The sequence below is a fragment of the Capra hircus genome, chromosome 3 (genome assembly GCF_001704415.2).
Source record: "Capra hircus breed San Clemente chromosome 3, ASM170441v1, whole genome shotgun sequence".
NCBI classification, from domain to species: Eukaryota; Metazoa; Chordata; class Mammalia; order Artiodactyla; family Bovidae; genus Capra; species Capra hircus.
In genome coordinates, this window is record NC_030810.1 from 17,992,918 (window position 1) to 18,102,598 (window position 109,681).

At 49.2% G+C, this 109,681-nt stretch overlaps 4 protein-coding genes, 1 long non-coding RNA gene and 1 pseudogene across 14 annotated transcripts; 4 read left to right on the forward strand and 2 right to left on the reverse strand.

The window, feature by feature from the left end:
* On the forward strand, positions 12,165 to 15,507 carry TMEM125 (transmembrane protein 125). Its single transcript, XM_013962921.2, has 3 exons — positions 12,165 to 12,341; positions 13,656 to 13,805; positions 14,047 to 15,507. Exon 3 carries the CDS (start codon positions 14,153 to 14,155, stop codon positions 14,846 to 14,848), a length of 696 nt encoding a protein of 231 aa, XP_013818375.2. The 5' UTR covers positions 12,165 to 12,341; positions 13,656 to 13,805; positions 14,047 to 14,152; the 3' UTR covers positions 14,849 to 15,507.
* C3H1orf210 (chromosome 3 C1orf210 homolog) lies at positions 25,069 to 28,887 on the reverse strand. Of its 6 annotated transcripts, none has more exons than XM_005678580.3 (4): positions 28,021 to 28,359; positions 27,452 to 27,528; positions 26,174 to 26,287; positions 25,069 to 26,035 (listed from the first exon to the last, which is right to left on the reverse strand). In XM_005678580.3, the coding sequence occupies exons 3-4, from the start codon at positions 26,190 to 26,192 to the stop codon at positions 25,719 to 25,721; spliced, it is 336 nt and encodes a 111-aa protein (XP_005678637.1). In that variant the 5' UTR covers positions 26,193 to 26,287; positions 27,452 to 27,528; positions 28,021 to 28,359; the 3' UTR covers positions 25,069 to 25,718. The 6 variants fall into 6 exon arrangements, with proteins under 6 accessions (XP_005678637.1, XP_005678639.1, XP_005678638.1 ...); XM_005678582.3 differs by lacking the exon at positions 28,021 to 28,359 and adding an exon at positions 27,752 to 28,010; XM_005678581.3 differs by lacking the exon at positions 28,021 to 28,359 and adding an exon at positions 27,602 to 27,743.
* On the forward strand, positions 28,939 to 34,987 carry LOC102173632 (annotated as a pseudogene). 3 transcript variants are annotated; one of them, XR_001295535.2, is made up of 2 exons: positions 28,939 to 29,052; positions 33,847 to 34,987. The product of XR_001295535.2 is annotated as a hypoxanthine-guanine phosphoribosyltransferase pseudogene, transcript variant X1 (transcript). The 3 variants fall into 3 exon arrangements; XR_001295539.2 differs by having other exon boundaries at positions 29,015 to 29,100; XR_001295537.2 differs by lacking the exon at positions 28,939 to 29,052 and adding an exon at positions 29,115 to 29,190.
* Positions 55,971 to 76,205, forward strand: TIE1 (tyrosine kinase with immunoglobulin like and EGF like domains 1). Of its 2 annotated transcripts, XM_018042812.1 has the most exons (23): positions 55,971 to 56,197; positions 59,099 to 59,416; positions 59,504 to 59,614; positions 61,069 to 61,224; positions 61,380 to 61,511; positions 61,671 to 61,811; positions 62,032 to 62,160; positions 62,919 to 63,064; positions 63,309 to 63,453; positions 65,535 to 65,693; positions 65,855 to 65,992; positions 66,183 to 66,479; positions 67,012 to 67,302; positions 67,983 to 68,173; positions 70,586 to 70,796; positions 70,958 to 71,068; positions 71,274 to 71,464; positions 72,459 to 72,572; positions 72,682 to 72,752; positions 73,848 to 73,888; positions 73,989 to 74,085; positions 74,171 to 74,270; positions 75,732 to 76,205. In XM_018042812.1, exons 1-23 carry the CDS (start codon positions 56,140 to 56,142, stop codon positions 75,801 to 75,803), a joined length of 3,420 nt encoding a protein of 1,139 aa, XP_017898301.1. In that variant the 5' UTR covers positions 55,971 to 56,139; the 3' UTR covers positions 75,804 to 76,205. The 2 variants fall into 2 exon arrangements, 1 of the variants encoding a protein (XP_017898301.1); XR_001917460.1 differs by lacking the exon at positions 73,848 to 73,888 and having other exon boundaries at positions 56,044 to 56,197.
* LOC102172027 lies at positions 89,167 to 95,474 on the reverse strand. Its single transcript, XR_309916.3, has 5 exons — positions 95,286 to 95,474; positions 92,603 to 92,689; positions 91,854 to 91,917; positions 89,340 to 89,390; positions 89,167 to 89,191 (listed from the first exon to the last, which is right to left on the reverse strand). It is a non-coding gene; the product is annotated as an uncharacterized LOC102172027 (long non-coding RNA).
* Positions 92,373 to 107,091, forward strand: MPL (MPL proto-oncogene, thrombopoietin receptor). Its single transcript, XM_005678577.2, has 12 exons — positions 92,373 to 92,451; positions 92,617 to 92,749; positions 93,079 to 93,257; positions 93,772 to 94,070; positions 94,703 to 94,865; positions 95,240 to 95,366; positions 100,062 to 100,240; positions 100,403 to 100,545; positions 103,199 to 103,358; positions 103,552 to 103,648; positions 105,699 to 105,786; positions 105,992 to 107,091. The coding sequence occupies exons 1-12, from the start codon at positions 92,373 to 92,375 to the stop codon at positions 106,277 to 106,279; spliced, it is 1,935 nt and encodes a 644-aa protein (XP_005678634.2). The 3' UTR covers positions 106,280 to 107,091.

The window sequence follows — 109,681 nt, forward strand, 5'->3', positions numbered from 1 at the left end:
CAAACCCTACGTTTTCTTCTCACTTATGAAACCCAGCGAGCTTTTCTGAGGATTTTCACATCTGTGTGAAAGTGAGAGTAGCTTCAGGAACACGGCGCCGTTGGTAGCGTTCCCCCACACCTTCCAGCACCTGCAGACCTGGGCTATACGCAGAGCTCTGGCCTTCCTTCCCTTACTCCCCATGCCTCTTTACGCTTGTCACCCTCAATCTGCAGGGCCCTGCCCGGCTCCTGCATTTCTAGGGGGTGCCTTTTCCCCACGACCCTATACTGGCTGGTCCAGCCACACGCACCAGGAAAGGTGGGTTTTTATGCGCTAAGAACCCAGGTGTCCTGTCTTCTCCCACCTGCAGAGGTCAGACACCCTTCTAATACCCAAATAACAAATATTAAGCCCCCAGTCTCTGCTGCCCCACTGGTTGTCTTAAACCTGGCATCTCCAAAGCGTCTCCCCATCTTTCCCAATCTGCTTTACCCCAACTCTGGGCACTGCTCTTGAGTTAGTTTTCCAAGTAAGAGCTGAGACAGAGCTGTGAAGCTTGCCGAGGCTCTCCCGAAGGTTGAGAACAACAAAAGGAGGTGCAGAGCAGAGGCCCCGAAGCAAAGTCTACGTGGATCCCTCTCTCCTGAGCGACTCCCCACCCCCAGCCCCAGCCCGCACCGTTTTGCAGGGGCCAGCTTATTCCCTCCAGACCAGGGTTCACCCAGCAATGTCCCCTGCCCACAGGGAGACCAGGCCCAGAACATTATCATGCCGAGTAGATGAGCTCTTCTGGGAACTCGGACTTCTCCATCCCAAACTAGCTTTACCCTCTTCAGAAGAAGCTGACTCAGAATGAGGTTAGGGAGGTCAGCAGGGCCAGATGGTGTGGGATCATGAAGGCACGTTACAGGTAGGGGACCATCCAGAGGCCACCGCTGAGCCACTGAGGGTCAGTCCCCACTGCTTCCCAAGCTTTGCCAAACAGGCCTCCTTCCAGTTCCTGCCAAACTCTTTCTTGCCTCTGGGTCTTTCCACATACCGTTTGCTCTGCTGATACGCTGTCGCCTCCACCCCTCGCTCAGTGAACCTCTCCTCAATCATCAGGTCATAGCTGAAATGTCGCCACCTGCGAAACACCTTCCCTGATCCCTTCCTCCCCCGCTTCATCGTCCTCCCTACTAGTGAAAGTGAGCCAAGTGTCAGTCGCTCAGTCGTGTCGTCTTTGTGAACCCTTGGACTGTAGCCCGCCAGGCTCCTCTGTCCATGGGATTCTCCAGGCAAGAATACTGTAGTGCGTTGCCATGCCCTTCTCCAGGGGGTCCTCCTGTCCCAGGGATCCAACCCCAGTCTCCTGCATTGCGGACAGACTCTCGATCATCTGCGCCGCTAGGGAAGCCCCCTGGCCCTCCTGATGACATATCCCTTCGGTGTGATGCTGCCTCTCCCCAGGCTCTCCATTTCATGAGGCAGGGGCTGTCTGTTTTCAGAGTTTACTCCAGAGCAGAGCATTGGCTAAGGGACCCATCTGCGGTGGCAGGGGCCATTAGGAGGGCTCCGTGGCCAACCACACACAAGGGGACAGCTGCTGGGACCAAGGTCATGACCACAGACATTCAGAGAAGGGAGTGCTTTTGACTTGGGAACTAGAGGGAGTTATCCAAGCAAAGCAGGAGGGAGAAGGGCCCTGCAGGGGTAACTGGGGCTCTTCTGAAGGCCAGAAGGAAATTCACTGGAATTTTTCACCTTAAAAATGGCTTAGAATGAAGACGTCACATTTCACCTACAAGATGGGTCTTATGTTACTGATGAAGAAACCAGGGATGGCTAAAGTAGCTGGCATGGGGTCAGGATCACAGCCTGGTTTGCCCAGTGGCATCCACATCCTGTGCTCTTAATCCAGGACTGGAACACTGGGCCAGGTGGTGGAGGTTACAGAGTTTGAGACCCACAGCATCTAACGCAGAAGTCGCTAAACTTGGTGACTCTGTCGCTAAACTCACCTAAGCCCGTGGCTGGCTGTGGTCCACTGGGGAAGGACAAGGTGAGGAAATCCCAGGCTGAGGGAAAGCCCCACACACAGGCAGAGCCTGGCACCTCAGCCACCAAGTCAGCAGGGCACTCTCTCAGCTGCACAGGGGTGAGCACAGCTTCCTGCTGGCAAATCTGGGACCAACGGGGACAATCTTGTTTACGTCTCCGTGTTGTTCTCTGATCGACATATAGTTGATTTAAAGTGTTGTGTTAGTTTCCACTGTATAGCATAATGATTAAGTTGTACGTGTGTGTGCACGCCAAGTCACTTCAGTCATGTCCGACTCTTTGCGACCCCATGGACCATAGCCCGCCAGGCTCCTCTGTCCAAAGGATTCTCCAGGCGAGAATACTAGAGTGGGTTGCCATGCCCTCCTCCAGGGGATATTCCCAACCCAGGGGTCAAACCCACATCTCTTAAGTCTCCTGCATTGGCAGGTATGTTCTTTACCACTAGCACCACCTGGGAAGCCATATATATATATATATATATATATATATATATATATATATATATACACATATTCTTCTTCTTATTCTTTTCCATTATAGTTTATTACAGGGTATTGAATATAGTTTCCTGTGCTATACAGTAGGACCTCATTGTTTATGTGTTTTATATGTAACAGCTCACATCAACCAGTCTCAAACTCCTAATGTATTCCTCCCCCATCCTCTTTCCCCTTTGGTAACCATAAGTTTGTTTTCTATGCCTGTGAGTCTACTTATATTTTGTAAATGAGTTCTTTTGTGTCCTATTTTATATTCCACCTATAAATGATATCGTATGATTCTTGTCTTTCTCTGCCTGAAACACTTCACTTAGTATGATGACCTCTAGCTCCATCTGTGTTGCTGCACACTGCATTATTTCATTCTTTTTTATGACCGAGCAGTATTCTGTTGTGTGTATATACACACCACATCTTCTTTATCCTTTCATCTGTTGGCAGACGTTGTTTCCAGCATCTCCATGTTCTGTCCTCCGTGTTTCTCTACCAGACTGTTGGGTGGCATTGGTTAGGTGGCATTGCTGAGTGGCTGCTGCTGATGAGGCTTCCCTTCACTTTGCCTAAGCTGACTCCATGGGGAGGTTCCCACCCCGCTGGTGCCACCTTCTGCTTCACAGGCTCCCTTGAGCCGGTTGACCTCTCACTGGTGGAATGGGCCTGGCAGTCACCTCTGCTGGTCACCCACGTGCCTAGGCATTAGCATATGGACTCTGCCTTTGTTCTTCTGCTTACAGGCTACTGGGGATCCACTCAAAGCTGGTGTGACAGCTGTGCCTTTGGGGGCTACCCTCTTCTGGATCCCAGACACCCTTTGGCTCTCTCCCCCTTCATCTGGAGTCTTGGCATCGGTGGTGGCCAGACAGGACGAGCTTCTCAGCCGAGACACCCCCGCCATCCTGTGCTCCCAGCGCTGAAGCCGCTGCCCTGCAGGAGCGCGCCGGGGTCTGCCTCTCCCTACTGCCCGGTGCTCGCTTCGCAGGTTAGCGTTAGGTTCATTAGGGTCTCAGGCAGCATGGGGACGGGGCACGAGACACACTGCGGCATTCATAGGGACGTCCATATTCACTGAGCCTGGTCTTGCGAGAAGACATGCAAACATATGACAATTAACGGAAATGCAAACCCTAGAGGCATAAAAATATTTCAGCAACATGGAGTTGCTAGAAAAACATATTTGAGAAAAACGGAAAAACCTGAGGGTCACTCTTCCAGAGTCAGAGAGAGGAAGATTGCCATTAAGGATGGAGTCATCAGAGAAACTAAATGTTGCTTTAGAACAAAGGGAAAGGATGGGCTTCTCAGAATCCCTGTTGTTATTCTCAAAATTAAAAGACCAATGTAATTAAGGAATAGCTGACCTCCTACCTATTTCCCACTCAAGGAATACATTTATTTTTGGTGATTAAAAACCTGTTTTCTAAAAGGTTTTTCTGTAGGAAAATATGAGGATTTGCTGAATTTAACCTCCCACTTTCCCTCAAAGATAATATTTATTATTTTGCCTTTCTATTAAGATTCATCTTAGCAATGCAAATAGTCATAGTTTATTGCTTCAGTTTATTACTTGCCATGTTTAATTTTTAACAGATTTACAAGAATGAGATTTAAATTATTTGTATTTGTCTCTTATAATGTAGGATTAAATATTCTAAAATTACTCCCAAAATCATAAAAGTTGCATTATATTAGATATTTATAATCATTATTGCATATCAATTATTAATAAATATCATCAATATTTCATAGCAAGTACTATAAAATATTTGCAGGTATTTGAGAGTAGTGACTGGTTTTAAGCCAAAATAGTTTTCTAGTCTGATTTTTTTTTCCTCTTTTCAACGGTCCCTTCCTTTGCGAGAATGAAATTCCCTCACCTTATTTAGAAAATTCTGGATCATCAATTGTTTTGGTTATTTATTGTTATATCTAAAGCTACACCAAAACTTTGCAGCTTAAAGCAACAGCTTTATTTTGTTTACCACTTTATGGGTCAGAAGTTCAAGAAGGACTTCCCTTGATATCTTATCTCTGCTCTAAGTGGTATCAGCTAGGGAAGGTGACTAAGGCTGGAAGATGGCTCACTTACATGGCTGGCAAGTTTGTATAAAAAGTCCCCAACATATAAACAAGTTCCATTCTGAGAGCGGGTTCATAAGTCCGATTTGTTTGTAAGTCCTACAAAGTTAGCCTAGGTATCCAACTAACACAATCAACTACCTAGTACTCTACTCTAATAGGTTTATAATAGTTTTCACACAAATAATACAGAAAAAAATTAAAAATAAACATTCTTAATCTACAATAGTGGAGGTGATGGAATTCCAGTTGAACTATTTCAAATCCTAAAAGACGATGCTGTGAAAGTGCTGCACTCAATATGCCACCAAATTTGGAAAACTCAGCAGTGGCCACAGGACTGGAAAAGTTCAGTTTTCATTCCAATCCCTACGAAAGACAATGCCAAAGAATGCACAAACTACCCCACAATTGCAGTCATCTCACACACTAGCAAAGTAATGCTCAAAATTCTCCAAGCCAGGCATCAACAATACATGAACTGTGAAATTCCAGATGTTCAAGCTGGTTTTAGAAAAGGCAGAGGAACCAGAGATCAAATTGCCAGCATCTGCTGGATCATGGAAAAAGCAAGAGAGTTCCAGAAAAACATCTATTTCTGCTTTATTGACTATGCCAAAGCCTTTGACTGTGTGGATCACCATAAACTGTGGAAAATTCTTCAAGAGGTGGGAATACCAGACCACCTGGCCTGCCTCTTGAGAAATCTGTATGCAGGTCAGGAAGCAACAGTTAGAACTGGACATGGAACAACAGACTGGTTCCAAATAGGAAAAGGAGTACGTCAAGGCTGTATATTGTCACCCTGCTTATTTAACTTATATGCAGAGTACATCATGAGAAACGCTAGGCTGGAAGAAGCACAAGCTGGAATCAAGATTGCTGGGAGAAATATCAATAACCTCAGATATGCAGACCACCCTTATGGCAGAAAATGAAGAAGAAAGAGCCTCTTGATGAAAGTGAAAGAGGAGAATGAAAAAGTTGGCTTAAAGCTCAACATTCAGAAAATTAAGATCATGGCATCCGGTCCCGTCACTTCATGGCAAATAGATGGGGAAACAGTGGAAACAGTGGCTGACTTCATTTTGGGGGCTCCAAAATCACTGCAGATGGTGACTGCAGCCATGAAATTAAAAGATGCTCGATCCTTGGAAGAAAAGCTATGAGCTACCTAGACAGCATATTAAAAAGCAGAGACATTCCTTTGCCAACAAAGGTCCGTCTAGTCAAGGCTATGGTTTTTCCAGTGGTCATGTATAGATGTGAGAGTTGGACTGTGAAGAAAGCTGAGTGCCGAAGCATTGATGCTTTTGAACTGTGGTGTTGGAGAAGACTCTTGAGAGTCCCTTGGACTGCAAGGAGATCCAACCAGTCCATCCTAAAGGAGATCAGTCCTGAATGTTCATTGGAAGGACTGATGTTGAAGCTGAAACTCCAGTACTTTGGCCACCTCATGTGAAGAGCTGACTCATTTGAAAAGACCCCAATGCTAGGAAAGATTGGAGGTGGGAGAGAAGGGAACGACAGATGATGAGATGGTTGGCTGGCATCACCGACTCAGCGGATGTGAGTTTGGGTAAACTCTGGGAGTTGGTAATGGACAGGGAGGCCTGGCATGCTGCAGTACATGGGGTTGCGAAGAGTCAGACATGACTGAGTGACTGAACTGAACTGAAAATACAATACCTTGAAAAGTACAGTAGTACAGTATAACAGCTGGCATACAGAGGCTGGCATTGAGTCATTAGGCAAGAAGAGTTATGACTGGAGGAGGGAGAGGAGGTGGGTGATAGTAAAGCTGAAGGAGGGTCAGCAACAGGAGACAGAGGGCAAACTGCACTTTCACTCACGTGTGACGTTGATGGCACAGGTTCTGGTTCCTTGCTGAAACCAGATGCACGTTTGCACCTTTGAAAGTTTACAACTTGATGGTTGGCATGTAGCGGACTTACTATATTGTCTATCAGCCCAACACTCATTTGGGAAACTCAAGGACCTCTACGCTGAGATGTGTTGACCTTCTCAGAATGGAGGCTGGTTTCAACACCTAAGAAATGTACATTTTATTTCTTTTTAGTCCTGGGCTTGGAAACTGGCAATATTATAACTTCTTCTATGTTGTTGATCAAAGTGGTCAAAGTGTCCAAAGACCCATTCAGATCCAAAGAGAGGAGGCACAGACTCTCCACTGTTTCTTACAAAGTGTAACAAGCCATTACCAACCAGCAGGTCGCAGCAGGTGTGGAAGGGGGACTGGGGAGCCTGGGAATATCTGCATGTTCAGCTTGGACCCCCAGCATTCACTGTTCAGGATCTGGAGTGAGAGGTGAGAGAGCAGGCATGTCAGGGTTGAACATGAATGAACCCCAAGGGTTCTGGGGCTCATTCTCCCTGAGCTCTGTTGGGGTGAGCTTCCCTAGGCCTTGGAGGTTCTGGGGCCTGCTTATGCTCAGGGCATGTCTGAGATGCCATCAGACTGCCCACAGCTGAGCAAAACTGGGGAGCAGATTCTCAAGGAAGGAAATGTGCTGTGTCCCAGGCAGTAGGAAGGGCTCGCATTCTTGATCACCTATGACGACCGGTCACGTAAAGGAATCTGTATTTATTGCTCATCTAGTATACGTCACATGGTGGGATTTGGCAGGGGTAGCAAGTGTAGACTAGTATTGCTAATGTATTAAAATGTATGCCCTAATTTATTAAACGTAGTAAAATTGGGACCACGAGATTATAGTTCCGAACAGAGAACTTATGGGTGTACTTCTTTGTTCACAAAAAAACAGAAACCAACTCTAGCCAGTTTAAGCAAAAAGGAGAGTTTATTGTCTAGCCCTGGGGGTGTGTCATGGAATCTCAGGGCTGAGATACAATCAGGTCTTGAGAAGGACTTAAACTAAGACCTGGGACTTGGCTAAAATCACCTCCTCTCTTATTCTCGGCTCTCTGCAGACCAGCCTCCTATTGCCAGTTCAGCTGGCAGAAGGGAACATTTAGCATCCCGTGAGTACATGCCATAAGGCTGACATGGAGTCTCTAGTCTGACCTCAAATTGCCAAAGGAGACTGTTTGGTTTCCCAGGTGGCACTAATGGTGAAGAACCCACCTGCCAGCAGGAGACGCAAGAGACTAGCGTTTGGTCCCTGGGCCAGGAAGATCCCCTGGAGGAGGACTGGCAACCCACTCCAGTGTCCTTGCCTGGAGGATCCCATGGACAGAGGAGCCTGGCAGGATACAGTCCATGGGGTCGCAAATGTCCATAGGGTCACAAAGAACTGGACACAACTGAAGCAACTTAGCCCACACACACAGCGTGAGTCTGGAGTTCACTTCTATCCAATCAACTGTGCCCGTAGTGCTGGGTCACAGAATGGAATCCTGGTTACTGGGCTTCATTCCCAGAGTGAAGTTGGTCATTGTGAGCAGGGTAGATACTCCAATAATGTCTATCTGGGCAACTGTCAGGCATGGAATCTGGAGAAGGGGCGGGGGGGATGGAGCCATCGAAGGCCTACTGTTGCCCCTGTGCTTTAAGCCCTTTGTCCCCCCGCCGCCTTTCAGGCTCACAGGGACGGGACTGCATTTGCTCACTGCTGGCTCCAGCACCTGCACAATCCCTGATCCAGAGAAGGGAAACAGCAAACGTTTGTCCGTGCGTTGCAGTCTTGCAAATGAAGAGACTGGGACACACAGAGGTTAAGCCGTTTTTCTAAGGTTCCACAGCTAGAGCTGGGACTGGGACCTTCAAGGTCAATCTAATTTCGAAACCAGAATTTTCTCTACTGTCCATGTGTTTCCTAAACACCTATTATGTGCCAGGCCTGTTCTAGGGGCCAGGATCTCTCTACACAAATCTCTCTCTTCGTGAAACTTATCTTCTAGTGGGGTAGACAGACAATATTCCAGACAGATAAGAAGAATATATGGCATATTAGACAGCAAAAAGCTAAGGAGAAACGTGAGAGAATAAAGGAAATCAGAGAACTAAGGGCAGGGAGATAGGAAGTATGTGAAAGGCTGTGATTTTCTTTTTTTTTTTTTTTTTTACTTTTTAATTTTTTATTGGAATGTAGCCAACTAACGATGTTGTGATAGTTTCAAGTGGACGGCAAAGGGACTCAACCAAACGTGTACATGTGTCCTCCTCCCTCAAACTCCCCTCCCATCCTGGCTGCCATCTGACATTGAACAGAGGTCCCTGGGCTATATAGTAGGTCCTTGTTGACCATCCACTTTAACTGTAACTGTTCATAAGGTTCACAACTCCCTCACTATCCCTTCCCTCCATCTTTTTCCCCTGGCAACCATAAGTTCCTCCTCTAAGTCTGTGAGTCTGTATCTGTTTTGTAAATAAGTTATTTGTATCACTTCTTTTTAGATTCCCCTTTTAAAAGGTGTCATACAATATTTCTCCTTCTCTCTCTTGCTTCCCTGAGTACAACAGTCCCCAGGTGGGAAGGCTGTGCTGTTAGACAGGATAGCGGGGGGAAAGCTCCCTGAGAAGGGGCATTTGGGCACCTTCCTGAAGAAAGGTGAGGGAGGGAGCCCAAAGGAGGAAAGTGTTCCAGGCAGAGGGAACAGTCAGTGCAAAGGCTCTGAGCAAGCACAAGCAGAAGAGAGACAGCAGGGGATGAAGTCAGAGAAGGCATTAGAGATGGTGGAAGGACTCTGGCTATTTCTCTGGGTAAGATAGGCCATTGGAGGAGTGACATTGGAGGCGGACCAGTGACATTATCTGCTCGAACCCTAACAGTGTCACTGCAGCTTACTGGGTGGAGAACAGCCTGAGGTGGGAACTTGGCCCAAGCAGGGAGGCTGGGCTGCAGGGCCTCTCCCTTCTCCTGGGTCCTCCCACCGGCTAAGGGATCAGTTGGGATCTACACCTTGCCCTCTCTGCCCACTGTCGCCTCCTCCCCCTGCCTGCAGTACCACCCATCTGAGCTGTCCCAGTGGCCTCTGCTTTGGGGACAGAGTTCAACAGCCCTGCGAGGAGCCTGCCTATCCACCTTAACTCCAAGTTATTCGATAGACCCATAATGAGAACAGAGTGTCACCTGATCAATGTTTAAACTGAAGAAGCTTTTAGGCTTTGCTCCCTCCACCCAGAAAAATTCCCTTCAAATCCCCAGAGGAAGCGGGGGCGAGGGCGAGAGGGGGTGGGTGCGTTGGGCAGGGGGCGAATCTCATGACTTACCCTGTCCAGCTCTATTCAGGACAGCTGGACCATGGGTAAGTCTGGCTGGAACTGGCCCCTCCCTGGAACCAGGAAGAAAAGGAATGTCAGAGGAACAAGAGGAATACACAGCCACTGAGCCCTGCCAGGCCCTTGCTCCATGCCTGCCCCAGGGCAGGAAACTGCGTAATGTTTTGCAAAGTAGTAAAACCACATGTTTGTCCCAAGGTTCAGCCTGCCTCTTCCCCTTTTTCCTTGAAGGGAAGCCATCCAGTAAAATATCTGCAAGCCATACCTGGAAAGCTTTAGACAGATGACTAGTCTGAGCTGAGATGCACTATAAGTATAAAATACACAGACAAAATAAAAGATCAAAATAGCTCAATCACTTGTATAGTAAAATGAAAATATCTGGGGCTTCAATAAAAATTTTTAATGTGTTCATTTCACCTGTTTCTTTTTACTTTTTTCACGTGGTTACTAGATAATTTTAAATCACATATGTGGCTTGTGTTATATTTCTACTGGACGATGCTGCTCTATAGTTATGACCAGGCCCCAATGATTTCTACAGACAAAGCAATGGATGGGTCCGGCATAATGACTTTGTGAGCTGATGATGGAAAGAAAATGTTGATTTTGTCTTTCTTGTGTGTTTCATACACACCAGAAGGAAGAGACAGCAGGAGGTATTACAGGGGGTTCAATCCAGTCTAGAGCCACTTCCAACCATCCCCCCTCACCCATTGTGTGGTGTGTGGTACCAGATTCGCCCATCAGAAGCAGAGCCCTGCCAAAGTTCTTGTTATTCTTCAGAACCCGCCTTGAGTACCTCAAGTAAGTCCAAATGCCTCACCAGGGCATTCAAGGCCCTGTGCCACCTGAGCCAAACTTGTCTTTCCAGCTTCATCTCACAAGCTCCCTGCATAAAAACCCCACATCTGACAGTTCGCACATTCATTCACGCAGCAAGTGTTTATTGATTTCTTCCCAGGTGCCAGGCACAGTGCTGGCTGCTGAGGTCACCAGGCACTAAACCTGTATGTGCTGGGAACCTCTCGTCTATTGAGGGGTATTACTGTTGTTCATTCACTCAGGCGTGTCCGACTCTGTGATCCCATGGACTGCAGCACGCCAGGCTTCCCTGTCCTTCACCATTTCTCAGGGCTTGCTCAAACTCATGTCCATTAAGTCAGTGATGCCATCCAGCCATCTCACCCTCTGTCATCCCCTTCTCCTCCTGCCTTCTGTCTTTCCCAGCATCAGGATCTTTTCTAGTGAGGGGTGACAGGTTAGTAAATAAGGGCACTCTTGGTACATTTAGTAAGAGCAGTGGTAGGGGAAGCCCCAGGACCATGGGCACCCCAGAGGGGCACCTGAACCTGCCTGGAGGTCAAGGAGAGCTTCCTGGAGGAGGTGACATCTCAGCTGAAGAATTCAAGTTGGTCAGAGTGAGGCTGAGGATGTTGTAAATATCCCAGGGAGGGGAAACTCTGAGTTCAAAAACCAAGCAGAAGGGCAGAGCAATGCAGAGCGTGCATAACTGAAAGAAAGTCATTCTGGCTGCAAGGCAGGGGCCAGAGGAAAATGACTGGCTAGTGTTGATGGGTTTTGTGAGCCTGTGAAGGAGAAAGGCATTTATCCCCAAGTGTTTATTCTGCAAGTGTTTTAAGCAAGGGAACCCTTGCTTTCTACCTGAAGAGCCATTACCCATGTCTCCCTGTCCACTCAAACCCTGCCTCCTCAGTGGGACCAAGACGTGGGGCAAACCTACCTTGCTCAGGCCCTTGAGGCTTAGAAGGAAAGTGGGCAAGGGTCTTGGGGGGCTCCTGCCTAGGGGAAAGTGACAAGGAAGTGGTGGGGCTGGGTTTGTGGGACAGCTGGTTTTGGAATTGGGGGCAGAGGCAGGATTTGAGTTTGGAGTTAGAATTTGGGGGTTACATTCAGAAATGGGGCAAGTTTGAGGCCGAGGATGAGGTTGCAGTCCAAGACCTCATTCCAGAATTTGGAGCTGAGGTTCCAAGTCAGATTTGGGGTTGGCATTTGGGGCTGGGACTGGAATTGGATTTGGAAATGGGGCTGAGGTTAGGATTGGGATTTGAGATTCAGAGTTGGGGCTGAGATGTGAGGTAGGGGCCTCAGTTAGATCTAGGAGTTCTAGGTAGTGTTTAAAACCGCAGCTGGGTTTTGGGGTTGGGTTGCAGGCTGGAGTTAAAGCTAAACAGAGGGTGGAGCTGGGGGATGGGCTCAGGCCCAGGCTCTGGGGCAGATGGACAGCATTCCTCTTGCTGTCCAGGTCTAGGAATTGTGTTCGAGCCCTAACAGCAGCAAACAGAAGCCCCTCCCTTCCCTGGAATGCCTCAGCCCAGCAGAAGGAGCAGTGCCACGTCAGCCAATCGGCTCAGGCTCTGCCTTGGAAACACCTGTTGATCCTCCTCCCCCTCCCCCTCCTCAGCTCACCTAGGTGCAGGTTAGGCAGGTGAAGCGCCTCCCCGGAAACGGAGCTGGAATGCCCCACCTGCCCGCCCTGACCGCTCGGGATCGGATCCAACAACTCCAGGCTTCTTGTGAGTGCCCCATGATCCCCTACCCCTGCCAGCCCACCTTCTCCCACTGGCTCTTCCCTTGAGAAGAGGTTGGCTCTTCCCCAACCTCAGGTCTGCAGTCCCAGCACACCTGTGCAAACAGTTTCAGACCGGTGAAGTCACAGACCTGGGGAAGCTGGGACTGATTCCAGGGCCCCTCCTCAGCCCCTCCCCCACCTCCCTTGGGGGCATCTGCAGCTGCCCCTCCTACCTCATGTGCCAGGTAGCCCCTGCTGAGGGATTGGGACAACGGATACCTCAACAGGGGTATAACCCACGTACAGTCATGAAGTCACGTTCGCAGAATTACCTAGGGCCTGCGTCCTCCACATAAAGCAGGAGTCTTCATCCTGAATTGGATGAAAGAATGCTGGGTTCTTTTATTCAGAAAGCACACTCTGGGCATCTTTACAGGCCCTAGAATTCCCACTGAAATTCTGACCTGGAGATTTTTAATGCCCCCTCCCCCCAGATAAAGGTTATTAGCCTCACTTTTCAGATTAGGAGCCTGAGCTCCAAGAGGTGAGCTCATGGGGGCTTCTCTGACCTCCTGCAGGCCCCTCTCTGACTAGCCCACAGCCCAGCACTCATCACAGCAGCACCCCTGCTGTAAACTGGGGCTCCTTGTGGCAGGGCCTGGAAGGCTGTACTTTGCCCTGTGGGAGTCACTCTGACTGGCCTCTGGAGGACGTGTTCGATGAGGAACCACTGCAAGATCCCTCGCCCACACACCCATGGTGGAGGGACTGCAGCTGGGGGACCAGGCCAGAGCCCGCGTTCCCTTTGTACCACGTTAGAGAAATTGTGGCGTGGGGGGCGGTGAGAGGAGAAGCGTGGGGGAGGCAGGAAGAGCAGTGAGGGCGTTGTCGGGGGACAGAAGCTGAAGTGCAGGAGCAGGGGGATGAGGGCAGGGCTGAGATGGAAAAGCTCAGAGGTGGCGTCCCCAGGATGTACCCAGGGGGGGAGCGCAAAGGAGGAGCAGGTTCAGGGTAAGATGACGAGCTCGGGTTGGGACCTGCTGTGTCAGAGGTGCCTATGGGACATCAAAGTGACTACCACCTTACAGGTCTGGAGCTTGGGAGGGAGATCTGGGTTTGGCAGAGAGTGGGATTCGGGAGCCAATAGCTGTGGCTATGAGATTGGATGGGACCTCAAGGGGAAGGAGGAGGTTACGGGGTCAGATTCTAACTCACAGAGAAGGAGCCGCAGCCCCGAGAGAGAAGATGCAGGGTCAGGCTGCTGGTTCCAGAAGGGTTAAATCATAAGCCCCCTCCCTCCCCATAACCCTCCCCCCAGGAGCCAGCGGTGACAGCTGAGGCCATGTGAGTCAGATCCTGAATGAGGCTTTATCTGCCAGTCTTCATCCAGTCCCATCATCCACCGTGACACCAGCTCCATCGGCCAGCCGGCATGGGACAGGCAGCTGAGACAGCAAGAGCCAGAGAGGTCGGGGTTGGGCAGGGGGTTCCCTAGACGGCTGGGGGTGCTTTGGGTGGAGGAGCTCTCCTAGGCTCTCTGGAGAGGCATTCCCAAGGGAAAGTGCTAGGGAGGGACTTGGGTGCCCGGGAGGATTGCAGGGGACACGGGAAGATTCCTAGGGGACACGGGAGCATCCCCAAGGCTCCCAGGAGAGACCATGAGGGGAAGGTGGGCTGGGGAGATAGCAAGTGTGATTCTTCCCTGGCAGGTGATGGTGACCAGACCCCGAACCATGCGAGGAATGAGACTCTGGGCCTCTAGCTGCCACGCAGGTGGTGGGGGCTCCAGGCCATGACCTGCACCTCTGCCCCCTGATGCTGCCCTCTGCCCTCACTCGTGCCAGATCAGCCATGTCTGAAGGAGAGGCTCAGGCCCCGCGGGGCCGGGGGCTGCCCCCTGATGTGCTGGCGGAGCAGGTGGAGCTGTGGTGGTCCCAGCAGCCGCGGCGCTCGGCGCTCTGCTTCGCCGTGGCCGTGGGCCTCGTGGCGGGCTGTGGGGCGGGCGGCGTGGCCCTGCTGTCCTCCACCAGCAGCCGCTCGGGGGAGTGGCGCCTGGCAGTGGGCACAGCGCTCTGCCTGCTGGCCCTGCTGGTCCTGGTTAAGCAGCTGATGAGCTCGGCCGTGCAGGACATGAACTGCATCCGCCAGCCTCACCACGTGGCCCTGCTGCGCAGCGGAGGAGGTGCGGACGCCCTGGTGGTACTGCTTAGCGGCCTGGTGCTGCTGGTCACCGGCCTGACGCTGGCCGGCCTGGCTGCCGGCCCCGCCCCGGCCAGGCCGCTGGCTGCCATGCTGTCCGTGGGCATCACCCTGGCTGCCTCTGGGGCGCTCCTGCTGCTGGGCCTGCTGCTCTATCAGGTGGCTGTGAGTGGACACTGTCCCCCAACCCGCACGGCTGCCCCCGCCACCCGCAGTGACCGCAGGGGCAATGGCAGCGTCTTCAGCATCTCAGGACAGCTGTCTGCCGGTCAGCGTCACGAGACCACGTCCAGTATCGCCAGCCTCATCTGACCGAGCCCAGGCCCTCTGTCCCCCGAACTGCCCTCAGCCTCCACAGAACCGTGCCTGAGCGTGAGTGAGTGTGTGTGCAAGCGTATGTGCACACGCATACTGAGGGGATAGTGACAGCGGGTGTATCCCCAGGACTGCGCAGCCCACTGAGGGACTGTGTGGCTGACCTGTGATGAGGAGCCAGCATGCACCCACACGTCACATCCCGAGGAGAGGGCTGCTTCTCCTTGGAGCTCATGGAGTTGTCGGGGTCTGCCTGTCGGTGTCCCGAGCCTCTCGGCAGAGAAGGGTCTGAGATCCCTGAAGATTCTTGGCCCCTGTTCCCAACACCTCTGAGAGCCAGCTCTGCCTGTAACACCCATCACCTGTTTGCCCAGGAGAGGCTGCTGCCCACCCCCAGAGACTGCCAAGTGAGCCCTCTTCATCAAGGAGACTGTGGCAGCAAAGTGGACAGAACACGGGCTCTGGCATGGCAGGCCGGAGTGGCAGTGCCCCCTCCACCACTCACAAGCCGAAGGCCTTGGGCAAGTGGCTTAACCTCTCTGAGCCCGTCTCTTAAGAGAAACAGTCATGGTCATCAATTGTTAGGATCAAATGACATGATGTGTGGAAGGGCCAGGCCCATGGCAGGTGTGCAATAAAAGTGGTGGCTGCTATTACTAGTATTGTCTTTAAGCATCTCCCTTAGAGACCGTCCCTTCCCCTGGCCCTGCCCCATCCCGCACAGCCATCCCTCCCAAAAGGAACACTGTGTGCCTCTCTCAGGCTAACAGAGGTACCTTGAAGGTGTCCTCAGCTGGGCCTGTGGCTTCTCCTCATAGGTACTAGGAAGCTGGAGTGGGGAAGGCTGAGGGGCTGCTCGCCCTCAGGAAGGTGGTGGGCCTCTGGTCCCAGGGAGAAGGCGGTGTGGGTGGGGAGGCTGATGAGTCCTCATCTGCTTAGGTGCTGGTTCCACATGAAGCCTGAGTATTTAGGTTTTATTGGCTGGTTTCTCCAGAGGTTGCAGCTCCCAACCCCACCTCTGAAACCAGAACATCCTGGTCTGTGTAATCGCAGCACCAGCTGGCCTGCCTCTGGGTTCCCAGGCATGGGAGGAGTGTTGGATGCCCACTGGGGCATAAGAGTCTCTTCCTGCTTAAGGTCAGCCCTGAAAGGGCTCTCCCTCTGTGGGTGCAGGGACACTCATGGAGTGAGTTATTGTTTCATCGCTTCCTGCTTCACAAGGTGAAGAGCGTGGGATACCCCACTGAGGACACCAGGAGCGGCGGGGAAGCTGGGCAGACGTGCTGCCTGCTGCTGCTGCTGCTGCTAAGTCACTTCAGTCGTGTCTGACTCTGTGTGACCCCATAGACAGCAGCTCACAAGGCTCCCCCGTCCCTGGGATTCTCCAGGCAAGAACACTGGATTGGGTTGCCATTTCCTTCTCCAATACAGGAAAGTGAAAAAGCGAGAGTGAAGTCGCTTAGTCGTGTCCGACTCAGCGACCCCATGGACTGCAGCCTACCAGGCTCCTCCATCCATGGGATTTGCCAGGCAAGAGTACTGGAGTGGGTTGCCATTGCCTTTTCCAGATGTGCTGCCTAAGAGGCATTAAATGTGGAGCTACAGAGGCTCTGACAGGAAAATCGCTTTCAGCTGCCAACATCAAGGCAGTTTCCTGGAGAAAACGCTGAGCTGATGGATGAGGGGAAGGGTGTGGCCAGCCACGACAGGGAGCAACGTGAGCAGAGAGAATAGGAAAGTTGAGGAGCACCAGGAATTCCGTGGGCATCTCAGACTCCACATATTCAAATGTGAGCCCTCTCCTCTCTACCTTGAACTAGCTCCCGGTCTCACCCTTCACCCAGCATCCAGTTAAAGACCTCAGGTGCCAAGGTCCCCCCTGGTTTTGCAGGCTAACGTGCAGACTCCCCAGCAGGACTGGCCTCCCCCTCCTCAACGCACCCATGAGCCAGCCGTGGTGCAGCATCAGGGTGACCCCAACATATTCTCTCCCTTTTCCCAGGCTTCATGGCTCCCTTCCCCTGCTGTGGCACTTTTCAAGACCTTGTGCCCTAAGAAGCCATGTTCTTGAGGAGTCTTTCCTGACCCTCTCCCCCTACACTAGCAAATTACCCCTTTGCTGTGACCAAACCTTCCATTGTAGACACCAGCCTGCAGTTCTTTCTCTATGAATCCATCCCCTTAACCAGACAGTGATCTCCTTCTGGCAGGGTCTGTGTGCTGCTCACCCATGTGTTCCTAGCCCCCCACACTGGCCCGGCACGTAGTAGGGTATGGATGTGTGGACTAAAGACTCAGCTCACTGAGACCCTCCTAGAACTGGGAAGGGTGGGAGGTTATACCACTGTCTGCTGTTGGCCCTGAGTCTTTCCCTCCTGAGGCCCCACACCATCTGCCCCGGTAACTCATTCTTCCAGGGCTCCCAAGAGGGAGCTCTCACTCTCACCCAACTCCTGGCCCATCAGAGAACCACCAAATGCCTCTCCATCCTGTAAAACGGGGGTTACATCCTGGGTTTTTTTCAGCTGAGACGAGATTAGATTCTTTCACAAATTTACTTTCAAGAAACTAAAGGGAAACAGAAACAGAAAATTGGGAGGGGAGAGAGTTACATATGAAAGTGTCTGGATGAGCAGTTCCTGTAGGTCAGGCCGTGTCAGACTCTCCTGGGAAGGACGCTACACAAGGAGCATGGTTCCTGCCCACAGAGGACCTATTTCAAAGGGCAGTGGAAGTTATCATCTATACACCCAACTATAACATGGGAAGGACGGTAACAGCTGGGCGGAGGCCCAGGCACGGTGAAAATGCTGATCCTTACTCATTCGCTAAAGCCAGCCCCACAACCTCCCACTTCCAGCTTGTGTGCGCAAAGCATCTCACTAAACCCCATCTTGGTCTCCATCACCACCAGTTCTCCACTGACCACCTCTGCTCTCTCCCTCTCTCTTAGAGCAGTCCATTCTGTCTTCTCATTCCATCTGGTTAAGATTCTGTGACTCATCCTCTCACCCACTCCTTGACAGACTCCTCAACAACTTAGCTACCTGACCTTTGGTCCCTCCCTCCCAGCAAAAATCCCCTCTGTGGATGAACACTCACAGCAAGTGGCTACTAGAGAAATCTGAAGAGCCAGGCAGCCCGGTGTCACCGTGATTCCCCATCACTGATCCCAGCCTGGTCTGAAACAAATTACCCTGTTTCCCAGGCCAGCTCCTGCTCCCGCATGGCCCTCAAGTTCCTGCCACTCCCTTCACACCCCAGCATCATTCTCCTTGCAGCCCCCAACACTACTCTCTGCAGACAACTCGGCCTCCCTCATCATGAGAAAATGAGAGTCATGGGGCAGGAAACCTCCACCTTGCTCCCATGAAACTGCTGCTTCTTAACTCCTGTCTGTCAAATGGTCTTGTCAGCCAAGCTGAGGAATTTGGATTTTGTCCTCAGGACACTGAGAAACCTGGGAAGGTTTTAATTAGGGTGGTACCCTGACCAGAATGGGACTGGGGACTCACCTGGCTGCCCTCTGAAGCCCAGATTGGTCTAAGGATAAAAAGAGTAAGAAAAAATGACTAAACAGCCCCAGAAGTGCCATCTCAGCTAGCTCCTGAGGGATGAGAAGCAGCTGGCCAAGCTAGGGAGGTTGGGAAGAGAATCCCAGAAAGAAGAAAGGGCAGAAGTACCCAGAGATGAGAGAACTGGTCCTTTGAGGAACCACAGAGATTGTGCATGATGGAAACATGAAGCATTAGCAGGCAAGAGGCAAGGGCATACCTGAGGGGAGTCCTGAGCCCCTCCCTGGCTTTAGACTCTCCTTAGCAGGTAGCACAGTTTCTTGAAGCCAAGAGTAAATCAGTGATGGACTGTAAGGAAAACAATGGCCTGGCTGAAATTGCATTTTAGAATTCACTGGAAGAGGCAAAAATGGAGGCAGAGAAAGCCTCTGCCTCTGCTCACAGAGGACTTGTTCCAAAGGGAGTGGAAGTCATCATCTATACACCCAACTATAACATGGGAAGGATGGTATCAGCTGGGTGGAGGCCGAGACTCCAGTGGTAGATTGATGCCATCTCCAGATGATGGGGCTTGGACAAGGAGGTGTCTGCTGGGACAGTCTTATAGGATAGGTTCTATGGATGCTCAGAAGGTAGGACTCACAGGTCTTTTTGACTATCTACCTGGAGGAGCTTCTTTAGGACCAGACAGATGTGATGGGTCCACATTGATAGAGAAGAAGGAGGTCTTTAAGTCCCTGAGCAGGAAGGTGGGGAGAGTGGATCAGAGCCCACACTGGAGTGACTGGAGCCCACACTGGAGTGATTGGGCTCACGATGCTATTTTGATAGGAGAGAAGGAAGAATGTGAACACAGGTAAGTTTGAGAATTTTATAACTGGAAACTGACCAACACCCATTCTCTCTGTGAGGCAGTCATGATGGTGGTTTAGTTGCTAAGTCATGTCCAACTCTTGTGACCCCATGGCCTGTAGCCTGCCACGCTCCTCTGCCCATGGGATTCTCCAGGCATGAATACTGGAGTGGGTGGCCATTTCCTTCTCCAGGGGATCTTCCCGACCCAGGGATCGAACCCAGGTCTCCTGCATCGCAGGCAGATTGAGGCCATTTTAAAGAACTCTTAGGGAAAATGAACAAGGAAACAGCAAGGTTGCCAGAGGCTTTGAGAGCCTGGAGAATGTTGGAGAATGGAGGCTTTGAAAGCCTGAGGGAGGCGGGAAAATGGAGGCTTTGAGAGCCCATGGGAAGCTGGAGAACGGGCAGGAACAGAAGCATGGACTGGGCAGTGCGGGTGGCGGTGAGGGGGTGGGAGGGAAGGTTCTTCAACAGCTTGCAGAGGTTAAGATGCAGGCCTCAGGTTGGAGTGTCACCTGGCGTATGCAGTGGTGACATGATGGGGCAGGCATTGGCAAGAGAGAGGTTAACACAAAGACCCTGTAATCTAAACAGGTGTCAGGGACAAGGGGAGCTGATAAAGACAGCATAGAGTGGTCAGCTCCTAAAAGCTCCCACTGGAAGCAGGCAAGATGAAGAGAGAGAGAGGCTTGCCCCATGTTCCTTCTGGGTCTCCTGGATGCCTGGATCCTAGAAGAATATGTTCCAGAAAACTCCAAATCTGTTCTAGTTCAGGTGGTCCTTCCATCATATCCAGTCACACCCCACAGGAGACCTCAGGCTCCCCTTGAGGAGCTTCCTCAAGGGACCAGGGGACCAACACAAGCTCAGTGTTTGCACACTGACCAGTCTGCCTCCTGGACTGTTGCACAGGATCTGCCCTGGGCACAGCAGAGAACGGCCTGCTCTGGTCCCCTCCCCAGTCAGGGATGGGACACACCATTTTTACCCTCCCAGACTGCTCTCCCAAACCTGGAACTTCTTGGCCCTGATTCACATGGGCAAGGGGTGCCAACCCAGGAAGGATGAGGATGAATTCAACTACCAGGAGATTCTTTCTCTGGGTCTGTTTGATCATGACTTAGAGGGGAGATAATAGTGTTATTGCTCAGTGAAGCAGGCAAGTTGTAGTTAACCTGTTTGAGCCTCAGCTTCTCAGTCTACCAAATGGGCTGCCTGTCCAGCAGGGCTGTTATAAGGAAGTGATTACACATCACTGTTATTATTGTTGCTATCATTATATCCTACAGCATCAGAACTTTTCACCCCCTTTTTTTCTTTTTAATTATGCTGCTGCTGCTGCTAAGTCACTTCAGTCGTGTCCGACTCTGTGCAACCCCGTGGACGGCAGCCCACCAGGCTCCTCCATCCATGGGACTTTCCAGGCAAGAGTACTGGAGTGGGTTGCCATTGCCTTCTCCTTTAATTATGACAGTGTGATAACACATTTACAGGAAACAGAAAATACAGAACAAAATTACATACAGTTCTACTATATATTAGAATTATTTTTAAGTGGATAAATTAAGATGTTTAGTTGCAGTTTCAATATCAAACTCTCAAAAATTAATAGAATGAATGGACAGCAAAGTAGAAGGATACATGAAAAGCGCTGTGAACCAATTCAATGCAATTCAAACAGCAGGATACAGATTCTATTCCAGTTTCCATAGACTATAAACCAAGAGACACTGGAATATATCCAGGGATGTAAAGCAAGTCACAAATATTTCATGGTCTAAAGGTACTGAAATTGTACCGAGTCTGTTCTCTTTATCACTGTGGAATTATGTTAGAAATCAATAGCAAAAGGTGTTTGAAAACAACCCGTGTATCTTTAAGCGCAATGTGACATTTACCAAGAGAGAGCATCAGAACATCTAATTCTAGTCCTTGGCTGCTCTGAACTGGATCTTCCGACCTGAGTCCTGGAAAACAGACATGTTCAAATCCCAGTCTAGAGTGAGTGAGGAGGAAGGAGTCATGGCAAGCTCCTTCTTCAGAATTAAGACTGATGATCTGTCGTGGGGATAGATTGCCCTGGTGGTGCCCCTACAGATACGGCTAATACTTGCAGATGCTTGCTCTGTTCTACTTTACACGTCACTCATTTAAGCCTTCTAAAACCATGTGAGGCAAATGCTGCTAGGATCGTTATTTTACTGAGAAGAAATTGGAGCACTGAGGGGGTAAGTAACTTGCCCAAGGTCACACAGCAGGTAAACGGCAGAGCTGGGACTTTAATCCAGGTCTTCCTGGTGGCTCAGATGGCAAAGAATCTGCCTGCGATGTAGGAGACCAGGGTTCGGTCCCTGGGTCAGGAAGATCCCCTGGAGAAGGGAATGGCAATCCATTCCAGTATTCTTGCCTGGAGAACTCCATGGACAGAGAAGCCTGACGGGCTACAAACCTGGGGTGGCAAAGAGTCCGACACGAATGAGTGACTCACACACTCTGTACTCTCAACTCAGTTGGTTGCTCTGCCAGCCTTCTTCAACTTCACATCCCTGGCTTGTGTGACCCCTGTTTTTGGCCTCCACACAAGGACAAGGGTTGTGGCCTTGCTCTGGGGACAGAAGGATGAGGCTGCCAAGAAGTTGGGCTATCCTTTGCAGTCAGGTCTGGGTTGGCGCTCGCAGGGGAGAGAAGGTAGTGACAGCTACTGAGGGACGAGGACAGGTTGCACGCAAAGGGCAGAGGTGGGCTGGGATCGGGGTCTGAAGCCACAGGAGGGCAGACCAGAGAGAAGCCTGGCTGAGTCCCAGGCCTCCCAGCAGTTCCCGCATCCCCGTGCCCTTGAATCTGTGGAACAGAATGGTGTTTCCTCTTCATGCCTGGGGCCAGGCATGCAAGCCTGCTGGGAACCAACCATCCCTCCGGGAAATCCAGCAGGGCGGCTCTCTAGGTCCAGATTTCCCACCACCCACAGCAGGTTCTGGAACTCCTTTGCTTTTTCGATGATCCAACACATGTTGGCAATTTGACCTCTGGTTCCTCTGCCTTTTCTAAATCCAGCTTGAACATCTGGAAGTTCACGGTTCACGTGCTGTTGAAGCCTGGCTTGGAGACTTTTGAGCATTACTTTACTAGCGTGTGAGATGAGTGCCATTGTGTGATAGTTTGTGGTTTTTCCAGTGGTCATGTATGGGTGTGAGAGTTGGACTATAAAGAAAGCTGAGCACCAAAGAATTGATGCTTTGAACTGTGGTGTTGGAGAAGACTCTTGAGAGTCCCTTGGACTGCAAGGAGATCCAACCAGTCCATCCTAAAGGAAATCAGTCCTGGGTGTTCATTGGAAGGACTGATGTTGAAGCTGAAACTCCAATAATTTGGCCACCTGATGCGAAGAGCTGACTCATTTGAAAAGACCCTGATGCTGGGAAAGATTGAAGGTGGGAGGAGAAGGGGACAACAGAGGATGAGATGGTTGGATGGCATCACCAATTGCATGGACATGAGTCTGAGTGAACTCCGGGAGTTGGTGATGGACAGGGAGGCCTGGCATGCTGCAGTCCAGGGGGTCGCAAAGAGTCGGACACGACTGAGCAACTGAACTGAACTAAACTGAACTGAACAGCAGGTTCTGAGGCGAAGCCTCCCCTATCAACCCTTCTTGGTGCCAGGCTCAGAAATGTGTGTGTCAGGTCACTTCAGTCGTGTCCAACTCTTTGTGACCCCATGGACTATAGCAGTCAGGCTCCTCTGTCCATGGGGTTCTCCAGGCAACAATACTGGAATGGGTTGCCATTGCCTTCTCCAAACTTCTGATCTGGGGTTGGGTGCTCACCTCTGCCCACATTTCTCAGAGGTTCAATCAAGGCCCTGAGAAACTGAGCTGCTTCCTGGCCCAGAAGTGCAAGCCAGGGCAGCCCCTCCGGGTGGGCCCTGGGGATATATGAGGGGCAGAGGAGAGACCAACTGGCTCCTCCCCTGGAGGCCAGGACACGCTCTGCTACTCAGCATCCTCTCCGGGGTCTCAGGCTGGGGCAGCTGGTGTTTCTGTCTCCCACACAGGGCCTTCCCCACCTTCGAGGGTCTGGGGGCTGAGGAACAATGAATAGGGTGGGCTCCCCTCCTCCCTGGCTCCTCCCCAATCTCTCCTGTCTCCTCCTCCTCCGCAGACAAACCCTTAGTTTCCCTGCTCTGTCCTCAGGGCCTCCTCTATGCCAGCCCCGCCCTGGTGAACTGGTTCACCCCCGAGGGCCTCAGAGATCCTATTGTCAGGATTCCCAAGGCCACATCTACAGACCAACCGGACTTCACTCCGTGAATGCAGCTGCCCCGGGCATCTACCCGCTGGAAATCCCATGTCCAGCATTGAATCCTTGCTCCCCGAACACCTGCTCTTCCTCAAGTGCCCAGCCAGTCCGTCAGAAACCAGGGTGGCTTCACTGACTCCCTACTCCGCGTGTCCAGTGGCCAAAAGTCCTGTCAACCATGTCCCTACCCTCCACCTCGCCCCCGTTCTAAAACGTCCCTGGGATCTCTGTTCCCTGTGCCACACTTCAGTCACATCTTGGTCTCTCCCCTTCCGTCCATCCCTGCACAGCATCCCTTCTTCAGCTTCACCCCTGGCATGGGCACCCTCAACCCTACACCGCAGCCATCCTTGACATCTGGCCTTTTCCTCGAGCACTCCACACATTAGTCAGCCCTCACCTTTTTTCTCCCCTGGCTCTTTCCTCAAAGGCTAACACTGCATGTGGTGGATACAACTGGGCAGCTGCCTGGTTCCCAATTTCCCCCTGCTTGGCTGGGGCTGAACTGGAACAAATGGGTGGGCTTCTCAAATCACAAGAGGACTACAGGAGCCTGCTCCCACTGACCGGAGCTGATCAGACCAGGAGTAGATACTTTTCCCAAGCTGGGCCAATCAAATTCTATCAACTGGGTACTTGAAACCCAGAATCAAGAGTTTGGGAGTCCCAGGCATAGAACCTCATGCTGCTGCTGCTGCTACTGCTGCTAAGTCGCTTCAGTTGTATCCGACTCTGTGCGACCCCATAGAGGGCACCCCAACAGGCTCCCCCATCCCTGGGATTCTCCAGGCAAGAACACTGGAGTGGGTTGCCATTTCCTTCTCCAATGCATGAAAGTGAAAAGTGAAGGTGAAGTCGTGTCCAACTCATCGAGACCGCATGGACTACAGCCTACCAGGCTCCTCTACCCATGGGGTTTTCCAGGCAAGAGTACTGGAGTGAGGTGCCATCGCCTTCTCCAATAGAACCTCATAAGTGCTCATAAATGACAGAGCACTAGAGGTCCCATGCCCGACCTCAGGCAGCTGGGACCACCTGCTTCCTGCCCTTCTGAGTTAGCTATCCCCCTTTAATTCACCCCCCAAACTCCTTTCCATTGCTTGCAACCAAAAGACGCTTAACTCAAGCCTCTGCTATCTTGAAACTGTCTCCCTTTCCCCAGACTCCCCACTAGCAATCATGACCCTGTCTTTCTCCTCTCCATCAAGGTTCCACACTCAACTCCACTCCATCATCTCTCATCCACTCACCCCTAGGCTCATGATAATTCAACAAAGTCAATAAATATTTATTGAGCATCTGCTATGTACGAGACTCTGAGTACACAGAACGAGGTGCAGACTATGGCCTCAGAGAATGCACAATCTGGCCCAGTCAGGGTAAGTGCAAACTGTAACAAAGATGAAAATTAAACATGGTAAGAAACCACTAGAGAAACTCACAGGTGTTATGGGAGGTAGCAACTCTCAGGTGTCCAAAGGAGGGGATGTCTGAGCACTGTAATAGCTTTCAGTGACAAGGGACATTTTTATGCACAAGCATCAGTTCAGGAAAATAAAAATGAGAGACTTTATTTTTAATTAAAATGAAAACAGATGTATTAATATCTGTGAAAAACATAATAGAGCTATTTAGATTTCCATTTTATTGATAGGAAAAAAATCTCAGTAAGAAATTTGGCACATTGAATTTCCCCTGCTAAAATGCCATCATCAGGTCACATCTTAAATGCTGGCAGGTAGGCAGGCCACCTGGAGTCTACTGGCCGGTGATTTTCATCACTGTCAGAGAGGACTTGGGAGAAAAGAAAGGCATCGAGGCAAAAGAGGAGTGTGAGCAAAGGTCCAGGGAGAAACAGCACGGTAGGAGAGGGAGGAATAACAAAGAATTAGCTAAGCAGGAAGTAAAGAAGGGACAGTCAAAAAGGGTAACCAAAGGCCAACAGAGGCATGATTTCAAAGTCAGACCCTTGGTAAGCTTTATTCTGAGAACAGGAGGGAGCCATTGAGAGTCATTGAGTAAAAGAGGGTCATGATCACTTTTGTGACTAGAGTCGAGTAAGGGAGGATTACTCCACCCCTGGTCAGCCCTTAAGCCCTAACTACCAAGTCCCTGAGGCTTGTGGTTTCCATAAAATATCTGCTCTCCTTAAGCTGTCAAGCATAGGGATGGGGGGTGGGGTAGTCCAAAGATGAAGACTCAGAGGGAGAAGTGGTCCCTGCTTGCCCCTGTCTCTGGCCCACCAAACCCAGGCTGAATGTAATTGTCCTCAATGAAGCCATCATCATCCTCATCTTCACCCACCTCAGGGTGAGCTCCCTTCCCTGTTTCAGGCAGTGGGCGGTGCTGGTAGCTGGCACGGTATTTGCGGCAGAGATGGCATTTGGCAGCAAGCGCGATGAGGAGAGAGAGGACCACGGCCCCCAGGACGACCCCTACCAGCACAAACCATGCCCGGATCCCGCTGCCCAGTCCAGAGGCAGATTCTGTGGGGACCTCGGAGGGCCCCGCGATGGCTGCAGAGAAAGGGACAGTGTTATGGCTGGGGCCCAGGATTGGCTCCCAGGGGAAACTGAGAGACATGAGCGCAAGGTCCTCCCCCAATCTAAGGAGAACCCAACCCCCTCCTCAGTCTCCCTCCCACTGTCACTCACTTTGGTTTGCCTCACTCATGGTGGGGCCAGAAGACACTGGTGAGCCTCAGCCTCTGCCAGAAGAGCCCTGGTTCTAAGGAGACCCCTGATGCCAGGCAGCCCTGGGACAGAGTCCTGGAATATACACACGCAGATGGGGGTCAGGGACGGCTCCCTAGGCCCCTAGGGCTTCGTGCAGATCCTTCAAGGCTTTGCAATTCAGCACATGGCCCTCAATTCCACCCCCCATGCTACACACACACACACACACACACACACACACACACGTCCTGCCTTGCACTCTTGTTTCCCAGCCACTCCCTCCTCAGTTTTTCGACTCCCTCATCCCTCAAGGCCAAATCAGAACATACCTGCCGTGAGGTTGTCCCAAGACCCCCCTCATCACCCTCTTCACTCCCCTGCCCACTCGGCCACCAGTCAGGCACTCATTCCAGGCCACACTCACAGCCACAGGAGGGCACTGCGCAGACTCTGGAGACTGGACAACTGGCCGTAACTAGCTATCCACAGGAGCAAAACAAGCTGAGCCATGCACATGGGCTGTTTGTAAGGGAACACCAGCAAGTGGCTGGAAACACAGCTCAGTGATGGAACTTACTGAGCACAACTTATGATTCACCCTGTAATGTGAGTATAAACATTATCCCCACTCTACAGGTGAGGACACTGCAGCCCAGAAAGGTGAACTAACTCAGCCAAAGTCCCAGGACTTGAACCCAGGTCTCAGATGCCAGGGCCCAGAGCCCAGGCGGCTCCCCTGCTCTAAGCTGAGGGTGGGAGGTGGGGCAGAAGCAGTCTCACCTTCTAGAGGATGGACAACAGCAATTCCTTGAAGCTAATGGGCAAAGCGAAGACCACAACGGAGGATGGTGCTGGTCCCCATCCAGGATAGGAGGCTCCAGATACTGCCAGAACGGCCCTGGCCTCTGCTCTGGAGTCAGGAGCCCTGTGCCCCCACTCAGGCCTCTACCCTCAGCCCTTCAGGCACATTCCTTGTTCAGTCACCTCTGCCCCAGGGGGCGGGGAGTTGTTTTGGAGGAGTAGCCAAATGTAAATCAACTGGATCAGGAAATTACCTGGCTGAGACTCTAGGGCTGGGAAAGGTCTAGAGGAGAAAGAGCATCTGAAGTAAGGGACTATCTGGAGCAAGATCAGCTAGGCTCAGGATACCTGGAGAGAGAGCATCTGGGCCAAAGGAATGTCTGGGGTCGGTGGGGTCGGGTGGGGGGGGCAGCTAGGGGAGGAGTTAGGGGAAGAGCATCTGGGTTAGAGAAGTACCTGGAGGACGAGGAGCTGGGGCTGGAGGTATCTGAATCAGAAGAGGCCCTGGGAGGAGTGTCCAGGCAGAAAAGCACCTAGGAGAGAAGCACCTGGTTTAGGGAGCACTCGGCCATCGTCTTTAGTATCGATACCTTAATGACGCCTTACCTCCTCAACACCACCGCACTGCCACCAGGCCCCATGAGTTCTTCCTCTCAGTAGCCCTAGAATGCTGACGCCCCTCCTCTGCCCCAGTTCGAGCCACCTTCATTTTGTTCCTCAACTCGCAATAACCTCCTAACTGAGATCTCTCCTTACCTCTCATCCACGTCAGTGATGGGCCTATGGACCAAATCTGACCCCATTACCCTCCACCTTAAAAGTCCTGTGCGAGCTCCCTAGGCCCCTAGGGCTTCGTGCAGATCCTTCAAGCACACGGCCCTCAATTCCCTCCCCATGCTACACACACACACACACACACACACACACACACACACACACACGTCCTGCCTTGCACTCTTGTTTCTCAGCCACTCCCTCCTCAGCTTCTCGAGTCCCTCATCCCTCAAGGCCAAATCAGACCATACCTGCCTGTGAGGTTGTACCGAGACCCGCCTCATCACCCCCTCACTGCCCTGCCCACTCGGCCACCAGTCAGAATTCACTGGCAGCTCCCTAGGCAGGGACTAGGCTGGCAAATGCGCTCCCTGCCGTAGGCAGAGAGAGCTCAGCAGTCAGCGGTTCAGTGCATGTTTGTGAGATGAGTGGATATAGGGGGTGGAGTGGGGGAGTCATTAGAAAGGAGAAGTAAATCATTCACTCATCCATTCACCAGCAAAAGTCCACTGCGTGCCTATCTGGGCCCCATACTAAGCCTTGGGTTCTCAAAAAAAAATGTCTTGTTCAGTTGAAATGAGTTGTTCAAGAGGGAGGGAACATATGCACAAATATGGCTAATTCATGTTGATTATGGCAGAAACCAGCACAACACTGTAAAGGAATTAGCCTGCAATTAAAAATTAAAAAAAAAAACTGAAATGAGTTAAATTCAATTTGATGTTTCTAAGATTTTACTCCTATTCCTTTCCTTCCTGCCCTGTCCCCAGGGACACACACACACACACACACACACACACACACACACACACACACACACACCCTCAGGCTATCACCCCACCCCTTCTGGTCACATTTCTTCCACCGACAAACACACACTCCTGCTCCCGGGAACCTTCAGGGATCTGTGACTTCCCCGTCCAGGCCCCCCAGCGCCTTCCCATTTGCTCCCCACCTGTAGGAACTGTGCCCAGTCCGCAGAGGAGCTTCCGGTTACCAGGCCAGGTGGGCGGGCCCGAGCTGTCGCATGACTCACCTGGGGACGCTGCGGGCAGGCGGGGCCTGAGGCGCGGGTGAGAGTGGAGGGCAACGCCGCCAACAGGGAGGACTAATTCTACATCTTCCCAAGCTTTTGGGGAGAACCTTCAGGCACAGGTCTCACCCCTACCCCCAGTGCTGAGCGGGTTGGGGGTTGGTGCAGCTGAGATCCAGAGACGGGACAGTCTTCAGCCGGCGGCGCTCAAGCTGGCGGCCCTGATAAACAAGTGAATTTCCGGTGACAGGTACAAAGTCCAGAGTTGAAGAGGGTGCTCTGCAGGCCTGTGAAGGCGGTGAGCCAGAACCAAAGGGGAGAGGGGTGGGCATTCTCCAGGCAAAGCCAGAGGGACCAAGCACAATCAAAACTGCCTGCAAAAGTAGATGTAAGCGTTCGTGCGTGTGTGTGTGTGTGTGTGTGTGTGTGCGCGCGCGTGTGTGTGGGTGGAGGCGGATGTGGAAGTCGATGGAGAGTGTGAGTTTAGAGGCCTTTTGGGAATGTGATGTGCCCTGGGGGTTTATCCTGTGTTTGCGTGTTTACCTGGGCAGAGGGTACAAGCCTCTATCTGAATCTCAAGGGTTCTGTGACCCCCACAAAGCTAGGCTCCCCAGGCTTAGTGTACCTCCTTGTCCTTTCAGACCCTCAGGGAGTCACCTTCCCAGTCTACCCTAGCAAGCCCCGCCCCTACCTTGACAGGCCCCGCCTCCACCAGGAAAGCCCCGCCTCCTCTATGCCCAGAGCTCCGCCTATCAGAGCATTTCCGTCATTATTTTATAATCATTTCTTCCTCTGCTCCCTCCCCAACTAGACTAGTTGGGGAGCTCTCCCAGGTTGGAAACAAGTTTGACAGTCTCTAGGTTCCCAGCACCTGACACAGGGCAGGCTCTCAGTAAATAACTAAGGGAGGAAGGGTTCCCTGAGCTAAGTGATGCGGGCATAGCAGTTCAAGGGACCCACAGGGCAGAGAGGGAGCAAGGGCTGCGGCCGGGGTTTGTGAATAGGGCACGATTAGAAATGCGGCTGGAAAGGGGATGGCCAGTTCGTGCAGGACGTTGAAGATCTTGGCACGGAGTCTGAACTCCTACTGCCAGTGGCCCATTCCTCACTCTCCCACCCATACCTCATGTTCTCTGCTGCAGTCATGCCAAACTATTTTCCATTCCTATAACTCACCATGTGTTCATCTCCCAGGCTTTGCATGTGCTGTTCCTGGGACCCCCTTCTTTCCTCCAACCTTCATCCTCTCCCCCAAAATATCCACCTCCCACCTGGCTGACTGTTCCTCCCAGGCCTCCCATCATGTAGGTCCTAGGTGAGATCCTCTTGATCTAGATGTACCCTAGCCTAGGTCCCTCCTCCCCACTCTGTGCCCCTAGAGGACCCTGACCCTTCTCCCTCAGGGCCCTGACCACACAGTATTGTGATTTTCTCTTTACTTGGCAGAGTCTCCTATGAGTCTATAAACTCTGAGGATAGGGTCTGTGTCTGTCTTGTTCCCCTTCAAATCCCTAATATCTAAAATGACAACAGTATGTACCCCTGAAATAGACAAATGAGAGGAAAGTGAACATTATCCTGGATGAGGCAGTGAAGATCCAAGGAGGGTTCAGAAGTTTCGGTTGATTTTGAAGCAGGGAAATTTCATAGGATTCAAAAGATATTCATTGAACACCTACCACATGCTGGATACTGCCCCAGCATATGGTACATATGGTTTTGATGTTGTTGTTTTCATTGAGGTATTCACATAGCATAACTTAGTTCACATAACAACAACAACAAACATCACTCTATTCATCCATTTCAGCACACAATTCAGCGGCTTTTAGTACATTCAGAATGTTGGGCAACCGTCACTCAGTGTGGTTCTAAAACCTTTTCATCACACCAAGAGAATTCCCCCTGCTTGTTAAATAATCACACTTCGTTTCCCGATCCCTAGCTTCCAGCAACCTCTGATCTTCTCTGTCTCTATGGATCTGCCTCTCCTGGATATGTCCTACCAGTGCAATCATTAAAAGTGCCAGCTTTTTAATGAACTGCTTTATTTAATCCTCCTGACTGTACTATGAAACTGATGTTAATTACCCTCTTAACAGATGAATAAAATGAAGCCATAAGAAGGTAATTTCCATGAAGTCCCACAGAAGAAAACAAATAAGTCTGCCCATCCATCAGTCAGCCATTTATTCAATGAGTATTTCCTAAATGCCCAGCACAGAGCCACAGCCAGCCCATAGGCAAGCACTGTAAAATAGCAGAAGGCAACCTGCTAAACGCCCCCACAGCATGGAGAGCAGAGAGCCGGCTGGATATCAGCACCTACCAGCCTCTCAGCCAGAAGCTTTGGTGCAGGGAACCACCTTTACAACCTTCCGTGGCAGCCCTGGCAGCCGTGTGGTCGGCTCTGTGCTAGCTACCGGGGAGGGTTCCTGCTGCCATACAGCGCTCATTCTGGTAGTGAAGATAGACAATACACAAGTAAGAACATGAATATGATCATTTCAGATAATGGTTAGTGCTATGAAGAAAGTAAGATAGCTTCAAGTGATGGAGCTGTGGAAGGGGCTCCTATTTCATATTAGATGGTCAGAAAAGGGAGGTTGACTGAAGGGGAGGTGTTTGAGCTGAGATCTGTATAAGAGAGAGACAGCAGTCATGCCTATATCTGGGGGAAGAACATTCCAGAAAAAGGGAACAGCCGGAACGAAGCAAAAGCAGGACTAGCTTGTTCAAGAAACAGATAGAAGGCGGGCTAATGGAGTCCATTAAGTAAGGGGAGATGGGAGAAGCCGCAATGCTGCACCAGGTCCTTCCCTCTGTGAGATGGGGAGCCATTGGTGATCAGAGTTGGGGACCCAGGGACTGACATTCTTCAGCTTCTGTGTGAAGAGTGGAGGAGAGGAGGCCGAGGCAGAAGTAGGTAGGCCAGTTAGAGAGCCGTGGCTATCACCCAGAAGAAGGGAATGTGGCATTGAGGTAGTTAGGTAGAAATGGAGAAGAGTGCTAGATTCTGGATGTATTTTGAGGGTGAAGCCAACACAATTTGCTGATTGGATATGAGAGTTGAGAAAAAGAAAGGGAGCAAGGATAGCTCCAAACCGTTGACCTGAGCAATGGTGGTAGTCATGGGGAGACTCTGGAGGGGACAGATTTGGGAGGGCAATCTGGACCTCAGTTTTCAAGATGTGACTTGTGAGATGCCCATGATTCATCCAAGTAACATACTAAGTAAGCAGTAGATAAACTAGCCTAAAGGCAGCAGAAGGTAGGGGCTAGAAATATAAATTGGGGAACCAGCAAAAAGCAGACTTTTTTTTTAAAAGCTGGTCATCTAGGTGAGACCCCTTAGAGACGTGTAGAGAGAAAAGAGGGCTGAGGGCTGAGCCCTGGAGCCCTCAGGGAGCAGAGGTGAAGGAGCAGAGAAGTAGGCAAAGGGACAGGGGAGTGGCCAGCATGGTGGGAGAGAGGTGTCCTGGAGGTCAGAGAAGAAAGTGTTTCAAAGGCAAGAAAGAGCTTGACCAGCTACAGCAAATGCTGAGAATAGGTCCACTGAGATGAATGTGAACTGAAAACTGACATTGAATTTGGCCGTGTGGAGGCACTGGTGACCTTGACAAGCACAGTTTCACTGGTAAGTCAGGGACAAATGCCCAGCTGGATCCATGCCTGGGCATGGGAACAGAGGACGTAGGGACAACTTCTTCAAGGAATTTTCTATAAAGGGAGCAGAGAAATGGGGCAGACATGGGAGCAGGTGTGGAAGGATTTTTTCAAGACTTTTTTCACGGCTAGGAGCTTTTAGACCTTGTGCGTATGCTGGTCAGAATAATCCAGGAGAGGGAGGAAAGTGATGATGCAGAAGGAAGAGAGAAGAGACAGTCGGTGGGTGGGGGGACGTCCTTCTAGAATCAAGGGGTGTGGGACTTGAGTGGCAGGTAAAGGGCTGACCTTGGGCAGGAGCAAAGGAAGGCGGAGTGTCAGGTGAGTGATGGGAGTCAGGGGGTTTTCTTCCCATGGCTTCTGCTTTTCCAGAGAAATAAGAAGCAGTGTCCTCAGCTGAGAGTTGGGAAGGGGTGCTGAGGTTTGAGGAGAGAAGACGTGAGTTTATCATCCTGGGGCTTTGGAGAGAGAACTACATGTGGCAGGCTTGCCAGGCAGCAGTAAGCAGCATGAATTTATAGTGAGATCAGTAAGGATGGCTGAGTGTTTTGTTTTCTAGCCCCTCAAAAGTGCAGGTGGAAAGAAGATGGAGCCTGCAACTTAATCAGAGTTGGGAGATACACCAGGCAAGTCTGATAAAGGGGACTGAGCTGTAGACAAGGCCTGAGATGGGGCCAGGTAAAAAGGGAAGTGTGGACAGAGTTGAGGAGGTGGGAGGGACTCTGAAAAAGCGGCAGAATTGATCGATTTTAGCAGTGATTACTGGCTAGAGTAGTAAGGTGAAAAAATGGAAAGTAGCGGGCAGATGATAGCATATGGAAGTGGAGGTTACCGTTCTTGAGACTGACAACTCCTAGGACATGAACCATGGAGTGGTCCTGAGGTAGGATCTACAGACTGATGGTGGTTTTACTATTGCCTACATATTAACTCCTGAAAAGTGAAAGTGACGTCGCTCAGTCGTGTCCGACTCTTTGCGACCCCATAGGCTGTAGCCTACCAGGCTCCTCTGTCCATGGGATTTTCCAGGCAATAGTACTGGAGTGGATTGCCATTTCCTTCTCCAGGGGATCATCCCAACCCAGGGCTCGAACCCGGGTCTCCCACATTGTAGACAGATGCTTTACCATCTGAGCCACCAGGGAAGTCATTAACTCCTGAATCAGAGGTCAAATGATTATGTGCTACAGTTCAATGAGTAAATGGCAGAGGCATGATTGAACCTAGGTCTTTTGCCTCTAGGTCCAACACATTTCCAGATACATCCCAACCACTCCTATGAGTAACCCTTACGATCAAGGTGTTCAATTTCTCATAGTCACTGGGAGTGACAGTCAGCAACCACTGCTTTTCAAGGATTTACTTATATTTTCCAAAGGTGACTCAAAGTGCTGCTGTTAGAAGAACCGGGAACGGATGCTGAGCAGGTGAAAGAACCTGGTGTCCTGGTACCCAGCCCACAACTACTTCCTCCTCCATCTCACCCAGCTCCTCTCTGTGGCAGACCCAGGACTCTTAGCCTGGGGATAGTTGCATCCCCTTTAAGAAACCGATGAAAGTCTAGATTGCTGTCAGCCCGCACACCAACCAGCTCCATCATGGCGACCTGCAGCTCCAGCATCGTGATTAATGATGATGAACCAGGTTATGACCTGGATTTATTTTGTATACCTAGTCATTATGCAGAGGATCTGGAAAAGGTGTTTATCCCTCATGGACTAATTATGGACAGAACCGAACGGCTTGCTCGAGATGTGATGCAGGTGATGGGAGGCCATCACATCGTGGCGCTCTGTGTGCTGAAGGGGGGCTATAAGTTCTTTGCAGACCTACTGGATTACATCAAAGTACTGAACAGAAATAGTGACAGGTCCATTCCTATGACTGTAGATTTTATCAGAATGAAGAGCTACTGTAATGACCAGTCAACAGGCGACATAAAAGTGATTGGTGGGGATGACCTCTCAACTTTGACTGGAAAGAATGTCTTGATTGTTGAAGATATCATTGACACTGGTAAAACAATGCAAGCCTTGCTTTCCCTGGTCAAGCGGCATAATCCAAAGATGGTCAAGGTTGCCAGCTTGCTTGTGAAAAGGACCCCTCGAAGTGTTGGCTATAGGCCGGACTTTGTTGGGTTTGAAATTCCAGACAAGTTTGTTGTGGGATATGCCCTTGACTACAATGAACACTTCAGGGATTTGAATCATGTTTGTGTCATTAGCGAAACTGGAAAAGCAAAATACAAAGCCTAAGATGAGAGTTCAAGTTGAATTTGGAAACAGCTAGTGTCCCATTGATATCACCAGTAAAATTACCAAATGTTCTAGTTCTGTGACCAGCTGCTTAGTAGAGTTTATTATTGCATGTATCGTCTAAGAATTTTATCTATTTTGTATTTTAGAACTATTAGTTACTGCATTCCTGAACTCTTTATTTGCACTATGAGCCTGTAAACTATCATTTCCCTTTGGGTAAATTGTTGTTTGACTCATGAATAAAAAGTCTCTTAAACTGTACCACTATCGAATGAAAATATTGAAGTTGTATCTGTAAGAAACATTTAAAGAAAAGAATTTATTAGTTTTTGAATTGGTATTTTAACTTCTACATGTTTGGGAAAGAACAGAAGTGATAGAACATTGTCCATTGTACCACTGTGTGTTTAGAAAAGTAAGAAGCAGTCAGTTTCAGACCAATGACAGCTCTGAGAGGTATCATTATGTCAGATAAACCATACATCCTGGAATTATTTTAGTAGTACTAACTGCATTTTCCCACTTGTTCAGATTCTTCCCAGTGAATCTTTGTCAACAGTTCCTTTTATTTTTTTTCCAAATTTTAAACTTTTTATTTTGCATTGGAGTATAGCCAATTAATAACCAATAGTTCCTTTTAAATACAAATCAATAAGTTCCAAAAACCTACCACTTTTTGAATTCTTCAATATAAAAATCCTTAAACTAGAAGCTGTCTCTTTAACAAATAAAAAGATGATGAGGATGATGAAAGCAAGAAAATGCATAGGCACACCCAGTCACAAATATGCTCACAGGCCTGACAGCTAAGAAGTGCTCAACAGAAACTTGTCAAATGACTGAATGGTCAGAATTCGGGGAGCTCACTTGCTCTCTTGGGGTGAAGGGCTGGTATTAACACAGAGTGTGCAGGAACCTCTATTCTGTTATAAACAGGTACTGCCTTTGACTAGGCAGAGGACCCCTTCTTCTTCGTAAGCCTCTGGAGGGTGACTGCCCATTTCCTGCTCCCAGTCACACCCAGCATCCCAGAGGGGGTGGAGGCCCCTCTCTTCACCCTTCCTCCTTCATTCAACCCCCATCTTCCCTGGAGGCTGGCCCCTCCCCATTCCTGCTCAGCCAGGGCTGACTTCCTGGACTTGCCCCAGCATTCAGAGCGTCCCTGAAGTGGTCCCAGCAGGGACTGAGCTCTCTGCTCCGGTCATCAGTGAAGTAAGGTCAAAGGATGTGTCCCCAGTGGTGCATCCCAGCAACACTCGGAGATCACAGCTTCTTGGCTTTCCCCACTTCCTCAAGGTGGACCAGCCTGTCTGGGGCCATGGTGTTCTGCAAAGCCCAGAGCAAGAGCTTACTAAACCTCCTCTATCCCAACCACACCACCATGAAACTCCAGTGTAACTGCCTCAGATGGTTGCCACAGCTAACATCCAGGTTCACAGGACAGCTTCTTCCTGAGCCACCAGCTCCACCTTGCCAGGCTGGATTTATAATTAGACATCACAGGTGTCCAGAACACTGAGGCAGGAGTCTGGGGTCCCCTGTGATCAGCTGTCTCTCAAGTAACTGGATTGGGAAGAAGAAAACTCAGCAGACCTGCCAGAGGATGACCATTCCCTCTCCTGAGGGATGACACACCCAGGCAAGTGGCCAGAGGGGACAGGAGAGCTGGACAGAGTGACCCCACAGGCTGCGCCTCCCAGCCCCGCCTCTGTGGGCTCCTCGCAATAGGAATAGTCATCTCTTCCACATTCTCACTTTCTCCTGGGGGCTGGAAAGGAGGAGAGTTGGTCCCATCCGAGCCCCCGGGATTGTTGGGGCATCCCCAAGGAGAAATCCTCTGGTGGTCGACAGCACTCATGCCTGGGGAAAGGCAACGCTTCCCACGATGGCATGAAGCCCACTCCTGCCTACTGTTGCACTCACAGCAGAACAAGGGTCCCTTCCTCAGGGTGGGGGCAAGGATGGCACACCAACATGTCTTCAGGGGGAAAGGGTTTAAAAGAGCAGGGGATGTCCCTGTGACATGGTGAATGAATGGGCTGTGTTGTCACTACTCCTTATTCTCAAATAACATTTGAAGTGAGATTGAGCAGCCAGGAAGCTGTCCGAATGCTTCAGCCAGGCTGTGGATCCTGCAGGAAAGTGGGACCGTGGCCGGTGGTGGCAGCTTTCTCCCATGAAATGTGCTCTGTATTCTAAGTAGCTTTGCTGTTGTTTGAGGCCAAGGACAATGAGTCATTTGTGTCCCGAGCCAGTGGTTCTAGGATTTCAGAGTGGAGATGAAGTAAGGACCTGGTGTACCTTAAAGGCAAGATGCCCTGAAAATTCGTGCCTGCCCAGCTCTGCCGGTCACGCTTACCTTTTAAAGGGCCCCTACTCAATCGTGACACAGCACAGAGAAGACAAATTATTTTTCTGGAGTAAAACCTCTAATGCTTTCTGAGTACATGCGTGCGTGAGTGCCAAGTCATTTCAATTGTGTCCAACCCTTTGTGACCCTATGGACTATAGCCTGCCAGGCTCCTCATTCCATGGGATTCTCCAGGCAAGAATACTGGAGTGGGTTGCCATGCCTTCCTCCAGAGGATCTTCCTGACCGAGGATCGAACCTGCATCTCTTGTGTCTCCTGCGGTGCAGTCAAGTTCTTCACCTCTAGCGCCACCTACGAGGCCCTTCTGAGTACATAAGGGTTGACTTTTAAGATCATTTTTAAGACTTTGGGGATGATGCATGCAGATGGTAGCCACCTCCCTGTAAATGCTGGTAGAGACTTACTTTTACCCTGCTTGCCATCTGGATGGGACCATTTAGCAGACCTGATCCAGAGTTAAGCTCTCTGGTTCTAGATCAAATTGTCTGGGGTCAGAGCTGAGCTCCACCACATGACACTCTTAGGAAGCCTCAGTTCCTTCACCTGTTAAATGGGGGTAATTATAATTAAACCTGATTCAAGAGGTAAGGGGAGAAGGCAATGGCACCCCACTCCAGTACTCTTGCCTGGAAAATCCCATGGACGGAGGATCCTGGTAGGCTGCAGTCCATGGGGTCACTGAGGGTCGGCTACGACTGAGCGACTTCACTTTCACGTTTCACTTTCATGCATTGGAGAAGGAAATGGCAACCCACTCCAGCGTTCTCACCTGGAGAATCCCAGGGACAGGGGAGCCTGGTGGGCTGCCGTCTATGGGGTCGCACAGAGTCAGACACGACTGAAGTGACTTAGCAGCAGCAGCAGCAGCAAGAGGTAAGGAGCTGATGGGGAGGTGTCAGTGTATTTTCCTGGCACTTGTAAATAATACAATAACCATTTGTCACTCTAATGGAGGTTTGTTGCTATTCTACGTAAGACCTCTGCTTGCAGTACTAGATAAATTTTGTTCTAACCAAGGTCAGATATGCTTTGAACTATTTGAACCCTGTATGGGGTGTTGATTCCAGCTTCTGTTCTCCCAGGGTTCCTCAGGGCCAAATGGCCTTTGTCAAGCAGTTTGTATAAAAGGGGCTTCATTCAAGCCTGTTGGATTAACTGGGGCTTCCTTTAAATAAGGGCTTGTTTTCAGAAGGTTTCTTTTTCCCAACAAGGAAAAGAAGACAATGGATTCCAAGTAATCTACAGTCCTCAGCACAGCTTGTCACAAACACCTGGCACATCTTTCCAGCCCAGAGTGCAAACACACACGCTCCCTTACTTGCTAACTTCAGGAACCTAGCCCCAGCCTGTCCTAAAAGCATTTGCTGACAAACTTCCGCTCACTAAAGTTATTTCCTGGAAGAATAGCAAAAACTGGTTTTGAATTAATAGTACGGCTTTAGTTGCTGCAGAAGCTAAGTGAAATTACCATCGTTACCAATTATTTACCTAAAAAAAAAAAAAACTTACAATAATTACTTTCTTTTTTTTCTTTGCTGATTAGCATGAAGAATGATTTACTGGTAAGTCATTTTCAAGCAAAGACAGGACTTAGGAATTGGATTAATGTGTCACTTATTTCAAAAAAAGGAAATTTCATAATGTTGGTTGGGCACCAGTTTACTTGCTGCTTCAGAAAGCAATTGTGATGAATAGAAGAGAGAGTTAAAGCATTTATGGAATAGATAGACACCAGCATTTGGGGCTGCACACAACAAAGAAATATCTGAAATATTTTTCAGAATATTCTAGAAGCCAAGACACAAGGGCATGCTTTAAGAGAACATAGGAATGTGGGGGGGGCGCATATTGGAACTACCCGTTTCCTTTCAAATCAATGAGGAAAACAAAGCAGCATTCAGCCTCGCATACTGACTTGACACAGTTTATATATAATAGTTTGACTTTAATCCAAGAAGCAAAGATGGAGCGCTCTGTTTATTTTGAAAAATAATTGCAGGGACACTCAGGTTATCCTCCCTTGTCCGACAGGTTTCCTTGGGAGAAGTCTGTCTCTGTTACTCAGAAAAAAGTACCAATTTAGCACCCTTATTTAGAGGACCTTGGTATCAATTTTGACAAGGGTTTCCCTGGTAGCTTAGATAGCAAAGAATCAATTTTGAGAGGCAAACTGAAGAGATTCATTTTCTTCCCTCTCTGTTGATCCATCCCTAAATTTCTCAAGCAATTGTGTGTGTGTGTGTGCGTGTTTGTGTGTGTGTACATCATTTACATAACAGTTTCACCCAGATGGGTCTCAACTCTGCCACCATTTCTGCAAGAAGACAGTGGAACTTGTCTACATAAGACATTAAATCAAATCCATGGGCATTTTCAAAAGAGCCTGTCAAGTGTTTCCACAAATATTTACCTGCAAGCTGAGATCATGGAAGACCATGGAAGGGGCACAACTCAGTTCACCGTCTGAGCCGCTTGTCAAGGAAGACTGATGCAGCTTGGACAGTCTAGTTTCTCTGTTCCTCTAAATGTGAGGATCGCTTGGATAAAGGTGAACCCAGACCCAGTAGGGTGACCACAGACAATGGGACTTAACTTTCGTAAAACAAAAGAACAATCAAGAAAACGGTGTGTGGCTGATTTGCAGCTGAGTACTCCCTCCAAAGCGGTACTTGATACCACAACCAGACATTCATGCTCCCGAGTTCTCTCACGGGGGTGTGTATGCTCAGTCGCGTCTGACTCTTGGTGATCCCATGGACTGTAGCCCGCCTGGCTCCTCCGTCCATGGAATTCTCCAGTCAAGAGTACTGGGATGGGTTGCCATTTCTTACTCCAAGAGATCTTCCTGACTCAGGGATTGAACCCAAGTCTCTTTGCATCTCCTGCATTGCCAGGTGAATTCTTTCCCACTGAGCAACCTGGGACGCCCTCTCTCAGGGGTAGTAGGATGTTTTTTGCCTTTCTTTCTTTTTGACTGTGCTGGGGCTTTGCTGCAGTGCAGGGGCGGGCGGAAGTTGGGGGGTGTTTCTCTTGTTGTAGTATTGCTCAGGCTCAGTATTGCCACGCATGGCCTTACCTCCCACTGGCACGTGGGATCTTAGATCCACAACCAGGGAACAAACCTGCGTCCCCTGCATTGGAAGGCAGATTCTTAACCCCTGGGAAATCCCTTGCCTTTAAAAAATAATTGTTTTTATTTTTGGCTGCACTGGGTCTTCCTTGCTTTGTGAGGGCTTTCTCTAGTTGTGGCAAGCGGGGTCCTACGCTTCGTTGCAGTGCACAGGCCTCTCACTGCAGTAGCCTCTCTTGTTGCGGAGTACAGGCTCCAGGCAAATGGGCATCTGTAGTTGCAGCACATGGGCCCTAGAGGGCTGGCTCCGCAGTTGTGGCCCACGGCCTTAGTTGCTCCGTGGCTTGTGGAATCTTCCTGGACCAGGAACTGAACCCATGTCCCCTGCACTGGCAGATGGATTCTTATCCACTGGGCCACCAGGGAAGTCTTCACTTGCCTTTTTTACACCAAGGAAATAAATATGAGGAGCTGAATTACCATTATTTCAAACTTATTTTATTTTATTCTCAAAGAGATAGTATGAGTCAGAGAACAGAAAAAAGATATACAGCGAAAGTGCTCACTCTCAGTGCCCCATTCCTTTCTGCCTTATTCTTCTCACCCCAAGTAATAACATACTTGTACGAATTCCTGTTGTATCTTTTTAGTTTCTTTATACAAATACAAGTGCTAACAATATATATTCTTACTTTCTCCTTTCTTAAGCAAAAGCCAACGTACTGTTTTGCGTCATGTTTCTTTCACTGATTCATTAGTGTGTCTTAAAGAGCTTTTTAAAATCAATATATAGACTTAGAGATTTTCTCCAATCATTTTTACAGCTGCACAGTATTCCCTTATGTGGTTACATCAAAATTTATGTAATCAGTCCTGTGTTGATTGATACTTGGGTTATTTCCAATCTTCTACCATAAGATACAGCGCTGCAATGAAACATTTTATGCTGTGCAGGTATATCTACAGGATAAATTCCCAAGAATGGGAGTCAAAGAATAAATGTATTTGTGAATTTGAAAATATTCCCAAATTGCCTTTCATGGGAGTTAGACTAATATGCATTATATGTGAGCATACCTGTTTCTCCACAATTCCATCAAGAATGTGTTTTGTAAAATTTGTGGATTTTTTTTTTGCCAAATAATGGGTGAAAATAGTAGTTCAGTTCATTTCAGTCACTCAGTCATGACCAACTCTTTGCAACCCCATGGACTGTGGCACACCAGGCCTCCCTGTCCATCACCAACTCCCAGAGTTTACCCAAACTCATGTCCATTGAGTCGGTGATGCTATCCAACTATCTCATCCTCTGTCGTCCCCTTCTCCTCCTGCCTTCAATCTTTCCCAGCATCAGGGTCTTTGCCAATGAGTCAGCTCTTCGCATCAGGTGGCCAAAGTACTGGAGTTTCAGCTTCAACATCAGTCCTTCCAATGAACACCCAGGACTGATCTCCTTTTTTCTGGTTGGATCTCCTTGCAGTCCAAGGGACTCTCAAGAGTCTTCTCCAACACCATAGTTCAAAAGCATCATGAAGTCCTTATTGCCAAATTCAGACTTAAATTGAAGAAAGTAGGGAAAACCACTAGACCATTCAGGTATGACCTAAATCAAATCCCTATGATTATACAGTGGAAGTGACAAATAGATTTAAAGGATTAGATCTGATAGAGTGCCCGATGAATTATGGACATTGTACAGGAAACAGGGATCAAGACCATCCTCAAGAAAAAGAAATGCAAAAAAGCAAAATGGCTGTCTGAGGAGGCCTTACAAATAGCTGTGAAAAGAAGAGAAGCAAAAAGCAAAGGAGAAAAGGAAAGATATACCCATCTGAATGCAGAGTTCCAAAGAATAGCAAAGAGAGATAAGAAAGCCTTCCTCAGTGATCAGTGCAAAGAAATAGAGGAAAACAATAGAATGGGAAAGACTAGAGATCTCTTCAAGAAAATTAGAGACACCAAGGCAACATTTCATGCAAAGATAAAGGGCTCAATAAAGGACAGAAATGGTAGGGACCTAACAGAAGCAGAAGATATTAAGAAGACACGGCAAGAATACACAGAAGAACTGTACAAAAAAGATCTTCACGACCAAGATAATCACGATGGTGTGATCACTCACCTAGAGCCAGACATCCTGGAATGTGAAGTCAAGTGGGCCTTAGGAAGCAACACTACAAACAAAGCTAGTGGAGGTGATGGAATTCCAGTTGAGCTATTTCAAATCCTGAAAGATGATGCTGTGAAAGTGCTGCACTCAATATGCCAGCAAATTTGGAAAACTCAGCAGTGGCCACAGGACTGGAAAAGGTCAGTTTTCAGTCCAATCCCAAAGAAAGGCAATGCCAAAGAATGCTCAAACTACCATACAATTGTATTCATCTCACACTAACAAAGTAATGCTCAAAATTCTCCAAGCCAGGCTTCAACAATACGTGAACCCTGAACTTCCAGATGTTCAAGCTGGATTTAGAAAAGGCAGAGGAACCAGAGATCAAATTGCCAATATCCACTGGATCATGGAAAAAGCAAGAGAGTTCCAGAAAAACATCTGTTCCTGCTTTATTGACTATGCCAAAGCCTTTGACTGTGTGGATCACAAGAAACTGTGGAAAATTCTGAAAGAGATGGGAACAGCAGACCACCTGACCTGCCTCTTGAGAAACCTGTATGCAGGTCAGGAAGCAACAGTTAGAACTGGACATAGAAAAACAAACTGGTTCCAAATAGGGAAAGGAGTATGTCAAGGGTGTATATCGTCACCCTGCTTATTTAACTTATATGCAGAGTACATCTTGAGAAACTCTGGGGTGGATGAAGCACAAGCTGGAATCAAGATTGCCAGGAGAAATATCAGTAGCCTCAGATATGCCGATGACACCACCCTCATGGCAGAAAGCGAAGAGGAACTAAAGAGCCTCTTGATGAAAGTGAAAGAGGAGAGTGAAAAAGGTGGCTTAAAGTTCAACATTCAGAAAATGAAGATCATGGCATCCAGTCCCATCACTTCATGCCAAATAGATGGTGAAACAGTGGCTGACTTTATTTTGGGGGGCTCCAAAATCACTGCAGATGGTGACTGCAGCCATGAAATTAAAAGACGCTTACTCCTTGGAAGAAAAGTTATGACCAACCTAGATAGCATATTCAAAAGCAGAGACATTACTTTGCCGACTAAGGTCCATCTAGTCAAGGCTATGGTTTTTCCAGTAGTCATGTATGGATGTGAGAGTTGGACCATAAAGAAAGCTGAGTGCTGAAGAAAATAGTATTTAGGGAGAGTTTTATTTTGTACTACTCTTACTATGAATGAGGTTGAGCATGCCCTCATAAGCTAAAAAGCCGTTTGTATTTACTTCTCTATAAACTTTCATAATCATGAAATTGTGTTAACATGTTATCTTTTTCATAATCTCTGCCCATTTATGTATTTTATGTGTCTTTATTGATTTCTAATCTGTAATAATGAGTTTAAAATATTTATGACATTTGTCTTACTTTTGCTTTTCAGGTTCTTTTATATTTAGTAAATTTGATTAATGTTTTAAGGTCTGCAGATTTTTAAAGCTTAGTTAACAGTTAGAACTGGACATGGAACAACAGACTGGTTCCAAATAGGAAAAGGAGTACGTCAAGGCTGTATATTGTCACCCTGCTTATTTAACTTGTATGCAGAGTACATCATGAGAAATGCTGGACTGGAAGAAACACAAGCTGGAATCAAGATTGCCAGGAGAAATATCAATCACCTCAGATATGCAGATGACACCACCCTTATGGCAGAAAGTGAAGAGGAACTAAAAAGCCTCTTGATGAAAGTGAAAGAGGAGAGTGAAAAAGTTGGCTTAAAGCTCAACATTCAGAAAACGAAGATCATGGCATCTGGTCCCATCACTTCATGGCAAATAGATGGGGAAACAGTGGAAACAGTGTCAGACTTTATTTTGGGGGGCTCCAAAATCACTGCAGATGGTGACTGCAGCCATGAAATTAAAAGATGCTTACTCCTTGGAAGAAAAGTTATGACCAACCTAGATAGCATATTCAAAAGCAGAGACATTACTTTGCCAACAAAGGTCCGTCTAGTCAAGGCTATGATTTTTCCTGTGGTCATGTATGGATATGAGAGTTGGACTGTGAAGAAGGCTGAGTGCCGAAGAATTGATGCTTTTGAACTGTGGTGCTGGAGAAGACTCTTGAGAGTCCCTTGGACTGCAAGGAGATCCAACCAGTCCATTCTGAAGGAGATCAGCTCTGAGGTTTCTTTGGAAGGAATGATGCTGAAGCTGAAACTCCAGTACTTTGGCCACCTCATGCGAAGAGTTGACTCATTGGAAAAGACTCTGATGCTGGGAGGGATTGGGGGCAGGAGGAGAAGGGGACGACAGAGGATGAGATGGCTGGATGGCATCACTGACTCGATGGACGTGAGTCTGAGTGAACTCTGGGAGTTGGTGATGGACAAGGAGGCCTGGCGTGCTGCGATTCATGGGGTTGCAAAGATTTGGACACGACTGAGTGAGTGAACTGAACTGAACTGATAAATGTTACCCAATCCAAAGTTATAAGAGAATTTACCCATGTTTTCTTTCAGTTATTTTGTGGGCTTGATTTTTTGTTTAAATCTTAGGCCCATTTGGAGTTTATTTTGATATATGATATTAATTATAAATCCAACTTTATTTTTCCAGACAGTTTATCTGTTATTGCAACACCATTTATTAAAAAGAAACAAGTTTTCCCACTGATTCGAAATTCCACTTCTTAAAATTTATCTATTTTGGCTGCACTGCTCTGCATGGGGGAATCTTAGTTCCCTGACCAAGGATTGAACATGTGCCCCCTGCAGTGGGTATGCAGGGTCCTAAACTCTAGGCCAGCAGAGAATTCCCCGTAACAGCACTTCTTTCTGAAATGCCACTTTTTATGCATACTAATTTCCTATTTGTATTTGGGTCATTTCTGGATTTTCTCTTCTTTTGGTCTATTTGTGTGCTGACAACACATTATTTTAATTACTGAGACATATGTATACAACAAAGGTTTGTTTAGTCAAAGCTATGATTTTTCCACTAGTCATGTACGGATGTGAGACCATAAAGACCGCTGGACTGTGAAGACAGCTGAGCGCCGAAGAACTGATGCTTTTGAACTGTGGTTTTGGAGAAGACCCTTGAGGGTCCTTTGAACTGCAAGGAGATCCAACCAGTCAATCCCAAAGGAAATCAATCCTGAATATTCATTGAAAGGACTGATACTGAAGCTGAAACTCCAATACTTTGGCCACCTGAGGTGAAGAGCCGACTCACTGGAAAAGACCCTGATGCTGGGAAAGATAGAAGGCAGGAGGAGAAGGGGATGACAGAGGGCAAGATGGTTTGATGGCAACACCGACTTGATGGACATGAATTTGAGCAAGCTCCGGGAGTTGGTGAAGGACAGGGAAGCCTGGCGTGCTGCAATCCATGCAGTCGCAAAGAGTCAGACACGACTGAGCAACTGAACGGACCACACAATATATTATATATAAATAGAAAATATTAGAAAATATTGATGTGAAACAAATCACCCCTAAACTTGGTCATTTAAAACAATTGTTTTATTATATCTCACAGTCTTTAAGTTAAAAATTTGGGTAAGTGTTGACTGGGTGGTTCTGGCTCATTCAGTTATCAGAAAATAGCCAGAACTGGAAGTGTTGGAGGGGAGGAGCTGGAGCAACTGGGACCTGCTCAGCCATCCTTTTCTCATGCAGCTTCAAGCTTTCTCTTTTATTTAATAAAAAAAATTAATATATTTATTTTTCATGGAAGGATAATTGCTTTACAATATTGCATTGGTTTCTGCCATACCTCAACATGAATCAGTTATAGGTATACATGTCCCCTCCCTCTTGAACCTGCCTCCCACATTCCACCCCTTCCCCCTGCTCTAGGTTGTTACAGAGCTCCAGTTGCAGTTCCCTGAGTCAAACAGCAAATTTCCATTGGTTGTCTATTTGACACATGGTAGTGTATATGCTCCCATGCTATTCTCTCTATTCATCCCATTGTCTCCTTCCTACGCCCGCCCATGTCCACAAGTTTATTCTCTATGTCTGTCTCCACTGCCGCCCTGCAAATAGGTTTATCAGTGCTGCTGCTGCTGCTGCTGCTGCTAAGTCGCGTCAGTCGTGTCCGACTCTGTGTGACCCCATAGACGGCGGCCCAACAGGCTCCTCTGTCCCTGGGATTCTCCAGGCAAGAATACTGGAGTGGATTGCCATTTCCTTCTCCAGTGCATGAAAGTGAAAAGTGAAAGTGAAGTCGCTCAGTCATGTCCAACTTTTAGCAACCCCATGGACTATAGCCTACCAGGCTCCTCTGTCCATGGGATTCTCCAGGCAAGAGTACTGGTGTGGGTTGCTGTTGCCTTCTCCATTATCAGTACTATCTTTCGTTAATATATGATATTTGTTTTTCTCTTTCTGACTTACTTCATTCACTCTGTACAACAGGCTCTAGGTTCATCTACCTCATTAGAACTGACTCAATGCATTCGTATTTATAGCTCAGTAATAGTCCATGTATATATGTATCACCGCTTCTTTACCCATTCAACCTAGACAGCATATTAAAAAGCAGAGACATTACTTTGCCAACAAAGGTCCGTCTAGTCAAGGCTATGGTTTTTCCAGTGGTCATGTATGGATGTGAGAGTTGGACTATAAAGAAAGCTGAGCACAGAAAAATTGATGCTTTTGAACTGTGGTGTTGGAGAAGACTCTTGAGAGTCCCTTGGACTGCAGGGAGATCCAACCAGTCCATCCTAAAGGAGATCAGTCCTGGGTGTTCATTGGAAGGACTGATGTTGAAGCTGAAACTCCAATACTTTGGCCACCTGATGCAAAGAGCTGATTCATTGGAAAAGACCCTGATGCTGGGAAAGATTGAGGGCAAGAGGAGAAGGGGACAACAGAGGATGAGATGGTTGGATGGCATCACTGACTCAATGGACATGGGTTTGGGTGGACTCCGGGAGTTGGTAATGGACAGGGAGGCCTGGCCTGCTGCGGTTCATGGGGTCACAAAGAGTCGGACATGACTGAGTGACTGAACTGAACTGAACTTACCCATTCATTCAAATTTTCTGTTTTTTTTTTTTTCATTCAAGCTTTCTTTATGTGGTCTCTCTGTGAGAGGTAGTTCAATCTTCCTCACAGCATGGTGGCTTCAGAGAAGAGAAGACAGGCTGTTAACATGGCAACTAGAATTATAGTGAAGTGCTTCCAAGAACAAACTAGAAACTGCCTCATCTTTCTGACCCAGGCAGCATCAGATTCTCTGCAATGCTTTTACTACAAATGGGTCAATCTCATCCAAATCCAAAGAGAGGTGAAATGATCTCATCTCTCAGTGGGACAAATGTCAAGGTCACACTGTAAGAAAAACAGATGGAGTGGGAGAAAATATTGTGGTCAACTGGGGAAAATACAATCTACCCCATTTTACTTTCTGATAGGACTGGAATACCCTTCATTAATCTTCTATTTCAGAGTTTTTCTGGTTATTCTTACCAGGCTGTGCCACCATGCCACTTGTGGGATCCTAGTTCTCGACCAGGGATCAAACCCTGGCCCTCTGCAATGGAAGTGTGAGAATCATAACCACTGGACCACCAGGGACGTCCCTAAGGAGCGTTTTTAGAAATCTGATACTTGAGGTGACTACACTGATAATCATGTCTTAACGTTTTGCCATTTTCATAATATACATTTAGTTCTAACTATAAATAAGTTCTCTGAAAATACGCTTTTAAAAATTACATAATAGAGATGAATATTGCGTTTGGTCAGAGACAGGGTGGGTCTAAAATAAAAGCACGCTCTTGACTCATGTAATAATGGAGAATTGGAGACACCCTTATGAACTGATGCTTCAGTTCAGTTCAGTCGCTCAGTTGTGTCTGACTCTTTGCAGCCCCATGGACTGCAGCACGCCAGGCCTCCCTGACCATCACCAACTCCAAGAGTTTACCCAAATTCATGTCCATCGAGTCGGTGATGCCATCCAACCATCTCATCGTCTGGCGTCCCCTTCTCCTCCTGCCCTCAATTTCCCAGCATCAGGGTCTTTTCCAATGAGTCAGCTCTTCGCATCAGGTGGCCAAAGTATTGGAGTTTCACCTTCAACATCAGTCCTTCCAATGAACACCCAGGACTGGTCTCCTTTAGGATGGACTGGTTGGATCTCCTTGCAGTCCAAGGGGCTCTCAAGAGTCTTCTCCTGATGCTTAGTTTAATATAAATATGAATTGCTAAATACAGAAATATTTGTAGATATGTATATGTGCATTTACTGGTATAAACACATATATTTCCTTGCTCTGCCAGCTGAGAGGGCATAGAAGCAATGATATACCAGTAGTGATAAGCACACCTGGCACTCAGATTTTGTTATCTAATGTCATTCTCAAATAAAATATTTAAAAAAATTAAAAAGACCCAAGGATCCTCAGAGAGGTGACTCATTCTAGAACTGGAGCAGGAAATATATGAGATGAGCCTGAAGCATCTTATTAGAGCCAGGAAGTAAGGAAGTGGAAAAGAACAAGCAAATAACAACCAAAAACATACAAAGACTTACATTGGTGGGAATATATCAAAGGGACATAGGAGCCAACTGAAGCACTGCCAACAGTCAAAGCTGGAACAACTGAGCAACAAAATAAATAAAGTAGAATTGGATTATAATAACCCAAAATATGAAATAAATACCCATGAGGGCGTGTTGTCATAAACAAATAATTGACTAGATAGAGAAGCGGAAGAGAAAAGGGACATATCTCCATTTCAGAAGAATTCTAATTAATTTATGTCAATAAAGTCTCCCAGAGGGGAAGAGTCCTCCTTAAGCGTGAGCTATATATAGTGACTTCAAAGAGCAGTGTCTGGAAAGGGAGGGGAAAAGTAGTAACTTTTGGGACTTCCCTGACAGTCCAGAGGTTAATACATCATGCTTCCACTTCAGGGGACACAGGTTCAATCTCTGGTCAAGGAACTAAGATCTCACATGCCACGCAGTGTGGCTATAAAACAGGGGGGAAAATTAATGACTTTACAGTGGGAAAATGTGACAGATACCACCTCAGGTAGGTGATCAAGTTCAATATCAACAGTGATGGAACATAGTGGTGGTATGTATCCTTGTTAAGACCTCTTTGGTCTTCCTCCCTAGCACCTCAGTCTAATAGTAAGAAAACATCAGACAAATTCCAATAGAGGGGCATCCCACAAAATACTTGACCAGTAGGCTCCTCAAAATTGTCAAGGTCACCAAAAAGAAGAAAAGTCTGAGATATTATCATACCAAGAAGAGCCTAAGGTGACAGAAAACTAAATGTAATGTGGCATCATGGATGGGATGCTGGAGCAGAAAAGTAAAAACTGAAGATTTTTAAATAAACCATAGTCTTTAGTTAACAATAATGTACTAAGTAAGGTTCATTAATTATGGCTAATATACCCTATTAATGTAAGATGTTAATAAGAGGGGAAACTGGTTATGAGGCATATGGGAACTCTGAGCACTATCATCTCATTTTCCTATAAATCTAAAACTGTTCTAAGAAATAAAAATCACAAAAAATAAAACAAACAAAAAACCCAAAATGAAAATCAAAAACAAAAAACACTGCCCCACTCCAGCTCAGGAGAAAAGATTCACAGGTCCCCATGAGCTGGAACTATAAGCAGTACCAGCTATTGCCCACTCCCTCCTCCTCCCCCACCAATGCCCGGGGACTGAGGAAACCCAGCCAGGCACCTCCAGCCCCATTCCGGACTTTTCTATAGACTCAAACTGAAAAATCAGGCAGTCTCTAAGATGACAGAAAGGAACATTTCCCCCAAGACCACCTCCATCCAAAGCACAAACTAAACGGGGCCTTGGCAAGTCAGAGCTCATCCCTAAGAGTAAGTTCCCACCTAGCCTCAAGCCCTCTACCTGACATGGTCCGCTGCTCCTGAGTCCCCCAGTTCTTCCCCTTCCCCTTCCTGAGCCTCCACTCATGGAAGAGAATGACAGGATAGACGGAGATGGGGGAATAGTTCAACATGGAGAAAAGCAGTCCCCAGACCCAAATAAGCAATACAGCAGGTCTTCCACGGTTTGGGTTCCTCAGAACACCCTGGGATCAAGTAGGACACCCCTGGGTCAGAGGAGGCCAGCACACCACCCTTATTCTGTGGTTTAGTCGATAAGCCGTGTCCAACTCTTGCGACCTCATGGACAGAGGAGCCTGGCAGGCTACAGTCCATGGGATTCTCCAGGCAAGAATACTGGAGTGGGGTGACATTTCCTTCTCCAACCCTAATTCTGTCCCATAATTTTATTCTTCAATTTGTTGATATGGTGTATCACATTGATTGATTCGTAGATGTTGAAAAATCCTTGCTTCCCTGGGATGAATCCCATTTGGTCACAGTGTATGACCTTTTTAATGTATTGTTGGATATGAATTGCTAGTATTTTGTTGAGGATTTTTGCATCTATGTTCATCAGTTGATATTGTATTTTTCTTTTTTTGTGCTATCTTTGTCTGGTTTGGTTATCAGGGTGATGGTTGCCTCATAAAGTGAAGTTGGAAGTTTTCCTTCCTCTGTGATGTTTTGGAACACTTTCAGGATAGGTGTTAACTTCTCTAAATATTTGATAAAATTAGCCTGTGAAGCCATCAGGTCCTGAACTTTTATTTGCTTGCAACCCCATGGACTGTAGCCTGCCAGGTTCCTCTATCCATGGAATTTTTTAGACAAGAATACTGGAGTGGGTTGCCATTCCCTTCTCTAGGGTATCTTCCCAACCCAGGGGTCAAACCTGGGGCCTCTCACATTGCAGGCAGATTCTTTACTGTCTGAGCCACCAGGGAAGCCTCATAAAATGAGTTTGGAAGTGTTCTTTCCTCTGCAATTTTTTGGAAACAGTTTCAGGACAGGTGTTAACTCTTCTCTAAATGTTTGATAAAATTTGCCTGTGAAGCTGTCAGATCCTGAACTTTTGCTTGTTGGGGGCTTTTAACCATGGTTTCAATTTCAGAGTTTGTGATTGGCCTGTCCTGTCCCATTATTTTAGAGCAGATCTGTCCTTCCCATCACCACCAACAAAGAGTTTAGAACCACTTGTAGGAAAAACAGAATTGATGCATTACAATGTGAAGAAGGTTCACAAATCAAGAAGGCCTGTACTGGAAATGTTCAGTGCAGGGTTTTTACATGCCTGCATCTATGTAAAAGTACAGTGTGTTCTGAAAGACAAGGGTAAAAAGGAGCATATCCTTACAGATGACCTTTCCAAACCCCGCTTGGACTTCGTCTCCTGTGGCCATCACCTCCTTGCCACTCCTACAGTGCCACAGACTCCACCACAAGCCAGAAATGCTCTATGGGTCTCCCCACCATCAGAGCGTTCCCATGAGACCTTTAAGCTGAGATGGCATAAAGCAAAGAAGCAATTACCTTAGGACACATCTCGTTAACTAATGGTTGCACAAAATAAATCAAGATTAAGCACAGATGCTCACAGACACAGTTCAAAGCTCTGGGGGCTTGACGCTGAGATGTTGAGTACAGTTTCTGGAGAAGGAGCTTGGCAGTCTACCTCTCTAGCAGCTCAGGGTACAAGCTGCCTCTATAACAACTCCCTGCAAAACAAACAATGAATGCTATTTTCACTTTTCAGCTTTTTTCATAAAATTGATAATGCTCCTCGGATCTCTTTTGGTCAGCAAAAACAGGTACTAAGGCAGGTATCTCATAAAAGAGAAAAAGTGGGGGATCCCTGTAACTCTCAAATTCAGACAGTTATGACTCAAGCCATCTATCCCTTGATCCTCGTTGTCTGTTACCCATTAGACTAATGCTACTCAAAATGTGGCCAGTGGCCCAGAGTCTGCCAACTGTTACAGAGACAAGGGCTGAAACCTTAGTCTCATTAATCTGCTCCTAGCAAAGGATGACAGTATGGTCTGAATGTTTGTCCCCCTCCAAAATCCATACATTTAAATCTTAATGCCCAATGTGACGGTCTTAGGAGGTGGAGGCCTTTGGGTGATTGGATCATGACGGTAAAATTGTGGGCATTCTTCATTTTATGGTGCTTTGCTTTATCATGCTTTGCAGACAATACTTTTTTTTTACAGATTGAAGGTTTGTGGCAATTTTGCATCAAGCAAAGCTATCAGTGCCATTTTTCCAACAGCATTTGCTCACTTCCTGCCTCTGTGTTGCATTTTGGTAATTATCATATTTCAAACTTTTTTATTATTATTACATTTGGTATGATGGCCTGTGATCAGTGATCTTTGATGTTACTGTACTTGTTTGGGGGCAGGTGTCCATACAAGATAGCGAAATTAAACGATAAATGCGTGTTCTGACTACTCCACCCATTGGTCAGTCCCCTGTCACTCCCCATCTCCTTGGGTTTCCCTGAGACACAATAATATTGAAATTAGGTCAGTTAATAACCCTACAATGGCCTCTAAGTGTTCAAAGGAAAGAAAGAGTTAATTGATACAGACTTAACTGTTGTCTTACTTTAAGAAATTGCCACAGCCACCCCCTCCTGTAGCAACCACCAACATCAAGGCAAGACCCTCCACCAGCAAAAACTTACAACTTGCCGAAGTTTCGGATAATGGTTAGCATTTTTTAGCAATAAAATATTTTTAATATTTATATCTATTTATTTACTTGGCTGCATCAGGTCTTAGTTGCATGCCGGATTTAGTTCCCTGACCAGGGATTGAACCTGGGCCCCCTGCCCTGGGAGTGAAGCATCTTAGTCACTGGACCATCAGGGAAGTCCCATGTATTTTTTAACTAAAGTACATATATTTTTTAGACATGACGGTATCGTACACTTAATAGATATAGTACAGTAAGCCTAACTTTTATATACACTGCGAAACCCAAAAATATGTTACTTGCTTTATTGTGTTCTTCGCTTTATTGGAGACGTTAGAATAGAGCCCACACTATCTCTTAGGGATGCCTGTAATACATTTATTAAAGAGAACTGAGAGAGCTCCTTTGCCTTTTCACCCTGTGAGGACCTGTGACCTGGAAGAGGATCCTCACTGGACCATGCTGGCATCCTGATCTTGGACTTCTAGCCTCTGGAACTGTGAGAAATAAATGTTTACTATTTAGTAGCTAGCCAGTCTATGGTATCTTGTTATGGCATTCCAAAGGGACCACAACTGACTACTTCTCCAAAAGTAGCAGCCCCAAAGCTCAGATTAGCTATGAAAAAATACATGACCATTTTCAGCAGCACTCAGTTGATAACAATAGCTGACACAATCGTGCAAACACAGAACTCTTTAGCTCCACGGCCCCACAGTGGAACATGAGGCTGCCCCCATGGGCTTTGGACAGTCCCACAGTTTCACATCCTTCTTCAGTTCTTATGGGCAAAGGATAACTACTTTCATTACCTTTTCAGGTACAACTGCAGGCTTCTTACTAGCAACATTCTAACTGAAGGTAAGTAAAACATGACATTGGGAAAGTAAATTGGCATGGATTGTTTACTGAAAATCTCTGCTTCAGAGTTCCACAGGAGGCCTGGTTGCCCTTAACCCCTGGTGACCTGGCAAAACCCCTATATGTGACCATGTGACAAGAGCTGGCATTCCCACTATTTGCAGGAAGGTGGCTTTTGTAGCAGTGAATCATCAGCCTTGTGTGGAGTTGGTCATGCTGCTATTCTCGCTTTTTTAAAAAATAAGTTATCTTTAGCTCTATTATTATCAGCTTTGTTCTGGATTGGAAAGTTGACCTCACAAGGTGTAGACCTGCGTATCTGCATTAACATTATTCTTGGTCTGTAACTTTCCAGTGACTTTCCAGTGACTGAGACTTTAAAGCATGCATTATGGTTTAAGTATTACTATTGCAAGAGCAGATGTACACACAACCCACTCAAAATTTGTTGGTGCACAGTTCATTAGTGACATTCTGTTTGTAAACAGATGGTATTTAAGTTGCTTGCAACGTAATCTCAACACATGTAAAAATACACTTTTATAGGACATTGTTTTATAATACAAATTCTTGTATACAAACTCTGCAAGACTTACACTGTGTTCATCTACAGATCATTACTACTGAGTTCTGTTTCCCAGCTGAAAGTGGGGTGGCCAGATGGACCTGTAGTCTTTGCCATGTTATAGAGTCACAGAGCCTTAAACTTCATTCAGAGCAAACACCTGTGCCAGTAGCTGTCATTTTCCACAACAGATGCTGCCCAAGTGCTCTCTGTATACATACAAAATGACATTAGGCCTTCCCAGAAACAAGGGAAAAGTTCTGCCTACAACCCTGCCAGACAAACTGCCCCAGCATTTCCCAACTCCTTTCTTATGCCAGAGTCAAAGGTCTTAAAAGCTGAAGACTAAAGCATCAGCCACACCCATTCCCACCAGAGTCTTATCCACAAAAAGCTCTTCCCAGACTCATACCTAGGAATGAGGAATCGGGGCCAACATGGTGGGGGTAGGGTGGGGGGTCTTCCCTGATCCATTTTTCAAACTACACCAGGAGTCAATGTCTCTCCTGGGAGTTTTCAGGGATTTTCTGAAGAGTCCCATGCCTAAACCAGCTCAGCTAGACTGCAGTGGCCCAGCTTCCCTCAGACAGTGAATTAGAGCCTAGTGGGTCCAAAAGAGGGTCTAGCTTTCACCTGGCAACAGATTCTGGAAGATGTCCCAGCCCCAAAGGGAAGGTTGATGTCCCAGCCCCAGAGGGAGGGTGTGGACTTCCAAACCAGTCCCCTAACCTAGCACCAGGTCTCACCCCACCCCAACCACTCCATTCGAGGCCAGAGGAGTCAGATTTCACAAGCATGCCCAGCCATTCAATGGCTCCAACACGCTTCCCTCTGTTCCCTGCAAGGACAGACCCCACCCCCAGCCTGGTGGGCATTCTATGCCCATGGATGATGTTCTGCTCTGGCAACTGCCAGTGGAGAGGTGGCACCAGGGGAGGGAGAGATGAGGGGCACAGCAGATCCATGGGACTTCAGAGCCTTTGTCAAGGGCTAGGACTGCATCCAGGCTGCTGTCAGCCCTCAAGAGTGCAGGCACTCTCTGGGCGGGGCTTCTGCTGCCCCAGTGTCCAAGGATAATGACATCAGGCAGACAGTGTGCTGAAGCCTCTGTTAGTGGCTTAAGCCAAGGATTGCAAATGCAGGAGATTCACCCCCTGTGCACTCTGTAGGTTGGCTTAGCATGAGCCCTGAGGAACGGCTAAGTCAGAAGCTCAGGTCCCAGCCTCGCCACGACCTCAGAGAGCCCTCAGGCCCTGCAGGCTCAGGCCTCAGTTTTGCTACCTGTAAACTGAGAGAATAACACAAGATTGAATCAAAGGGCTTTTGCCCTGAGCGTGTTGTTTTGTTCCATTGTGTACACTCTGGATCCTTGTGTTACATACATGAACTGCTCTCTAGGACACCCATGTAACTGTGTCCTGGGGTGCAAACATAAGGAATTGTGTGTTTGTGCTGGGGGAGGAGAGACCCCAGAACAATATCCTCCCCATCCCTTCTCAATAGGAGGAAGCCACCGACTTCCTCCCTTTCCTGTCTCCTGCCTCCTGCCTACTGGCAGGACTGAGGACCATGGGGAGAGGAGGGGAAGGGAAACGGCCCAACAGTCCCCAGGTCTGTCCTTACGACAACCCTCCCCCCACCCTAAGTGACCCCATTCCAGGACCTTCCAGGCCACACCTATCCCCAGACTAGGGGGGCCTAGAGGCCCAGAAGCAGGATAAGTCCTCCCCACCCCTCTCCCCTGCCACCCCTCCCACCCAAGCTAACTCATTTCCTCTTCCTCCCAAACACCAACACACTGACTGCACAGGCTGAGCAACCAGACCCAGCGACTGACCCTGGGCCCCGCTTGTGCTGGCTGGCGCAGTCAGCCTCCAGAGTATGGTCTGGCTGGAGCCCCCTTTGCTACTCCCCATCTTCTTCCTGGCTTCTCATGTTGGTAAGTCTCCCCTGAACCTCCCTGCCCAGGGTCTTGACTACCCCCACCCCCGAAAACCCTATCATCATTGCGATCTCTTTCCTCCACACTGATTCACTAGAAAGTGGGATCGGGGCCTTGGAAAACCCGGGCAGAAGCTAGGGATGGGGGGAGGGAAGCAGCCACAGACTGTGTCGGATTTGAACATCAGCGGGGAGCAGCAGAGCCTCTGGGCCCCCTGAAGTTTCCAGGGGTGCTCCTACAGTCGGTGTGTGGGACTCAACTCAGTTATTCATTCAACAAACATTTATCGAGTACCAACAATATTCCAAGAGCTAGAAGAGGCAGAGAACTTCTAGAGCTGTACAACAGATTGAACGATGCTGACCTCCCATGGCTGTAGCTGGGTTTCAGTGAGGTAATTTACAAAGAGCACTTGCTAAGAGCTTCTGAATACGTGGTAGCCAATTCCTTCAGCGTGCTGCCCAAAGAGGATTAGAACACAAAGGCCACCTTGAGAGGCTTGCGGTCTAGTGGGAGACCCAGGACACTGGGTGAGCACGGAACAGACACAGAGGAGCACGGAAGAGTCAGCCTACTCTCCTTCAGGGTAGGAGATGGAAAGGGATCAGGACAAACTCCACTCAGAGGAGTGGTCTTCATTCCAGGGCAATCAGAACAAGAGACACAAGTCTCAGAGGCGTGGAAGTACAGGGAAGCGAGGGATTCTGGAGGGAACGCACAGCAGGAGGGGCAGTGGGAACTGCAAGGGAGCTCTACAGCAAGCTCTGCATCCTGGAGGACAATAGGGAGCCACAGAAGGTTGTAGGCCAGACAGTCACAAGGTCTCGAACGGGTCAGTTTGGAGGACAAGCTGAGGGAAGAGTGTGGCTATCAGGATGGTCCATGCAAGCAAGGATGAGAGTTAACAAGGGCAGACTTGAGGGTGGGGACGAAATCTATAGAGGTTCTGAAGAAACAGAATTATTTTGTGACTGATTGGGGCAGTCAGAACAGTGCTTCAAAGTGTGGACTTTAGAGTCAGACAACCAGGCTCTGCCAGTTACTAATTGTATGCCCTTGGGTAAGTTATTTCTCTGAGCCTTAATTTTCCAGCTATAAAACTGGGGTAATAATACCCACCTCCCAGGAGAGCTGGGATGATAAAACAAGAGGACATAAGTAAAGACGTGGCATATAACTGATCTCCGATAGACTCATTATGATAGCAGCAGTATGAAATGTCTCGAAGTTTGTATCTCAGATGGGTTTTGCAGTCTGCTGAGGCAGGAAGTCCAGAGAAGAGCAAGTTTGGGGAGAGCCGAGAGACCTGCCCAGGGTTACTGATTCAGAAGTGATGGTGAAAGCCTGCAGAGGGGATGAGCTTGCTAGAGGAAAACTGGAGAATAATTTTTATGACCCTCCTCTGTGGATGGAAAGACACCAACTTCTGCAGAGTGTGAGGATCCAAAGGAAAACAGGTGCTTGGCACAGGACAGGCAGCCAGCTTCGTTTACTTGTGGCAGGCTTTCAAAGAATATCCATTGACAAGCAAAGTAGCATCTAAACCAACTAAACACTTGGCAGTGAACAGGCAAGGACAGAGTAGGAGGGGCTTTGGAAGGCATGGGGTCCCAGGGCTGAGGAGGCTCAGCTGAGGCTAGACTCCAGCGCTACGAGGTCCCTCCTGGCTCTGGCTTCACACCCTATGCCCCAGCCACTTTGAACTTGGACAGCCCCCTGTCCACACCATGATATTTTTCATCCCACATGTTTACTCAGGCTCTGGGACTTCCCAGGTGGCACTAGTGATAAAGAACCCACCTGCCAATGCTGGAGATATAAGATACGCCATGGGTTAGATCCCTGGGTCAGGAAGATCCCCTGGAGAAGGAAACGGCAACCCACTCCAGTGTTCTTGCTGGAGAATCCCCAAGGACAGAGGAGCCTGGCAGGCTACAGTCCATGGGGTTGCAAAGAGTCGGACACGACTGAAGCAACTTAGCATGCACCAAGGCATGTCCTCTGCCTAGAAGGTCCTCCCCACCAATGACCTCTCCCTGTCCTCATCCTCAATCCCCACCCTGTATCCTGCTCAGCTTTAAGACCCTCCAGCTGTATCTTCGAGGAGGCACCTCTTCAGCCCCTATCTCCCACAGTTTCGTGCATTTGATAGATATGTCCAGAGGAAGCTCTGTAGGAGGCAAAGGCCAAGGCCCACCTGGTGTCCATGCATGTTTCAGCCCCAAGTGGGCCCTAGGGCCTGCCCTCCCTGCTTCTGACCTTTTGCTGGGACCAGAGCTTTCTTCCCTTCTGCCCCATAACCACCTGGCTGCAGAATGCAGCCTCTCCCGCCTTCAATCCCAGCACAGCAAACCGGTCCAGATTCCGGAGTGACCTGGCAACCAGAGCAACGGGAGGGTCCCTCCAAGACACTTCTGATCTTTAGCGCTCTCCTAGCCGGCAATCTGGTGTTGAGGGGGGCAGAGTGGAGGGGGGAGGGAGAGCGGCTCCCCTTTGCGGAGCAGCTGTAGAGACAGGTCAGGAAAGGGCACTGCCAGGAATAGAGTGAGGAAACGGTGATGGGGCGGTGATGGGGCGCATAGATCATTCTTTCTTTCCGAAGGCTGGGCTGTAAAGGAAGCCATCTGGCTGGAGAAAGGAGGGCATGGGGAGGCTAGGGAAGGGGCTTTGTTTTTGTTTTTGTTCTGTTAGGATGAAGAGACTCGAGGGAAAGGGGCCAGTGCACCGGGAAGGGGATAGAGACAGGAAGGGAGGCGGATGGACGTGCCTGATGAAGTGCAGTGCCTGGGGGGGAGGGGAGGAGAGGGGAGAGGCTTCGAGGAGAGGGGCGAGAGGTGGAGGGCGGGGCAGGGGAAGGGCCGGGACCCTGCCAGACCGGAGCCCGGTGTCCCGGCCCAGGGGCGGCGGTGGACCTGACGCTGCTGGCCGACCTGCGTCTGACCGAGCCCCAGCGCTTCTTCCTGACCTGCGTGTCCGGGGAGGCGGGGGCGGGCAGGGGCTCGGACGCCTGGGGGCCCCCGCTGCTGCTGGAGAAGGACGACCGCATCGTGCGCACGCCGCGGCCCTGGCAGCCCCCGCACACCGCCCGCAACGGCTCGAGCCGAGTGACGGTGCGCGGCTTCTCGCAGCCCTCCGACCTGGTGGGCGTCTTCTCCTGCGTGGGCGGCGCGGGGGCGCGGCGCACGCGCGTCCTCTATGTGCACAACAGCCCCGGGGGTGAGTCCGGCCGCCAGTGACGGGGGGTGGGGGAGGGAAGGAGGGGCTGCCCTTGACCCCTGACCCCGCCCTCCATCCGCCTCGCAGCCCACCTGCTCCCGGACAAGGTCACACACACAGTGAACAAGGGCGACACGGCTGTACTTTCCGCGCGGGTGCGCAAGGAGAAACAGACAGATGTGATCTGGAAGAGCAACGGTAAGGGAGGAGGCATCTGAACTGGGTGGGCAGGTAAACCCTTAGTTCTGACACCCCGGCACCTCCGTGGCCCTGGAAGCTCCTAATGCTGGCCCCTGACACAGCCGTTACTCCATACACCTGTTACCCGCTCTGGCCAGCCTCCCGGGGGGGGGGGGGGGCATCCTTTCTCCTGCACCAGATCTATGGGAGGCACCTGCATCCAACTCATCTCTGGCCGTGAGATGTCCTCCTACTGTGCCTGGAGGACCAGCGGCCTCATGGTCAGCTGCCTCCTTCCCTGTCACCCCCCAGTTAGCTGTGTTAACCCCTCCCAGTTGGGCTCTCCCAGAAGTTAGCAAGTACTATCACAGCATGTCTGACAGGGGGCAGAAACCCCCCCGCCCCCTGCTGAAGAAGAGAAGGGGTAACAAAGCCCCAGCACAGGCAAGGGACATTTGGCCTCTTCCAGAGATCTGTCCAGATGGGAGCAGGGGCCAGGGCAGGCCTGGGGATCTCAGCCCAGGCCTGCCCCCACCTGGCCCTGTCAGCTCCTCTGGCCACCGCGGAGGAGGAAGCCAGTTTTCTGTGTGGCCCCAAAGATTCCTGCCTCAGCTCTCACACCCGCTGCCCTTTGGCTGCCTCTTGAGTCCCTGGACTCCTGAGCCAAAGGTTTTGCCTCCTGAGCTCCAGGGTCCCTGAGCTAATAAGAGGTGTGGAGTCAGGTAGACCCTAGAATCTCTCTTCCATCCTGAGCAAAGAGGAAGGGGGAGGGGTGCAGGGACAAGAACCCTAATATTAGGGTCCACAGATCCTGGAAGGAGAGGCTCCTGGGAATGAACTGCACAAAGAGGGGAGAAGCATTCCAGGAGGAGGATTGATAAGAGCAAAGGCAGGAAGCTGTGAGATACCACATTGTTCCTGGAAGAGATAAAGCAGTTCAGGAATGCTAGAAGTCAAGATGTGGAGAGGTGTGGGGCTAAAGGGCTGCACGGTAGCCAAACTGGTGAAAATGATGTGTTGAGGAGTCCGATGCTGTCCCTTGGGCAGTGAAGAACTATTGACGAGCTTAAGCAGGGCAGCTACGGTGGAGTCTATTGGAGGAAAATCTCACTGGTCACCCTGAGTGGAGGATGGACAGGAAGCAGGGAGACTGGAGGCAGAAAGACAGCTTGGAAGGCTGTGGGAGGCTGGGAGCAGGGTAGTGGCAGTGAGCGTGGAGAAAAGCGGGCAGCTTTAGGAGACAAGGAGGACGTGGACTGAACAGGGTTGGTGATTTACTGAGTGGTTGGTGGAGCATGGAAAAGGCGCTGCCTCCTACATTCCTGGCTCAGGTCCAGACACTCGCTGGTGCCTTCCCCTGGTCTGTTCACTCTGCCTGACCCACACTAATGTGACTGGGGATAAGGTGGGCAGAGGGAGGGGACCCCAGCTCTTGTGTGATGCTGAGGCCCCTATCCCGTTTATGCCCCCAGGATCCTATTTCTACACCCTGGACTGGCACGAGGCCCAGGACGGGCAGTTTTTGCTGCAGCTCCCAAACGTGCAGCCATCATCGAGCGGCATCTACAGTGCCACATACCTGGAAGCCAGCCCGCTGGGCAGCGCCTTCTTTCGACTCATCGTGCGGGGTCAGGAGCAGAGGGCAGAGGTGGTGGGTGATATGGGAGGTTGGGACCCCTGTGCATACTTCCTGTGGATCCCCCTGAGCCCCCAGGGGTGCCCCAGTCCTCAGAGGCAGTGGTTCAGTGGGTGAGGGTCAGCTGTTGAGAGTACATTCCTGCAGGCTGTGAGGCGGGGCGCTGGGGACAAGACTGTACCAAGGAATGCCCAGGCTGCCTGCATGGAGGTGTCTGCCATGACCAGGACGGCGAGTGTGTGTGCCCCCCTGGATTCACTGGGACCCGCTGTGAGCAGGGTAAGGAGGAGGGGGCACCAGGACCTGGGCGGGAGAGGATGCCTGGCTGGGAGAAGACTCTCAAACCACGAGGATGGACTTGGAGGGTGAGCATGTTCCAGGAGGTCTTGAACGCTGACACCCAACAGAGGCTTCTATACCCACATGCCCTCTTTCTAGCCTGCAGAGAAGGCCGTTTTGGGCAGAGCTGCCAGGAGCAGTGCCCAGGCACATCAGGCTGCCGGGGCCTCACCTTCTGCCTCCCAGACCCCTACGGCTGTTCTTGTGGATCCGGATGGAGAGGAAGCCAGTGCCAGGAAGGTACGGACTAACCCACCCTCTGTAGTCTCTGACCAGACAGCCGGCTGCAAGCCTGGCCCCAGCTCTTCCTTCTGGCCCTGCCTCACACACCAAGCCCTCCACTGTCCCCTGCTCTCTTGACCAGTGCCCTCTCCACCAAGCCTGGCATCCCCCAGGCCCCAGCTGTGCCCTTGTTGCCCCCCGACCTGTGCCCCTCTAACTACACCCGCTCTGTGCCCAGCCTGCGCCCCAGGTCGTTTTGGAGCTGACTGCCGCCTCCAGTGCCAGTGCCAGAACGGTGGTACTTGTGACCGCTTCAGCGGCTGCGTCTGCCCCTCCGGGTGGCATGGGATGCACTGTGAGAAGTCAGGTATGAGCACGGGGGTGGCTCTGAGGAACAGGTCAGCTTCACCAGAGGTATCCCCCTGGCTCAAAGCCCCTCCTCCCCTGGGGATAGGCAGCAGCCCAGGGTGGGTGGGAGCCCCGAGGGAGCCCTGACCAACCCGAGAGAGTCAGGGAGGGCCTCTGGAAAGAGGCGTGATCTCAGATGGGGTATGAAGGACAGGAGAAAGATGGCTAGGGAGAGAGCAGGGCAAAGGCCGGGGGACTCAAGCTTTAATACCGGGACAGTGGCATGAGGAGAGGCTCTGGACGAGGTCAGAAGAGGTCAGCTCTTGCAGCGTTTGAATGACAGGCTGCAGGGTTCGCACTGAATATGATAGCCCCGCAGGGAGGGTTGACGAGGTCGGAGCGCTGTCAGGTGTGGGTTGAGAGAGGACCCCAGCTGCTGGGGAGGGAGCGGGAGCGCCCAGAGGATCTGTCATGGGGCCCAGAAATTAGAGAGGCCTGAACCAGGGTTCTGCCGGTGAGGCTGGCGAGGGGTCTGGTGTCGGTGTGGGAGGGTCTGAGGAGGCAGAGGGCACAAGAGGCAGATTTGGGGGCCAGTCGAGGTGGGCGTGAGGGCCTGGAGGTGTTGCCCGGACTTTGCTGGCTTGCAGGCCTGAGTGACTGGGATGCTGGCGGTGCCTCCTCTAAGATGAAAGACTCGGGGTGGGGGTAGGGGGCTCTGTGGCAGTCATGTGTCTGCCCTTACAGGGCCTCCAGGATGAGTGTCCCCTCTCTCCCCAGACCGGATCCCCCAGATCTTGGACATGGTCTCAGAACTGGAGTTCAACTTGGACACAACGCCCCGGATCAACTGTGCCGCAGCGGGGAACCCCTTCCCAGTCCGGGGCAGCATGGAGCTCCGCAAGCCGGATGGCACGGTGCTCCTGGTGAGCCCCATGACCCCTGGGCCTCTGGGGGTCCAGGGCCTCTGCCCACCCCCAGGCTCCTCCACCCCTCGGGGCTTTCTGCAGGCTCTGCCCACTGGCCTGATCACAGCTCAAATTGGGTCAGGCTGATTGTTGAGGGACCACCTCCCAGTTTCTATCCCCTCGCCAGCCTGGACAAACACACAAACCTCTGCCACATGGCACACTTTCTCTGAGGCCTGTCCCTTTCCCCTGCCTCTCTCAGTCCACCAAGGCCATTGTGGAGCCAGATAGAACCACAGCCGAGTTTGAGGTGCCCCGCTTGGCTCTTGGGGACAGTGGACTCTGGGAATGCCGCGTGTCCACGTCTGGTGGCCAGGATAGTCGACGCTTCAGAATCAATGTCAAAGGTCAGTGATGTCCTGGGTCCATGGAGGATAGATGGCAGATAGAGTGGGCGCTAGCCAAGGCTGCTCAGATAGGAGCAGGAAGGGCAAGAGCCTGTAAGGTCACAGCCCAGCACCAGGCAGAGAAGAGGGCTTGTGGTCAGCCTGAGGCCTGGACCGGGCACTCTCCAGGCTGGAGCATAGCTCAGTCCCACCTGGAAAGGGAACCCATGCCCCAGAAATGGGGCACTCTCCAGCCTTGCCCCGGGCAATGCTTCCTTTCTATCTCCCCCACCCCGCAGATACACAGTGCCTTTCTCTCCGCTTCTGCGAGGCTGTGTTCCCTCAAACCCCAAGTCACACCACCGGGCACCCAGTGCTACAACAGAGGAGTGCCTGGGGCTGTGGACCTGTTTCATTTCCCAGAAGTGCTTCCTGGTGAATGAGGCAGCTGCCAGTGCCCGAGACTGTTGAGAGCCAAGCACCCCCACCCCAGTCTAGGTGTCCCCCACCTTCTGCAGCACCATAAGCATCAGACGTTCACACCCCCTCCCACCCCCGGTCCTCTTTCCGTGTGCTCCTGACCCCGCAGCCACCTCCCCTGACACAAGCCCAGACCTCTTGTCCCTCTCCCTCTTTCTCACTGTCCAACTCTGCTTCCCATCCTCTCCCTACTTCTCTGTCGCCCCCTCCACCACACCAGGGTCCCACCTCCAGCCTTCCTCTTCTCACTCTCCCCAGGCCACTTGGCTTTGAATCTTCACTACCTATTCTAGCTCCATCATCTAAGCGCGTTACCTTGCCCCTCATAGCTTGTTTTTCTCTCTGTAAAAGGAGGATATCAGCAATCCTACCAAGGGAGGATTGCCGTGAAGATTAGATTAGATGATTTGTTTAAGCATTTGGCACAGTGCCTGACGCAGGGTATGTGGTCAATGTATGTTGACATTTATTGCTATTAATAGTTATAATGTCACCTAGTCCTAAGATTTCAACCATTCCCTGGCAACTCTCAGATAACCATCTGCAGCCTGGACCCCTCTCCTGGGCTCCAGACCTCTGTGTAATGGGGGTCTGGTTCTGAAGTCAGTGGGGAAGTCACCTGATGCACGAGTCAGGGGCCCTACTCCAGGTCACCTAATCCTCTGCGTGAGCTGCAGGCCCAGGGCTCCGTAGGATCCAAACTGGACCTTCCTCTCCCTCCAGGCCAGCACTTCTTCCTTACATGTGTGTTCCTGCCCGACAGCATTGTTCCTTCCCACCCCTTCTACCACACCCCTGCATCCTCCTTGACCCTCCTCCCTTCCCCCATCCCTCCACTTATCCATGCGTGCACTCATCCACACATATATCCATTTTCCTTAGAAAATCCGTCTGGTAAATGTTTGGACGAGGCAAGGGAACCAGTTGAGACATTAATGCAATAATCTGGACAGAAGAGCTAAGGCAGGAAAGACAGTGACCATGGGATGAGGAAGCTAAGCAGGAGCACAAAAGCTGTTTGGGATAAGATGGGCTGATTTTAGATGGCCTGGTCAGACAGACTTAGTTTAAACCCTGGCTGCATGTCCTTAAGCAGGTTGTTCCATGTCTCTGAGCCTCAGTGTCTTCATTCTTAAGATAGGGATGGTGAGCCCTGCCTAACGGCAGTTGTCAGAATTAGGGGCCGTGCACATGAAGTATCTGGGTCGAGCAGGTGCTTCATCACCTGCTGCTTTATTTTTAATTAAGAGAGTGATGAATGGTGGGGAGGGGCAGAGAGCTGGGTGACACTGCCTGGGACTCGAGCCTTCTTTGTCCTCCCCCACATTGCATGGCAGAGTGCCCTCTCCCAAACCCCTGTCTGGCCATGTCGCTTCCTCACTTAACATCTTCTGGGACACCCTCATCTCCTTGTTTCCGAGTCCCTACACCCCGAGTTGTCCTCCCTAGGCCCTGGCCACTTTGATCATCTGTTGCACCTGGTCTCTCCCCAGCCCAGGGGGGTCCCCAGGTCCAAACTGAGACCCAGAGTTACCTTTGATGCCCAGAGCACAGAGTCTGCCTCTGTGTCCGAGGGCTGGGTGGACTGTGTGGGCCACGCCTTACCCTGAGTCTCCTGGCAGTGCCGCCAGTGCCCCTGACCGCCCCGAGGCTTCTGGCCAAGCAGAGCCGCCAGCTCGTGGTCTCCCCGCTAGTCTCCTTCTCTGGGGACGGACCCGTCACCTCCGTTCGCCTGCACTACAGGCCCCAGGACAGCACCATGGCCTGGTCGACCATCGTGGGTGAGGGGGCAAGAGCTAGGGGCAGGATGGGGTGCCAGACAGTAATGAGGGGGATGGAGGGATGGAAGGGAGTGGGGAGTGTGCGGAGAAGAGAGGGGCTGAAGGGAGAGTGGAGGCTTCTGGACAGAGTTGGGACTGAATGCTGTGCGCCCTGCCCCCAGTGGATCCCAGTGAGAACGTGACATTAATGAACCTGAGGCCAAAGACGGGATACAGTGTCCGTGTGCAGCTGAGCCGGCCGGGGGAAGGGGGCGAGGGGGCCTGGGGGCCTCCCACCCTTATGACCACAGACTGTCCTGGTGAGAGGCCCAGAGTCACCCCTTTCTGCTCCCCAGGGGTCACTGTCCCATGCTCTCGATCCGGGGTTGTCTCGGCCTGTCGGCCCCGGGGGTCCCTGCCTTTCCCACTGGAGGTTGTCCCTGGGGGTTCACCATCCCGTCCAGCCCCCAGGACCTACCAGACAGTTCTGACCTCTACCTCTGGCCCCAGAGCCCTTGTTGAAGCCGTGGCTGGAGGGCTGGCATGTGGAGGGCCCCGACCGGCTGCGAGTGAGCTGGTCCTTACCCCCGGTGCCGGGGCCGCTGGTGGGCGATGGTTTCCTGCTGCGCCTGTGGGACGGGGCCCGGGGACAGGAGCGGCGGGAGAACGTCTCGTCCCCCCAGGCCCGCACCGCCCTCCTGACCGGACTCACGCCTGGCACCCACTACCAGCTGGACGTGCGGCTCTACCACTGCACCCTCCTGGGCCCGGCCTCGCCCGCCGCACGCGTGCTTCTGCCCCCCAGCGGTACGCTCGGGAGGGGGCAGCGGGCTCGTGATGAGGGAGGGCAGGGCACGCAGGGAACACACGGGGCCAGGAAGGACATGGGAGGTTACAGGAGCCTGGATGGACAGGCAGAGACCACAGGACGTGGAAACGGGCGCAGGGAGGATCTGGATGTCAGGAGACAGGGGCACAGGGAGGACAGGACACGGGAGGATCCAGGATGCCAGGAGGATGTGGGCCTCCAGGAGTGACTAGGAGAGAGGAGAGCCCAGGGAGGTCACTGGAGGGGGTGGGGTGTAAGGAGGACGTGGGGCCTGGGGGACATGGGGGCACTACGAGGAAGACTTGGGATGTCAAGGGAAGCAGAAGCTCATTGGGGAAGGAGGCCACGGCAAGATGAACAGACAGCCCACGAAGAAGCAGGGAAGTCGGCAGCGGATCTCCCATTCTGGGGTCAGTAGAGCTGGGGACACAGCTAGAACGGCTCTGTCTGACCCCGCAGTCACACAGCCTGTCCCATCTGAGCCCCCACTTCCCACCCCAATCTCCCCAGGGCCCCCAGCCCCCCGACACCTCCATGCCCAGGCCCTTTCAGACTCTGAGATCCAGTTGATGTGGCAGCGCCCCGAGGCTCCAGCCGGGCCTATATCCAAGTACATCGTGGAGGTGCAGGTGGCGGGGGGCTCCGGAGACCCGCTGTGGATGGACGTGGACAGGCCCGAGGAGACGAGCACCATCGTCCGCGGCCTTAACGCCAGCACACGCTACCTCTTCCGCGTGCGGGCCAGTGTCCAGGGCCCCGGTGACTGGAGCAACGTGGTTGAACAGTCCACCTTGGGCAACGGTGAGATGAGGGGCTGCCCGGGCCACGGGGTCGGTCTCAGGTGCTCTCCCTGGCACGTGATCCCCTGCCTTGGATCTAGGGCCTCCTGGGCCCCTCCCAACAAGTGATATGACACCGGGCAGTGGGGGCCCTGACCCTTCCCTTCTTTCATTTTTTCCGTGTTTCTTTGGTGTGGCTCTTCTTCTTTTTCCTTTTTGGCTGCACTGGGTCGTCTTTGCTGTATGCAGGCTTCCTCTGGTTGTGGCGACGGGGACGACTCTCTAGTTGCCGTGCTCAGACTCCTTCTTGGAATGACTTCTCTCTTGTCGCGGAGCATAGGCTTTAGTAGTTGTGGTCCGAGGGCTCTGATGTGGAGGCTCAGTAGTTGTAGCACACAGGCTTAGTTGCCCCGAGGTGTGAGGAATCTTCCAGAACCAGGAATCGAACCCCTGTCCCCGGCATTGGCAGGCGCATTCTTAACCACTGGATCACCAGGGGAGCCCGACCCTTCCCTTTTATGACCCACTGTCCGAGTGCTGGGAAAATCATGACATTCCAGCAACCTGCTGGTCCCAGGCCTGACATCCCCGCTCCCTCCCTGGTACTGGGATCTCTGACCTCCACCTCTGTGTGCCCCCGTGGTGGCCTCCAGGTTCCCTGATCCAGGCATCTCTGTGATCTGCCCCTCTTCTGGTGTCCAGGGCTGCAGATTGAGGGCCCAGTCCAAGAGATCCATGCAGCTGAAGAGGGCCTGGATCAACAGCTGGTCCTGGCTGTGGTGGGCTCTGTGTCTGCCACCTGCCTCACCATCCTGGCTGCCCTCCTCACCTTGGCGTGCATCCGCAAAAGCTGCCTGCATCGCAGACGCACCTTCACCTACCAATCAGGATCGGTCAGTCACCTGTACCCGCCGCTGGGCACACGTGTGCAGACCCTATGTATATATGTGTCTACCTATATACACACAAGTATTTGTACACTGTAAGTGTGTATGTGTGCACGCATGGATGTTTAGGTGTAAGACTGTACTCAACAGCATACTGCTGCTGCTGCTGCTAAGTCACTTCAGTCGTGTCCGACTCTGTGTGACCCCATAGGCGGCAGCCCACCAGGCTCCCCCGTCCCTGGGATTCTCCAGGCAAGAACACTGGAGTGGGTTGCCGTTTCCTTCTCCAATAGCATACAAGGGTGCAATCTGTAATTTTCTCCATTTCTATAGAATTGAACTCAGCTCCTGAGCCCAGGTATATTAGTCATGAAATATGTAGTATTCCCAGTTCAGAATCATTCAGTTATGTCCATGTTGCACCAGGGTCAGTTTGGGGTTCTCCCCCTTCCCATGAGGGGTGATGGATGCTTGGGAAGCCTGATGAGAACATGGAGAATGCCTGGGCTTCATGAGGACCTCTCTCTGGCCAGGCCCTCCTGCACGCATCGGTGACTCATATCCTCAGCCCTTCTGTAACCTCCTTTGGGCCACAAGGGCACTTGCACTTTGAGTTCCTCATCCCAATCTCCATCTTTGCAAATCCCAGGGCCTCCTTGGACTTAAGAACTCCAAGGGCCTTCCCTGACCTTGCAGAGAGCAGCATATTCTGCAGCCCTCAGACCCATTGCTGCAGCTCCTCCTCCAACTGTTTCTACCGCTCTCGAGTTGAGCTGAGCCTGCAGCCTCACCTGTCACACTCCTTGCGAGAAGCACAGGCATCCCTACTCTTCTTGTCTTCCCTGTAAACTTGAGCACCAGGCCCCCACTGAGGGGGTAAGGACTGGGGGAGGGTGCTAACTCCCCTTCAGGAGCCCCAGCATCACCCCATCTGTCACCCCCCTCCACCTCTCTCTCCTCTGGAATCTTCCCCACTGTTGTCACTTATGATCCAAACTCTGCCCTGGGTCCTCCGTGCCTGGACTCGGTATTTACAGAGAAGTTTTGGCACTGGAAAAAAAAAAAAAAACCCTCTTCTCTCTCAAGGGCTGATCCTTGTGATAGAAAGCCTAGTGTCCAAGGCTGTTGTCTCTACCATGCCTCTAAAATACTCCCTTCAGAGATTCAATCGGCTTCTTTGTTCCAGGCTGTGTTGGCCTCCCTCTGAGGTCAGTGTGTGCAAAAAGCGGCCTGGCTGTGGTGGGGGAGGGTCAGGGGTATGAATGTGAAGGGAAGGAGCAGGAAAGTAGCCTTAAATGGATGTAGCATCCTAACATATATGAAGACATACCCCTGCCCCAGGCACCTCTGTGCGGGTATCTGTGTGCATGGATGCGTGTGCTGGGCGTGAGTGTGCCCGTCTGTGAATGCCCCCATCTGGATGCACCTGTATGCCTGACGTGTGTCCCTCCACTTGCTCTCCCGTACAAGCTCACGTCCGCACGCACCCCTCACGGACGCCCTGCCTACTGGCCTCCCCTAGAACACGCGCCTGTGCGTGCAGGTGTGCGCTCTCAGTTGTCTGTGTTTCATGTGAATCCATGTGACCTGTGTCCTCAGACCTCTCCCGTCAAGCTGGGCTGCAGCTCATCTAGGGATCCACACCCCAACAGATCTGTCTTAACCATTCTTTCTATTCTCATATTGGCGCTGCCCATGGTCCCATTCAGCGATTTCCTTTCCCTGCTCTCAGCCCTGCCCAGGTGGCCCAGGTCCTACTTGGCTAGGACAAATGGATGGTCTTCTCTGTTATGTTCTTTCTGTCTTCAGGTCCTGGGTGGTTTGAGAGCTATGGGCGCTGCCAAGTGGGTGGACAGGGGTCATCTCTGCTTCTCTGCTATGGAGAAGAAGACCACTCCACTGGCTGCCTGCTGCTCTAGGCTTAGCGTGGAGTAGGTACTCACTAAACATACCCCAATCCACTGCCCAAGGCCAGAAGCCACTCCAGAGCATCCCGGGTGACAACACAGCCTGGCCGGGGGATTGGCAGAGTAAGGGGAGGCTCGTTGCCCCCATCACAGCTCACTCCAGTGCCTCTTGGTTTCAGCGTTAGGAGTATCAACCTTCCACTGACTCATGCCGTGGCTTCCAGCGATTTTACCCACTCCGTGTTCCTTCAGAGCCCACACTCTAGATCTCCAGCCTGAAGTCTCTGCATTTCTGTCTGGACATCTGTCTACCCACTGGCCCGCCTGTGGCTCCATCCCATATGATTCTGTCTCAGTATGCGTCCTTTGTCTGTCCATGCCTGGCTGGCCACCAGGGTGCCCTCTGTCTGGGTCTCTGTTTGTCTGATCACTGTTTTGTCTGCCTGTCTCTGCGTCTTGCTGCCCCTGTCTCTTGTGTGGACTGTCTGCCTACTTGTCCCATCCTGTGAAGGGCGAGGAGACCATTCTGCAGTTCAGCTCAGGCACCTTGACACTGACCCGGCGGCCAAAACCTCAGCCCGAGCCCCTAAATTACCCAGTGCTGGAGTGGGAGGACATCACCTTTGAGGATCTCATTGGAGAGGGTAACTTCGGCCAGGTCATCCGGGCCATGATCAAGAAGGATGGACTCAAGATGAACGCCGCCATCAAGATGCTGAAAGGTCCGCTGAGAGTAACCCCTGCCCCAGCCCTGACCTTCTCCTTTCTCCCTCAACGCTAGGCCCCACCTAGCTTCCACCAGCAACTGGCCCCAGCCCTCAACAGCCCACACCATTTCTCCAGGATTATTTCCAGCAAAAGTGATATTGGATTCTTTACACAGAGTATGCCTCTGAAAATGATCATCGTGACTTTGCGGGAGAACTGGAAGTTCTGTGCAAATTGGGGCATCATCCGAACATCATCAACCTCTTGGGGGCCTGTGAGAACCGAGGTGAGCCCCCAACTCATCCCCTACCCCTTCTTCCAAACCCATCATCAGCCAATACCTCTAGTAGCTTATAGGAAGCTTCAGAACACCAAAACATCACTATTGGTTCTCCTTCATGCACCAGGTTCTCTATCTAGTACCATAAGGTGCCTGCTGCCATCCCAGGTGTCTGAGTATAAATCACCACCCTGTATTCCTCACCTCCCAGGTTACTTGTATATCGCCATTGAATATGCCCCCTATGGGAATCTGCTGGATTTTCTGCGCAAGAGCCGGGTCCTGGAAACTGACCCAGCTTTTGCCCGGGAACATGGAACAGCCTCCACCCTCAGCTCCCGGCAGCTGCTGCGTTTTGCCAGTGATGCTGCCAATGGCATGCAGTACCTGAGTGAGAAGCAGGTGTGTGTGTGTGTGTGTGTGTGTGTGTGTGTGTGTGTGTGTGTGTGTGTGTGTGTGTGTGTGTGTGTCTTTGGGGAAGGTGGGCTAGAGGGATGAGGGGAGACCATCAAGTGAACTTCAGGAGATCAAATCAGCAGGCTCTAATTGGATATGGGATTGAGGATAGAGAGGATGTGACCCCAAGCTGCTGGCCTGGGTGAGTGGGTGAGACCACCCCCAAAGCAGGTCTGTGTTTGGGGGTGTGGCTTAGCATTTTGCAACGGTCAGCCTAGAACCAAGAAAGGAGGCCTGGACCAGGGACAACAGTCTGGAAGCTGTCACTTCAAAGATAGGGGTGCTGGTGGCCAGGGAGTGGGTGAGACTCACCAGAAGAAGGGTAGAACAGACGGGAAGCCTGAACCCAAGTCCAAGGACACCCCGCTTGAATGAAAGTGGGGAGGGGATGTGAGACTGAAGGGAGGCATTTTGAAGTTGTTAATGTATTGAGTATCTTTGAAAGTAGAGGGCAGGGGGCCAAGGCAGAGGGAGGGGTGATAGAGCAAGGTCTCTGAGGAAGGTGGAGGGCCCAATGGGGAGGATCTGGAACTCAAGGGAGAGATCACTTTGGGCAAGAGAAGGGCCTTTCCACTCTCATCAGTGGAGCAGGGGTCGGGGAGAGGTCAGGGAGAGACGGGGTCAGGGAGCATTCAAAGAGGAGAAGGTCCAGTGTGGTCACTGGGGAAGAGTCAACCATTGTCCCAGGAGAAGAATACAGCCTGAACTTGGCCATGGCCCAGATCACAAATAGGAAGGGATGACAGCCCCCACTGTGGTTTTTCCCAGGCACGAGACTCTGATCCAGGTTGAGGCCTGGGGTAGGTGGGCAAAAGAGTAAAGGGCTACTAAAGGCACAGAGGGGGCCAGGAAGCCAGCCATGAGGCGGACCCCCTCCCTGGCGCTGGAGTCCCAGGCTCCGTCATCCTCCATCGTCCCTGACTTCTAACCGTGCCTGCAGTTCATCCACAGGGACTTGGCTGCCCGAAACGTGCTGGTCGGAGAGAACCTGGCCTCCAAGATTGCAGACTTTGGCCTTTCTCGGGGGGAGGAGGTTTATGTAAAGAAGACTATGGTGAGTCTCCTTCAGTCCTCCCCTTCGGGGCCGTGCCTCGCCCTGCCTCCCAGAACCTGCTGAACAGCCCTTTCTCCTTACCCAACCCCTCAAACCCTCTCCCTCCCAGGGGCGTCTCCCAGTGCGCTGGATGGCCATTGAGTCTCTGAACTACAGCGTCTACACCACCAAGAGTGATGTGTGAGTGTGGGAGTGCAGACAAGCAGGAGGGTTTGGTCCCCTAAGGATGCGTGTAGGTGTGACCTGGACACACCTCAGAGATGTCTCAGGTTGTCCAAGGCATGACTTGGCTGCTCCGAGGGTATAGTCCAGGTATGACACAGATGTGACACGGATGTGTCTTAAGCATGCCTTGGCCATGCCCAGCATCTTAATGGGAAGGTGGGGTTGGGAGAGGGGGAAGGAAGCTTCATCTTGGAAGGTGTTTCAGAGGTAGCATTGGAGTAGGAGAGGTTTAGGGCTGTGTTTGACTAAGAGACTGGAGGATGCCTTGGAGAGGTATGGGGCTGCTGGCGGATAATGCCTGGGCAAATGGAGAGACCACTCGAAAGAATGCTCTGACCTTCCTCTCTGAAGGGTAGGTCATCCCCACCGGAGAATCTAACCAGAGCATGACCCCTAAGAAGCCGCTTCTGCGCTCCCCTCTCCAGACAGCCACCCCGGCCCTTCTCTTCAACCTGGCCTGCTCAGCACTCCAGCCCTGGTCCTGGCCCTTCCCCAAGCTCTTTGGCCTGGCCTGCCTAGCTCACTGTCTACCACACCAGCACCCCTCTAACCACTACTCCCCTGCTTCCTACTTCTGCCCCAGGTCCCCTGAAATGTCTCCCCCAACTAGAACTCCCACCCTGGCCTCAGCCACCTCTCATCTTCCCAGCTGCTGTTATAATATAAGAGGCAGCTAAGAGCAAGGGCTTTGCAGCCAGACTGCCAGAGTTTGAATCCCAACTCTGCCACTTGCTAACTGTGTGACCTTGGTGAGCTAGCTAACCTCTCAGTGCCTCAGTGTCCCTGTCTGTGAAATGGGGATAATAATAGTGCCTATATCGTAGGGTTGGTGTGAGGGGTAGATGAATTAACATATACATTAAATGATGACTGCCTGGCCCACAGCAAGTGCACAGTAAAAATGTTAGCTGTGATTATGTTGAGCCTGGGAGGCTGTGAAGGAATTTCAGTAGCAGAGACCATACCTGGCCAAGGCTGGTAGGTAGGTAGACATTAAGCTGCTGGGCCCCAGGGCCTAGAAGGTAACTCAGTGCATCCTCCTCATTTCAGTTGGTCTTTTGGGGTCCTCCTCTGGGAGATCGTGAGCCTTGGTGAGTCCCTGAGCCCTGTTCCCCAGAGGGCCCCCACCTTTCCCTGACCCCCATCCCCCCCTCCTGGGCCCTGGGTTAAGAGAGCATCGCCCTCCCACAGGGGGCACCCCATACTGCGGCATGACGTGTGCCGAGCTATATGAGAAGCTGCCGCAGGGCTACCGCATGGAGCAGCCTCGCAACTGTGACGATGAAGTGTGAGTCCCTCAGCCTCGAGCCCCGGGCCCCCTGTCAGTCACCCCGGCAGGCCCTGACCCTCATCTCATCGCTCCCCACCCGCAGGTACGAGCTGATGCGGCAGTGCTGGCGGGACCGTCCGTACGAGCGACCCCCCTTTGCCCAGATCGCGCTACAGCTGGGCCGAATGCTGGAAGCCAGGAAGGTGAGGAGAGCACCAGGGTGTGGGGAGAGCTGGGCTCACTGAGCTCACAGGAGTGCCCTCACAGTGCCCACAGGAGCCAGAAGGCAGCAGTCTCCGTGGCCCTGTCCCCACCAACAGCTGCACCACAGCTAAACTGGGCCCTGGGGTGCAGCGCCCTGTCTGGCTCTCACTGAGTGGGACACTCGGCCTTTCTAAAGCCTTCCAAGGCCACTGATTAGCTTCAGCAGCAAGTCCTGTCCCAGAGCCCACGTCCAGGACTCCCTGCTTTCCTCTGCTGGGGTCATCAGCCCTTTCTCATCATGGACACCTCTTCTCACCTGGCACAGAGCCAGGGTGGAATGCATGAATGGTCAGCTCACCAAATAGATGGATGGATAACACAGTAACTGAACGAATGCATGTATAGAATTTAGTGGATGAGTGATATAATAATCATACACATAAACCAATTAAGGGAATTCCTTAATTGCTTGGTGGTCCAGTGGTTAGGATGCCACGATTCCACTACAGGAGGCACGGGTTTGATCCCTCGTCTGGGAACTAAGATCCTGTGAGCTGCATGACAAAAAAACACGTGATTAACTGAATCTAATGTAACAATATTATAAGTAAATGATAATAATAATACTATAAGTAAATGAATTATCAAATAAATCTAAGTGAAGAAATATGTGAAAATGAGTAATGTGAAAACAGCACTTAAATATGAATTAATGACTAGTTATAGGAATTATTAAACTATCTTAGGAATGAAGGAATGATCAAATAACCGTGAAAGCGAAAGTTGCTCAGTCATGTCTGACTCTTTGCAATCCCAAGGACTATACATTCCATGGAATTCTCCAGGCTAGAATACTGGAGTGAGTAGCCATTTCCTTCACCAGGGGATCTTCCCAACCCAGGGATCGAACCAAGTCTCCCACGTTGCAGGTGGATTCTTTACCAGCTGAGCCACCAGGGAAGCCCAAGAATACTGGAGCGGGTGGCCTATCCCTTCTCCAGGGGATCTTCCTGACCCAGGAATTGAACTGGGGTCTCCTGCATTGCAGGCAGATTCTTTACCAACTGAGCTAAGTAGTTATAGGAATTATTCAACTATCTTAAGAATGAAGGAATAGTCAAGCAACCATAAAAATGGGTAAATCAGCAGAAATAGCCTTGTGAATACAAGAATAAGTAAATGAATGGATGAATGCATTAGCCATCAATTCAGTAGATAAGGGCACGAAAAAACACCTAGCTACCATTGTGTCAGGGGTCTCTCATGTTAGCTTCCCAGCTGTGGTCTGATATTCTTGCTGCTCTGGGCTGGTGAGGACCACCCTTGGCCATGGGGTCATCTTGAGTCTCCAGTACGGATCAGTGTCTCTTCCCGTACCCCAACCATATGGAAGTCAAGGACCTCCAGGGCAGGCATACCCCAGTCCCTGGCCCCCAACTAAAGCTTGATTTGCTCCCCAGGCCTATGTGAACATGTCGCTGTTTGAGAACTTCACATACGCAGGCATTGACGCTACAGCTGAGGAGGCCTGAGCGACTGTCCGACCAGATCCTGGCTCTGCTGGCCAGAGCACACTCGGCTCTCCAACCTGTGACTGCTGATCCTTGTCGCCTGAGCTGCCTCAAGGAATTGGTTTTTAACTTAAGGAAGAAAAATGGAGATCCAGGGATGGGGTGGGCTCGGGGGGGAGGGGGGGTGGGTCCTCACCCTTGGCAGTTGCTCCCAGTGCCTCCTGCATCACTGATAGCCACCCTCACATCCTTCCTTCTGGCTCAGCTGCTCCAGAGCTGTTTGCGCTCTTCTGCTCCCTCCACTCAAACCCCCGCTTCACCCCCTCCATTCAAGCTAGCACTCACACCACTAATGTGCAGTTTTCAGCTGCGCCCTACTCCCAGCCTCGTAATCAGGAAAAATAAATGCTCTGAGAAGCTCCATCCAATGTCTACCTGTTACTGCTGGTCAACCCCAGAGAAAAGTTAAACCAAAGAGGGAGAAACTGTACTTTCCAAGAAAAGAAATGCTCTCCCTTGTTACACTGTCATTATTTCAAGCCCTCCATGATGGGAGATGTCCTGAAAGACCCATTTTACACATACACTGCCCCCACATCGGGCTTCCCTGATAGCTTAGTTGGTAAAGAATCTGCCTGCAATGCAGGAGACCCTGGTTCAGTCCCTGGATTGGGAAAATCCTCTGGAGAGGGGAAAGACTACCATGGAGAATTCCATGGACTGTATAGTCCATGGGGCCGCAAAGAGTCAGACTAAATGACTTTCACTTCATAATCACTCCCTCACATCACTATCATAATGAGAAGCCCAGTTTTCCCCTAGTCTCTTCCCTGTTCCCCAGCCTCTACTACCAATATGTCTCCCTAGACAGCTGCCAGTCTAGGATTCTTTGCTCTGTCCAAACAGTCCCTCCCAGCATCGGCTCTAGCCCAGCCTCAGTTCAGACTGAGCACCAGACAGAGTCTGGCCTGTCTGGAATACCCATTTTCCTTTTGTCTCTAGGCAGCCTTCCCTGGCTTGGTACTGCCCAGCTTGTGGGCCCCAAAGGAAGAAGGCAGAAGTCACTTCCAGCTTCAGTCAGTCCCAGCAGGATGACCTTGCCTTCTTCAGAGTCTCTCAGTGTTTGGGGAGGCTCTCCCTGTCCTGAAAGCTAGGCCCACATCACTGCCCCTGCTGTGTGGGCTTCAGCTTTGCCCATCCTTTTGCTGTCCCAGCTGACCTCAGGTTTCTCTCCTATTGCTCCTTAAAAACAAGGTGTCTTGCTTCTCACACTTTTTCAGAGAATCAGATAAAATCAAAGAAGCCATAACATAACATGACATTATGATTCAGTTCAGTGCAGTCACTCAGTCGTGTCCAACTCTTTGCAACCCCATGAATCGCAGCACGCCAGGCCTCCCTGTCCATCACCATCTCCCGGAATTCACTCAGACTCATATCCGTCGAGTCAGTGATGCCATCCAGCCATCTCATCCTCTGTCGTCCCCTTTTCCTCCTGCCCCCAATCCCTCCCAGCATCAGAGTTTTTTCCAATGAGTCAACTCTTCGCATGAGGTGGCCAAAGTACTGGAGTTTCAGCTTTAGCATCATTCCTTCCAAAGAACACCCAGGGCTGATCTCCTTTAGAATGGACTGGTTGGATCTCCTTGCAGTCCAAGGGACTCTCAAGAGTCTTCTCCAACACCACAGTTCAAAAGCAGCAATTCTTCGGCGCTCAGCTTTCTTCACAGTCCAGCTGTCGCATCCATACATGACAACTGGAAAAACCATAGCCTTGACTCCTTTGTTGGCAAAGTAATATCTCTGCTTCTCAATATGCTATCTAGGTTGGTCATAACTTTTCTTCCAAGGAGTAAGCATCTTTTAATTTCATGGCTGCAGTCACCATCTGCAGATATGGTTAACAGCATAGTTTGTGGAATCACATAGACCATGTCCAAGCCCTGGCTTTATCACTTACTATCTGTGTGACCTTGGTCAACTCACTTAACCTCTCTGAGCTTCATCTCTCTCCTCTGAAAAATGGAGTTAGTAATAGGTACCTCCCTGTTGTTAGCACTGAATATGATCACAGCACTGAACCTTGGAAGTAGTATTCAGTAAGTGTCAGCTGATAACATTTTATACAAATACAGGAGGTTGGGGGAGGGGTGTACTCCAAAAAGACTTCAGTGCTAAGAGACTTTAAGAAGAAATTAACGGGAGTAAATGGGAGGCTATGCATGTTAAGGGAGATGGCATTTGCTCAGATGAAATTCCATTTCTGATCTATTGCAGGGCTATTTCCAGGTCCAGGATGGAAGGATTAAAACGTTATCTCTGATAGGGACCAACATATAAACAAAGGTGCCCTTGTGGGATGACAGATCTGTAAACAAACTAAAATACAGTGGTGTATGCTATAGGAGCAGGAGGGGGATCTGGGGGATACATAGAAAGAAGATGCAGTCAGGAAAGCTTTTCCAGGAAAAGTGACATTTTAATATGGGCCGTGAAGAAGAAGCAGGAACTTGATAGAAGAAAACCTCTGGCAGAGGAAAAAACACCTGTAATATTTGGTATGTTCAAGAGCTGCAAAGAGTTCCCCGTGGCTGAAACAAAGTGAAAACACAGCTCTGTGAGGGTAATGACCCCAGAGAGGCGACACGGGCCAGCCTGTGCTGAACCTTATAGGCACTATTAAGGATATGGGTCTTTATCCTTAGGGCAAAGGTCAGCCATAAAAGAACTGGATGTAGGGGTGTGTCATGATCAGTTTTGCATTTTTGAAAAGATCACTAGCAAATATGTAGAGAATGGATTATAGAGGAACAAGGTGAAGATATGCCTATAAATTAGAAACCTTCAATAAAATAGACAATTACCTAGAGCTTCACTTGTGGCCCAGTGGTTCAGATTCCAGATTTCTACTGTAGGGGACACGGGTTCAATCCCTGGTCCGGGAAGATCCCACTTGTTGTGGGGCAACTAAGCCTGAGAGCCACGCCTACTGAAGCCTGCTCAGCTAGAGCCTGTGCTTCACAGCGAGAGAAGCCGCCGCAGTGAGACGTCCACACCACAACTAGAGGGTAGCCCCCACTCACCACAACTAAAGAAAGCCCATGTGTGCAGCATCAAGAACCATAACCATAACCATAAACAACTAAATCATTTTTTTTAATAGACAAACTCCTAGAAAGACAGGAACTACCAAAATTGACTCAAGAAAAAATAGGCATTTTGAATAGACTTAGGACAAGTAAAGAGATTAAATTAGTAATAAGAAAGCAACCTACAAAGAAAAGCCCATGCCCAGATGACTTCGCTGGTAAATTCTACCAAATGCTTTAAAAATAAATACAAACTATTCACAAACTCTTCAAAAATAGAAGAAAGAGTAGCTCCCATTTCATTCTGTAAGACCAGTATTACCCTGATACCCAAAGCAGACAAAGATATCACAAGAAAACAGTGAGCCAATATAGCTTATGAATATAGACACAAAAATTCTCAAGAAAATAGTAGCAAACAGAATCCAACAACATATAAAAAGGATTATATAACATAACCAAGTGGGCTTTATCCCAGGTCTACAAGGTTGGTTCAGCATCCAAAAATTGGTTAGTATAATATGAATGCATGATCATCTTAATAGGCACAGAAAAAGCATTTGACAAAATCCAACACACTTTCATGTTTAAAAAAAGAAACTAAAACTAAGAGTAAACGGAAACTTCATCAACCTTATACAGGGTATTTACAAAAATCCATGTCATACTTAATGAATGCTTTCCCCCTAAGAAAAGGAAGAAACAAGACAAAGATATCTGTTTTCCTACTTCTATTCAACACTGTACTGGAGGTTCTAGCCAGAGCAGATGTGCAAGAAAAATAAACAGCATCCAAACTGTAAAGGATGAAGTAAACCTGTCCCTATTTTAGAATAACATGATCATGTATCCAGGAAATCCTAAGGAATCCAATAAAAAAAAAACTATTAAAACTAATAAACAAGTTCAGTGAGGTTGCAGAACGTGAGATTTATATACAAAAAGCAGTTTTCTTTTATACAGTTGCAATGAACAAACTGAAAACGAAAATAAGAAAACAATTCCACCTATAATAGCACTAAAAAGAATAAAATATTTAGGAATAAATTTGGCATGCAAAACATACCCTGAAAACTATAAAACATCACTGAAAGAAATTAAGCCACATCTAAATAAATGGAAAAACATCTCATGTTCATGAATTAGAAGACTTAGTATTGTTAAGATAATAATACTGCCCAAATTGATCTACAGATTCAATGCACTCCCTATCAGAATACTAACTGGCTTCTTAGTAGAAATTGACAAGCTGATTCTAAAATTCATATGAGAACTGCAAGGGACACAGATTAGCAAAAACAATGCTGAAAAAGAACAAATTTGGAGGAATGATTCTGCCTAATTTCCAAAACTTACTACAAAGCAATAAAAATTAATGGTACTGATGTAAAGATAGATCAACAAAATAGAATTGAGAGTCCAAAAAGTAACTCAGGTGTCTATGATCAACTCGTTTTTTTGTTTGTTTGTTTGTTTGTTTGTTTTTTTCTCAACTAGTTTTTAACAAAGGTGCTGAAACCATTCAATGGGGAAAGAAAAATCTTCAATAAATGCCACTGGGACAACTGAATAGCCACATGCAAAAGAATGAATTGGACCTATACCCAAACACCATAAACTAACTTAAACTGGATCAAATACCTAAACGCAAGAGCTGAAACTATAAAATCCTTAAAAGAAAACATAGGGGTTAATCGGAGAAGGCAATGGCACCCCACTCCAGTACTCTTGCCTGGAAAATCCCATGGATGGAGGAGCCTGGTAGGCTGCAGTCCATGGGGGTCGCTAACAGCTGGACACGACTGAGTGACTTCCCTTTCACTTTTCACTTTCATGCACTGGAGAAGGAAATGGCAACCCACTCCAGTGTTCTTGCCTGGAGAATCCCAGGGACGGGGGAGCCTGGTGGGCTGCCGTCTATGGGGTCACACAGAGTCGGACACGACTGAAGCGACTTAGTAGTAGTAGTAGTAGTAGTAGGGGTAAAGCTTCAGTACCTCAAAAAGTACAAGTAACAAAATTAAAAATAAATAGATTAGACTTTATCAAAGTTGAAAACCTTGGTGTATCAAAGGACGTTATCAAGACGACAACACACACAATGGTAAAAAATATTTGCAAAGCACATAACTGATAAAGACCTTGTATCTAAAATACATTGGCTTGGTCAAAAAGTTCACTCAGATTTTTCCATAAGATCTTACAGAAAAATCCAAATGAACTTTTTGGCCAACCCAATATAAGGAAGTGTGGAATGCTCAGTCGCTCAGTCATGTCTGACTCTTTGTGGCCCCATGGACTGTAGCCCACCAGGCTCCTCTCTCCATGGAATTTTCCAGGCAAGAATATTGGAGTGGGTTGCTGTTTCCTACTCCAGGGGATCTTCCTGACTCGCAGAGTGAACCCATGTCTTTTGCGTTTTGTGCATTGGCAGGCAGTTTCTTTACCACTGCCACCTGAGAAGCCCCATAAAGAAGTATTACAACTCAACAATAAAGACAAATATTTCAATTTTTTAAGTGAGCAAAGGCTCTGAATGGACATTTGCACATGAAAATACATTCAACATTATTAGTCATCAGGAAAATTCAAATCAAAACTATAAGGAGAGTTGGTGGGGGTGGGGGGAGAGAAGGATTAGGAGTTTGGGATTAGCAGATGTAAACTATTATAAATATATAGGATAGATAAACAACAAAATCTTCTGTATAGCACAAGGAACTATATTCAATATCCCATGAAAACCATAATGGAAAAATTTGAAAACAAATATGTGTAACTGAGTCACTTTACAGCAGAAATTAACACAACATCATAGATCAACTACTCTACAATAAACCTTTTTTAAAAAGCTATAAGGAGATACCACTTCATATCTACTATGATGGCTATAATCAAAAGTCAAACAATAACAAGTTGGCAAGAAGAAATCAGAACCCTCGTACATTGCTGGTGGAAATGTAAAATGGTGCAGCCTCTTTGGCAAATAGTAGTTCCTCAAATAATTAAGCATAAAATTCCCATAGCACCTCACACTTCCATTTCTAGGTATATACCCAAAAGAAATGAAACATAGGCCTACATGAAACTGTACATGAATGTTTGTAGAAGCATTATTCATATTAGCCCCAAAGTAGAAACAACCCAAATGTCTCTATCAGCTGATGAATGGGTAAACAAAACATGGTATATGCATACAGTTGAATATTATTCAGCCAATAAAAGGGAATGAAGTACTGATGTACTCTATAACATGCATGAACCTTGAAAATACCAAACTAAGAGAAACCAGTCACAAAAAGACTAATATTGTATTTGTTTATATTCCATTTATTTGAAGAATCCAGAACAGACAAGTCTTTAGAGACAGTCAGTAAATTGCAAGTTGCTTAGGACTGGGAGAAAGATGGAAGGATATAAAGGCAAGAGCTAAAAGATACAGAATTTCTTTTTGAGGAGGTAAAAATGATGCAAAATTGACTATAATTTCAAATAAACACTAAAGTATGCTAAAAGCCATTGAATTACACACTTAGTTAGGCAAATTTTATGGTATGTGAATTATATCCCAATAAAGCTATTTAAAAAAAGAGAGAGAGTGAAGATGTGATGGTGTGGTGATGAGCCGGAAGAAATACTTGGGTGAGAGACTGGGCAGGGGGTAAATAAGGGTGAGGAAGGAAAGGGAAGGAGTCTAGAATGGGTGCCACACTTCTGTTTAGATGACTGGGTTACTGGAAGTGCCAGTCACTAAAAGAACAAAAAACAGCTTTAAACTCAACATTGGAAAATAACTAAGACCATGGCATCCGGTCCTTCACTTTATGGCAAATAGAAGGGGGGAAAGTAAAAGCAGCAACAGATTTTAGTTTCTCGGGCTCCAAAATCACTGTGGATGATGACTGCAGCCATGAAATTAAGACATTTGCTGGTTAGAAAGAAAGCTAGAACAAACCTAGACAGCGTATTAAAAAGCAGAGGTACCCCCAATCAAAAAGTGGGGGAAAGACCTAAACAGACTTTTTTCCAAAGTAGACATATAGATGGCTAACAAACACATGACAAGATGCTCAACATCACTAATTATTAGAGAAATGCAAATCAAAACTACAATGAGCTATCACCTCACACCCAATCAGAATGGCCATCTCCTAAAAGTCTACAAACAATAAATGCCGGAGAGGGTGTGGAGAAAAGGGAACTCTCTTGCACTGTTGGTGGCAATGTAAACTGATATAGCTACTATGGAAGACAGTATGGAGATTCCTTACAAAACCAGGAATAAAACCACCATATGACCCAGCAATCCCACTACTAGGCATATACCCTGAGGAAACCAAAATTGAAAAAGACACATGTACCCCAGTGTACACTGCAGCACTATTTACAATAGCTAGAACATGGAAGCAACCCAGATGTCCATCAACAGATGAATGGATAAAGAAGCTGTGGTGTATATATATATATGATGGAATATTACTCAGCCATAAAAAGAAACACATTTGAGTCAGTTCTAATGAGGTGGATCTTATTATACAGATTAAAGTGAGTCAGAAAAAGAAAAACAGATATTGTATACTAACACATATATATGGAATCTAGAAAGATGGTACTGATGAAATTATTTGCAGGGCAGCAATGGAATCAAGATTGCCGGGAGAAATATCAATACCCTCAGATATGCAGATGACACCACCCTTATGGCAGAAAGTGAAGAGGAACTAAAAAGCCTCTTGATGAAAGTGAAAGAGGAGAGTGAAAAAGTTGGCTTAAAGCTCAACATTCAGAAAACGAAGATCATGGCATCTGGTCCCATCACTTCATGGCAAATAGATGGGAAAACAGTGGAAACAGTGTCAGACTTTATTTTGGGGGGCTCCAAAATCACTGCAGATGGTGACTGCAGCCATGAAATTAAAAGATGCTTACTCCTTGGAAGGAAAGTTATGACCAACCTAGACATCATGTTAAAAAGCAGAGATATTACTTTGCCAACAAAGGTCCATCTGGCCAAGACTATGGTTTTTCCAGTGGTCATGTATGGATGTGAGAGTTGGGCTGTGAAGAAAGCTGAGTGCCGAAGAATTGCTGCTTTTGAACTGTGGTGCTGGAGGAGACGCTTGAGAGTCCCTTGGACTGCAAGGAGATCCAACCAGTCCATTCTAAAGGAGATCAGTCCTGGGTGTTCATTGGAAGGACTGATGCTGAGGCTGAAACTCCAATACTTTGGCCACCTCATGCGAAGAGTTGACTCATTGGAAAAGACCCTGATGCTGGGGGGGATTGGGGGCAGGAGGAGAAGGGGACGACAGAGGATGAGATGACTGGATGGCATCACGGACTCGATGGACGTGAGTCTGAGTGAATTCCGGGAGTTGGTGATGGACAGGGAGGCCTGGTGTGCTGCGATTCACGGGGTTGCAAAGAGTTGGACACGACTGAGCGACTGAACTGAACTGAACTGAATGGAGACATAGACATAGAGAACAGACTTATGGACACACAGGGGAGCAAGGAAGGAAACTTATATTGCCATATGTAAAATAGATAGCCAATGGGAATTTGCTATATGACTCAAGGAACTGAAACCAGAGCTCTGTAACAACCTAGAGGGGTGTGATGGTAAGGGAGATGGGATGAAGGTTCAGGAGGAGGGGACATATGTATACTTATATTGATGTTTGGCAGAAACCAACACAATTCTGTAAAGCAATTATCCTTCAATTAAAAAATAAATTAATTAATTTTTTTTAAAGAAAGAAATTAAAAAAAAAAAGCAGAGATATGACTTTGCCAGCAAAGGTCCGTATAATCAAAACTATGTTTTTTCTGGTAGTCATGTATGGATGTGAGAGTTGAAACATAAAGAAGGCTGAGTGTCGAAGACCTGATGCTTTTGAATTGTGGTGTTGGAGAAGACTCTTGAGAGTCCCTTGGACAGCAAGGAGATCAAACCAGTCAATCCTAAAGGAAATCAACTCTGAATATTCATTGGAAGGACTGATGCTGACGCTGAAGCTCCCATACTTTGACTGTTTGATGCAAAGAGCCAACTCATTGGAAAAGACCCTGATGTTGGGAACGATAGAAAGCAGAAGGAGAAGGGGCTGGCAGAGGATGAGATGGTTCGATAACATCACTGACTCAACGGACATGAATTTGAGCAAATTCTAGGAGACAGTGGAGAACAGAGGAGCCCAGCATGCTGCAGTCCATGGGGTCACAAAGAGTCCAGCACAACTTATTGACTGAACAACAACTTACATGATACTTAGTTGCCAGGCACTGTCCCAAGAACTTGTCATATATTAATTCCTTTAATTTTCAACAACCCTATTAGGTTGGTACTATTATTATCATTCCCATTTAACAGAAAAGACAACAAGTCTAATAGGTTAAGTAACTTAACCAGAGTCTGGCAGTTAGTAAATGGCAGAGTTAGGATTCAAATTGAGAATTTTGGATCCAGAATCTTTCTGTTAGCCACAGTGCTACGGTGCTTCTCTGGCACAGGAGGAAGGGGCCAGCTGAGGTGTGATTGTTGTTGTTCAGTTGCTGAGTCATCTCCAACTCTTTGCCATCCCATGGACAGCATGCAGCATGCCAGCCTGCCCTATCCCCCAATACAAGCTTGCAAATCCAACACCAATACTTTGATCCCATACGGGCTAAGGGCGGGCCCCAAGGGTACCCTCCCCAACAGAAGAGCTCACATGTCCACTTGGCACCATAGGACCCAGGATGCCACTGCAAATAAGAACTTCAAGCCAAAGCGCCTGGCTTCTCAGCCCCACCCGCCCCAGTCCTGTCTAGCTGTGGTCCTCACCGCCTCTCTCAGCAGCTGCATTCCCACAGGGGCTGGCCTGGGTTGGATAAGCGCTGGAGCAAGAGGCCAGACCAGCAGCACGAACTTGTTTCCAGGGAAATGATGGAAAGCGGAAGACGGAAGGCCAAGCCGTGCCTCTTAAAGCCTCATTAGGCTGGCGGCTATGGGGAAGGCAAACCCAAGCGCTTTGCCCAAGAGGCTTTGCTGCAGCCTGCATGGGCTGCAAAAACGGAACTCCCATCCATCAGCCCTGAGTCATTCCCCTCTCAGCCCCAAGGAAAGGGTGATTTCCTGCCTGGCCCTCCGGGCAGCTCAGGCTCCTCTCATGGGTTGTGCATCTCTTATCTCACCCCAGGCCCTCTGCCTGAGTCTGGCCGGAGTGGTCTGGTCTTCATGTTTCCTGAGCAGGAAACATGGATTCAGAAAGAGCCCAGCAGCTCAGGAGAACAGAGGGCTAAGCACACTGGGTCTCTGGAAGCTCTCTCGCTTGGAGTCACTGGTGGGTACCTAGGGATCCTTTGCCCCTTTACTTGAAGTAAGTCTCTCCTGATGCCTATTTTCAACCCAGCCTCATCCTGTGGGAGATTCTGGCCTAGTGTGGCCCTGTGCCAGGCACAAAATATTAAATACCGTAAGTCCCCTGCATCTGAACAAATTACTTTCCGAGAACATATTCAGAAGTCCTATTTGTTTGTAAGTCCAACAGAGTTAGCCAAGGTGCCCAACTAAAGCAATCAGCTATAGAGCACTGTACTAGAATAGGTTTATAATACTTTTCACATAAAAACACAAAAAATAAACATGTTTAATCTTCCACCACAGTTCCTTGAAAAGCACAGTAGTTCAATACAACAGCTAACATACAGTGATTGGCACCGAGTGAGCAGGCAAGAAGAGTGACTGACTGGAGGAGAGGGGAGGTGGGAGATGGCAGAGCTGAAGGAGGGCCAGCAATGGGAGACAGAGGGCAAGCTGCACTTTCACTCACGTCTGCCGTTGATGACACAGGTTCTGGTCCCTTGCTGGAACCAGATGCACGTGTGCGTCGTTGAAAGTCCTCCAGTTGAAGTTTCATATGTAGGGGACTTACTGTAAGTGAATGAAGTGAAGGTAGTCATCGTCAGAGGTGTCCATGTAGAAGTTATAAGAACAGGCTTTGGAGTCAGACAGACCTGAATTCAAATCTCAGCTCCTCCCCTGAATCGTGACTTTGAACAACTCAGTTAATCCATTTCAGGCTTGGTTTTCTCTTCTGCCAGTTAAGAAAGCATGAAAGTGAAAATCGCTCAGTCATGTCTGACTCTTTGTGACCTCATGGACTATACAGTCCATGGAATTATTCAGGCCAGAATATTGAAGTGGGTAACATTTCCCTTCTCCATGGGATCTTCCCAAACTAAGGATCAAACCCAGGTCTCCCACATTGCAGGCGGATTCTTTACCAGCTGAGCCACCAGGGAATCCCAAGAATACTGGAGTGGGTAGTCTATCCCATCTCCAGCAGATCTTCCCAGCCCAGGAATTGAACCGGGATCTCCTGCATTGGAGGTGGATTCTTTATCAGCTATCAGGGAAGTCCCAGAAGAAGGGCATATAATCAATTCCTCATGTGATGTAATGAGACAATGTGTTAGCACAGAGCTGGCAAACAGCAAACACTCTTTAGTGGTAGCTAGTGAGACAGGGAATTAGAGAGAAAGAGGCTGGCCCACCCCATCCAGCTTTTACCCCAGGAAGCATGAGTATAAAATGATGGTACCCTCTAAGCAGGGTTGACATCTTGCCTAACAAAGGCAAAGTTATGCATGGCCGTTTATATATAAAACAATAGAGGCGCAATAGAGGCGCAAAATTCTGGGGGGACTCAGAGGAAGGAAGGAATGTGTGTGTAACCCAAATATCCTCAAGGCTTTCAACCCTTTGAGGTCACCTTTTCCCTTTACATCCGATCAGAACAGCCCTGTCCCTACTCCACATCCTCTGGAAAGTCCGTACCCGTCTCTATTTTGACTAGGACTTTAGTACACCCTCATGATCGCCTCTCAGTCTGAATTCCTGCTCTTGCTAAATTTTTCACCGCTTTCTTGCTCATTTTCTGTGGCTGCCATTGTCTCTTGATTCCTCAGATACTGTCACCTTTTCCCTTTGTTTCTAAAACACCATGTAAGTTTTCGTGGATAGAATGCCTGTACCAATAGTATGCTTTCGGGAAGCTAAGCTATCACAGAAGAGAGAGTATAAACTTAAAACTGAGTATTAGGCATCGTTGTTCTAAAATTTTCCTCCAACAACCGTTCTACTGAAATTTCTCCCTGGTGAAGACGTCTTTTCCTCGGGCTGCTATCTTCCATTTATTAGCCTCCCTTCTTCTTCTCTGGAGTTACCACTATACACTTCAAAATTCTCACGAATTTTGTGTTTGGCAAATTAGCTCTCTAAATCCTTCCCAGGCCCAAAGGCTCATGCAGTTGTTTTTGATCACAGAAGAGTTACCAGGCCTCTGAAAGGAATGTGACGGTACAGTGCGTTTTTCTTTTACAGTTAGGCTCCCCCATGCACCGCCCGCCCCCCCGACCACTGCCCATTACATTTAGTTGGGAGAGAAGAGTCCCAAAAAGTAATGACTCGGGACAAATCTTGAGTCACAAGGACCGTTCCAATAGGTTGAGAGGTTCTGGAGGGTTTTGTGCTCAGGGAAGCAAGAGCTTATGGCAGGAAAGGGGATCGCATTTGGGAAAGAGCAAGGCGGGCATCATGAGGGAGAGAGTCAGGAATGGGATGAAGAGAAGCAAAGGGCTTCTGCTCCAGCATCGAGAGGTGAGCCTTGGTCCAAAGGATCGTGAAAGGGTTTTAAGCAGGGAAAGCAAATTTGAGCTTCAGAAAAAGTTCTGAGTAAGGAGATACCATTTGTTAACAACGGCAATGGCAACATAACATTGAAGAGGATATGGGGAAACCCAGTGCCCTGACACACTGCCCCAGGTGCCAGCGCAACAAGGATTCTAGAAAGAAGCTTGGCAAAGCTGGGAAAGAGGCGGGGAGATGGAGAAACCAAGTGCCCAAAGCTGCCTCTCCCAGGCTTTCCGACTGAATTAAAATGACAATGTTGGGAAATCTGGGAGGGACAGGGCAGGAGCACATCACATGAGTAGCTTGAAATTGGCTGTTTTGCAGGTCTTGGGTTTTTGTTTGTTTGTTTTTTAACCACGTGGCACATGGGACCTTATTTCCCCGACCAGGGATTGAACTTGCACTCTCCGCATTAGAAGTAACCACTGGACCACCAGGGACGTCCCTGGAGTATTTATACCATGTGCATAAGTCGCTTCAGTCTTCTCCAGCTCTTTGTGACCCACTGGACTGCAGCCCACCAGGCTCCTCTGCCCATGGGATTCTTCAGGCAAGAATGCTGGAGTGGGTTGCTGTAAATCCACTGCTAGCTCCTCCAGGGGATCTTCCTAACCCGGGGGTTAAACCGAAATCTCTCACATCTCCTGCAATGGCAGGTGGGTTTTTTGCCACTAGCACCGCCTGGGAAGCCCACTTATACCACAAAGGTCAGCAAATGCTACACAACAGGACTCCCATGCCCCCCACTCCCCTCCACCACCACCCACCAAAGAGCAGATCAACAGCACATACCTGCCTGAGCCAGCCCTCACACAGCAGCCCTTTGAGTTCCCTCAGCAACGGCTGCACAGGGAGTAAATACAGACTTTTGTAGGCCAGGGCTTTGGCTTGATATCCCAACAGCAAAGTCTAGGCCTGCTGACCTGGGCTGGACCCACTGGACTCTGACCAGAGAGTAGCAAACCTAAATGAACCTTCCCCGAGGGCTATCCCAGTCCTTGTTTGATATTCTACAAAAGCAAAGGGCCCAGGAAGGCATCTCTCTCCAGCTGTGTGGAAGTAGAAAAAAATAGGAAAATGAAAGGAACAGATAATCAGACCTCCTTCCACGCAGGAGCAAACAGGCCCCAACTCAACTCTGCAATGGTCATAAACAAGCCCCTTGTCTTGTGGGCTCTGCACCCCTAACTCTCTCTGTGGAATTCACAGGACTTGGTAAGACTTGCATGCAGGAGTGGAGGCAGAATGAAAATTTAAACATTTCAGGTTCCAAGCCCACATACCCAGGTTGCCTATGGGGAGATGCAGACCTAGGAAGGGAAGATAGGAGGGAGGTAGGAATAGTTCTGTTTGGGAGCCCGTGAGCTTGAAGCACCCATGGGACAACAACTCAAGATGTCTAGTAAGTAACTGAAAACTTGAGGTTCAAGAGTGTTAAGATTTGGGGAGTAACTGGTAGATTTTATAAATGGAACTGAAGCCATGAGGCTACTCAGAAACTAGTAACAAAAAGGGGGAAGCAAGGAGATCTTTAGAATAGTAACATTTAAGAGAAGGAGCAAAGAAAGAAAGAAACTGGAAGGGAACATGACAGGAGGGGGAAGAAACCAGGTGAATGTGACATATTGCAGAACCCAAGGAAGGGAGTACCAAGCATTGCAGAAAGATTGAGCATGATGAGAATTAAAATGAGAGACACAATGAGGTTACTGTGACCGATACAGAGAGAAGGGGACAGTGGTAGGAGATAGGACCTAAGTAGGCCGAGGTCAACTCAGACAGGACCTTGTCTTTAAGAGGTATTCTAAGTGCAGTAGGAAACATCAGGGGTTTTAAGCAAGGGGGGGAAGAAATGTGATCTGCATTTTGAACATCTCACTCCATTCTATGGAAGATTTGCTGGAGGGATTAAGAATGGAGGCAGTTACGAAGCTTATCAGTGACTCAAACAGGGACTAGAATGGTAGGAGGGCAAGTGGTAAAAAGCATTCAGGTGCAGGGTACATTTTGAAAGACTTTCGGGCAAGAGTTGCTAATGACCTGAATGTAGGGTAAGAGAAAGATAGGAATCAAGGAGTACTGAGATTCGGTGCTTAATCAACTGAGTAGATGGTGACACCACTTACTGAGTAGGTAAGACTAGAGGAAACAAGAAAGGTGTAGGGAGGAAGCCAGACTCAATAGTTTTATTTTGGCCATCATAAGTATAAGATGCCCATTAGACATGGAAGTAGAGATTTGAAGTAGGCAGTTGGTGATCCAAATCTGGAGCCCAGGAAGGGGAGTCACAGCTAGAGACATTAATTTTGAAATCAACACATCCGCAGCATCAAAGCCATGGGACTCCATGAACATTAGAGTTGTTTCCCCTCTCACTTGACCCGACAAATTTAGTGCCCCTTGCTTGGGGGCTGGGAGAGGCATCCGATGTCATCTCCATTGGGCAGAGGAAGCTGGTCCCATGGAACCTGAGAGGTGGACAGGAATCAGGGCAAATCTGGCCTCAGGGACTTCTTGCAGAGAAGTGATGCAAGAGAAGCTAAGACCTCACAGATGAGGCTGAAGGTTTCACATCCTACAATCCTCCTACCCCTCCCTACAGCACTCTGTTAATATCATTAACTCAGGAGGAAGAAAGAAGGATACTCAGTCTGTAAAGCCAGTGAGGCGAGCCCCAGGTGAGGTCGGCGGGGCTGAATGTGGGAAGTTACCATGGCCTGCACTGGCCCCACGCCCTGCCAGAGTAAAGCTCCTGAGAGTCGGCGCAAAAGCCACCACAGTTACAACAGTCGCAGGAGGGAACTTGGGCTTCAGAGAAGGGATTGCACCGACTCTTCCACCACCAATGTGAAGATGGGCCAGAGCTGGAGGGCTGAGACCAACCATCCCTTGATTCTGAGCCAACCAGATAAGAGCACTGAAGCCCAGAGCTTCTCAAACTAATATGTATTCACATCATCTGGGGATTTGGGGATAGTGCAGATTCTGCTTTAGAAGGTCTGGGGCGGGGCCCAAGAGTCTGCATTTTAATAAACTGCCAGGTAGTGCTTTTGCTGATGGTCCATGGACCACACTCTGAGTAGCAAAAGGTAGCTGTGGAGGCTCCCCACAGTGGAGGGGGCTGTCCAGTTCCAAGGAGAACGTGTTTATTTGTGCACAAAGTGACAGAACCTATTAAAGTGGAAATAGCCACCATCTTGTCACCAGAGCAAGGCAGACAGCCATTTCTTGGTGGATTTCAGCTCCCAGAGGCACTGGCACGCTTGTTAAACACTTAGGTTCTAAGCTTGATGTCCTGATTTTTACCTCTTAGGAGGTGCGTCATCTTAGGCAAATCTTCAATTTTTCTGCGTCTCTAGTTTCCCCGTCACTATGATGGAAAAAATAAGACTATTACGAGGATTGGCTGAGTCAGAGGATAAAAAGTGCCTCACATGTGGCAGCAGTGAACAGCACTCAGTAAGTGTTGCTCTCCGTGCTTACAATATGCCTTCTCCAGCAGTGAACATGGACCAACATAGAGGCTTACTCTGCTTCTGGTACGTGGTCAAAAAAAAAAAAAAAAAACACGCAACCCCCCATCTCTCTCTTAATGAAAGGCCTGTATCCTCCCTTTCAAATTCCTCCTTCCCTTCTGCCCACTCCCACGCCCCCTCCCCTGGCCCCCAGCCCCAGTGTGGTCTGGATGGGCCCCACAGGGGCAGGGACAGGGACAGGACGTGGGGCTGTATCTGACAGGAACCTGAGGGGCTGGCCCGGGAGGGGACTGGGGCCCAGCTTCCTGAAGGGCGGATGGGCTGAGGCAGGCACACAGTGCCGGAGAAGATGCCCCCCTGGGCCCTCTTCGTGGTCATCTCCTACCTCCTCCCGGTTCCCCAATACCTGGCACAAGTCACCAGCCAAGGTGAGGTGCGTGGAGGGTAGCAAACAACCATACCCAGGAAGATGGAGCCCTGGGCGGGCGGAGGAGGGAGGGAAGTGCAAAGTGGGAGGCCCCCGCTGGTCCCCTACTCTTGCCCACAAACATGCTGGGGAGGACCGGGAGCCCAACTCACCAGCTGTTCCTCAGATGCCTCCTCGCTGGCCTTGGACTCAGAGTCCCTGAGCTGCTTCTCTCGAACCTTTGAGGACCTCACTTGCTTCTGGGATGAGGAAGAGGGAGCGCCCAGTGAAATGTATCAGCTGCTGTATGCCTATCCGGGGTATGTGTTGTGTCATATACCTATATCGTGTATATACCACTCCCCTGTATCTGTCCTGTGCATACCGCAGCTGAACCCTGTTCCAGCAGCTTCCTTGCCTTTGGCCCTGTCAGAGGACTAGTCCGAGACCGAAGTAGCCACTTAATGAACAGAGGTGCTTTGGATACAGCCAGCTCCAGCCCCTATGAACCCCCTAATCCCACCCATCCCAGGCACTGAGAAGAGAAATGGCGGTAACGGAAACAGAAGTCGGGCTTGGGCCCAGACCTGGGTCCTCAGGGCTGGACAGGTGAGCATGTAGGTAGCCCAGACTTCTCCTGTGCCCACAGGGAGCAGCCCCGCACCTGCCCCCTGAGTTCCCAGCATGTGATGCCCTTTAGAACCCGATACGTGTGCCAGTTTCCGGCCCAGGCTGAAGTTCGCCTCTTCTCTCAACTGCACCTCTGGGTGAAGAACGTGTTTCTGAACCAGAATCTGACCCAGCGGGTGCTCTCTGTGGATGCCGTGGGTAAGCAGCATCCTCCTGTCAACCCGGCCCCTCTGTTTGCCACCCTTGGGCCAGCTCTTAGAATCAGACCGAGCTGTGCTCTTTCAAGATGACATGAGTGCCCCCCACTACCAGACTCCCAGAGGCACCTCGAGACCCCTTTCTCATTCCTCTTAGCCTCAGCGTCCAGAGCTAGACTTCGTTTCACACCAGAGACACCCCGACCTTCCCGTCATTAACCTATTCATTGACTCACTCATTCATCAGTTACAGAATACCTACGCTGTGCTAGGCACTGGGCATCAGGACAAGGACGCACAGATGAGGAGGGGTCCCTGCTCTTGAGGAGCACTGAGCCTACCCATCGGTGGTGAGGCCACTACTCATCTGAGGACAGAACAGGATAAGGAGCCTCCCTGCCCCTGCCCCAGGGGCTGCCCTCACCCCAGCCTTGAGCACCCCTCTCCACAGTCCACGGGCTGAGCTGCAGGCTGCAGCACCCAAAGAGTTCTGATGTGCCCTGTCTCGCCCTTAGGCCTGCCAACTCCCCCCAGTCTCATCAAGGCCATGGGTGGGAGCCAGCCAGGGGAACTTCAGATCAGCTGGGAGGCCCCAGCTCCCGAAATCAATGAATTTCTGAGGCATGAACTGCGCTATGGCCCCAAGGGCCCCGGGAACTCGACTAGCCCCACAGTCACACAGCTGCTGTCTGCAGAAACCTGCTGCCCAGCTCGGCGGAGACCAAACCTAGCCGCAACCCTGGACCAGTCTCCATGTGCCCAGCCCATGATGCCTCAACAGACTGGACCAGAGCAGACCTCCCCACCGAGAGAAGTACCCTGGCCTTCTTCTGCTCCACCTCCTATCTCTTACCCTCAATTTTGCCCCAAGAAAAGACAGGCCATGCTTTGGGGATTCCAGACTGGGTCGGTCCTTGGAGAGTTAGCATAGGCTCGGATTAGTTCTCAGACGCCATGTTTATTTAGGAATCTCCCACTTTAGATCATTCAGACCAACACAACTGAGCACTTCAAGTCCCCAAGTTAGTGGGGGTTTCCCAAAAAAACCCTGAAAGTGAAAGTATCAGTCACTCAGTCGTATCTGACTCTTTGCAACCCTGTGGGCTATAGCCCACCAGGCTCCACTGTCTGTGGAATTCTCCAGGCAAGAATGCTGGAGTGGATTGCCATTTCCTTCTCCAGGGGATCTTCCCCGACCCATGGATCAAACTTGAGTCTTCCACCTTGCAGGCGGATTCTTTACTGTCTGAGCCACCAGGGAAACCTAAAAAACCCTGAACTCCACCTGAAACCCACCAACCTGGCCCCCAGTCTGTGCACGTATTTATCCAGTGAAGAACTGAGTGTCTCTCCACAGGCATGTTGTGGGGTTTCAAATATAAGAGATGGAGGCTCTCTTGGCTGAGAGGCAGACCTAGATTGTGAGGCTGGGATTCTTCTCCCAAGGCTCCATCTCTGACAACGAAGGGTGGCAGCTGCCTCATCTCAGGACTCCAGCCTGGTAACTCCTACTGGCTCCAGCTACGCAGCCAACCTGATGGGGTCTCTCTCCGTGGTTCCTGGGGATCTTGGTCCCTCCCTGTGACTGTGGACCTGCCTGGCGATGCAGGTGAGTCAACAGAGGAATGGAGGAGGAGACAGAAAAGATCTCTAGAGATACCTGGGCTAGATATAGAAGCTCAGAGAACTATGGTCCTTCCTGACGATCTCAAACTTGCTACTGCACAGGCTGAACTACATTCAGGGAGAGAAGAAAGGATAGGAGCAAATGTTCAAGTTATGTGTGTAAAGGTGATCTGGATACCCTATGGAGTAGGAGCACGTGGGCTCTGATAGGGCTTCTTTCTCCACATCCATGCTCAGTCTTTGCAATCCTATGGACTGTAGCCCACCCGGTGCCTCTGTCCATGGGATTCTCCAGCAAGAATACTGGAGTGGGTTGCCATACCCTCCTCCAGGGGATCTCTCCTTCTCCGATCCCAGGGGAAATTGGACTACAATGCTTTACCTTGGACCTGACGAATGTTACCTGTCAGTGGCAACAACAGGATCATGCCAGCTCCCAAGGCTTCTTCTACCACAGCGGGGCATGGTGCTGCCCCAGAGACAGGTGAGAAGTGAACCGCTGATTGAGTTTGATGTCATAGGCTGCTGCTGCTGCTGCTAAGTCGCTTCAGTCGTGTCCGACTCTGTTCGACCCCAGAAATGGCAGCTCGCCAGGCTCCCCCGTCCCTGGGATTCTCCAGGCAAGAACACCGGAGTGGGTTGCCATTGCCTTCTCCATGATGTCATAGGAGAGAAGCACAACTCTGCAGAAAGAAGGGAGAGATTGTTCTTGATCCACTTCTGTCCCCTTCCTTATTCCCCAAACCAAAGGCCCTCCATGCTCTCATCTGCCAATGGGTATTGTATCCTTTCATACCCCCTGGGAATGTGTTGGTTTAATTCAGTGTAATCATATCACCTAGACCATTACAACAGCCTTCATTTTCTATCACTTCCAATTTACCCGCCCCTGCATGCTGTTGACAAACTGACCTTTCTTAAACTTTGCATGGCCTTCTCCTACTCAACTATGTGCTGCTGCTGCTGCTAAGTCGCTTCAGTTGTGTCCGACTCTGCGCAACCCCATAGACGGTAGCCCACCAGGCTCCCCCGTCCCTGGGATTCTCCAGGCAAGAACACTGGAGTGGGTTGCCATTTCCTTCTCCAAATATGTACTGCAACTTTTCACTATCTATCGAATCCAATCAGAACTTCACCCGGTCTTCAAGCATTTCCACCAAAACACCTCACTGATATGTCATTTCCTTCATATCTAATATATAGCCAAGTCTTGTTGATTTTACCTATTAAACATCTCTAGGATCTGTCCATGTCTGTTCATCACAGCTATCACCCTAGTACAAGCCATCTTCATCTCTGAGTTAGGTTACTGAGAAGACTTACTAACTGATCACTTCTTGGATCCTCCAAAACATTCTCCACACAGAAGCTGAAGTGAGTTTTTAAAAGCAGAAAAATAAATGCAACATTCTCTGCTTAAAACTCTTCCAAGATCCATAGCTTTCACTGATCTTAGGACAAAGAAAAGAATTCTACTGTGACTGTGTAAAGTTCCAAAGGACTCAGCCCATATCTGTGCCTTCAACTTTATCTTATTCTATGCTGCCTTCTGTGCTCTTTTCTCCAGTACTGGCCTACTTTCCTTCCCGCCTACCTGCCACAATCCCTCCTGCCTCTGGATCTTTGCACATGCTGTTTACCCAGCTTTTTTATCTTTACTTAACCTCCACTTATCCTTCAGATCTCAACTCAGATGTCACCTCCCCTGACCTTCCTTCTTAGGTCCAGCGGCACTATTATATATCCTTGTTGTACCATGCACCTCTCCTTCTTAAATACGTAACATAGTTATAATTTTACATTATACCTTACATGGTTATTTGATTGATAACAAAATTCTCTCTCAGAGCTCTGTTGAGAAAGGCTGATCTTAACTAAACATGATCCCTGAGGGCAAAGTCAGTGTTCGCTTTTACTCACCAATGTATTCTCAGTTACCATGGGGCCTAGAACAGAGTAAGTGCTCAGTAAAAAGAAAAAATTATGGAATGATGAAAAAAAAAAAACCATTAACAGTCTTAGTGTATTCTTCCAGTTGTCTATGCATTTATGTATATCTAAACATAATATTTAATTTTCAATATAAATTGGATCACATTGTATGTATGATTCATTTTAACTTACTTCTTTTTAACTTACTTTTTTGCTTAAAAATATGTCTTGGACATCTGTAACGATGTAACTCATTCTTTCTAATAGCTGTATAGATTTCCATACTGTGAAGAGGGCATGAGTGAAAGGGTGGTAAAACTGAATTCACATACTCTCTGTCAAAACCTGCTCCTCCCCTTCTTGTCCATCTTGCCATCAACTCACTTTTCCACCGTGAACTTCTGCATTTTCTACACCCTCAACATCCAATTAGAAACACTGGTCATTTCTACCTTTTCAGTACCCCTTTTGAATCCATCTGTTTCTCTCTATCCCCACTGCCACAATCCCGCTTTCAGATCCTCATCATTTTGCATGTAAAATTCCGTGGCATCGTCCTAATAAATTTCTCGGCTTCTAGTCCACCCTCGCAGATCCTTTCTCACAAACTGCAGTTAGAGAGACTTTCCTAAAGTACAAAGCTAGTGATGACAATTCTCTGCTTAAAATCCTTGAATGTCTCCATCATTGCTGCAAGATTAAGTTCAAGCTCCTTAGAAAGGCAATAAGGCCACCTGTGACCTTGATCTGCCCACACTTCCCACTCTCCACCAAGCCCTCTGTGCTAAAAACTTTCTGCACCACTTAGAGTTTCCCCCAAAGTACCATATCTCTTATCTGTGCACAAGCATGTGCCTGGGATGCCTGTCTGTATCCTTTTCTTGTCCTATTGATAGTCGAAGACTCATTCTAAGCACTGCCCTTATACAAGAAATATTTTCTGACCCTCCCCATTCGGGTTAGATGATCTTCCTTGCTACTCCCCAGCCAGCCTGTGCACATCACAGAAAAATACCATCTGTTTGTTTTTCTCCCTTTCCCAGTGAAATGACAGCTCCTTGAAAATTTTTCCTCTGTGTATTCATAGGGTCTACCATAGTACCTAGCACATAGTATAAATTATTTGTTGAATAACCTAGCAAACATAAAAATACATAAAATGGTAAATGATTTTAGTAATAGCTAGCTATTTAGGGGTTATAACCAGGAAGGAGACAGGATTTATTTGTTCAACAAACAACTCTTGAAGGTGACTATGTACCAGGCCCCAGGGATAGAGTGACAAAACAGAGAAGCTTCCAGCATTGTGGGGGCTTACATTTTAGTTGGGGGAGGGGAATGGGGGGAGACCAACAAGAAAGAAAGGAACAAGGTTAAATGATAAAGACTAAGTGGAAGGGTGGGGATAGGTGCTAATTTCATGAGTGGGTGGAGAAAGCCTTGCCAAGGAGGTGACAGATGAGCTGAGACCCAAGTGGCGAGAAGAAATGAGTCACGTGAGATCTAGAGGCAGGGTGATCCAGGGCACGGGAGCTGCAAAGACAGTGCATCTGGTATGTTTGCAGCACAAAGAGAAGGCCCACGTGGAGGAAGGGTCATCACTTTGTGTGAGACTTGCAGGAGATGAGAATGGCAAGGCAGGGAGGAACTCAACCATATGAAGTCCTATCGGCTCTGGGGTGGAGTTTGGGTTTTATTTGGGATGGGGAGCCATGGAAGGATTTAAGCAAGAGTGATATGATATGAGCTTCCCAGGTGGCTCAGTAGGTGAAGAATCCAGCTGCAATGCAGGAGATGCAGGTTTAATCCCTGGGTCAAGAATATTCCCTGGAGAAGGAAATGGCAACCCACTCCAGTATTCTTGCCTGGGAAACCCTTTGGACAGAGGAGCCGGGCGGGCTGCAGTCCATGGGGTCAGAAAAGAGTCGGACACCACAGCAACTAAACAACAATGTGACCCCATGTGATCTACATTTTTTTCACTTTAAACTTTTTATTTTGTATTGAGGTACAGCCAATTAGCAGTGCTGTGATAGTTTCAGGTGAACAGCAAAGGGATTCAACCATACATATATTCAAGTATCCATTCTCCCCCAAACCCTGCTCCCATCCAGGCTGCCCCATAACAGTGAGCAGAGTTCTATGTGCTATACTACAGTTCCTTGTCGGTTATCCATTTTAAATATAGCAGTGTACATATGACCATCCCAAACTCCCTAACAATCCCTTGCCCCTGGCAACTATAAATGCATTTTAAAAAATATGAAATGCTTCATGAATTTGCATGTCATCCTTGCCCAGAGGCCTGCTAATCTTCTCTGTATCATTCCCATTTTAGCATATATGCTGCTGAAGCGTTTACATTTTTAAAAGATGTTTCTCTGTGCGATTAAAAAGAAGAGTGCAAGCAGGATCACCATTTAGAAAAATGCCTTAATCCAGGCAACAGATAATGGTTTCATCTAATGTGGCAAGAATAAAGGTCAAAATAAAGAGATAGCTTTGACATATATTCTGGACATTATCAGATCAACATTTTGGGTCTAAATTCTGATGGCTGTGTGGAGAACAAATTGAAGGGAGTGACAGAAACAGAGGCAGAAAAGCTAGTTAGGATACTGTCGCAATAAATAATCTGTTAGTAAAATAACATTTAGAGGTGACTAAGAAGGCTGCCTAATGAGAACAGATTAAGGACATAAATATGTTTTGCTCTACTCTTTGAAACAATCTCATTCAAAGTAGGTATTACTGACTCATTTCACAAATGAGGAAACTGAGGCAGAGATGAAAATTAAGTAATTTGCTGAGTTTTATGCCAATAAGCCAAGACCTGAACTCTATAGTCCATTTAATTTCCCTATCTCATCTAGCTCTTGCCTTTTTTTTTTTTTTTTTTGCTGCACTGGGTCTCTGTTGTAGCACTTGGGATTTTTCTCTAGTTGCTCTTCACAGGCTTAGTTGCCCGGTGGCATGTGGGATCTTAGTTCCCCATCCAGGGATCGACACCCCCATCCCCTGCATTGGAAAGCAGATTCTTAACCACTGGGCCAGCAGGGAAGTCCCTACCTCTTTATTAAGAAGAGGCTGAACCCCAAAAGCAAACCTCAGAAAAAAATACATGGCATGAGAAAGCCCTGGAGGCCTGTCCAAGGAACAAGGTAGATTACAATCGAATTCCCTGTGAGACTGGATTAGTCTCCGAGGCAGGCATTGAATCAAATGACTCCATTTGCCTGATTTGTAGGGACCCGGTCTGGGAGAAGTGTGAAGAGGAGAAAAACTCAGGATCACAGTCCTCCCAGTTCTCCCGCTGTCACTTCAAGTCACAAAATGACAGTGCTATTCACATCCTTGTGGAGGTGACCACAGCCCAGGGTGCTGTTCACAGCTACCTGGGCTCCCCTTTCTGGATCCACCAGGCTGGTAAGGACTTTCTTCCCTTCTCCTCCCACGCAGTTCCCACCCCTACCTTGTCTGACCCCATGCCCAGGATCACCAACTCTGATACTTCTGACCCATGGCCCTGGTGACATGATGTCCCATGCACAGAAGGGCTTAGGCCAGTCCCTGGTGACATCCCTGTAGTGCTCATCCCCACTCCAAACTTGCTCTGGAGGGAGGTCTCCAGCGGGCAGCTGGAACTGGAATGGCAGCATCCATCAGCCTGGGCAGCCCAAGAAACCTGCTACCAGCTCCGATACACAGGAGAAGGCCATCAGGACTGGAAGGTACAGTCAAGGGACAAATGACCCCAGACCTCATACTCGGGGTATTTCTGAGTTTCAGGATGTCTGTTATCAGGAGTGATAACCAAGATATCACTATATACTCATGTGTATGTGTGTCTGGGCTTGTTTATCTCTGTTCCATCTGATTCAACTGGTATCTTAATCTCTCTTTGACATGTGACACTGCTGACTATGCCTGTTTTCAATGTTCTCTTCCCTTTGCTTTTGGGATATCATTCTCCTGATTCTCTACCACTTCTCTGACTGAACCTCCTCACTCTTTCCCGGGCTCTTTCTTTCCACACTTCCTTAATAGGTTATGCTTCCTGCAGTCCCATCCTAGACTCTTTTCTTCTCTGAAAGTGTTAGTCGCTCAGTCGTATCCAACTCTTTGCAACCCCAAGCACGGTAGCCTGAGAGGCTCTTCTGTCCATGGAGTTCTCCAGGCAATAATACTGGAGTGGGTAGCCGTTCCCTTCTCCAGGGGATCTTCCTGACCCAGGAATAGAACCCAGGTCTCCTGCATTGAAGGCAGATTCTTTACCGACATCTAGATGTTCTCCCTAGGTGAGTGCTTAGATTCCATATTTTCAATGACTATACATTAACCATCCCAAACTTATTCCAACACCTACGCGGAAAATAACTTCTATACCATAGGTGAATTACCTAAACTTCTGAAGAGTTTCAGTTTCCTCACTGGTGAAATGGGGATAAAGCTATGTACTTTCCAGAGTTATAGTAAAAATTAAATATATAGATATTTAGCATATTGCCTGGTAGATAGAAGGCACTCAATAGACATTAGTTTCTCTTTTATTCTCATTTACCACGTGTATATATGACTTCTTACCAGACTGCTGCTGCCGCTGCTGTTAAGTTGCTTCAGTCGTGTCCGACTCTGTGCGATCCCATAGATGGCAGCCCACCAGGCTCCCCTATCCCTGGGATTCTCCAGGCAAGAACACTGGAGTGGGTTGCCATTCCCTTCTCCAATACATGAAAGTGAAAAGTGAAAGTGAAGCCACTCAGTCATGTCTGACTCTTAGCGACCCCATGAACTGCAGCCTACCAGGCTCCTCCATCCATGGGATTTTCCAGGCAAGAGTACTGGAGTGGGGTACCATTGCCTTCTCCGTCTTACCAGACAGTTATACCTAAATGCCCCCTAGGACATTTCAGACTCAGTAGATCCAAAACTGAACTCATTTTCTTCCCCAGCCTTTTTTACTTTTTTACTGAGGTATACATTACATAAAGTAATATAAATCTTAAATAGAATATTGGTTAATTTGTACATGTGTATACATCCATGTAACCATTACCCAGATAAAGATAAAGGTTGTTTCTGGTACCCCAGAAGTGTCTTATGCCCTCCGGTCACACATACACACCCTCCGAGGTAACTACAATTCTGACATCACTATTCATAAGTTCTGGCTATTGTTGAACTTAGTCAAATAGAAAAATACAGCTTTTCTTCCTCAGACTTAGTTCTCCTGTCCCTTGCCTGTGGCAATGGCACCAACACTTAACCCAGTCACTTCAGCACGGAATGATCCTTGCCTCTTCTCTCCTTCTCACTTGTCCCCTCCCTTCTCACTTGTCCCCTCCCTCTACCAACAACTTAGTTGAGTTTATTGTACTAATGGGCCTTACGTCTCTGCTACCACTGTTTCAGTCTTACCTTTGACCCCCTAGTCCACCCTTGCATGTTCTTGGTACACAGAACACTCTGTAACCCACAGTCAAGCAACTCAGTCAGCGTAACACTCTTTTGAGGGCTCTGTGGCACCTTATTTATCTTGTTATTACTGCACTCATTACTTCTTGTAACTATTTACTTGTTTGGATAGCTTCTTCATAAGACATGTGAGATCTTGTTTTTCTTTTTCCCCAATGCCTACTCCAAGGCTTGGCTCTTCACAAGCAATTCATAAATGTTTACTACTGATCAAGTTAATAATGTGTCCCTGCTGGTATACACGATGCTTGTTCCCTCTTCTTGGACTCTCCTCGTACCCCCAGCACCTGGCACAGTGCTGGCATCCTCTACTGAGAGGATGTTATTTGTGGCCTGGTTTACATGGCTATGGGCCTCCCTGGTAGCTCAGGCGTTAAAGCGTCTGCCTGCAACTGTGGGAGACCCGGGTTCGATCTCTAGGTCGGGAAGATCCCCTGGAGAAGGAAATGGCAACCCACCCCAGTGCTCTTGCCTGGAAAATCCCGTGGACCGAGGAGCCTGGTAGGCTACAGTCCATGGGGTCTCAAAGTCTCGGACACGACTGAGCAACTTCACTTACACGGCTATGAGTATCTGAGTGTGTCCGGGGTTTCCATCGCCCAACCTGGTCAGTGTGTGTGTACCGGATCTCTGCCGACGTTATCATACGTATGTGTGTCAGGATGAGTAGTTCTGTGTGTAGATGAGTCAGTGTGTCAGGGGTGTTTCACGCCAGGCAGGGCGAGGCTCTCTGTCCGAGTGTTCTCTCCAGCCAGTTTCCGCCGGGGATGCCAGTTTTCTGCCAGTGAGGCGCTTTGGAGGAATCCCCGGGGATTCAAGGCGGTAGGATTGGGGTCAAACAGAGGCCGAGTTCTCGAGGGCCCAACGCCGTCCCACGGGGACCTGACCACCGCTTGCACCTTTGCGTAGGTGCTGGAGCCACCTCTTGGGGCCCAGGGAGAGACCTTGGAGCTGCGCCCGCGCTCCCGCTACCGCGTACAGCTGCGCGCCAGGCTCCATGGCCCCACCTTCCAAGGTCCCTGGAGCCCTTGGTCCGACCCAGTGAGGGTGGAGACAGCCTCGGAGACGGGTGAGGGCCGGGCAGGGGCAAAAGCTCTCTGCGGCTGCGCGAGTGGAGGGGCGGGGCTCCGACCTCACCAGGCTGCGGTTGCGCAGACATAGCCGGCGCGCGGGGACAGCGAGTCGGGTGGGGCTGGTGGACCTGCGGGCAGGGCTCTGGCCAGGCGCCTCCCCCTGAGGGCTGACTGCTTTTTGTCCCTTAGTCTGGATCTTCCTGGTGACTGCTCTGCTCCTGGTCCTGGGCGTCAGCGCCCTTCTGGGCCTGCTGCTGCTGAGGTGGCAATTTCCTGAGCACTACAGGTACCGCTCCGGCCAGGTGGGAGACGGGGCTGTGATCCGGGCAAGGCCGGCGGCCCCTAAAGAAGCATCCTCGGGTCGCTCTATGACGCCCGCTCTCCAGACAATCTCACATCCAGACCTGTGGCATCTGCCGCTCCCCGCACGTCTTCCCTGGGAGTCCCACCGCCTCCTTACACTCGATCATGTCCACTATGCGGGGCACCTCAAACAGCCCCACCTTCTGGCTCCTCATCTCAGTAACAAGTCCACCTGTCACCCAAGCCAGCCCACTTGGGCGCCTCCCTCCCCATTATCCAGTCTGGTCCGGTCATTCCACCTCCTAAACCTCACTCAAAAACAGCACCCTTTCTCTAGCCCTACAGGAACTACCTGACTCACCAAAAGGGAGCCCCTTCTCCCTCCAATCTAGCCTCACACAGCCACCAGAATAATCTTTCTAAAACGGCGCACATGAACTTGTCACTCCGCTTCCTTAAGTTTCCCTATTAGCTCCCCAGGATAAAGTCCAGGCTCTAGGCAAACAAGCAAGGCTGTGCCCCTGCCAGAGTTTCCACCTCCCACCCTGTGCATCAGCCTTGCCACACTGTCGGTGATTTCCTGCACAAGTCCAGTGGTTTTACTTCTTAGCGCCTTTGAACATAATGTCCCCTCTGCCAGGAATATCCTCCCTGGATGACTAATACCCATTTATCTTTAAATAACTTTCTTCACCAACTCCTAGGAAACCTTTCCTGACCCTCCCCTATTGGCTACTCTCTTTGTGCCCCAATACAGACTTCTTTCATAGTGCAGGAAGCTTTTTACTGCATTCATTTCTTCATATGTCTTCCCTGTGCCTTACGTGGTCATCCTTAAATCTTCAGCACAGTGCCTGCCAAATAGCACACCCTTAAATAAATGCTGTTAATGAATGAGTTGTTTATGTGGGGAGACTAAGGCTGAGGATAAATGTCACTGGAAGTTATAAACATAAAAGATAGATTCCATACCACCTCAGTCCTTCGGTAACATCTCTTTATTCTTGAGGACTCAGCTCAGAAGGTGACTTCTCCAGGTGGTCTCTTTTGATGGCCCTAGGCTGGATTAGATGCCTCCCTTTTGGGCTCACATCTCTCCTGAACATGTCTTTGAGCTTTTAATCCTCTCTAATGTATGAGCAGACTGGGATGTAGCCTGTATCCAGATCCACCTAAAAGGCTGAGGGAGGAGAGGGAGGCTGCGCTGCTGACCCAAGTGTACCCAGTTCCTTTCCCCCAGTTTACCAGATACCACTCCTCCTCCCCTGGAGAGATAAAAGTGTGGTCACAGAAGAGGCTCAACTAAAAAAAAAAAAAAAAAAAAAAAGGCAAAAAGAGGCCCGAAGGTCATTCAGCTAAAGTCCTTTCTTGCGGAAATATGAGCCTAAGGAGATGGAGGTTCCCCTGACATACCTTAACCCACATTCTTCACAGGGAGACCATCTTCCCCAGTAACTTAATAAAAGCCCCACGAGTTCTCTTCATTCAACTAAATTCGTGAGAATCTATTACGGATCAGATACTGTTCTATACCCTGTAGATCCCAGAGTGAGCAGATAGACAAATTCTTTGCTCTCGTGGATTTACATTATATACATATATATATATAAAATAAGATTCTAATAAATATACAATAAGTCAAGCACTATAAAGAATAATAAGCAGAGCAGGAGACAGAGAGTGATGGGGAAGGGAGGTGGTTGTATTTTAGACAGGGTAGTCAGGGAAGGCCTCTCTGTCGGGATGACATCTGAGCAGAAACCTAAGTAAAATGAGGAAATGAGTCGATGTTCCAGGCAGAGAGAATAGAAAGTGCAAAGACCCTGAGGCAAGAATGTGGGAGGACACTCAAACTGCTTTTTTGAGCCTCCACACCACTGACTTCCCCCACCACCTGAGGGCTCCTCTACCTTCCTCTTACCTCTTCAAGCTTACTCCCCCACCTCACTGCCTCTCCCCACACACCTCAGTGGTCTCTCCCCCTTCCTAATTCACTCCCGCAGCCCAGTGTCCTTCTCTTCCTTCTCCTCAAGGAGCCTGAGGCATGCCCTGTGGCCCTCACTTCCAGACCTACACCGGGTCCTTGGCCAGTACCTTAGGGATACTGCAGCCCTGAGTCCGGTGAGTGCACCTCCCCCCACCCCCACCCACCACCAGCCCTGCTTAGAGCTCCTTGCCCCATCACACAACTTCTCCAAGGCCCTTGCCCCACAAGTATACCATCCCTGGGCCCTACCTCCAGCCCAACCCTCCTTCCTGCACAGTCCAGGTCCTGCTCCCACAGGACCTGCTCTAACCCAGACCCCTTTCCCCCCATCTCTCCCAGCCCAAGGCTGCAGTCTCAGATGTCTATGAGGAAGTGGAACCCAGCCTCCTTGAAATTCTACCTAGATCCTCAGAGAAGGCTCCCTTGCCCCTGTGTCCCTCCCAGGCCCAGTTGGACTACCGAGGATTGCAGCCTTCTTGCCTGGGAACCATGCCCCTGTCTGTGTGCCCACCAATGGCTGAGCCAGGGTCCTACTGTACCACTCACATCGCCAACCATTCCTACTTACCACTCAGCTGCTGGCAGGTCCCTCGCTCCCAGTACCCTGGACAGATCCAAACTCTGTAGTCCTCCCTCCTGAACTTCCTAACCCATCCTGTCCCAACAACCACCATCTCAGATCTCACGTCCTTCCCTGTTGTCTCCCCTCTGGCTGGACTTCATAGCACTGATCTTTCACCACTGCTGCTGGCATCAACCTGGGACTCTTTCTCCTCAGGCAAGGCTCACTTGACTAAGCCCCTCTAACTTTCACCTCCTTTCTCTCTGCTCTTTAACACCAAAGTCCTTGAAAAGGAGTCTCCGCTTCCCAACTCCATTTGCTCCTCAGACTGCTTCAATTTATTCCCCTGCTACCACTCTGCTAATGAAACTACTCAGGCAAAGCTCACCTCAAGCTTTCTCATCATAAGATCCAATCAGATCTTGTTAATCCTCAACCTGTTTGATCTCTCTGTTGGCATTTGTCAGGGTGGCTACTTATTTCTCCTTTAAATTCTCTCCTCCGTGGCTCACGTGCATCACCATCTCTCCTGGCTCTGCTTGCACTTCTCTGAGTATACTGATAGTTGACAGCATAAACTTTGTGGCCTCAGAGCTAGGTTCAATTCCTATCTTTCCCACTTGCTAGCTGCGTGACCTTGAAGAAATAACTCAAAGTCTTTGAGCCTTAATTTTCTCATCTATAAAATAGGGATAATACAGAATGCTATAGAGTTGTAAAGAGTATTTAGTGAGATAGTCTAAATAAAGCACAGTGAAAGAGGATCCTGGATTAATGTCAGCAGCAGTACCAACATAGTGCCGACTAAGACATAGTGTTTGAGATATCTAGACTAGACTATGGTAATTATTCCTTCCTAATCTCTTATCTTGGCATATCTTCCACTCCTTAATTATTGCAGTCACTTAAGAGTCAATTCTTAACAGTCTCCAACCAATCTGCTCTCATAGCCTTTCTTACATGCTCTTTTTTTTTTTTTCTTACATGCTCTTATCTCCAGCCCAGACTTTTACTATAGCACCTGTAATGCTTTATGCAAATAACTGTTTACATGTCTGTCTTCCGTTACTAGATTGTGAGCTCCTTGGGGGCAAGGGCTGTGATTCATTTGCCTTCCCCCTCCTCCACCCCCTAGCACCTAGAATAGTGCTTGATTCACGATAGCAGGCCTCCAATAAATGTTTTCTAAATGAAGGAAATCTTTCTGGACAATGCCACCTCATCCCATGCCAACCTCTCTCATCCTCTATGCCATTCATATGCAGTGGTTAAATATGCTTAGGCCATTCTGATTATGGATTCCCTGACCCATTCAAATTCTCAAACAAATGGTATTTTTTGCTGACTCCAAACATACCCACTGTATCAGTCAGAGTCTTGGCAGAAATAGATGACACACACACACTCAACCTGGGTATCTGGATGAGAGTTTAATATAGGGCATATTTACAAAGATGGGGCAGGATTCAGGAAAAACATCAAGGAGGAGTGCAGTGTCCTGGGGCTAACAACAACTGGGAGGTGGGGCCCACCCCTCTCCACCCTGTGTATCAAGGGGTCATGGGAGAGAGTGGTCACAAAGGCTGCCTGGCAGGAGCTGTGGCAGAGAGCTGCAGCCAGCCTGTGGGGATGTAACAGTAATGGGGCCAGGGGAACACACAGCTCCTGCCTGCTCTCCCCCTCCCTCCAACACCACCCCTCTGTATTAGTTTGCAAGCACTGCCCTAACAAAATACCACAAACAACAGACATTTATTGTCTCATAGTTTTGCAGGCTAGAAACTCTAGGTTTTAGCAGGGTTGGTTGCCTCTGAGAGCTGTAAGGAAGAATCTGTTCCATTCCTCTCACCTAGCTTCTGGGGCTTTCCTGGTGTTCCTAGACTTGTTCCTAGGCCTCTCCTCCATCTCTGCCTTCATCTTCATATGGCGTTCTGCCTTTGCTTATGTGTATGTCCAAACTTCTCCATTTTATAAGGACGCAAGTCATATTGGCTTAGGACTCACCCAAATGACCTCATCTTAACTAATTATATCCTGGAGTGACTCTATTTCTAAATAAGGTCACACTCTGAAGTACGGGGACTTGAGTATCCAACATATAAATTTGGGGGTGAGGGACACAATTTAACCCATAACATCCTCCCATTTGGTGAAATACAAACAGAAACCAGAGTCCAGGGGAGTCCACTGACACAGGCCATATGAGTCAGCCTCACAGGGCACAGAGCAGAGCAGAGAAGGATGAAATGTGGCCCTGGATGGGACAAATGGGTGATACCTAGTATACTCACTTTCCATACTTCTCCAGGCCATGTTCAAGGCTCCAACTCGACTCCTAGGGACTCAAAACTAGGACTGAGAACCAAACCACTGAAACTCTCACCTCTACACCAATTCAGCCATCATGTCCTTAACCCCTTTTACTTACCAAATTCTGTGTCCTCTTCTCCGTCTTCACTGAGCTATTATTACAGCCTCTACCAACTACCTCTGCCTCCAGTCTCTCTCCCTAAATCCAACCTGTATGTTGCCTCCAGATTGATCTTCCCGTTCATCTCACTCCTTGCTCACTCCTTACCTCTAAATCTTTGGTTTGGCTCTTCAGAACTGATCTCATTCTCTTGTACTACTTTGCTATGTGAGAATTAAAAGTGCTAATACAACGCCAAGCACATAGTAAATACTCAGTATTTACAGAGTTATCTTTACTATTATCCCAACTAGACTGTTCCACCTCCTGAATATTACCTATATTTTATTCCCTCCATACCCTCTCCTTCAGGTCCTTCAGGTCCTTCAGATGAGAGTTCCCTTATCGAAGCAGCTCATCGGGTATCCAGATACCTTGCTCTACCAATAGGCCATTGCCTGTCCTCTTCTATCTCCTCTGGCTCTTTTGCCTTCACCTTCAAAGATTCATAGGTAGGACTTCCCTAGAAGTGCAGTGAATAAGAACCCACCTGCCAATGCAGTTGACACTGATTCGATTCGTGGTCCAGGAAGATCCCACATGCCTCGAGGCAACTAAGCCTGTGCACCACAGCTGCTGAGTCCAAGCACCCTAGAGCCCCTGCTGTTTAGCAAGACTGCTCTTCAGCAAGAGAAGCCACCACAATGAGAAGCTCAGGCGACCCAGCAAAGTGTAGCCTTCTCCGCAACTAGAGAAAGCCCTCAGGCAACAACAAAGACCCAGCATAGCCAAAAATAAAAATTTAAAATAAAAGATGCATAGGATCTTAGTGTTGGCATTCCCTCCAGCTCCCATGAACTGCCCTCTTTCTCACTCTCAAATTTCTTATACAAGTAGCCCATGCTTGCTGCCTCCATATTCTCCCCACCCTCCTTTCTGCAACCCCTTCCAAAGGAAACCCGAACACCTCTCCCCCCCATCCCTTTCTCTCCAAGGTCACCCATGATTTATTTCTCAATAGCCAACTCTGACCTTTTCTGTCATCACCCGACTATTT

Coding starts and splice junctions, on each gene's coding strand:
- TMEM125 (XM_013962921.2), top strand. CDS start 14,153: ATGCTGCCCTCTGCCCTCACTCGTGCCAGATCAGCCATGTCTGAAGGA.
- TIE1 (XM_018042812.1), top strand. CDS start 56,140: ATGGTCTGGCTGGAGCCCCCTTTGCTACTCCCCATCTTCTTCCTGGCT. Junction 56,198..59,098: donor CTTCCTGGCTTCTCATGTTG/GTAAGTCTCCCC, acceptor GTCCCGGCCCAG/GGGCGGCGGTGGACCTGACG. Junction 63,454..65,534: donor CTTCAGAATCAATGTCAAAG/GTCAGTGATGTC, acceptor GTCTCCTGGCAG/TGCCGCCAGTGCCCCTGACC.
- MPL (XM_005678577.2), top strand. CDS start 92,373: ATGCCCCCCTGGGCCCTCTTCGTGGTCATCTCCTACCTCCTCCCGGTT. Junction 100,546..103,198: donor AAGGCCATCAGGACTGGAAG/GTACAGTCAAGG, acceptor ACCTTTGCGTAG/GTGCTGGAGCCACCTCTTGG. Junction 103,359..103,551: donor GGAGACAGCCTCGGAGACGG/GTGAGGGCCGGG, acceptor TTTGTCCCTTAG/TCTGGATCTTCCTGGTGACT.